We start from the raw sequence: 144,179 nt of genomic DNA, 5'->3' as shown, positions 1-144,179 counted from the left end.
TTTAGCATCTGTAAAATGGGGGTAGTGATAGTATCGGTTATTGCTCTGAGGATTAAATGAGTCAACATGTGGGGGCACCTGGGTGGCTCAGATGGTTAAGTGTCTGCCTTTGGCTTAGGTCATGATCCCAGGGTCCTGGGATGGAGCTCCAATCAGGCTCTGCACTCAGCAGGAGGCCTGCTTCTCCCTCTCCCACTCCTCCTGCTTGTGTTCCCTCTCTCACTCTGTCTCTCTCTGTCAGATAAATAAATAAAATCTTTTAAAAAAATAAAAATTTAAAATAAATGAGTCAACATGTGTAAGTGCTTAAAACAATCACTGGCACATAGTAAAGTCTATGTAAGTAAACACTTACATAGTGTTTACATAGTTTTAACACTTACTACTATTGTTTTGACAAATATACTCCCAGACAGATCAGACAGACCAACCAACAGACAGGAAAGGGGTATGTGTATAAACACACATATGTTAAAAAAAAATACGGAAATCATCCTTTACCTGTACTTTTCTTATTTGTTTTTGTCACTTAAAAGAATAGCATGTAGGGGTGCCTGGGTGGGTCAGTTGGTTAAGTGTCCTACTTTTGATCTCAGCTCAGGTCTTGATCTCAGGATTGTGAGTTCAAGCCCTGCATTGGGCTCCATGCTGGGCATGGAGACTACTTAATAAAAAATAGATAGATAGATAAAAGGTAAAAAGGATGCCATGTATATTTTCCTACATTTTAATATTCTCCATCAATAGCTGTTTCAAGCTTTTAAACCTGTGGGCAGAATTCAGACTTTGCCTTTTGTCCACCAGAATAGCATTATTTTATAATTTGAATGTTAGTGCTTTCAAGTGGAGCACGAACACTCCAGTTTAATACAGACCATTCACCAGCATTTTACGCTCAGGTACATCACATACTTGGTCTGCTGGCTAAGCACTTGAAGACATTTGAGATTTTACCCCCAAGATGACTTTTAACAGTTACATATTCTTTCATTCTATGACTAGGCTATACTTTACTTAAGCAATCTCTATTATTACACATTTGACTTGTTGTTGTTGTCGTTGTTGTTAAGATTTTATTTATTTATTTATTTGTCTGAGAGAGAGAGAGAGAGAGAGAGCGAGCACACAAGCAGAGGGAGCAGCAGGCAGAGGGAGAAGCAGGTTCCCCACTGAGCTGGGAGCTCAGTGTGGGATTCAGTCCCAGGACCCTGGGATCATGACCTGAGCCAGAGGCAGCCGCTTAATGAATGAGCCACCCAGGTGCCCCTGACTTCTTGTTTCTATCTCACTATCATAAATAATGCTGTGAAGAACATCCCCAAATACAAATCTTTCTTATACATCTTGGTCTCTTTTTCTTAGAAAAATTTCCCAAAGATAGAAATGCTGGGTCAAAGTTTGAATCTGTTTAAGAGCTTTAATACATATTACTGAATTTTCTGACAAAATATTGTACTACTTTACATTTCCACCAGCTCATTTCCTTGTCCAGTTATGGATACTGGTATTTGCCCAGAAAAGGTCTACTAATCAATAATATGCATCTTTCAAATATGGCCTTTTTGAGGACAAAATATTTTTTCCTCTGGCCATCAAACTTCATTCTTTTCCCTGCTATCTGGCCAAGTAAGCGAAATAGTTGGGGGAAGATAAGAATCCGAGCTATGTCCTCAAATGATATCCAATATTACCCAAGTGACTCTATGCCTCAAAGAACTTGCTCGTTGTAAATTAACAGGCTAAGATACGAGACAGCTTCAGCCTCCGCTAACTGCTATGATTAAGGCATAAAACTAACATTAGTGTAATTATTATTGTGGGTGATGATAACTGCAGGAGTTATCATCGCTGCACACTTTATTATAGTTAGGCACGATTACTACATAATAAGCACTTCATTAATCCTCACGGTAACCCATGAGATAAGTAGTATTACAAGTATTATAATGGACAAAACTGAGGGTCACATAGATTAAAGAAACTTGTCTCAAGTTGCACGATCAGCAGCAGCAAAGCCAGAATTTAAGGCTTGACTAGTCTTAAGTCCAAAAACCATAATACTAAAATGTCTCTAAGCATATTATTATCATTAATAATAAATCCTTCATTTAACACTTTTCTTTTCTCAAAAGGCTTTCATATACATAGTTTGGTGCTGTTGATGATATGTCTGTGGGATTTGATGAAGAAGAATCATGATCAATTCATTGATTAAGTAACTGAAGCAGTCCGTTGAAGTATAATAATAAACACAAAATCTCCCAGGTCCCTTGCTGTCCATTAAAGTCATAACGCATACCATACCTGCAGTTAGAACTTAAAAAGTACTCACGTAAGCACTTCTAGTTTGATGTAGATGGCAGCACTATAGATCTCCCACACACTTAGACTTCTCCTAGCTGCAGCCGGAATGCCAATTACAGAATTAAGACGGGAGTTCTGGTCTACTCCAACCCATCCTTGTTCAGCGAGTTTGTTCTTTTTCTGTTCTCCAGCTGACAGAGCTACTTTAAAAAAAGAAATCATTTCTGCAAACATTTGAAGTGGCTCATCCCTCTAGCTTTTAGCAAATTGGCCTCTGTCAAAATCTTCTAGAAATCTGTTTCCAATGCTTGAATGAAAGTTCTTGAGTCATTATATAAGTTTTATGGGGTTGTTATGGCATTAGATCAGGCCAAAAATATAAGCATGAATGTAGGCTTTGACCTATCAGAAATAATATATATTAAATATTGCAGTTTTAGTGTTTTATATTTACTTAACTGCCTTTTTATTTTTTATTTATTTATTTATTTTAAAAAGATTTTATTTATTTACTTCACAAAGAAAGATCACAAGTAGGCAGAGAGGCAGGAAGAGAGAGAGAGGAGGAGGAAGAAGCAGGCTCCCTGCTGAGCAGAGAACCTGATGCGGGGCTCAAACCTAGGACCCTGAGATCATGACCTGAGCCGAAGGCAGAGGCTTTAACCCACTGAGCCACCCAGGCACCGCTTAACTGACTTTTTAAAATGTCAACCTGATTTAAAGTACTAGTAAGATTCGTAGCATAACTTATTTTAGCAACTTTCACCATAAGATCAACTGCAATAAAAGCCTCTGTTCTGGGATGCCTGAGTGGCTCAGTCAGTTCAATGTCTGCCCTCAACTCAGGTAATGACCGCAGGATCCTGGGATTGAGTCCCGCATGGGACTCCCTGCTCAGCCTGCTGCTCCCTCTGCCTCTGCCTGCTGTTCCCCCTGCTTGTGTGCTCGCGCTCTCGCTCTCTCTCTCTCTTTGACAAATAAATAAAGTCTTCTAAAAAAATAAAATAAAATTGTTTTCAAAAAAAGCCTCTGTTCTGGTAGCTCTCAATCTTTTTGGTCTCAGGACCCCTTTACATTGAGAACCCCAAGGAGTTTTTGATTATGAGGGTTATACCTATTGATATTTACCATGTTAAAAATTAAAACTGGGACTTTTTTTTTTAAGACTGATTTATTTACTCGAGAGAGAGCACAAGTGTGAGCGGGCAGAGCGGCAAATGGAGAGAGAGAGAATTCTTAAGCAAATTCCCCCACTGAGCACCCCAAAACTGAGGTATTTTTAAAACTATATATTAATTCATTTAAAAATAAATTCATTATATGCTAACATAGATAACATTTTAAGAAAAATAATTATAGTTTACAAAATAAAAAGTTTATAAGAGGATGGCATTATTTTATATATTTTTAAATTATTTTACATTTTTGCAAATCTCTTTAATATATGGCTTAACAGAAGATATCTGGATTCTCTCTCCTATCTGCTTCTACAATCAATTTGTTATGATATGATATATTGTTTGAAAAGACTGAAATATTTGAAGAAAATCCAGCTTCACAAAGATATGTAGTTAGAAAGAGAAGGAATATTTTAATGGCCTTTTCAAATAATTGTGGGTATTCTTCTTTGATACTACCCCAAAACTTAACAAGTAGTAGGGGTTTTTTTGTTTTTGTTTTTAATATTTTGTTTGTTTACTTGAGAGAGAAAGCTTAAGGGGGATGATGGAGAAGCAGGCTCTCCACTGAGTAGGGAGCCTGATCCCAGGACTCTGGGATAATGAGCTGATTTGAAGGCAGACACTTAACCACCTGAGCCACCCAGGTGTCCCAACAAGTGGTAGTGGACTCCGGGAACCAAACGGAGGTTTACAGAAGGGCGGGGGGGGGGGGGGGGGGGGTGTGGGAACATGGGGTAACCAGATGATGGGCATTAAGGAGGGCGTGTGTTGTGATGAGCACTGGGTGTTATATGCAACTAATGAATCGCTGAACACTACATCAAAAACTAATGATATGTTGGCTAATTGAACATAATAATAAAAGAAAGAAAAAAAATAAAGCTATGGTATAAAAAAATAAATAAAAAGTAAAATGTTAATTGCAATGTGGAATCTGAAAGTGTATCAGTGAACTTTTCATACTGTTACATTAAAACCCATTAGTCCGGGGCACCTGGGTGGCTCAGTGGGTTAAGCCTCTGTCTTCAGCTCAGGTCATGATCTCAGGGTCCTGGGATCGAGCCCTGAGTCGGGCTCTCTGCTCAGCGGGGAGCCTGCTTCTCCCTCTCTCTCTGCCTGCTGCTCTGCCTACTTGTGATCTCTCTCTCTGTCAAATAAATAAATAAAATCTTAAAAAAAAAAAAAAAAACATTAGTCCAGGGGCACCTGGGTAGCTCAGTTAGTTAAGCGTACAACTCTTGATTTTAGCTCCAGTCATGATCTCAGGGTCCTGGGATCAAGCCCTGTCTTGGGCTCCCTGCTTATCGGAAAGTCAGATCAGGGGTTCTCCCCCTTTCCCTCTGTTCTTCCCCCTGATTTCTCTCTCTTGCTCAGACTCTCTTTCAAGTAAACAAATCTTAAAAAAAAAAAAAATTAGCCCACTTTGTTCTTTGTATAGATCTTTTACTCATGCTTATTTTGTAACATCATGCATTGATCTTTTCAAAAATATTGGGTCACTGAATTATGCAGATCTTCCAAATAAATGTTAACACATTTCATTGTACAACAAGATATTATGTTTATGAAAATGATCTGATTAGAAAATCTGTAAGTATTAGGAACCAGTCAAGTTCACAATGACAGTATAATTTTTTCTAAAATTGCTACATTTGTTCGAAAGCCCAGAGTTTATCATTGACAACAGATTTGGTCAGTTGTTTACCTTGAAGTGGCAGGCTCAGTTTGTTAGTTTTCAAGAAAGTGTCCACCATATACTTGTCTCAACCATAGATTCATCAGTTAGTCATTCCTCAAGTAAAAATGGCGTCCATGGCCAAAAAAGTAGCTAGTTCAGCCCACAATTCAAGCAAATACACAAATGTTTTTCCACAAGACAACCATCGCACTTTGGTATACAGCAGAAGTGTTTATGTGTTCTTCTTTCATCCCCCAAAACATCAAAAATAAACCTACTCAGGGATCAACATTTAATAAAATAATTTCTTCTGCTTCATCAAGATCAGTCTCAAGTGAAACTTGTCTTTCTGTTTTTTATTCTTCTTCCTTTCTTCCCTTCCTTTCTTCCTTCTTCCCTTCTTTCTTTCTCTCCTCCTTTTTCCTCTTTTCTTCTTTCTTTCCCTCCTTCCTCCTTTCCTTCTCCTTCCCTTTCTTTCTACAAGTGACTGGCACTAAAGAGTACAATGACCACTGAGTCGTATAGTTTGGGGCCACTGTTAATTTGTGTTAAGGGCCTAGCAGTTTTACCTACCATTGCTATTGCAACATCAATGTAATATCAACAGGAGTTGGGGGGGAGACCTAGCATGTCTAAAAATTTTTTGAAAATAATTTTTCACCTTGCAACTCCCCTTTAAGGGTCTCAGGGACCATCACTCTATTTATTGCTTAGTTCAAAAGTATTTTGCTTAAGAAATTACACACTAACTCAGCACATATTAACTTTTTGGTTATTTCATCAGAAATATTCCATCAGAATCATTCCTACAATCTTTTCCAATTACTGAAAACTTTTCTTTAAAAAGCCACTTTTTAAAAAATACCAGAATATTGTTTTAGGCAACTCTCTGACGCTACTTACATTGTCCTATCATTCTCTGATCCTCTCTTCTACTTCCTTCATCTACCTTTAAGGACCCTTGTAATTACATTGGGCCCACCTAGATAGTATTCTTTTTTTTTTTTTAATTTTATTTATTTATTTGACAGACAGAGATCATAAGCAGGCAGAGAGGCAGACAGAGAGAGAGGAGGAAGCAGGCTCCCCGCTGAGCAGAGAGCCCGACGTGGGACTCGATCCCAGGACCCTGAGATCATGACCTGAGCCGAAGGCAGCGGCTTAACCCACTGAGCCACCCAGGCGCCCCCCTAGATAGTATTCTTGCTATCTCTTTTTAACTATAAAAATTTTATTTTTGCTTTTTCCTATTTTATTGAGATATGGTTGACGTATAACAATGTATTAGTTTTAAGGTGTAAAAAACAATGATTAGATATATATATACATTGTAAAATGATTACACAATATAAGTCAACTAATAAATTTAGTTAACATTCATCACCTCACATAGTTACATTTTTTTTCTCGTAATAAGAACTTTAAAGATCTACTCTCTTAGGAACTTTCAAATATATAATACTGTATTATTTTTTTTTTTAAAGATTTTATTTATTTATTTTGACAGAGATCACAAGCAGGCAGAGAGGCAGGCAGAGAGAGAGGAGGAAGCAGGCTCCCCACTGAGCAGAAAGCCCGATGCGGGGCTCGATCCCAGGACCCTGAGATCATGACCCGAGCCGAAGGCAGCGGCTCAACCCACTGAGCCACCCAGGCGCCCCTAATACTGTATTATTAACTACAGCCTCACGTACTCTTTTATATTGAGAGTCAGCTGATAACAGCCTTAATTCCACCTGCAAACTTCATCTCCTTTGCCATCTAACACGACATATTCACAGGTTCTAAGGATCCTAATCCTAATGTGACCTCTTTTGGGAGTTGGGCGTTCCTTTGCTTATAACGGGAAGCTTCACCTCTGAGTTACCATGTCAAAAGGAGGCAGGCACCAGGGCCCAAAGGTCCTGTAAAACCTTTATGTGCTTTGTAATTTCTCAGTTCTTCTTTCTGGTAAGTCCCCAAAGTGGTTTATAATAGCATCCTTAAAATGAAAAAGACCTGTGAGGAGTGAGCCATGGGGGGGACACAGTATTCCAGCCCAGAGCTAGACTCAGGAGGGATTGAGCCCAAGCATGTAGCATCTGTGGAGAAAAAGGCAGCCCATCTCTCTGAAGCCTGAGCCTCAGAGAAGAGCATGGGGTGTAAGTGTGAGTGACATGGGCACACTCACTTGCAAAATACAGTGACATTTAGAATATCTATTATCCTCTAACACAGATCAGTCAGCTGCCAGGGCTGCAGTTCCCAGAAAAGAGAAAAAAACAACATGCCAACTATACCCTTAGCATTGGGGCTGTCGTATATATATGTATATTTCTACTGTCTTCCTTTAAGGCTTAAGTCTGGTTTGTGGTAGGTACTCTATTAATATTACCACGGTGTGCCAAGGAGTTCAAGTCACATCTTCACAACAAACTTGCAGAGCAACTAACAATATACCCATTGGACGGATGGGGACACTGAAGTCTAGGGAGTTAAGACACACAATTGGTGTAGTTGTAAACCCAAGATTGAGATCTCATCTGCTTTGGGTTCAACGTTGGTGTCTTTCTGTGACATCACACTGCCTCCCTCATGAAATATCTTTGCCTGATACTTGTTCACCCATTGTTCTCTTTCGAGACTTCACCATTTAACTATGTTCATCATTATAACTTTTGTGACTGTTCAATATTCAGAGGGATAAAGCCATCATTATGTAATCAATCACTTTTGTGTTGATCATAAATAAAGCTGTGGTGAATATAAGAAACATTGTTTTAATGGAATGATTCACAAGGGAATGAATCCAGAAAGAAAAAGTATGAAAGTAAGATATGCTTTGGTGATTTTCATATGGATTAAAGTCATTAACTCATCTTACTTAACAAACATTTGTCCCACAACAATTTAATAATACCCATAAAACTGAAGAATTTGAGTTCAGATGTCTTTAATTCCTTCCTAGAGTTGAATTATTCATCAGATTTTAATGGAAGAAACATAAACACTGCTGTCCGGGCCTTTAAAAATAAGAGCGAACCACTTTTCTGTTGCTCATAGACATCCTATAGACACAAAATACAGCAATTTTTAAATAAAGGATTTTCTTTACTTATGGCTATTTTCAAGCATATATGAGAAAATAAGGGCTAGCAAAAATTACATCAGATATGGCCCATTCAACTCAACATTTTATTTATTTATTTATTTATTTATTTATTTTTAGATTTTATTTATTTATTTGACAGAGAGATAGAGAGCGCAAGTAGGCAGAGCCCCAGGCAGAGGGAGAAGGAGAAACAGGTTCTCCACTGAGCAGGGAGCCTGATATGGACTAGATCCCAGGACTCTGGGATCATGACCTGAGCCGAAGGCAGCCACTTAACTGACTGAGCCACCCAGGCACCCTCAGCTCAACATTTTATGTAATGAAAATAGTACTGCAGATCAGTTCCCAAGAAAGCAGGCTAGCTGTCCCTGATTGATCTCAAAATATTCAAGAAGTAGCACAAAATGCCATTCCCTTGTTTTGTTTTTTTTTTAATAAAAGTTGTTTATCTTACTGCTCATTCCTTAATCTGAAGAAAAGGACTGTTTATGGATTGTGAATTGAACACAAGAATTAACCTTGTGTAAATGCCACTAAAGGGACAATAAAGATATACACCTACAAGAACAAATAGAATGGGAGAAAAGATAACAGCAACTAAAATTTGAAGGTTGGATAATAAATATCTATTTTAGCAGACTTGACACCTTAATACACCAGTTTCAAACCTCATCATACATTTTCATTTTTTTAGTTAAAAAAATTACATGACTATTCCCTAATTATGAAAAACTCAATATGCTGGGTATAATCAGGACAGAATAGAGTTCTGGACCATGTTCTTCTCACACTATGACTGAAGTTGGCATCTGCTTCTCTTTTGTAAGCCAGATCAAATTATTGCCTCATAGTTAAGCCCACGGTCTTTACCTAAATATTGCTCATAAATCAGATATTTCCCCATCCTGGGCCAACTAAACGAAACAGAGGATTCTACGCATTCATCCATTTTCAATTTTACCTGTTTTGCAAGGTGTTTTAGGTATCCTGGATACTAACCCTTTCAGATGTAAACTCATACACACAACCCCCAAACACACCCTTTGCAAGTGTCTTCTAGTATGTGGCCGTTTTTCCTCTGTTTATGGGGCTTTTGTTGGAGATGGGGTTTTACTTTAATGTAGTAAAATTAATCTTTCTTTTTCTTTAAAGTTTGTGCTTTTGGTGTTTGATTTAAGAACACATCTTTGGTTTAAGAACAGAGCTTCCTAGTCTTGAACTCAAAATTTTAAGTTTTACTTCTTATTTTTCACATTGATGTCTTAATTCTTTTTGCCTTAACATGTGTTGTATAGCTTTTAATTTGGTTAGTGTTTGCCTACTGTAGCTTTTCCTATGGTTTTAGTTTGAAACATTCTTTGTTATTTTTTTTAAATAAAATCTTTATATTTTACATGTATTGTAAACATCATATAGCTCTTTTTAAAAATCTAATGTTATTATTTTTAAACATTTTTTATAATATAAATATAATATGAAAATAATATGTTCTTAGGTAAGCCTGTTAAGTGTCTGCCCTGGGTTCAGGTCACAATCCCAGGGTCCCGGGATCAAGTCCTGCATGCGGCTCCTTTCTTGGTGAGGAAACTGCTTCTCCCTCTGCTTCTGTCCCTCCCCCTGCTTGTGTTTTCTTTCTCTCTCTCTAACAAATAAATTAATTAAATCTTTTTTTTTTAAAGATTTATTTATTTGACAGACAGAGATTACAAGTAGGCAGAGAGAGAAGGGGAAGCAGGCTCCCTGCTGAGCAGAGAGCCCGATGCGGGGCTCGATCCCAGGACCCTGGGATCATGACCTGAGCCAAAGGCAGAAGCTTTAACCCACTGAGCCACCCAGGGCCCCCTCCTCATGCATACTTAACTGACAAAGTCTAAAATCATGATGCTTTATAGTTTTTGATTTTTAAGTTTTGCTTAGGGAGGTTATTACCAGTACAAGAATAAAAATATTCTTTATTTCCTTGTAGTACTTTAATGATTTTTATACATTTTGATTGTTAATTCATCTATAGTTCTTTCTATATAGGGTTTCAAGGAGGGACTCTACCTTTATTTTCCAAATGGATAGCTAATGGTCTCAACACCTCTTATACTGTCCGTTTTCCCCCATTGATTTAAAATATAACTTTTATCATAGAGCACATTTCCATTTATACATAGGTCTATTTCTGTATATTCTACTCTATTCCAATCTATTTGTCTTTCTTTGCCATTATGAAAGTATCTTAATTACCCTTCACAGTCTAATATTTGAGACAGCAAGTCCTTGCAGCTTTATCTGCTACCCACTGTTCTCTTAAACAACAACAAAAACCGTTCTTTATTGTTTCTTCTTGTCTATATTCTCTCTTCATATGTCAAGTCCTTACCCTCCCAAAAGGTCCCATCAAGTTTGATTGCAATCACATCAAATTTAGAGATTAATAGGAGAGATTGACATCGTTATAATATTGAATTTTCCCATCCAAGATTATATCATCCCTTCATTTATTCAAAATGTCTTAAATTGTCTTTCATGAAATATTTACAGTATTTTTAATGTAAGTCATTTATTTCTTGTTGGGTTTATACTCTTGTTATTCTTATCAATGGAATTTTTTCCCACTACATTTTTTCATTGGTTATTGCTGGAAAGATGTCGATTTGTTTACCTTATATGGAGCCATTTTATTGCACTCTCTTGTTAATTCTAGTTAATGTTTCATTTGTTGCCTTACATTATCTAAATAGACAATTATGTTGCCCGCATATAATGATTTTTGTCTCCTCTGTTCTAGTACTTATTTATTTTTGTTTACATCGGCTAGGGGGGAGTAGGAGAGAGAGAAGCAGACTCTCCAAGGAGTAAGGAGAGCTCGATGCAGGACTCGATCCCAGGACTCTGGGATCATGACCTAAGCCAAAGGGAGCCACTTAACCGAATGAGCCACCCAGGCGGCCCTTAACTAAATTTTTTAACAGATGGCTCTCAGTTGAGGCAATTTCCTTTCCCTAGGTTAGAACAACTTTTATCAGGAATGGAAGTTGAAATTTATCAAAAAAATTTTGAGCATCTTAGAAAATTATCTTTTTATTCTTTATTCTTCCAACATAATGAACATATTCCCTAATGTCAACCACACATTCTACATTGCCTCCCTGGAATTAAACCTATTTGGTTAATTTGACTCATTCAATTTGACAAAAACGTATGTACCTAATATTTGCCCAAGCACTTGGCATGTTTTAGGGAAACGGCAATGATTTCTCATCGAGCTTATGGTCTAGCAGATGTCTACGATCTATTTTCCTTTTAATCCACTGCTGAATTTAAATTGCTAATATTTGATTTAGTGTTTTTATATTTATATTCATAAATGAGATTGATGTGAGTTTTTCTTTTTTGTGCTGTGCTTTTTCCTTTCCTTGTCTTGGTTAGGTTAACCTTATAGAAATATATTGCAAGTGTTTCCTTATTGTCTATGCTATAGGAATGTGTAAGTAACAAATGAATTACTCTCTTTTTTAAGATTTTATTTATTTATTTGACACAGAGAGAGAGAGCACAAGTAGGCAGAGAGGCAGGCGGTGGGGGGGGGGAGCAGGCTCCCTGCCGAGCAGAGAGCCAGAAGTAGGGCTGGAAGTAGGATGGATCCCAGGACCCTGACAACATGACCATGACCATGATCATGACCTGAGCTGAAGGCAGAGGCTTAACCTCTGAGCCACCCAGGCACCCCTGAATTACTCTCTTTCTTAAAGCTTTTCTATAACCTGCCCATAAAATCACGGAGACCTGGGGTCTTTTCTTCTCCCTTAAATTTTTTTTTTTCATTTGTGGTAAAAAATACATAAATAAAATTTACTATCTTAAACCATCTTTAAGCATACAGTTCCATAAAGTATATTCACATCAATTGTGCCCTTTTCCTTTCAAATACATTTCTTTTACTATTCTTATTTTAAGTTCATTATTTTACTATTCCTTTCACCATTCCTATTTTAAATACATTTCTTTTAGTTCCTAACTGCTTCTGTGATTATTGGTCTGTTAGATTCTCTACCTCTTTTGGGGGTTACTTTTGGCTTGTATTTCCCTAGAAATTCCTTTTTCACTTAGATTTTAAATGTATTGCTCTAAAGCAGTACACAATAAATTCTTATGCTTTTTAAGTCTTTACTATTTCCATGACTATGTCCCCTTTTCATCACCAATGCTATTTTTTTTTTTTTTTGTATTTTCTCTCCTTCTTCATCTGTTTTTCTCTTTTCATCAGACTTGCCCAAGGTTTGTCTATTCTCTTGGTCTTTCCAAGAATCAGTTTGGATACTCAAATCAAGTATACACTTAATTGCTTTCAACTTCATTATCTCTTTTCATTCCATCACTCTGCTTTTTTAGGTATGTTCTTTGCTTATTGAGTTCAATATTTGGTTCATTAATTAACATTGATATTTCATGTTTTCTAAGTGCATTTCTAAAGCTGTATGTTTTCTTTTTAATACTACTTTAATACTACTTTCTGTATGCTGTAGGCTTTGCTATGTAATATTCTCTGTGTTGTCTTTAATTTCAATTTTTATTTTCTTTTAACCCAAAAGTTATTTATCATAAGAGTTCTGTTTATCTTACAAGCAAATAGTATTGTGGGGTTTTTTTAGCTACTTCTTTTTGGAGATATATATATATATGTATCCTTCCACCCCTCATACTCATTTCCACCCAGAGAACCATCCCCCCACTTTGGGGCAAACTACTCCCAAGACCTGCCCCTATTGTTGGCCTAAAGATCAGTATGTCCTCTCCAGCCAGTGGACCTCACATTCATTTCACCCTGCTCTGTCTTCTAAGAGTCATTTTACATATTTGTCTTTCTCACCAGCTGAGGTCTGTGGGGAAGGAATCCAGAGATCTGTTAGTACTACATTTTGAAACAATATTTCTCAACGGGAGGTCCAGAGACCTTTTGCATCAGAATTACCTTGTGATACTAATTAAAAGTATAGTTTCCAGAGCCTGTCTCAGATCTATGAAGTCAGAATCTCCATTTTTAACAAGCATGTCAAGTGCATCTATTCTAGCACAGTAAAGTTGAACAACGACTGGTCTACATGATTCCCTGGTAAGCTTTAGTAAGTTCAGAGCATGTCGCTCAACGTTTAGTAAGTTCAGAACTATGTCATACAAAGAATATTGAACAAACCTAGGATGTTTAAAACTAGAAAAAAGACCTGGTGGAAGAACACAAGAGATGCCACTCCTATAAAAGATACTTTAAATGTATTTCATATAGCCTTTATTTTCTTTTTTAAAGATTTACTTATTTTAGAGAGAGAGTAGGGGAAGAGGCAGAGGGGGTGGGAGAGACAGAATCCTCAAGCAGGCTCCCCCACACTGAGCATAGAGCCCGTCGAGGGGCTCCATCCCTTGAGATCATGACCCAAGCTGAAATCAAGAGTCCGCCAGTGGCCACTTAACTGACTGAGCCACCCAGGCACCCCTCCATATAGCTTTCAAAGGGTAAGTCCAACAGTAAAAATTAGACGGAAACAGTTCTTGGCTCTAAAATAAAGAATAGATTTTTAACAATTTGAACTCCTCAAAAATGGCATAGCCTTCTTATGGATTAGTGAGTTCACTCCTATTTGATTATCTTAGATAATAAATTACTTTGTGCCAGAGATGAAGAGAGACTCTTACATCAGACCAGATGATTTCTACATTCCCTTCCACCTCTTAGGATTCTTCAGATTCTCCAATTTTAGGTTCATGAGCTCAGTAACAGTTAAAATCATTATAACATTTCCAGATGATACAGGAGGCATGTTTCTTCATAGGGAAGGATCCAGATGTACTTGGTGATTTAATACAACATATACAAAAAAATTGGTCTAAAAACATTAGTTTCCCACAATTATATTTTATCAAATTTGAGAGTTGTTAAAGGTTTAATTTGGATCATATTTCTGCACCTATATGTGACGGCTAATTCTAAGAGTTAAAAACACAAAACTTATCAAAATCAGGTGTGCAGTGACCAAATAAACTCTTTCATTGCTTACCTGAAAGTCAAGGATATGTGGCAAAGAAAACTACTTATAACAACCCAATATTACAATCTGTCTACAAGATAACTCATCTACTCCATCCATCATCATAAAGGTGAAAAAATGTGATTTTAAAAAATCTGAAGCAGACCGGGCACCTGACTAACTCAGAACAACTTTCTACTCTTAATAAGGAAGTGGCAAGTTTGAGCCCCATGTTGGGTGTAGAGGTTACATAAATAAAAGTTTATATATATATTTTTAAATATTTTATTTACTTATTTATTTGACACATAGAGAGACAGCGAGAGAGGGAACACAAGCAGGGGGAATGCCAGGGAGAGAAGCAGGCTCCCCGCTGAGCAGGGAGCCCAATGTGGGGTTTGATCCTAGGACCCTGGGATCATGACCTGAGCGGAAGGCAGACACTTAATGACTGAGCCACTCACATGCCCCACATAAATAAAATTTTAAATAAATAAATAAATAAATTCTGAAGCAGAGACAAGATGTATTAACCTGTGAAAATGGTTCTTCTATCGGGTGCCTTTAACTTGATTTAAAGAAAGAAAGAAACTCAGTATCAACATAGATAAATTATATATCACTATATATATGTAGTGGTTGTAGTCAAGATCCCTAAACTGAAAATTATCCAGCATTGCCAAGGGGAATCAGTAATAATATCAAGGATTTTTAGATTCAGATTTCAAATTCTCATTGAAAAAAAAAGTTATTACTTGTTTTTTAAACTAACTTCTCAAAATTAGAAATATTATTCAATAGACACATACCAAAGTTGAGAGAAATTTTTGGGAAAAGGAGACAGAAAAGCATTGTAATTTTCTAGAGAATTCTGCTAATATTAGAATTAAAACTTTTTATTCAATTAACTAACATATAATGTATTACTGATTTCAGAAGTAGAGGTAAATCCTATAGAATACCCAGTACTCTTTACATCATGTGCCCTCCTTAATGCCCATCACCCAGTTACCCCCATTCCCCATCCCCCTCCCCTCCAGCAACCCTGTTTCTTTCCTATGATTAAGAGTCTCTTATGGTTTCCCTCCCTCTCTGATTTTGTCTTTATTTTTTTCCTCTCTTCCCCTACGATCCTGTTTTGTTTCTTAAATTCCATTTATGAGTGAGATCATATAATTGTCTTTCTCTGATTGACTTATTTCACATAGTAATACCCTCTAGTTCCATCCATGTCACTGCAAGTGGCAAGACTTCTATTTTTTTTTTGATGGCTGAGTAGTATGCCATTATGTATATATACCACATCTTCTTTATCCATTCATCTGTTGATGAACATCTGGGTTGCTCTATTTTCAACTTTTTGATGAATCTCCATACTGCTTTTCAGAATGGCTGCACCAGCTTGCGTTCCCACCAACAGTGTAGGAGGGTTCCCCTTTCTCCGCAACCTCGCCAACATCTGTCATTTCCCGACTTGTTAATTTTAGCCATTCTGACTGGTGTAAGGTGGTATCTCACTGTGATTTTGATTTGTATTTCCTGATGCCGAGTGATTTTGAACATTTTTGCATGTGTCTGTTGGCCATTTGTATGTCTTCTTTGCAGAAATGTCTGTTCATGTCTTCTGCCCTTTTCTTGATTGGAATATTTGTTCTTTAGGGATTGAGTTGATTATGTTCTTTATCGATTTTCGGATCCTAGCCCTCTATCTGATAAGACATTTGCAAATATCTTCTTCCATTCTGTCAGTTGTCTTTTGGTTTTGTGGACTGTTTCCTTTCCTGTGCAAAAGCTTTTTCTCTTGATAAAGTCCCAATAGTTCATTTTTGCCTTTGTTTCCTTTGCCTTTGAAGACATAGAATTAAATGTTTTAATCAGATAGTAATTTAAGTACTTTCTTCTTGTACCTTATATCATCTCCAGTTTGTGTTGTTACAGCCCTGCATATGTTCAATAACAAAAGCAAACGAATTATATATCTTGCATAATCAGTATGTTGCAACATTAAGATCAGACTAATAATACAAATCCACTCCAGTGCCAATTTTTAAACTTCCTGCAATCCTACAGCAAGTCCTTAAGAATATAAAAATGTGAACAAAAAGGCTTTATAGTTATCTTACAGAAGGTATAAACATCAATTACAAAGAGATATAAGGTAGTATAATTAACATGATTACAAAAGCATTTCTAATAAAACAGAGGGAATAATTATATTGCTTGTAGTTCTACTCTGAGTTCACTGAACCATTAAAAACAACTTCAAAAACAATCCAATACAAAGGCAAATCCCTATTATGGAAAAACAATAAATGTAAAGTATGTTTACCTTTTGAATATTGATCTGGCCTTCACTTTTCCCCAACCCGCACAGCCTGGTCTTAATTCCTATACACAGGATGCATTGGAAAAGAAAGAAGCTAAAAGAAGCTATTGCAGTGTTTTAGGTGAGCAGCTCATGCGTGATGTAGTAGCAGAGGAAGTGAAGGGGCAAAGGCTGCTTTTCCTCAGTTAATGGCAGCTTCATCCTTCTAGCTGTTCAGGCTAAAAACCTGGCATCTTGCTGGGACTCCTCTCTCACATATCCTTTATCCAAACCGTCAGCTAATACACTGTCCCAGTCCCCAGGATCCATCCTCCCTCACTATTTCCATCTCCCTGGCTAAGACCTCCTATCGCTCACCTGGATTATTGCAATGCTCCTAACTAGTCTCCCTGTTTTATACCTTTGCCCTCTGCACTTTAGTCTCAACCCAACGGCCAAATTGATCCTGTCCTCAAAGCTCTTCCATCTCATTCAAAATTTTTAAGTCAATGCCCTGACAACAGGGTCTACACACAGTTCCCCATTATCTATCTTTGCCCCTCACAGTCGCAGATCCAGCTATACTGACCACTTTCTGCTTCCAGGAACAGGCCACTCCCACCTCGGGTTTTGCAACTGTTCTTCTTTTTAATTGGAAGATTCTTTACTTAGAGAGCACTTAGGTTATTCCTTTCATCTCCTTCAGGTTTTTGCTCAATGACTACTGTTCAGTGAATAATTCCCTAGACATCCTATTTATAACTGCAAATCTTATTCATCCCTATCCCACCATGTCCCTTTTTAAAACCTGTTTTGTTTTTCTCGGTATAATGTATCATCATCTAACCATCATAAATTTTAGTTATTTTCTTTGTCTGATTATCCTAAGTTGTAAACTTCATGAGCTTAGGAATTTTGTCTGTTTTGTTCACTGCTCTATTTCCTCAGCTAGCACATAGTAGGTGTTCAGTAAACGCTGGTTGAAAGAACAAATATCCTCCACAAATCCTCTAGTAATGAGTGTTGAGAACTAGGTGCTTCCATAGATGCACCTATGGCAGGTGGGGTGGGGGGACTTCATACCAGTGCTAAAGTAGATGTACGACATTATTAGATTTATATGAATATACTGCTCCCAGAAATTGAACAAGACATGTACAGTATGCAGATACAAAATGAAGAGAATGATTTCCGTATGCAAAATCTAAAACTCACAGATTTACCAACTAAGTTTTCTAGTCCATTCCCTTCATTTGAAAGACAGAGGTCCCGTGAGCTTAAATCATTTCTGAAGCGCACTCAGATATTAGTAGTAAAATATACTATAAATCAGATTATCTGGCTCTCAAATCAGTGTTCTTTTCACTCTATCATGGCAAATTTGAGTGCTCCTCTGACCGGGAGTTGAAGCAGTCTATAGCATCTGAATTTAAATTACTATATTACCAGGAAATAAAGAGTTTAATTTCCCAAAATTACTCCTAAATTAAGCCATGGTGAGTCTGAATGTTGCTGTATTCCTTCAATGATAATTGGAAATTTAAGAGGGGAAAAAAAACAATTTCACTATTAATTGTATATTTTGTGCCATAAATAGAGGAGACTCATTTGTAGTCTAGTATTCCTGCTAGAAGTGTGGATTCTGGTGTTCACACCTCCAGATTCAAATCCCAGTTTTATCACTTATTAGTGGAAACCTTCTTAATCTCCCTAGACTTCAATCTTCTCCTTTTTTAAAAAGAGGGTAACAGCACTACTTACATCATTGAGTTGTTTGCAGGAATAAGGCACAGAAAGTACTCAGCACATAGCCTAACACATATATATTCACATTGACAGACCTATTGTCAATGGCAATCAGACATGAATAGAAGTTATAATCATATTTCCACCCTTTGAATTTTCAATGTGATATATTTATCAAACAAATCTCCCAAATTGAATGCTTGTTGATTTGAACCTTACAGCGTTTGTCTATTGCCTTAAGAAATGAAAAAACTGGAAAGCAGTCAATTTATGCAACAATTCAGTAAGATTTAAAGCCAAAACCAGATTAAACTCAACATTATAGCATCTTCTAATCTATTTTGACCAAAACAATACATTTTTCCTCAATCACGTAACCATTACTCAGTGGGCCAGTATCAAATGTTGGAGCTTCTGTGGTTATCGATACCTTCATTGTGGTCCAAGGGCGCCCTCTGTCGGATACTGAAGACATTCAAAGCTCAATTACATGCTTTTTGAAAGCTAATGCTTTCCTCCGGTAAATAATTAACCAACAATTTTACGACGCTAATTCTCTCTAATCACAGCTAGCGCATTAAAAAAAAAAAAAAAAAAAAAGTCATGTCATTTGTTACGAAAGCAACAGGTCAGTAAAGTCTACATCCCTGTAATTTACCTAGGAATTTGGAAAGAAAACCCATGATACTTTTCCCAGAATTTAGTAAAAATTATTGGCATACATTATCTGGATCTGTATTTTGATCTCTTTGTACTGTCCATGTAAAACTCTACACTTTACTTAACATGCCACTGTAGAAGTTAGCCCAGTAATGAGTATCACCAACATTAAATATTCAGTGGGTATCTTCTGTGTACAGGACTGTACTGGGTAAAAAAGGATAGAAAAAAAAATCTATCCTCAAAGAAATGACAATCCACTTTCTAAAACAGGATGTACAGAAAGGATATGTACAAAGAAACGTAGTAAAATGCCCACTGAAAAGGTATGCTTCTCTAGAGGTTTCAGGCTGGCTCAGTCAGAATAGCATGCGACGCTTGATCTCAGGGTCTTGCGTTCAAGCCCCACATGGGATGTAGAGATTACCTGAATAAAAAAACTTAAAAGAAAAAAGGGGGGGGGGAGCACCTGGGTGGCTCAGGTCATGATCTCAGGGTCCTGGATCAAGCCCCACATTGGGCTGAGTTATCTGCCTACTTGTGATTTCTCTGTCAAATAAATAAATAAATCTTAAAAAAAAAAAAAAAAAAAAGAAGAAGAAAGAAAAAAAAGGTGAGTTTCTCTCAACTTGCTCCTGTGTCACCTTAGAGAAGTTACTCAACTCAACTTCTCTGAACCTGTTTCTCTGCAACATGGAGACAATACCTCAAGGTATTGAACTTTCCTCAAGGAAAGTTGCAAAAGCTGAGATATTTGTAAAGGCCTCGGCACATAGTAAAAGCTCAGTAAAGGGTGATTGCTTTTATTTATTAATATTATTATGAGATAGGGCGCCTGGGTGGCTCAGTTGAGCACTGGGCTCTTGATTTTGGCTCAGGTCATGATCTCAGGGTGCTAGGACAGAGTCCCAATTTGGGCTCGGGGCTTAGCATGGAGTCAGATTGTCCCTCTGTCTCTCTCAGTCTCTCTCACTGTTAAATAAATAAACAAAATTTTAAAAAATATATTAAGGGAAATCCTGAATAACCTCTACATTAAATTTGTTTCAAACAGATTTTTAAACAAAATATTTTGTATCTTATTTTTCAACACTAAATATTCTTTTTTATTTTTAAAGATTTTATTTATTTATTTTACAGACAGAGATCACAAGTAGGCAGAGAGGCAGCAGAGAGAGAGAGGAAAGCAAGCTCCCCGCTGAGCAGAGAGCCCAATGTGGGGCTCGATCCCAGGACCCTGGGATCATGACCTGAGCTGAAGGCAGAGGCTTTAACCCACTGAGCCACCCAGGCGCCCCTAAATATTCTTTCTAGTGCAGAAAAACAAGTAATCCTGATCAAATGCTTGATCAAGTCAATAATGAGCCATTGCTAAAGGAATTATTTCAATATAAAAATATAATTAAAATTCCTTTACCACTAATGAAATTTAATGATTTATAAGAACATGTATTTTCTGGTACTTACTTCGCATGGCTTGAAACATCTAAATCTTAAAAAATAATTTCATCACATTTCACAGTCATTTATGTTTCTAACACAGAGAGTAACTCAAGAACAGAATTATGATCATAAAAGAGATCTTAGCAAAATTCTAGTTCAATCTTTTTTTTTGAAATAAGACTTTATTACGCATCTCATTAACACTACACTTCTAAGCTCACTTTGTGAATTTTAATAATTTCTCAGGGAGGCAAGCTCCTGAAAATGTGTCTGTTTATTGCTATTTTACCTTCATTACCTCCCTTTCTAATGTTCTTCCTTTTTAAAAATTTTTTTATTTTTTAAAGATTTTATTTATTTATTTGACAGAGAGAGAGCACAAGCAAGGGGAGTGGCAGACAGAGGGTAAGGGAGAGGAAGGCTCCCAGTTGAGCAAGGAGCCCGATGTGGGGCTTGATGTCAGGCCCCTGAGGTCATGACCTGAGCCAAAGGCAGATGCTTAACCAACTGAGCCACCCAGGCACCCCTCTTTTTTTTTTTTTTTTAATTGACGTATCACTGACACATGTTCCATTGGTTTCAGGTGTATAACATAGTGACTTAACATGTCTGTACCTTATGCTATGATCACCACAAGCACAGCTCTCATGTGTCAAGTATTTTTATATTCAGTTTGTAGGTGGGGAAGTTGTAAACAGTAAAACTTAACATCATTCAAAATACTTGCGAAGAGGGGTGCCTGGGTGGCTCAGTGGGTTAAAGCCTCTGCTTTCAGCTCAGGTCATGGTCCCAGAGTCCTGGGATGGAGCCCCGCATTGGGCTTTCTGCTCAGCGGGGAGCCTGCTTCCCTTCCTCTCTCTCTGCCTGCCTCTCTGCCTACTTGTGATCTGTCAAATAAATAAATAAAATCTTAAAAAAAAATACTTGCGAAGAAAAAGTATATCTAGGCTAACAACTGCATGTATTATCTCACTTAATGCTCCTCCTCAGCCTGAGGTAGGTGTTATTTTCTCCATCTACAAATGAGGAAACTGAGGCAAGGAGTGGTTATGTAACTTGCCAAAGTCCCACAGCTGGGATTCAGCAGAACCCAGTCCAGTCTGCCTGATTCCAGAGCCTGCACTCATAACCTTTACATATAGTTTTCTTAAATATCCCTGAGTCTAACAAATAAATCATTGAATAAATTTAAAAAATGGGGGGAGAGTATAGCTCTTTTTTACAGAGGAATTCCAAACAATAACTGCAGAAGAAATGAGGAAAATAATTACCATCAGGTAAATATCAATGGTGACAGGCAAGAACCATTAATGAATTCCAGTTAAAATTAGGTATAACACATATGATGAAGAAATAGGATATCCGCAGCACGTCAAGGAATCTCTCCGTACATTTTTATTGATTTTTGCTTTAAGTATATATTTTTTAATTGAAGTATAATTAACATACCACATTGTATTAGTTTCAGATGTACAACATATTGAATCAAGTCTATACATTCCTCAGCACTCATAATGGCAGGAGTCACCATCTGTCACCATACAACATTATTACAATATTGTTGACTATATTCTTTATGTCATCTCCATGACTTATTTTATAACTGTAAGTGTTTACCTCTTAATCCCCTTATATCTATTTTCATATATTATTTACAAGGAGAAAGATAATTTTAGTGGAGAAACCCAGCAGACACCACCTAACGAAGTGATCGAAGTTGATATCATCACAGAAAGATGAAATCACCCAAACTATTGAATGTGCAGACAGAGCCCTTCATGCAAATAAATTTTTACTTAATGATTTATTTTTTTAAAAGATTTTATTTATTCGACAGGCAGAGATCACAGTTAGGCAGAGAGGCAGGCAGAGAGGAAGGGAACCAGGCTCCCTGCTGAGCAGAGAGCCAGATGTGGGGCTCCATGCAGGGCTCGATCCCAGGACCCTGGGATCATGCCCTGAGCCCAAGGCAGAAGCTTAACCCACTGAGCCACCCAGACGCCCCTTACTTAATGATTTAAAGTGATTCATTGTTTTTGCTACTATAAAGTTCAGTACTAAACCACCATCTGTGACGAAAGCTTAACAAATTGTTTGATTTGAGGATGGGCAATCACTAAGCCTCTGAAGGAACTTGAAGCATATTTTTCCCCAGTTTTATCTCCATGAAAATTGTATGCTTTACAAATTATGAAGCAGTCCAATTCTTCCCATCGACACTTCTGTTATTGTATAGTAATGCAAGATAAACTGATTATGGAAATTATATTCAGAAACCATAGTTTACAGATTCTGAAACTGATTATACTTTAACATTTTCTTGTCAAAGGGGAATAAAGTATGTCGTATGTAAAAAATAAGCCAAAGGTGTATCTTGTGATTTTTTTTTTAAAAAGACTTTATTTATTTATTTGCCAGAGAAAGAAAGCAAGCACAAGCAGGGGGAGCAGCAGACAGAGGGAGAAGCAGGTTCCCTGCTGAGCAAGCTGGACATGGGACTCGATCCCATGACTCCAGGATCATGATCTAAACCAACAGTGGACTCTTACCTGACTGAGCCACTGAGGCTTCCGTACCTTTTTAATTTTAAATAATCAAAGCTGGGGACACCTGGGTGGCTCAGTTGGTTAAGATCTGCCTTTGGCTAAGGTCATGATCCCAGGATCCTGGGGCAGAGCCCCATGTCCTGGGCTCCCTGCTCAGCTAGGAGTCTCCTTCTCCCTCTCCCTCTGCTCCTCTTCCCATTCGTGATTTCTCTCAAATAAATAAAATCTCTAAAAATAAATAAATAAAGTTGCTTTTTTTTTTTTTTTTAAAGATTTTACTTATTTATTTGTCAGAGAGAGAGAAAAAGCACAAGCCAGGGGAGCGGCAGGCAGAGCAGGCAGAGGGAGAAGCAGGCTCCCCACTGAGCAAGGAACCCCACGTGGAACTCCATCCCAGAATTCTGGGATCATGACCTGAGACAAAGGCAGCGGCTTAACAGACTGAGCAACCCAGGTGTCCCTAAAGTTGCTATTTACTGAGCATTTAGCATGTTCCAGGCACAATTTTTCTGCATATTATTTCATTTAATTCTCATAATAGGCTCACAAACTTTAGGACTATCACAACATTTTTTTTTTAAGATTTTATTTATTTATTTGACACACACAGCGAGATCACAAGTAGGCAGAGAGGCAGGTCGGGGGGAGGGGAAAGCAAGCTCCCTGCTGAGCAGAGAGCCCCATGTGGGACTCGATCCCAGGACCCTGAGATCATGACCTGAGCCGAAGGGAGAGGCTTCACCCATTGAGCCACCCAGGCGCCCCTATCACAGCATTCTATAAATACATAACTATTTTATACAGAATGTTTACATTCTGCATCTTAACAATGTACAAAATATCACTACCACTGGCTTCAATGGAATTTCAAGGGCAATGGAATGAATTACTAAGCCTTAAGTAGGCATTTTCCTTCTCCTCTAAAATGTTATAATTGTCCAACTAGAGATATAAAAGAATGCAGTTTCTTGCCACATATTATTTAGATTGATTACTGTCTAAAAAAGCACAAATTTCATGGACAAGATTTTCTCTCATTTTTTCTTAAAAAATGCATAAAATGGAAAACAATCTTATACAGAAGTCTAAATTATAGGTAAAAAAAACAAAAGTGTCACAGGAGAGTGACAGTGAATTTTCAGATATTAATAACTTACAGGATTTGCACGTGTTTCACTGTTTTCTGTATTTTAAATTGTAATGTATTTTAAATATATTTAATATATTTAAATTAAGTAACATTTTAAGTTAATAGAATCTTACATAGATTTTTCTCATATGTATCCATTTAAAGTTCACATTTTCATTTTAATATAATGTAATTGTCCCTCACAACAATATATTATTTAAAATATAACTTCTAAGAAACTGTACCAGTGACACAAGCATGCTTAAACACAGCCTTAAGAAAAGCATGCATTAGTAACAGGCCTCTGAGGGAGAAGATGATTTACGTATTGGAAGCCGAGCAGCTGGGAACGCCTGGCCGGCTCCGGGTGGAACGCCGCCTGCTTCGTGTTTTCCTTGTCTCCCTCGCCTCAGAAGCAGCCTGTAGTTAATCAAGATAATCCCTTTAAATGTGCTTGCCTCAACTCTAAATTCTATACTGCTTGACCCGGCATATCCTACTTTTCTTGCTTATCTATAAGACTTATAATTGACATATAACTCACATTCCTTCTTGTTTATCTACAAGACATACGGTTAATGTTTAACCTACTTCTTCTCTGTCGGTTGTTATCTTGTATCTAATAAATAGGGGACTGAGGAGTTGTTCTTGGCGGCAGTCCTTTTTGTGGTTGTGACCTGTTTGCTTTCTCTGGCAGCTGAGTTGTCTGTGCCTCATTCTCCTCTGTGCTGTGAGGAAGCAGCAAGCGGCACCTGACCAGGGACCAGAAACCAAACAGGAGAAGAAGCCCCAACGTGTTCGTCTGCACAGGTCTGCATGGGTCTGCACGGGCAGTGCCTTTTTCCCTGCTGGTGAGCTGTGGGTACTTGGTGGCAGGGTATGGGTAATCTAGAGAGCACAGACCAATATCACCCTTAATTAAGTACGCTTGCTGAGACAGCTCCTAAAGGCGGGAGGAGCAAAAGTCAGCAAGGGCCAACTTTTGGAGCTTTTAAAAGTAATCAAAGAACATTGCTCCTGGTTCCTGACTTAGGGACTTTAGGCTTACAGACTTGGGAGAAAGTAGGTCATGAGTTAAAACTTTTGCATGCTAAAATGAAAGCCAGTTCTGATTACTGAGGCCTATTTCGCTCCGTTCTGGAACCTTTACAATCCTCTGATTCGGAGAGCAACAATGAGTGTTCAGGAGAAACTAAGAAAGAGGAACCTGAACATGCCATCCTGGAGGGAAAAGAAATTACTAACGTCATGATGGAGGAGGAATTTCTTCCCCCTCCTCCTCCAGTAACAGAAAAAAAGGAGGGACCGGTTGTTGCTGTGCCACCACCATGGGCTCTGCCATCCTGCCAGAAGGTGCCATTTAGTGAAAAGAATGAAAAATCCATGCTATCAGCCATTCAGAAAGGCCTCCTTGAAGCAAAGCGAGCAGGAGACCTGGATGCCTTACATATTAATGTCCCAGTTGCTATTAGAGAAATGTCGCTCCAGGACATGATCCTAACAACCCTAATGGTATCTTATGAGGCCGTACATGAGCCATTTCCCTTCAAATTACTGAAAGAACTAAAACAGGCTGTGCAAAACTATGGAATTAATTCCTCATTTAAAACGGGAATCGTCCAAGACATCGCAGAAGGCAATCGATTTATTCTGATTGATTGGTCATTACTAGCAAAAACAGTCTTCTCCTCAAGTGAGTTTTTTTTTTTTTAAAGATTTATTTATTTATTTATTTGACAGACAGATCACAAGTAGGCAGAGAGGCAGGCAGAGAGAGAGAGGAGGAAGCAGGCTCCCTGCTGAGCAGAGAGCCCAATGTGGGGCTCGATCTCAGGACCCTGAGACCATGACCTGAGCCGAAAGCAGAGGCTTTAACCCACTGAGCCACCCAGGCGCCCCCTCAAGTGAGTTTTTATAAACATGGTGGCAAGACCATGCGGAAACAGTGGCTGCCCATAACAGCTAATAATGTTCCTATTTCCATTGAGTAGCTCATGGGCCTTGGGCCATGGGCCCAGGTGCAAGATCAGGTACAAATGAATGATCAAGCTGTTGAGCAGCTCCAGCATTGTTGTTTGAGAGCCTGGGAGAGAACAGAAGCCCAGGGAGAGAATTGCTCTTCTTTTCAAAAAGTGGTACCGGGTCCAAAAGAAGCCTATACTGATTTTTTTTTTTTAAGATTTTATTTATTTATTTGACAGATAGAGATCACAAGTAGGCAGAGAGGCAGGCAGAGAGAGAGAGGAGGAGGCAGGTTCCCCGCTGAGCAGAGAGCCCGATGTGGGGCTCCATGTGGGGCTCCATGTGGGGCTAGATCCTAGGACACTGGGACCATGACCTGAGCCGAAGGCAGAGGCTTTAACCCACTGAGCCACCCAGGCGCCCCGAAGCCTATACTGATTTTATTGCGAGATTACAAGAAGCTGTTAAAAGACAAGTAAACAATTTCAAAGCTGCTGATACTATTTTTCAGCTGTTGGCAGAGGAAAATGCCAACGCTGATTGTAAGAAATTGATAGCACCCTTTAAAGGAAAGGGAACATTGACAGATTATATTAAGCTATGCCAATTGGGAATAGAGAACTATAAAGCTGATTTGTTAGCTCAGGCAGTGGCTGCTCTGACCACAGGAAAATTTAAAGGACAGTGTTTCAACTGTAGGCAGACAAGGCATACTAAAGCTCAGTATAGGCAAAAAGGAAAATTCCCTCCACAAAATGCAAGAAACAAACCACTAGGTCTCTGTCCTAAATGTAAAAAAGGAAATCACTGGGCAAATCAGACATTCCAAATTTCAAAAGGATGGCTCCCCTCTTTCGGGAAACTTCCTTTGGGACAACCCCTCAGCCCCAAAAGAAAAGGGGGCCAATTCTCCCTTAACACCCAACTTCCAGATAAATGTACCATTTTCAATTTATTACATGCTATGCCTGGTAGTGCTGGATTAGGTATTCCTATTCCCAAAGATCATCTCTTAATGCCTGCCAAGCTTCCCACTAAAATTCCAACCAATATTTTTGGCCCTTTACCAAAGGGAACCACTGGGTTACTTTTGGGGAAATCTAGCCTTACTTCAAAGGGAGTACTAGTTCACACTGGCGTTATTGATTCAGATTATACAGGTGAAATTTCAGTGATGTTAACTACTGCGGCTCCACACAGTTTTCAAAAAGGAGATTGCACTGCCCAGTTGCTACTTTACCCTATCTCCAGGGTCAGTTTAAAAAACAAGCAGGGACGCCTGGGTGGCTCAGTTGGTTAAGCAGCTGCCTTCGGCTCAGGTCATGATCCCAGCGTCCTGGGATCGAGTCCCACATCAGGCTCCTTGCTCGTCAGGGAGCCTGCTTCTCCCTCTGCCTCTGCCTGCCATTCTGTCTGCCTGTGCTCGCTCTCCCTCTCTCTCTCTGACAAATAAATAAATAAAATCTTTAAAAAAAAAAAAAAAAAAAGCAAAGCAGGGCGCCTGGTGGCTCTGCCCCACATCAAGCCCCACATCGGGTTCTCTGCTCAGCAGGGAGCCTGCTTCCACCTCTCTCTTTCTCTGCCTGCCTCTGTGCCTACTTGTGATCTCTGCCTGTCAAAAAAATAAATAAAATCTTTAAAAAACAAGCAAAGAAACTCCAACAGGTTTGGGAGCACTGGAAAAACTGGGGCATAATTAACTGAGAAAATCTATCTAGATACACTGATTTGTCTTTTTAAATATAATTTGTCTTTTAAAATACAAGGAAAAGAATTTTCAGGTCTAATTGATACCAGAACTGATGTCTCTATTACAAGCTCATTACACTGGCCTAAGAAATGGCCGTATAATATAACTTGTCTTCTGTTAATATCATGGGATTAGGACACGCTAGCAATGTGTGTGACAGCTCCAATATTCTTTTCTGTGAAGGACCAGAGGGTCAAAAGGGCTATCTGCAACCATATATTGCGGACTTGCCCATTAACCTTTGGGGGCGAGATTTACTAAGTCATTGTGGAGTCTCTCTGGTTAGACCTTCCCCTAAGGAGGATTCCCAGATTTTTCACGAAGGGCCACTGATCCTGAACTCATTAAGTTAACTGGAAGAGTGACAAACCTATTTGGGTGAAGCAGTGGCCCTTAACACAAGAGAAATTACCTGCTTTACAAGCCCTAGTTGAGGAAGAGATATGAAAAGGGCATACTGAAGAATCGCACAGTCCTTGGAATTCGCCTTTGTTATTTAAAACAAAACAAAACAAAACAAAAAAAAACCCAGGAAAGTGGAGACTTCTAACAGACCTGCATGTGGTTAATTCTGTTACCAACCCATGGGGTCTCTCCAAACCCGTATTGCCTTCGCCTAATACAGTTCCACTAGAATGGGCAATGATTCTCAGAGATTTATAGGGTTGCGTTTATACTATACCACTTGCTAGGGAAGATTGTCCCCATTTTGCTTTCACAATTCCCAGTGTGAATTTAAAAGAATCAGCCAAATGATACCAATGGAAAGTTTTACCACAGAGAATGTTAAATAGCAGGAATCTGTGGCCAAAGTTACACCGCCGGTCAGAGGTCAGTTTCCACAAATTTTATCTTACCCATTATATGGATGATATATGATGTGAAGCCTCTGATAACGTACAATTGCAGGACGCATTTAATACGCTTCAATTACAACTGGAAAAATAAAAACTAATTATAGCTCCAGAAAGAAATACAAACCACCTCACCTTTCTCATATTTGGGGTTCATTATGAACAGGACCTCAATTAAACCACAAATAGTTCAAATGCGTAGAGATAAAATTACGACCTGAAATGATTTGCAAAAATTATTGGGAGATTGGATAAGACCTAAAATTGGAATTCCCACTTAACCTTTGCAGCATCTGTTTGCCTCTCTGAAGGGAGATCTTAATTTGAACAGCCTTAGGACCCTATCAAAAGAGGCCTTAAAAGAATTACGATTTGTCGAAACCCAAATTCAGTCAATGCAGACGGATAAAGTCCAACCTAAAATACCCTTAAATCTTACTCTTCATACCCCACATACACCCACCAGATTAATTATACAGGAAGAACTAATCATAGAATGGATTTTTCTTCTAAATAATACTGTTAACACACTCACTATTTACATAGACCATATTGGTAGCATTATTCAATTAGGAAGAAAAAGAACTTGCCAAATACAGGGATATACGATCCAAAGGTTATTGTTCTGCCTTTAAATAAGACACAAATTGAAACAGCATTCCAGATAATTTAAATTGGCAAATTGCCCTCAGTGGCTTTACTGGAAACACTTCTTCTCATTATCCCTCTTTACTTATTGTTTTTTTAAAACGTAATGCTTTTGTCCTTCCTAAAATTACTTCTAAAAATCCAATAACTGATGCCCCTACTTATTTTTCTGATGGCTCTGTCAAAGGCAAAGCCTGTTTCTATGGTCCTACCTTAAAAATCATATTTACTACAGGTCTTTCAGCACAGAAATCAGAATTAATGACAGTTACTGCATTATTTCATGTTTCTTCTGCATTTAATCTGTTACCTGATGCTTTATACGCAGTGTATGTTTTTTTTTAATCATTTTTTTTAGTGTATGTTTTATAGCATATAGAAACTGTCACTGTTTCTACATCTGATGTACTATGATGGCCCTCATCATGGTAGCTGTAAGTCTTCGGGGATGTTATGCACAAACAACTTCACTTACTGGGCTCATATCCCTAATCCTCCCCTGCTTTCCAGTAGAATGGGGAGAAGATATAATACCAATTTATCTGAATGCCTCAAAATGGGTACTTGGAATTTTGGGTCCTAGATTGCCATTATTGCCCCAAGAGGAGAACACAAACATTAGTCTTGGGATATTGGAGCAGACCAGTATGTATGGCAATCATTCCAGTTGCCTTATCCTTGATGATCAAAGATTGGTTGGTGACCTCTCTACTAACAGTGGTCTGACTAAAATCCAGTTACATTTACTCTTCATTAAAGGATTCCAAGCCAATGAATATCAGGGTCCAAGCTATAGCATAGCAGCAACCACCCCTCCCCCCCACCCAATGCAGACTGACACAGATGTGGTCTGATGAGGGAATCTTTACCAGAGGATAGTCGAGCTTCTTACCCCAGGGTTCTTATTAATAACCTGCGGAATTGTATGGGACTGGTCCCCTAAAGGGATGGCAGTCACCAAATGCAGACCCTATTTCTCTCAACAGCCATCCCCTTTGCTGATTATCATAAAAGACAAGAATTTATGGAAGGTCATCACCGCTTTAAGTCACCTTAGAGTCTGGAACGGCTCTTATATTTATCAGTCCACTAGCTATGCATTCATCTTTTTCCTGGTGAGAAGAATGGGTGAGAGCATGTGTTAGAGATCCCTATGTTTTTTGTCATTGGAAAAATGACTTTCGAGCATAACAAAAGAGAAATAAACTGTCCCAAATGTAAAATGTTCACCTGTGTGAACAAGAATGTTTACACAGACAATTCCATTATTCTCAAAGCTAGAAGAATAAGCATCTGGTTACCAGTGAAACCACTGTGTTTGGGAAAGCTCTCCAGGTAGGCATGTACTTTTTAACAGTTTTGAAGGCCTGGGTACGTAGAACAAAAAGATACCTCGGGCTGTTTATAGCAGCTGTTTTAGGAATTAGAGTCATTACTGCTATGGCTACCACTGCAGGAATGGCCTTGCATCAGACTGTACAAACCACACAGTTTGTACAAAAGTGGCATGAGAATGCTAGCAAAGCTTGGAATCAACAATCATTGATCAAGGATTAGATGTAAGAATCTCTGATTTAGAATCAGCCATAATGTATACGGGGGATGGTCTTCAAAATACAAAGCTTAAGGGCACCTGGGTGGCTCAGTGGGTTAAAGCCTCTGCTTTTGGCTCAGGTCATGATCCCAGAGTCCTGGGATCGAGCCCCGCATCGGGCTCTCTGCTCAATGGGGAGCCTGCTACCTTTCCTCTCTCTGCCTGCCTCTCTGCCTGCTTGTGATCTCTGTCAAATAAATAAATAAAATCTTAAAAAAAAAAACAAAAAAAACAGCTTAGGCTCCACCTTTCCTGTGACTGGAATGTTTCTTCCTTCTGTGTTACTCCCTAACGCCTATAACAAATCATAAATATCGGGGAACAAGATTTGCTGTCATATTACCAATTATTATGCCAATAATTTAACTTTAGATTTAAAACAGCTTCAAGATACTATTCAAGGCATTACTCACTCATCATTACAATCAGTTCCAGGCATGAGTTTTGCACAAAGTATTGATGATAATCTGTCTGATCTAAACCCTTTGGATCAGACAAACTGTGGTTTTGGCCTTATAGGTGGAATGATTATTCTGTTTATCGCTTTAATCTTTTTATGCTTAGTCCTCAGATGTGCACAAAAATCCTTCCAACGACCGATAAATCGGGAAGTTGAAAAACCCGACTTTCCTGCTTCTGCACAAGCAAAAAGGGGGAAATGTAACTGTCCCTCAGAACAGTGTATAACTTAAAATATAAGAAATTGTACCAGTCGCGCAAGCATGCTTAAGTATAACCTTAAGAAAAACACGCACTAGCAACAGGTCTCTGGGGGAGAGGACGATTTACGTCTTGGAAGCAGAGCAGCCCTGGGGAACCCTGGCCCACTCAGGGTGGAAGGCCGCCTGCTTCACGTGTTCGTTGTCTCCTCTGCCTCCGAAACAGCCTGCAGTTAATCAAGATAATCCCTTTAAATGTGCTTGCTCAACTCTATTCTATACTGTTTGACCAGGCATAGCTTGCTTTTCTTCTTGCTTATCTATAAGACAAATCAACATAACACATTTTCTTGTTTATCTACAAGACATGGTTAATGTTTGACCTTCAGCTCCTCCGTTGGTTATCTTATATAAATAAATACAGGACTGCAGAGGAGTTAGGTGGTGGACCCCTGCTCCCTTTCTCTTATAGCTAACTTGTTCGTGCCTCATTCTTTTGTGCGGTTGGGAAGCCACAATAAGACTTTTCTTTCAAAACATAATTCAAAAATTGATAAAAAGCCCAGTGCATCCCTCTCTTGCTGTCTCTTCAAAAATATTTTAAAAAGCCCAATGAGAAGTTTTATTTACACGGTAGAAAAATTGAGAACATTTTTCACAATTTCAGATGTGATGAAAGTACAATATTTTATGTGGCTTCTGAGCTCCCTTAAAGGATTTGATAACTGCATAAAAAATTTTATAATCTTGATAGCCAGACTAATGTTAACGTGCTCTCGGTTTAGTTTTAATTGTATACTTCTTAAAACATAATAGAACGACCGATTTGGTAATGTTGAATCTATTGATAAAAGTGACCCCAACAAACTGGTCATTATTTAGTGGAAACATTTACAAGCAATTACAGGTGCTGATGCCCTGCAGTTGTCTCTTTCTCTGATTTTTCAATTCCCTAACATTTTCCCCCCTTTTCGAGAAATGGCATAATGGAGAGAAGACCCTCGGGGTACTAAACACAAATGCAGACATTTAAACATTGATGGCTTTAAGATTCATTTTGTGGTTAAGTTTTTGTTTCTTAAAATTTGTGAGTTTTCCCTTAAAATCCTCGCGCTACATTGCTTTAGCCCCACCGGCTACGTGCCCCCTCCCCAACCCATTTCCGACTTAACTGGGCTTCTGCCCACAGTTTCAGGGACCCGGGTCCCTCGCACCAGCTCAGCAGGACCCCGCAGAGTCCAGTCGCCCAGAGCGCCAAACCCGGGGTCCCTCGCGCACCCCGCCAAGTACCCGCCGCGGACTCTGCTCCCCGCCCTCGGGGTGGGGGGTGGGGGGTGGATCAGAGGCCGCTCCCAAAACATCCTTAAGGGCATTCCCTTTGTTCGTTCACTCGACAAATACTCCGGTTCACTCGCCCCTCAGTCTTCAGAAAACCAATTTGGGCCACGCTCTGCAGGAGTACCGTCTTCGCCTTGTTAACGACACGATGAAGCCAGGGAGGACGAATCTCGGCCATTACTTAGCAAATACCTTCTCGAGCGGCCGGGAGCATTGCGCCAGCTCTCTTCCCTTAATCCTTCACTTAATGGCAAACAGTGACCACGGCTGCACTCTGCGGTTTTTGCCTCCAAGTCTGCCTTACGCCAAGTTCCTCCACGACTCGAGCGGCTACCCTCTCTCCAAGCCAGCAGGAGAGACTTCCGGGGGCAGCCAGGGCAGCCGGGGCACGGCGGACTCAAGGCCCGCCGTGGTCTGGGTCCAGGCCTCAAACAGCTCCAGGCTGGAGGTGGGGAGAGAATCACTTCCGAGAGCGGCGACCCAGGGGGGGGTCTCAGCTGGATTTTTCCATTCAGGCGGGAGGACCCGTCAACCGCCTAGCGCAGCGGAACTACAACTCCCAGCATCGTAGTAGCTGCCCGGACTTCCGGAAGCCAAGGCCCGGCGGGGAGGAAGCAGCCGAGACCCGGCCAAAAAGGCCGGGGGTTAATTTATCAAGAAAAAAGGGGGCGGGAAGGACTGTAGGGTTAGCCTGTTAGTTCGCCACCATGAACGTGGTTTTTGCTGTGAAGCAGTACGTTTCCAAAATGATAGAGGACAGCGGACCGGGTATGAAAGTACTTCTCATGGATAAAGAGACGGTGAGTTTGCTTTTGCTCAGTATTTGTTTGTGAGGGAGCTCTCTCTCTCATAACAGCTACTCCCACTCCACTGTAGGATTTAGTGTTTAAAGGTTTTGAAGCGAGGGTCAGTTCTGTGTGGAACTAAAAGGTGGTAATAAAGCTTGTCTAGTAGGTTTGAAGTGTAAATAGCTGTAACTACCACCAGAGATTTCTTCATCTATCCGGAACAATTTATTGGAATCAGAAGTCCTTTCCTAAATGTCTCTGCCAAGAAATAATATGTGAGACAGGACACTTGGAAGACTTTTATTTCCAGTCAGCGTTCTGTTTTTAAAACAAAGCTGTTAGTGTTCAAGCTGAGATGACAGGTTATTACTTGTTGGTCACAGAATTATTTAAAAAAAAAAATCACACTCTAAGGTGATGGGAAAAAAATTTTTTTTAATTTATGGATTGTCTGTGTTGAGAGAGAACATGTTTTTCATTCTGGTACATTACCTACATGTTTTGGTTGTTCAGTAAATGTTACTACATGTTAGTATTTGCCTTATCCAGCCAAGTATTAATGGAAAAAAAAATTAAGTCTTAGGTGTTGCTGCTTGTTCATATTATTTTGACTAGCATAATGATTAGTTAATTCTTTTTCTTTACAGACTGGCATAGTGAGTATGGTATACACACAATCAGAGATTCTTCAGAAGGAAGTGTACCTTTTTGAACGCATTGATTCTCAAAATCGAGAGGTCATGAAACACCTGAAAGCAATTTGTTTTCTTCGTCCTACCAAGGTACTGAGCTGTCATTTGCCCAGGCAAACACAGAGCACCCTGATATGAAAGCATTAAGAAAGCAAAATAAATTTGTATTATCATTTGTGGCATCATAATTAACCTGGTTCATCAGAGTTATAACCTTGACTCTCCTGCTTTCCACATCTCAGTTTACTCCTTAAAATCAGTTTTTCCTCCAAGATGCCTTTTGGGTTCCCAGCTACTTCCTAGACCACTAACTATCCTAGCAGAGACCCACTTCACTTAATTTCTGGATTAACCTCCATAACCATCACACTGAACACCATTGCCACTTAATCTTCTATACTTAATGTACCTACACCAATATCTTGAGTCTGTATCATTTTATTCACGTGTATGCACAGGAAGATACATATAATGGCTCAATTTTACTTCCATGATTAAATCAATATTTAGTAGCCCAGCCCTCAGATCCCTGCTTTAGCTGGTTTGGCCTGCCCTTATGTATCCAGCCTCCTGTGTCCAATCTCTGCTCCTCCACTCTTGCCAACTAGGCCTTTTTGTCATCCCTCTATATGCTCATTCCTCTTCTCTATTTGTTCTCTTCCCCTAATTAAAGGTTCTTTAGCCTTCTGTCTATTTTCATCCATCATCTTCTAAATCTAGGTTGAGTCCTCCTATGAAACTCCTATAGTATTTCAACCTTATTTTGTATATTTATATACATGATCTTTAACTCCAGTGCACTCTTTTACCATGCTTGTATATTATGTACTTTCTGAAATACAAATGTCATGTCATGTCATGTCACCCCCACTTGAAATCCTTGAATGACTTGTTGTTTTTATGCTAAAGGCAAAACTCTTTAATTATGGTTCTGTGTGGTCTGGTTCCTGTCATTCCTACAGCCTCATTTCAAACCATTGCCCCTTTTGCTCTTGGCCACATTAATCTTTCAGTTCACTTTATTCCATCATGCCACAGGACCTTTGCACAGGCTTTTCCCTCTGCTTGGAACTTCTTTACTTCCTCTAGCAGATCTTCCCTGATTTTGCTGACCAAGTCAAACCCTCCTCTTGTTAGCACTTACAGCACCATCTTCTTCTCCCTTTTGCTTGTCATAGTTGAAATTGTATATGGTTTGATCAATATTTGTCTCACCTACCAGCAGTAAGCTCCATGAGAATAAAGATGTTATCTGGTTGGTTTTGTTTTTTTTTTTTCCACACTATTATGTCTCCAGTGCCTGCTACATGGTGGACCTTGATAAATAGTTCCTAAATTAATGAATATATTAATACTGTGTTATAGTCATTTCCAGTTGTTTCACATTTGTAGCTCATGAAATTTTGGTGCTGAGAGGGATCTTAGAGATCATCTGGTCCATCATTTCCTAAGATTTTTCATTAGAGAACCTCTTTATACATATATAGATAGATAGACACACTCTCTGAAAATAAAAATGTCAGGTTTTTTTAAGATTTTATTTGTTTATTTGAGAGAGAACACAAGCAGAAGCAGGGTGAGGCACAGAGAGAGAGGGAGAAGGCTCCCTGCTGAGCAGGGAGCCCAATGCAGGGCTCAATCCCAGGCCCCTGGCCCCTGGGATCATAACCTGAGCCAAAGGTAGACACTTAACCAACTGAGCCACCCAGGTGCCCTACTAAAAATGTGTTCTTAAAAATGACTTTTTTTTGGGGTGCCTGAGTCAGTTAAGCAGCTGCCTTTAGCTCAGGTCGTGATCCCAGGGTCCTGGGATCGCGTCCTGCATTAGGCTCCCTGCTCAGCAAGGAGCAGGCCCCCGTTTGTGCTCTTTTTCTCTGTGTCAAATAAATAAATAAATAAATACTAAAGAAATAAAAATGACTTTTCTTTAATATTATGTTGTAAAGTTCATTTTAATGTATTTTTAAATCTAAATGAGTTTTCAAAAACTTTTCCCATTTAATAGGCATTAATAGACAATGTGCATTTCTTATATTACTTTTAGTTCTTTAAGGAAATGTATGATTTTTTAAATATTCAAAACTGTATTGCATATCATGTTTAGACTAGGGACCAAATTCATGTTGAAATTTAACTGTGTTAATAGTATCAAAAATAGATAAAACCTGCATTATGATCTTGTGTAATTGGAATTCTTATGTTTTGGCCATATAAAAATCAACTTATTTTTACTTCTAAATTTCATATTTTACCTTTTTTTTTAAGATATATTTATTTTATTTGCGAGAAAGAGAGAAAGTGTCGGGGGAAGGGGCAAAGGGAGAGGGAGAAAAAGAATCCCAGGCAGACTCCTCGCTGAGTGTAGAGCCTGACACCAGGCTTGATCTCATGACCCATGAGATCGTGACCTGAGCCAAAATCACAAATCAGTTGTTTAACTGAATGAGCCACCCAGGTGCCCCCATATTTTGTTTTTAAATCTTAGCCTACTGTTTGCAAATACTTCACAAACATTACAGTTGTGCAGTCTTAGGTCCCAGTAAGTTAAAAGTCAAAGTGAATGCAATTAAGTGTATTTTCTCTTGAATGTTGGTTTTTAAAGAACTAGATACGTTTTGATATTTTTTTTTAAGATTTTATTTATTTATTTGACAGAGAGAGATCACAAGTAGACAGAGAGGCAGGCAGAGAGAGAGAGGGAAGCAGGCTCCCTGCTGAGTGGAGAGACGGATGCGGGACTCGATCCCAGGACCCTGAGATCATGACCTGAGCCAAAGGCAGCGGCTTAACCCACTGAGCCACCCAGGCGCCCCTCGTTTTGATATTCTATCTAAGAATTTTGATTAGATGAATAATTTATAGACATAATTTATAATTTATAATTTATTATAAGTGGCCTGAGGCAAATATGCAGAATTATTATTAGTTTTATGTTATACTTCAACATTTGTATTTTTAATACTTTTAAATCTTAATTTGGCCACAGTGGTGCAGCTCATTAATATTATAGATGATTCCAGATCATTATTTAACATAACTCTTTTTCACTTCCAGCCCTTATCCCTGCAACATACACTGAAATCTAGACTTCAGCACTCAGTAGATTCTCAGTAAATACTTAAATAAATCAATGAACAATATTATTTTTTCAGTTAAACAATTCTCACATATTATTTGTTTATTTATTGTTTCCTTTCTAGGAGAATGTGGGTTATCTGATTCAAGAGCTCCGGAGACCAAAATACAGTATATATTTTATTTGTAAGTATATTATTTCACTTATTCCATCATGTAACTGTATCCTAGCTAATTTGTTCTGTTGGACACTTCATATCATTAATAAAGTAACTGAATCAGTCACTATACGAGCCTGATTTTTTTATATCCTTTCCAAGTATTAAAAGTCCTGTAACCAACCAGTATTCTGTTTTAGAGAGCTAAGTGGGATTTTCTTCGTCATTGACTAATTAGGTAAAAATTACTTTTTAAGTTTTACTTTGCCTATCAGTATTCCTTATGAGTCAAAATTAGAAGTAGCCAAATTTCACATCCCAACCTCTGCAAAAAGAAAACAAAGCAAAAAGTGTATACTTATTCCTGTTTTATACTTTTATGAACTGAGGCATAGAAGCTGATTTCTTTATGTGGAGGAGGATATGCTTGAGTTTGTTGGAAAAGCAGAGATTTACTTTACATCATACCAGATGAAAACATTCCACTTCTCTTTGCTAATTTATATAATACTTAAAAGTACAAGTCATCCAGTAGGTATCTCTTATGTACATAACTTTTGGGAGGGAATGGGGGGAAGACAGAGTCCTGGAAATAAATTAGGTTTGTGGTTACTGTACATTTTACATGATTTTTTTTTTCGGTGTAACACATTCTGCTTTGGAAGTTACATCCATTCTCCTCTAGATGTCATTATTGATCTTCATGGATGAGTAAGTCTAGTTTATTTGGTGCCATTTCCAAAACCAAGGATAAACCTTAACTCTCAGTATGTAGGACATTGCAAAATTTTAAAGCTTACTTGAAGGCTTTGGAGTTTTAGGGTTTAGATTATACTCTAAAATGTACCTACTTTCTACACTATATGCTACAATTAAATAATAGTACCAAAAATTAACATTTGTGATAAGACAGTATTTTATAAAGAACTTTCTCATATAATTATTTCATTCAGCCCTTACAACAACCTCAAGAGGTAAAAATTGGCAATTTAATTATTTTCTGCCACCCTAGTGGTGGTGTTATTGTTGTTTTTCTTTTGGCTAATAGTCACAGGCTTAGTTTTATAATTTAACTTTTTATTTGAGGCAATTATAGATTCACATATAGTTTTAAGAAATAATACAGAGATCCCATTTATTCTTAAACCCATTTCCCCCACTGTAGCATCTCACATAACTATAGTACAATACCACATCCAGGATATTGACATTGATACAGTTAGGATACAAAACATTTCCATCTCCATAAAGATCTCTCATATTGCCCTTTTATACCAGATGCACTTCCCTCCCACCCAACCCCATTATGAGCCCCTAGCAACCACTACTCTGTTCTCTATTTCTATAATTTTGTCATTTCAAGAATGTTACATAAATGGAATTATATAGTATATAACCTGTTGGGATTGGCTTTTTTCACTCAGCATTCTTGAGTTTCATCGAGGTTGTGACATATATCAATAGTTCATTCCCTTTTATAACTGAGTGGTATTCCATGGTTATATGTGGTTATACCAAAATTTGTTAGCTACCCATTGGAGGATATCTGAGTTGTTTTCAGGTATGGCTACTACAGATAAAGCTGCTATAAACATTTGTGTATAGGTTTTGTGTGAGTATGAGTCTTAATTTCTTTGTAGTACATAATGTCCAGGAGAGCAAGAGAGCAGTTGCTGGGTCATATGGTAGTTCCATGTTTAGTGTTTTAAGAAGCTGCTAAATGTTTTCTAGAGTGACCATACCATTTTACTTCCACTAGCAATGTACAGGTGATCCAGTTTCTTTGTATCCTTATGAGCATTTGGTATTGCACTTATTTTTTATTTTAGCCTTTCTAATAAGTGTGTAGTCATTAGAGTATTTTTAGATGGTCACAAGCTAGATACTTAGGAAAGTGTAGAAACTTCTACTTAGAGATGTGTGTGTATGTGTGTGTGTACGCACACATATGAATATATGAGAGATTCCCTGTGCTGTCGAATTTAAGTAGACATATAATGGAATCACTTCTTGTGCTGAGTCTCTCAGTTTAAAATTGAGCTGGTCATGAGATGAAAGTCTCCTTCTTTGAGGCAGCAGTTGAAATTAGTAACCAGTAACGCAATGTCTTTTCTTCTGGTTCTAAAGGTTGTTTGATTTGCACTGTGAATCTGTGAAGTAGAAGAAAAAAATGATATATATTAAAGTAGCACTAAAGCCTAGGAAAAACAGGCTCTTGGGACTTGGGTAAAGCAATCAATTTCACAATTTTATTTGATTAAAATAAACTAAATGAGTTTATATGTAGTGATTACATTCATTACAAACTTTCAACACAATTTATATCAACACTAAATTGGCCTTCTGCTCATATAACTTTTTTATAATTTCATTTTTGTATTTCTATGTCTACTAAATATGTTTAATAGGTTCTTCCCTTCCTTTATTTAAAAAAAAAAAACCCTCTTATGGACTTCTTCAAATGTATACAAATAGTGTAATAAATCCCAGTGTACCCAACACCCAATTTCGAAAGTTGCTTTGCCCATGGTCTGTCTTCTTTTAGCTATACTACTGCCTATTCCCCGACCAGTGTTATTTTGAAGGACATCTAAGACATCATATGAGTTCATCCCTAAATATTTCAGTATGCATCTCTAAAAGATAAGGACTTATTTTACAAAATACCATTATTAATAAAAAATAAAATCCATTATTATACATATCGAAATAATGAAAAATAATTCCTATTTTCAAATACTCAGTGTTCAAATTTCAGATTCTCTTACAGTTTTGTTTTTTTCTTACTGTTTTTGTATTGGAATTATGATCGTAATAAGATCCACACATTGCTGTTAATTGATACGTTGTTTAAGTTTCTTTAATCTTCTATAGGTGTTTTTTCTGTCTCTCTCTCTATCTCTCTCTCTCTCTCTCTCTCTCTCCAATGCAATTTATTTATTGAAGAAGCTACATTGTACTGTTATAGTATCTCACAGTCTGGGTTTTGCTAATTGCATCCTGATACGGTAGTTTAACATATTCTTTGCATTTTAAAATATTCCTGGGTCACCTGGTTGGTGCAATTAGTTAAGCATTGACTCGGCTTAACTAATTGCAGCCGGCTTAACTAATTGTTTCGGCTCAGGTCACAGTCTCAGGGTCATGGGATCAGGCCCCATATCGGGCTTTGTGCTCAGTGTGAAGTCTGCTTCAGATTCTCTCTCCTTCTTCCTCTGTCCCTCCCACCTGTGCGTCCTCCCTCTCTCCCTAAATAAATAAATCTTATAAATAAATACACAAATAAATAAAATATTCCTCTGCCCTTTAGTTCTATAGATTGTTACTTAGATATAGAAGCTTAATTAGATTCAGATTTGAGTTCTTCTTGGCAAGAATATTTCATAGTCAGTGCTGTGTGCTTTCACTGATTGTCTCTTATTGTGATATTAGCATCAGTTGATGCTCAATACCTAGGTATTGATCCATTAGTGGTTGATAAAAATGAAGATGTTTTAATTCTGTCATGATCATTCCTTCTTTGTTTTTTAGCTGGAATATTTCCATAAGGAGATTTTTCTCCTCATCTACTATTTGGTTACCTGTGGTATAGTTTGTATTTAAAAGAATAAAAACTCACTTCTTTCCCTTTATTTGCTATTTTCAGTATAATGACTTGGTTTCCTGGCATCCTCCAATGCCTACATGGTGGTCTTTTTTTGAAGTATTATGAATTTATGGATTTGAATATATTTGTGCTACTCAGTTCAGAGGTGTTCGACTGTGACATATGCCACAATGTATACCAAACTTCACTTAATCATTAGGCTCTTTTATGTCTCATTGGAGCAAAAGTGATCTCCTTTGAGTCAGCCACAACTCATATATCTGTTTCAGATTTCAGTAATGTGATCAGCAAGAGTGATGTGAAGTCATTAGCTGAAGCTGATGAACAGGAAGTTGTGGCTGAGGTTCAGGTAAATGTATTGGTCCTCTAACACATCTCTTATATTGGCCCTTTTTAAAGATTTGAATCTAACATAAGAAAGGTGCTGTCTCAAAAGAAGGGAGGCTATTGATCAGACATTATAAATGTGCATTGCACCAAACTATACTCAGAAAGTTTGTAAGAGGTATCAAATTGAGTGGGAACAGAATTAAAGAAGTCAGTGGGAGTAAGGGGATTGGACTGGTACTGGATCCTACTGAATGGATAGAGAGTTTCACAGGGTTGGGAACAGAGTCAGGTATATTCTGTGCTAGCTTTTTTTTTTTTTTTTCCTATGCTAGTTTTTTGAACCACATTATAAGAATGTTCATCTTCAGGGCTATGTCTGATTGGAAAAGAACAGGAAGTAAAGGATGTGAATGAGGTTTGTTAAAGTTCTGTTTGTGAATATCTTGCTCTGGGAAGGAAAAAGTAGACTTTGTTGTTAGGTTAAAACTTGGTAACTCCTAAATATTCTGCATGCTTTATAATACATCACATCAGAACATGTCATGTTACCTTTTACTTCTTTAATGCTTTAGTGTTCTTGAATACATTTATCACCTCATAAATGATAGAAGAATAGAATAGGACAGCAAATAAACAAGTTTTGGATTTTCAAAAGGATGTGCTAAGTCATAAATGAATAATAATAATAATAATAAAAGGAATGACCTATTTTAAAACATATTCTCCCTCATGTTAATACACTGTACAAAAAAAAGAATAGACTGAACAATGAAGTTCTTTTTCATCTGTGTGTAACATTGTATATCCTGTAACAGTGTCTTATTTTTACTAATTGGTTAGTGTACACAGGTCTCCAGAAATGTAGTGTACACACTTCTACAACTTTTTTTTTAGAGGATTTATTATTATTATTATTGCTGCCCTTTTTTAATTATTTTATTCCCCCACATTGACTATTGCTAGACAGTTATTAATTGATCAGTTTTTTATCTCTTTTATACCTGCATTTCCTCAAATTTGATTATACCACATAGTATCATATCACATATGAAAATATTACTGTATGATATAGTTGGAATTTATGAAATAACTGACTAATCTTGGTGCTTTGTTTGCAGGAATTTTATGGTGATTATATTGCTGTGAATCCACATTTATTTTCCCTCAATATCTTGGGTTGCTGCCAGGTATGGAAGAAAAGGATAAAAAAATAAGTTTATTTATCAGGTGGGAGTTAATTCAGCAAGTAATTGGACTTGTAAGAAAAAATTCAAATCTTTTCTCTGAATATGCATTTTTAACAAAAAGGGTCGAAATTGGGATCCAGCCCAGCTATCCAGAACAACTCAAGGACTGACAGCTCTCCTTTTATCTCTGAAGAAATGTCCCATGATTCGTTACCAGCTTTCATCAGAGGCAGCAAAGAGACTTGCAGAATGTGTTAAGGTATGGCTTTCCCTATCCCCAGTTCCAAAGCATCAAGACCATTCATTCCCTTATCATATTTCAGAAACTATAGCAATATTTTTTCTACAACCAAGGAGGTGATGTGTTAGGTTTACTGGCAAAGAGGTAGATCTTTGTAATTAAAAAAGCAACAAACTAGGGCTAAAATTTTTAGACTTAACTCAAGAAACATTTGCAAGCTAAATAAGCTAAATAGTTATTTTGATCCAGTTAAGCCATTTGTAAAGTAGAGTTTTAAATCCTAACCTCTTAAACAAGATGCTACCAAACTTTTTTAAGCCTTTGAATCCTTTTCGGAAGGCCTATGAAGGTGCAAAGAACTATTGTAAAATGTGTTTTTTATGTATTAATTTTCTGTTTATCGTTAAGGAGATTTCTCAAAAAGTTGAAAATAGAGCTACCCTATGATCCAGCAATTGCACTACTGGGTATTTACCCCAAAGATACAAATGTAGTGATCTAAAGGGGCATGTGCACCCCAACGTTTATAACAGCGATGCCCACAAAAGCCAAACTATGGAAAGAGCCCAGTTGTCCATAAACAGATGAATGGATAAAGAAGATGTGGTATATATATATTATTTGTATATATTATATATATATATAAAAAATACATACATACACATAATGGAGTATTATGCAGCCATCAAAATGAAATCTTGCCATTTGCAATAGCATGGATAGAACTAGAAGGTATTATTATGCTAAGTGAAATTAGTCCGAGAAAGACAGTTATCATATAATCTCACTGATATGTAGAATTTGAGAAATAAGGCAGAAGATCGTAGGGGAAGAGAGTTAAAAATGAAACAAAATGAAACCAGAGAGGGAGATAAATCATAAAAGACTCTTAATCTCAGGCACACTGAGGGTTGCTGGAGTGGAGGGGGGTGGGAGGGGGGTGGCTGGGTGATGGACATTGGGGAGAGTATGTGCTATGATGAGTGCTCTGAATTGTGTAAGACTGATGAATCACAGACCTGTACCCCTGGGGCAAATAATACATTATATGTTAATTTAAAAAAAAGATTTCTGTTTATATTACCAACTAATTGGTTGACCAAACCATCTTCCTCTCTCATCCACAGCAAGTAATAACTAAAGAATATGAACTGTTTGAATTCCGGCGGACTGAGGTGCCTCCATTGCTGCTTATTTTAGATCGTTGTGATGATGCCATCACCCCGTTGCTAAACCAGGTGCAGAACCCTTTATTAGCATAATAGAAGCATGATTTCAAGTGGTATTCATCAAAATGCAGATGTGGAGTAAACAGAATGGTCCATGTACTTGCCTCTTTATTTTCAGTTTTGTGGGTTTTTTTTGTCTTGTGTTTCCTGGTGGTTTGGTATCCCTATTCTTTCAGCCACAGTCATCTTTGGTTCTTTCTTCTGCTTCATCTTTCCTGTCTCCTCCTGCCACCACCTTCACCCCAGTCAAGACAACTTCTAGATTCTGTAGGTTCTCCTTTTACAGTGTCTATCTGTAGTTTTCCATTCTTACTGCCAGTACCTTTGTGTAGCCCTAATCTCTTAAAGGAATACTGAAATAGTCATTTACCCATTCCTCACTTTTAATTTTTATTTTATTTTATTTTTAAAGATTTTGTTTGTTTGTTTGTTTGACAGAGAGAGAGAGAGCACAAGCAGGGGGAGCAGCAAGCAGAGGGAGAGGGGGAAGCAGGCTCCCCGCCGAGCAAAAAGCCTGATGCAGGGTTCGATTCCAGTACCCTGGGATAATGACCCGAGCTGAAGGCAGACGCTTAACCAACTGAGCCACCCAGGCACCCCTTATTTTATTTTTTTATACAAGATCAAATCTACACTTTTATTTATTTACTTTTCAATAAGTTTAAATCCTTGAGGATATAGCATCATATGGATTCTATGTCCAGTGACCTTAGCATGAAGGTTGCTTAAGAATTTGACGTGAGTCATGCCATTGTTTCCATGATTATGAGTTACCTTCTCCAGATTTCTCTGGTTTTGCTCAGTTTGCCACCAGGAGTCACTGTGTTATTCTTTGCTTTGTACACATAAGCACATCTCTTGCCTAGATAGAACTTAGTTTCATCTTCAGCATGAACACCTTCAATTTTAAGAGCTGTATGCTCCCTCTGGTTCTGGAGATCCTGCTTATACCCAGCAAAAATGGCCTTATACTATAGGCTTCCAGACATATTTATCATTTTAGGAGTCCTGTTCCCAGCAGACCTCCACAGGCTCCAAGATGGCTGAAACAGGCCTTGATTCCCCTCTTAATTTCTTTCTACTCTAATATATTTCATTGACACAGTGCTGTTAAATCATTTTTCCTAAAGAACAGTTCTGATCTTACTACTCCTGGCTTAAAAATCTTCATTGGTTCCCATTTGCCTACTAGCTTAAATACAGATTCCTAAACTTGGCATCCAAGAGCCTTCACAATATGGGCCCAGCCTTAACCTACAGCTCACTACTGTGCAGATATGTTGTGTGGTTTCTGGCCATCATTTTATTCATGTTGTGACTTATGCCTAAATGTTGGAATGTTTCGAATACCTTCTCTCCCTATCTTCACCTATCAATATTCTTCTCCTTTAAAACCACTCAAAACATCTCCTTAAAGCCTTTTATTCTTTTAGTCAGACATGTTCTTTTTCCATAAAATTACTGCAGAACTTTGTCTTTCTTATGTCTTTTGCTTTATTTACCATGTTGTACCTTTGATTGTTTTCACACAGTCCTTCAAGGCAGACTCTGTCTTACTGTGTTTGTTCTTCTGCAAGTATAAGAATTGTACTTCATACAAAGTAGAGGCTTTATTAATAGTGACTTTGAATTCGTAGGGAAAGGCATAGTTAATATTTCAGTTTCTTCCCAGCTTATCTTCATGTTAATGCTAGGAGAACTCTGTAGCTGTGGAGTGCAGCTTCTCTATAATAGGATAGCCTTATAGTCCTAAAATACAAAGTAATATATGTTCACTCAAGAAGTTTTGAAAATATAAAAAAGTGGAAAGATAAACGAGTGCCTGTGAATCTATTTTCTAAAGAAAAACAACCATTGGGGCACCTGGGTGGCTCAGTGGGTTAAGCCTCTGGCTTCAGCTCAGGTCATGATCTTAGAGTCCTGGGATCGAGCCCCACATCAGGCTCTCTGCTCAGTGGGGAGCCTGCTTCCCTTCCTCTCGCTCTCTGCCTGCCTCTCTGCCTACTTGTGATCTCTGTCTGTCAAATAAATAAATAAAATAAAATCTTAAAAAAAAAAAAAGAAAAGAAAAACAACCATTTATTCAACCAATTTCACTGAAGACCTATTATGTGCCAGATACTGTGTTAAGTATTGGAGGTAATGGGCTCAGTCAATTCAGTGACTCATGATCTCTGCTCAGATCTTGACCCCAGGGTCATGAGCTCAAGCCCTGTGTTGGGCTTCATGCTGGTTGTGCAGCCTACTTAAAAAAAAAAAAAAAGTATTGGAGGTAAAAGATTAAAAGATGCAGACTCTATTCTTAAAGAGCTCAGGATGGGGAGAGAAGTAACTGATCATTTTAATAATAGAATAAGTACTAATGGTAGAAGCGTGAACAGGATGCTGTGTGGAAGCATAAATATTTTGTTATACATATTTTGTGTGCTCCCACAAAACTTGCTTTTTTCTGAAGATATTATTTACTATTTGAGAGAGAGAGAGTGCATGTGCACACGTGCACAGCAGGGAGATGGGTCGAGACAGAGAATCTCAAGCAGACACCTCGCTGAGCACCAGGTCCCTACTCTGGGCTTGATCTCACAACCCATGAGATCATGAACTGAGCGAAAACCAAGAGTCAGACACTTAACCAATGAGCCACCCAGGTGCCCCTGAAACTTGCCTTTTTAAGGATTCATTTGGCAAGTATTTTAGGAAATGAAGCACCTTCTCTTATAACCTTAAGTTCTTTCTTAATAAATCTAGTGTGCTTAAGATGAAGTAAAAGTATATAAATATTTCTGGCATTTAGATTCTAGATTTAGAAGCTAATTTGCTGGAAAATACTTAGTTTTGTATAAGGGACCTATGACTAAAAAGAACCCATTCTCCATAAATGGTGAGGAGGCAAAATTTGGGGTTTCCCCATTCCATTTTTACCAAATATGTTCACATTTTGTAAAAAGGAAACCAATCCTTCTTCACAATTCATATTAAGTTAAAATATGAAATAAAATGGATTCAGAGGCAAAGCTTCCAAATATGTGTGTTTTGATCAACTCACAAGGTTTGTTTCTGATAATATTAGTGTTCCCAGGATAAATATAGCACCACTCAGATCTGCAAGAACACACTTCTCATGCTGCAGAAAACCACAGAAGCGTACAGGAAATGGTACAGCTTGTAACTGCAGTACCAATATAGCCCTATCTGTGAAGCCAAAAATACACTCTTAATTCACAGGCAAAAACTGAAGCTAATGATAGATCTAATTTGTTTTCTTTCTATCAGGAATATTAATCTTGTTGCCCTTCTTCTGAAAGTGTAAAATCTACAAGTATTTTGACTTTTAGTTTAACCAAATTATGAGTCTTAATGCTTAGTAGAACACAAAATATTAATAAAAGTTGAACTAAATAAACTCTGTGTAAGGAAGACTAGTTGCTAAGAATGTTAACCATTTTTGTTTTCCTGAACATTTACTATTTGCATGTTTTGTCAGTTACCAATTTTTTGTCATAATTCTTCATTTAGTGGACATATCAGGCCATGGTCCATGAACTACTGGGCATAAACAACAATCGGATTGATCTTTCCAGAGTGCCGGGGATCAGTAAAGACTTAAGAGAGGTGGTCCTATCTGCTGAAAACGATGAATTCTATGCTAACGTAGGTGGTTAAAAATTTTTTTAATTGTTTTTAGTTGTTTTTATGTAAGAAGGCCAGTATTGACTTGTTCGAATGAGAACAGATTTAGGATTTTATGTGGAAGGATGATAGACGCATCCTGTAGATAAACTATCTCAAGAGAAGCCGGAAGACTTGGATTCCGACCCTTTAACAGTGTTTTTTTTCTTCCTAGAAATCACATATTTAGCTTTGTATTTTTAAAATTAGAACCCAATTTATTTACTTCCTTCCCTTCTGTAGCCCTTTGTGAGAATAGTAATGGTATTCATCACCAGTGTCCTGGCCAATGTCCAGATTTGGTCATTATAATGGAATTTTCTTGCCCTATGATTCTGCCTTCGGGATTCTTTTTCTCTATTTCTTTTAAATGGCCTGAAAATCAGACTCATTGATAGAATTGTGTTTCCAACTTCCTTTTTCACAGAATATGTACCTGAACTTTGCTGAGATTGGTAGCAATATAAAGAATCTCATGGAAGACTTTCAGAAGAAGAAACCAAAAGAACAGCAAAAACTAGAATCAATAGCAGACATGAAGGTAAATTGAACATGTTCATGGATGACTAACATGCAAGACTTTGGAACTATTCATGTAAGCAACATTTCTGGAATATTCTCAGTCTGATTTCTGACTTGATTCATTTTGTTTGGTTTGAGACAATTTTCTATACTATTTCTCTTTAGGAAACAGTATAGTGGAAACTTCATCACAAGCCATGTACTTCTTTCCATTCTTCATTAACATTTGGACTGCTTAAAGGGTCAGTCTACGACATGTACCAGTTCTTCTCTCTTAAAGCAGAAACAAGATGCCATGGGATTGAAAGTCATAGATGCCTTAGTCTGGGCAGAACAATTCCTGCTTATTTTTTCCCTTCATGCATGTCTGTCCTCAGTCAAATAACAGAACCCCCAATTGCTGTTTTTCCCATGGCAGGCCTTTGTTGAGAATTACCCACAGTTTAAGAAGATGTCTGGGACTGTGTCAAAGCATGTGACAGTGGTTGGAGAGCTGTCTCGGTTGGTCAGTGAGCGGAATCTGCTGGAGGTTTCAGAAGTTGAGCAAGAACTGGCCTGTCAAAATGACCATTCTAGTGCTCTCCAGGTATCTATTCAGTCCAATTTGATGAGCACCTACTATGTGTAAGGCACTGTGCCAGGCAGAGCAAGAGATACAAAGGCAAGTAATCCTTCTTCACCAACATGGAATTTATAATCTAACAAGAAGTTGAGCCAAGAACACAGATTAACTTTATTTAAGATAGATACAGGAACCACAGGAGAAGAATAATGTGCAATAGCAAAGGTTTCAGGCAGTTAACTGGGTATTTAGGAGGGCATCCTAATCTATTAGGAAGAATACTAGACTAAAATCAGAACATCTGGATTTTAGCCACTTGCCACCTTCTGGCTTTGTGACCTGGAGCTGTTGGCTTAATTTCTGAGCCAGTTTCTTCATCTGTAAAGTAGGTGTAATGATATTTATCTCACAGTGTTGTGAGGAAGATTTTAAAAGATACAATATATGTTAAAATGCACTAAGTCTTTTATTATTGTACACCTGCTCTTCATTCCATGAACATGTAAATGTCTGCTACATGTACATTGTGCTATAAGGATCCAGAAGTATGAAGAAGAAAAAGATACCATCTTTTTCCTCAAAGAGTTCACACTATATAGTAGGGAAGAAAGAAATTTAAACCAGGAATTACCATGCTGTAAGTGCTATGATACTAGAGGTATTTACAAAGGGATATGGAAATAGAGAGGAAGGACACCTGTTTCCCCTAAGGATGATGCTTCTTGAAGAAAATGACAGTAGATTTGGGTCTGGACAAATAAGGAGGAGGGTACCAAACAGAGTAAAAGTGCACCAGCCAGAGAGAAGAGGGGAAATTCTTGGCAGAGAGAATGCAAGCATGGATATGTGAGGGGAGAAAAGTAAGGGAACAGAGAATAGTGCTGTGTAGCTAGTGCAGGGTACAAGATGACGAATGGTCTTAGATAAGCCAGAAAGACAGCCTGGGGCCTGATTATGGCCATTGAAAGGACTTTGGGCTTTAATCTTAAAATGTTGAGAACTACCAGAGCATTTTAGAAGAAAAGGAACATAATCAGAACCTTGCCGCAAGAAATTTACAGCGTTGTTGAAGGGAAAAAACTAAAGCACAAGAAACATTTATGAGGTGTTTCAAGGTAATAGTTAATTAAGTAAAAATTGTGATGCTGACTATAATTAGATTTGAGGTTATCAGGGACAGTTCCATAGAGAGGTGATATATTAAGATGGACCATCAAGAATGAATAGAATCTGGGGGAGGATTTCAGTCAGGGATAACAGCAAAAGCAAAGAGGCTGAAGTATGCAGAAGATAATAAACTGTGACCTGTTGGAGAGTGGGTGTGGAAGAGAAATAGGAGATAAATTGAATCGGTAAATAGGAACCAGTTTATGAAGAAGCTTGTAAGAGGAATTTGCACTTGCTGAGATAAGCAGAAAGATCCATTGTAGGGCCATATGTAGAAAGTTGATATGATGAAAGCAGTATGTAAGGAAATTTAATCTAATAAGGATGCTTTGGAGGTGAAAAAACTGAAGTTAGGGTAGTAGACTCACAGTGATAGTACTAAAAATGTTCCGTAAGGGTAAATCTGAGAGACAGTTCAAAGGGAGAAAACAACTTAGCAACAGATTGGATACAAGGATAACTAGACAGAACAAATCTAATAATTCCAAGGTTCCTGAGAAATGACATTGTGGTATCACTCGCAATAAGTCACTTGGGAATGAGAGTCCTTTGGGAGGTAGCCATTTCTAAAACACTCACCATAAGACCATAAGAAGTGCATTTTCTTATTAATAGGACCCAATATTCTACAAGTTAGTCCTTTCTTTCCCTGCTGCAATTCGATTTGACTTTATAAAATAAAACCAGCCTGGTATAATGGAAACAACACAGGCTTTGGAACCAAACTGTCCTGGCTTTTATCCTGTCTCTACATACCAAAGTTTTTTGGAAAAAAAAATTACTTATTTGCCCAAGCCTCAAAGATAAAGATTTCAAACTAATAGACTGTTACCAGGATTCAGTGAGATCTGTAAAATGCTTCACATGCAGTAGGTGCTTGGTAAATGTTGGTTCCCTTCCTCTAAGCATAATGCTTTAAATATATCGTGTAGCTAAAATAAATAAATCTACCCACCTGTGGTTGCTTTAGTTATAGTGAGGTCTTTACTGGGATTTAGAATTTGTTACTTTTTGATGTTTATTAAGATTTCCTCGGAAAAAAAAAAAAAAAAAGATTTCCTCTGAAAACACCATCAGTTTGAAAATTGTAGAGATTCTACTTGCTTATCTTTATGAAAAGTACTTTTGTTAACACTTTGAATTTTATCCCTGTGTTCTTAAATCCTTTCAAAGAACTTTTAGGCCGATTTTATTATTTTTTAAATTGTATTGAATTCTAATTCTTAAATAGATGATATAAGTACTTGGTGAAAGAGTATGTAGTAAAAACTCAGTCTGTTAGTGATCTCACCTGCATCCTTACAGTTATTCTGTATATGCGCAAGTCTGGGGGAGTGGATCTTCCTCTCTTTTTTAAATTCAAATAACAGCATACTTTACACATAGTTCTGTATATTTTGATTTTTCACTTAACCATGTATCTCAGAGACTGTTCCAGATCAGAACCCAAACACTCATTCTTTTTAATCACTAAAATAGTATTCCTTTATAAAGATGGCAATCTGTTTAACTTGACCAACTTACTTGAAACAGTACTTACTAATAACAGTTTGCAGTTTTGTGGGCCTCATAGAAGTATTCCTATGAAAACTTTTTTTTTTAAGATTTTATTTATTTATTTGACAGAGAGAGAGTTCACAAGTAGGCAGAGGCAGGTAGAGAGACGGGGAAGCAGGCTCCCTGCCAAGCAGAGAGCCTGATGTGGGGCTGGATCCCAGGATGCTGGGATCATGACCTGAGCCGAATGCAGAGGCTTTAACCCACTGAGCCACCCAGGCGCCCCCTATGAAAACTTCTTATTTATTTTTTCCAAGAAAAAAAATTTTCTTTTCTAATTTATTAAATAAAAACAAAATGTTGTCCTATAATTATATATAATATATATTATACATATTAAATATAATTATAATTAAATATAAATTTCCTTCTGTTACTTTATCTTTTATTTTTCCTTTTCAAACAATAAAACCAAACTTAACCGCCTGCCAGTTTTAATATCTTTATTTGTGTCTCTCTACCATACAAAAAGCAGTTAGACAAGGTTACTATAATTCCTTGCCTGGGTATTTGAACTCTAACTCATAAGAAATATGAATATTTCTTATTCACTTTAAAAGAAAAAAATACTTTAAAATATGAATTCCATTTGTAATCCACTTTATATTTTAAAAAGTTATCCTTTGAAGGTTTTCTTGCCCATGTTATTAGGGTTTTACAGTGAGCAGTTGATTTGGACTCCCTCACCATAAAGGATTTCTTTGGTAACATGATTTAAATAGTCTATAAAGGGAGCTTTTGTTTGATAATGAGTACATGCCAGGGGCCTGACCCCTAGATGGGTTATAGCATTCCTTGGCTTGACCTTAGATGATAATACGTCATGAAGTAATGAATTGAGGTTTTTGAGCAGAGATGACGTTTGCTTTACTGAATAGTAACTATATCATGATGAAGGGAAAAAAATTCATATATTGCTAAAAAGTAACTTATAAATTGCTGCCACTTCTAACCAGTTATCCTACAGGCTAACAAAAATTTGATTTAGAAGAACTTTCACTAGAACCAAACTGCAACATTCTATCATTAAAACATATCTACAGCCTTGGAAAAGACTCATTTGATCAGTGAGGAAGATTTTTTTTTTCATGCCCTGAAGAGATATATCTTCAGAAAGTGAGCAGTTTTCCCCGCATTGTGTGTCATATCATAGCTTTTCATTTAGAAGGAAGAACTATTTTTATATCCTCCTTTCCTGACCTTGGGTAAAAGACCTCAAATCATCCTGTTAAAGATACATAGTAAAGACTCAATAAATACTTGTTAGAAAAATGAAGAGGAAGAGTTCTATTTGAAACAGTATAGAGCAGTGGCTAAGAGCTTGGGACTTTGATGGCTTGGGTTTGAAAATTTTATTAGTCTTTTTGCCTTTAAAATGGGGGAAAATTACAGTACTTACCTTAAAGATTTTTGTGAGGGTGCAGTGAGCTAGTATGTGTAAAGCACTTAATATGGCACCTGGTTCTTACAACATTCAATAAGTAATAACTGTCACATTATCTGTATTATTATTTGATGATACATTCTGTTTTCTTTATGACATCCAGGACATTGTATTCTAATCTACTCATCACCTCAGATCTCTTTCTCCCTGATTTCAGAAGGGTTTTCTGCTTCTCATTAAGATCATGAGAGGGGCACCTGGGTGGCTCAGTGGGTTAAGCCTCTGCCATCGGCTCACATCATGATCTTGGGATCCTGGGATCGAGCCCCGCATTGGGCTCTCTGCTCAGCAGGGAGCCTGCTTCCCCTCTCTGCCTGTCTCTCTGCTTGCTTGTGTTCTCTCTGTCAAATAAATAAAATCTTAAAATAAATAAATAATTTTTAAAAAATAAAATCATGAGAAAATTATTTGGGACACATTGAGATGACAATTTTACTTTCACCAGTTAAGGATAAAAATGATCATTTTCTCTTTAAACTAACATTTTGCCAGTGTTTCAGACAGTGTTGACCAGCAAAAGACCTACAGTAAAGCTAAATTTTATGTTGACTAGTCATTAAGGAAAAGAATACTGACTCAGATGTATTTACCAGGCAGTGGAATTGGGTCCTGCCTACTTTCTGTCATTTCTATCATTTTTCCTAGATAAGCTCTCCCACAACCCTGTTCTCTCAAACTGTTAGGCTCATTTTTTATCATATCAGCATGTTGAAGGCTTCTGCCAATTTTGTCTTGCTATTCTAATCTGCTGGCTTATAATGTTATTCATTGATGATTTTACTACATTTATGTGCTAGTAGATAACAACAAGAAAGAGTTCCTGTTCTGGAGGTCAAATTAAAACAAAAAATAATAAAGACTATTTTTTCTTGTGACTTCATCTGTAATTTATAAAAATTTGTTCTTGTGCTGCTTCATCATAGTTTTGGCAGAAGAAAACAGAAGAGTAGCCCAAAACAATGGAAGGATCTTTAAATATCAGAAAAGAATTGTTTTTTAATTGATATTTTTTGAGTGAGCGTTAGCTCCTTTTTGAAACTTGACCTTCAGAGAATGAGTTTTTGCTTTTCTTTTCCTATTCATTGATTAGGCATATATGAATGTTAGAATTCAGTGAATTCTGTGTTTGAATCCTATCTTCTTAAGAGGACAATAGTTTTCTTTCACTCTTTACTCGGCCTCTGTATTGTGAAATGTACTTTTCTCTCTTGAAAGTCTCAAGGCTTATGGAAAATTTAATAAGAAAAGAGAAACCAATAGTTCATTATGTAATTCACTCATATTTCCAACATATAAATACCACCATGTAGCAGATATCTGCTGTGTAATTAGAAGTCTCAGATTGTTTTCTCCTCTTGTCTGGTTAGTACCCTGGAATGTCAATATAATGTATGCCACTGGCAGTCAAGTTGATGAGTCAAGTAGCCATGAGTGAAATGTTCAAAATCAAGTCAGAGGATAACATGGGATTCAGGCAAACAAAAATGCCCTTCTTCAAGGACTTACATAACTGAAAGAGAAGAAAGAACTTAGCTTGTACCTACATGTTTCCTTTCATGAGTAAATAGAGGAACCTAGCTGGAACCCTGACCTGAGTCATGGGTTGGGCCCTAAGGGATCAAAAGTAAGCAAAGTAATCTACTCAAAGTAATCTTGGATCATACCCCGCTACATCCTCAAGAGAGAGTGAAGAGTCAAGCCAGGGACTCTAAATACAAGCACCCGATCTCAAGGAAGACAGGTGTATTCTTTACTGGGAAACAGCCAAGAGTGAAGATGCGAGTGAAAGTAGTTAGAAAGGGAGCAAGAAGGGGGCAGGCTGATTGGGGCAGTCTTTGTCCCTATACCAGTTTTGTGGTTTCAGCAAATCTGAGAAATTGAGTAGATTTAAGGTAAAAAGAGAGTGATCCCAAGGGCAGTAATTGAAACATTGTGCTATTTAAAAAGTGGCAAAAGAGATCCCAGTTTAAAAGATGTTTTAAACTGGGTGCCTGGGTGGCTCAGTGGGTTAAGCCTCTGCCTTCGGCTCAGGTCATGATCTCAGGGTCCTGGGATCGAGTCCTGCATCAGGCTCTCTGCTCTGCAGGGAGCCTGCTTCCTCCTCTCTCTCTGCCTGCTGCTCTGCCTACTTGTGATCTGTCAAATAAATAAAAATCTGTTTAATTTAAACAAAAAAGATGTTTTAAACTTAGGCTAAGTTGATTGAGAGACATAAGAAATAGGGTATTCTTACTTGATAATAATTTGTACTCTGAAATTTCTTCATATTATGATAGAAACACAAAGTGGCAAATTTGAGCAGATATTCTAAATAGTCTGTATTCTGTGATTACGCTGGAAAGGGTACTGCAAAAGAAAAAAAAGTAAGGAAATTCTTTTGACTGTAGGGTTTAAATCTAAAAAAGAGAAATAAATGTCTTCCCTTTTGATTCCTTAAAGACAATGCTAGGGAAATATTCACTCAGAAAAGCAACAATAGAGATCCTACCCAGAGACCTTCCTACTTGAGAGCCACCTGGGAGCTTTCCCATGTCATCATAGTCCTCTTTGGTGTGAACAGAAGAGTTCTTAAACATTAGGCCTGGTTGTTGTGAAGATCAGGTATGTGAAGGCTTCTCATAAGTTGTAAAGTTCCATTTGGATGTATGTCCTCAGACTCTAGTGCCCTCCAAGGCTCTTGCCAGTCTTTCAACCCAACCCATTCCTTTCTCTGATTTCCATATTCCTGTGAAGAGCATCTCCTCTTTTAGTCTCGCAGACTAATTCTAACACTTAACTGATTCTTTAGGGTCTTTTGCAAATGTCACCTTCTTCATGAAGTCTTTCTTGATTCCTCAGAAACCAGATGTACTTTTCTTCACTCTGTGTCCCCTTCCCTGCATTGTGCTGATTCTTTCTGTTTCTTGGGGTTTTTTTCCCCCCTGCATATATATATTTCTGTTATAATACCACATATGTTTTCCTGAAAAACCTCCTCCCATTCTGTAAAATTATGTACTAAAAATAAACAAGTGTTATGGGAAAATAGGTTTATAAGCAGGTCACTTAAAATCTATGTAACTAAAAAAAATCTATATAACTTTTTAATCAAAGCCCTAATAAAAGTAGTGACAATCCTAACAAAAATTTAATGCAGTTAAATCTCCACAGGCATTTGCACCTAGAAATATACTCCGTCCACCCTTTGTAGCCTTCCTTATTCCTGGGATTTACATTTTATTCTTCAAGATGTAAAGTCAGGTGCTCGCTTCGGCAGCACATATACTAAAATTGGAACGATACAGAGAAGATTAGCATGGCCCCTGCGCAAAGGATGACACGCGAATTCGTGAAGCATTCCATATTTTTTCTCTGCCTGCCTCTCTGCCTGCTTGTGATCTCTGTCTGTCAAATAAATAAATTTAAAAAAAAAAAAAAGATGTAAAGTTAGAAAAACTTTTGCTTCTCATACAAACTAGTTTCACCAAAATTAAAAATACAATATGGGAATATCAGTCAGTTTTTCACTGTCATTTTGTTGCTTTTTAACTCAGAGAAATATCTTTGCATCCATTTTATTTGCACTTGCCCTTTCCCCAGATAGCTTAATACAGTGGAAAATACAACAGTTCTTCAAGCTACAAAACCAGCTACTTCTTACAGAAAACTCTCGTATAGGATTTACATCCTTTTTTCTTAACATAGAGTTAAAGCTTCCTCTTAAAGAGGAAGCTTGACCCTATTCCCTTCTTGATACTAACATGCTGGAAAAACTGCATATAAACCATTATACCTTCTGTGTTAAACTGACACCATTCCCATATTTAATGATCTCGTACAGTTAAAGTGCATTCAAGAAGTGTGCTTTGTAGCAGAATAGGCTATAATTGTTTCATTCCCCTCACCTCCTTGTCTGTGAACTCACTAAGCACAGAAACTGTCTAACTCACCTCTCTATCCCCTCCAGTGCCTGGCATAGTGCCTTATCCTTAGAAGGGAATAACAAAGTAGTTCTTGGCTTGAATTAATTTGTTCTTCTGCTGCATAGTAAACATAAATATTATACTACGGGGAAGTTCCTTAATGTGAGGATTGGCAAAACCTAAATGATTTTGTCTGGCTTCCTTTGCTGTCAATACCTGCCCTGTTAGGATCACAGGTGTTCAGTTTAGAGATTACATGCTACATACTCATATCTCTGAAGGCCATAAGGAGACATATTGTTACATCTGATGGTTCTTGGAGATTAAGCCCCATCAAAACTCTACCAACTTGCCTCCCATTTCACTGGTCAGTCACTAATGCTAAGCAATAGTTTTGCAAGGCAGTGGGTCAGTTCTCTTATGTGCTTTGTTGATTGAAATGGTGGAAATTGTATATGTTCCTTGTTTCAGCAAGGAAGCTGCAGGCTTTCCCACCTGAGACCATAGACTGTCTCATCAAAGGAAAGAAAGAAGGAACTATCCATAGTTAAGTTCATTTTTGTCCTAAAGCAATTGCAATGGGAATTTTTTTCCTTGTTTAATTCTTATCTTAGGCAAAGGCATTCAATTTTCTGTAGTTGAAACTAATGCTAAACCTATAACCTGTACATTGCCATAGTAGTAATCTTAGTCATGAACTCCAGTGCATCACTGCCATTCAATAATTATTAGACCTAAGATCTTATACATCACTTAGGTGAAGGGGAGATAAATATCAGCTCTTTCTTTTTTCAGAATGTAAAGAGGCTCCTGCAGAACCCCAAAGTGACAGAGTTTGATGCTGCCCGCCTGGTGATGCTTTATGCTCTACATTATGAGCGACACAGCAGCAATAGCCTACCAGGACTAATGATGGACCTCAGGAATAAAGGTGTTTCTGAGAAGTATCGAAAGGTAACCATTTCTATATTAATCCCCACCAAATAGCTAGCAACTCGATTATTATATTCTTAGCTCTGACAAATGAGAACTCATACTGAGTTTTTTTTTAAGATTTTATTTATTTACTTGACAGACAGAGATCACAAGTAGGCAGAGAGGCAGGTAGAGAGAAAGGAAGGGAAGCAGGCTCCCTGCTGAGCAGAGAGCCCGATGTGGGGCTCGATCCCAGGATCCTGAGATCATGACCTGAGCCGAAGGCAGAGGCTTTAACGCACTGAGCCACCCAGGCGCCCCCCATAATGCTTTTACTTACAGAAATATATAACTTTGTCCTCTCATGTCTTCATTTCCTTAATAAAGGCATTTTCTTATGAAGTGAGTTTCCTGATCCCCAAGCAATAAGAGGTGGTTTCCCTTTTTTTCCTAATAGCTTGTGTCTGCAGTAGTTGAATATGGTGGTAAACGGGTCAGAGGAAGTGACCTCTTCAGCCCCAAAGATGCTGTGGCTATTACCAAGCAGTTCCTCAAAGGATTGAAGGTATGGCATGTTCTCTGTACTTTCCTAAATGTGAATCAGTGGAGGCCCCTGCGTCTGAGGGTGAATAAATAAGATCTTCAGAGTAACTTCAGAATTGCTGCTGATTTAGTACTATGTCAGTTAAATGAAATTAAAGCAGACATCCTCCCAAACGCTTTCTATATTGGAACAGTATCAGCATTGGACCAAACAACTGAACAGGGAATAATAGAATATTTCCAGGAAATATCCCAGAGTAGAAAACAGTTCCGTTAGTTATAGCTGTTTTACTCCATTTGTTTATCATTTAAGATTTGCTTGGTAGTTTTCTTGGAAGGATATTAAAGATGAAGCAAACAACTGTAGATCTTTTTAAATTACTATTTTCTTAAAATGGCAAAAAAAAAAAATTAGTTTTAATCTGCAAGCCTTTCCTACGTTTCCAGAAATGTTTCCATTTTCTTGAGTGTTTCCAGACTCCTTTTCTATGTGGTCTTTTCCTCCTACTTGCTCTACCTATCATATAACATTTTCACAAAAGGGTAAGAATCACTGAAAAAATGATAAAGGATTTAAGCAATTCCATTTTTTAAATTCTTTTATAATAGCTAGGCTTAAATTACAAAGTATTTTTATGAGATTAGAACATTTCTAATTGATGAAAAGAAAATTTTAAATTATTTAACCATAAAATTCCCATTTGAATCCATCCTGTGAAATCCCTATTGAGTGCGTGTCCTTCTCTGATGAGTATCACTAACTGTTATATTCCAAGTTTCCCGAAAATGATATAAGAATCATCTTCCCCTGTCTTAGGGAGTAGAAAATGTGTATACTCAACATCAGCCTTTCCTTCATGAGACCCTGGACCATCTCATCAAAGGGAAGCTTAAGGAAAATGTGTACCCTTATCTAGGCCCCAGCACACTCAGAGACAGGTAAGATAACCAAGATATCAATAATGAAAACCAGAAACACTAATAATATAGGAAATGTGGAGTATGGTAAGAAACAACTAAGATGTTGCTGCTCTACTCCTCCTTCCACTGTTGTTTCAGTTCTGAGAATCTTCTGGTTTTATGTGTGTCAGGGTTAGATATAAATTCACCTGCTAAGCCTGCAAGATTATTTCTTTTGGAATAAAGAAACAGGTGTTTTGAAGTATCCCAAATACTTGTATTCTGTCCTTTGGTATCAGATGAGTTTACTTATGCCATTTAAGGTTGAGTTCCATGGCATTTTAACATTTGGAGTTTCAAACATAACAGCCAAATATAGATCTGCTGCTTGGTTGCCTTCCAGAGCAGGTTGTTACTATTTTTGGTGAGGACTAGATTTTGCCAAATGTGGCCAGCATACAACTGAGACCTAATTAACAGAGGCCATTTGTTATACAGAATCAAAGGATGGCTTGCTTTTGGGGTAATAACTGAAGGAAGCAATTAATTGTCATTTTAATCCAGTGGTCTGTCAGGTTTTGTTTTGTTTTGTTTTAAAGATAGTATTTATTTATTTGACAGGGAGAGACACAGTGAGAGAGGGAACACAAGCAGGGGGAGTGGGAGAGGGAGAAGCAGGCTTCTCTCCAAGCAGGGATCCTGATGTGGGGCTCGATCTCAGGACCCTGGGATCATAACCTGAGCTGAAGACAGACACTTGAGCCACCCCAGGTCCCCCGGTCTATCAGTTTTAATAAAAGAAAACTCCAGATCAACTTACGTAGACCAACCTGAAATTTTAAATTTGCACAAAGTCTACTTTGTTACAAATTATATTGTGTATTTTTTTTTAAGTGGGATCACATATTACAAAGAGCCTAATATATGTAATGGAATCCTATCGGATAGATTGATGTGTGAATTATTACTATTGGTAGAATTCTTCTATTATTTCAGCTAATCATAACCTAAGAGTCTTGGAAGAATAGTGTTTTATATATATAATAAACTTCTGAAAGGAAAAGATGACTCTTTCATACGATAAAATGTATTTTTTTTCCAGTTTGTTCTTTTACAAAAAACAAAACAAATTTGGTAACAGAACAGAAAAGAAAGATCTTTTTAAAAATCCAAGGTTGAGAGGCAGAATATCTGGAGTTAAATTCAGACAGTACATTCATTCAGATAAAATGTTTAAGGACCTTGATGTCAAGATTCAGAAATACCAGCTAAGTGAAAAGTACACAAACCAGCCTAAAGCTATTTACCTATAATAGAGGCTTTTCAAAAAATAGTATCACTCTTTTAACTGGCCTTCTAATTAATGTATGACAAAAGTAAAAATAGTACTTTTTTATGAATTTCATTTAAGAATTATCAAACAGGAAATTAGCTATGTATTGCTAAAGAGACACCATAGACCACCAGAAAAGTATATTGTGTACGTTAGTTCATAACAGCAAACCTTTCTAATTTGGGTGATTCGTTTCCAAATAAAGCTCAAAATGATGCTTTTCCAACAAAATGCACATTTATCAGTTGTCAGCATCTGTTCACATTTGTCACTATTACCTAAATACAAATATAGTTAATAATTCAATTGCTTCGTCCTTTTATATAACAAATATTTTTTGAGTGTCTTCAATATGTCAAAAACTGTTGTAAATGCTGGGGAACTAGAACAGGAGAGACAGGTTACCTGCCCTTAAAGGGACTTACACGAAGGAGACAATAAGCTAGTAAACAAACAAAGAATATAATTTGAATGAAATAAGTACTATTGAGGAAATAAGCTACAAAGTAACTTTATAGAGGTCAGGGGGCTGCTTTTAATGGAGAGAACCTCTCTGAGGAAATGCTATTTAAGATGAGCTTTGAGGGGCGCCTGGGTGACTCAGTCATTGGGCGTCTGCCTTCAGCTCGGATCATGATCCCAGGGAGAGTCCCGGGATCGAGGCCCCCATCAGGCTTCCTACTCAGCAGGAAGCCTGCTTCTCCCTCTCCCACTCCCCTTGCTTGTGTTCCCTCTCTCACTGTGTCTCTCTCTGTCAAACAATAAATAAGATCTTGGGAAAAAAAAAAAAAAAAGATGAGTTTTGAATTAAAAGAGCCAATCACAAAACAATTAAGAGAAAAAGCATCCGAAGCAGAGGGAACATCTGAGCAAAGGCCTTGAAGATAGAACTTGGCAAGTTCATGGAAAGGAAAGAAACCCAGTGTGGTTGGGGCATAGTGAGTAAGGAGGAAATAAGTTAAAAAAATAAGTAGGGGCTGGATTACATAGGGTCTTAAGAAGGGTTTTAAATTTTAAATGTCAGAGTAAACCACTGAAGACCTTAGCATGTAGGTGACATGAACTGAATTACTTATTAAAGGATCACCTTCTAGAGAGAGTTGGGTTTTTGGGGGGGGTTTGGTTTTTGGTTTTTGGTTTTAGAATGGATTTTTGAAGGCAAAAATAGAAGCAGGGAGACTACTTAGGAAGCAGTTGCAATAGTCCAGGTAAGGAATGAAAGAGGTTTAAATAAGGAGGCTAGGAGAGAAAGAATCAATAGACTTATTTAATAGAGTCATCTACTCCACTAAAGAGACTATATACTCTTACCCTTTTACCGTAGAGTAAGAGAAAAGTCTAGAATAACTCTCAGATTTGGGAGGGGTAGGTCAGGAATCAAGTTGTTAAGTTGTAGATGTAGATATACAACTTGTAGATAACAAGTAGAAATGTTAGATAATAAATTGGGAGTCAACAAGATTTTGGTGATATTTAAAGCTATGGGATATAAGATAGATAAGATCACTTAGGGAGAGAGCGTAGAAAGAGAAAAGAGAGCCCAGGACTGAGCACTGAGTGGAAGACAAGGAGCCAGAAATGGAGACTGAGGAGGAGACAGAAAGGTAAAAGGAAAACCAGGAGAGCATAGTGTCATAAAGACCAAGAAGCAAGTGGTAACCTGAGTCTGATCTTCTGAGGTAAATGTGCAAACAGTGAGGAATCCATCATATATGGCAACATGAAGGTCTCTGGTGACCTATTCCCTAGTTTCCACGAGACTGGAAATAATTATAATACAAATTACAGTTACAGGATGTAAGATAAAATAGAGATAACAAATGTATGTAACACTTTTAAAGAAATTTTGCATGAAGGTGTCAGAGAAACGGGTGGTAGCTAGGAGAGAGTGTGTGCTCAAGGGAAGAGATTCTAGAGCATATCTGATGAGACTGTAATCTAATAAGAATTACCCTAAAGAAAGAAAAGTTGAAAATGCAGAAGAGAAAGAGGAACTGCACAAGTGAAGTCTGTACTGGATCCAGAGCATTAGCAGAGGAGCCTTTGATAGAAACAGAAGTACTTTCTTCTTTTTAACAATTTTGATGGTGAGAATATGGGACCATCTAAGCTGATTGCTTCTATTTTCTCAGTAAAATACGCTGTCCACTTATCAACAAGGTGGTGGGTAAAAAGAGGAAACATTGTGAAACTGTCATCTTGCAGACCAGGAATTTAATTTACTAAGGAAATGTAAGTAGGACTTCTAGCCAAATTGAGTGCCCATTTGAGTTTCATGGTCATAAATTTAAAATAGTGGGGTGCCTGGGTGGCTTAGTCAGTTAAGTGAGAGACTGTTTATTTCAGCTCAAGGCATGATCTCAGGGTCTTGAGATCTAGTCCCAAGTGGGCTCCATGCTTGGTACAGAGTCTGCGTGTCCCTCTCCCTCAGCCCTTCCCTCCCCAAATCAATAAAAAAATAAACAAAAATCTTTAAAATAGAGCCCATGAACCTAGTTGTGTGGTTTTCTCCAGCAACTTTTGGCTGTACTGGATTAAATGAGGATAAGACTGGTAGCTAGGCACAACCTGGATTTGGGGAATTGAAAACTGAAGAAGGGTATTGGATGATAAAGTATTGTTGAGTGAATTAGTGGTCTTGATGAGGTCAAGAAATATTATAGTAGAAGTATTAGTTTAGGTGAAGTAGAAGTTGAGGAGGTGGTTATTGAAGAAAGAGATCTTGAATTCAAGATGTCACAGTGCAGATGCTTATAGTGAAAGAGTTTATGTTATAATCATGGGTGTTGGCTATGAGGGATAGAAGAACAGATCATCTGGGGTGAGAAGACCAGGCTGTGAGATGAGTAATCCACATCGATGTGAAAGTCACTGAAAATCCTGAAAGGAACAGCAGTGACAAGGAGGACAGTAAACCAGAGCTAAAGTCTTCAGGGAATAAGAGAGTGACCAGGAAAGGAGGTCAGGAGAAAAGAGTGCAACTGCATCATGAGCTTCTAACATAACGGAGACATTGAAGAAGGCAGCGAAGTTGGTTGTGAAACAACAGGAGGGAACACAGAAGATACCTGTGCCACCTTCTGGCCCTGTTTTACAGCAGGTAGACCGCAGAGGCCTTGAAAAGACCTACTGAACAATTCTGCTTCTATAAGTTTGCTGTTTAGATATATTGTGCAAGTACACAAAGACATATAAATAAGGATAGTTACCAAAACATTTGTAACAGTTAAAAAAAAAAAAAGCCCAAAACAAGCTAAATATCCATCAATAGAGGACTGGTTACCTAAATTACAGTATTACAGTACAGTGCTATGCATTCTTTAAAAATGCAAAACTCTTCATGGGGTGATCTAAAAACTTTCTAAGATATATTGGATAGAAAAGCAGAATGCTATAATATCCCTTTTGTGTAAAAAAAACCAACAACAACCCAGTCTAAGCATAAATGCTATTAAATACACATGTGTATATAAGCAAGTCTGCTCAACTGTACATATATACATTGTATGTAATATATGTGTAAGCACACATATGTTTATGTATACTGTGAATATTTTGGAAAGAACAAGAAAGTGTTAATAGTGGTTACCTCTGGATATTGAGGCAGTAGTTAGTTGTATACATACCTGTTTTGCCCATTAGATACTGATACTGTATTAAGTATCATAATCTTTTTTTTTTTTTTTTAAAGATTTTATTTATTTATTTGTCAGAGAGAGAGAGGGAGAGAGAGCAAGCACAGGCAGACAGAATGGCAGACAGAGGCAGAGGGAGAAGCAGGCTCCCTGACGAGCAAGGAGCCCGATGTGGGACTCGATCCCAGGACGCTGGGATCATGACCTGAGCCGAAGGCAGCTGCTTAACCAACTGAGCCACCCAGGCGTCCCAAGTATCATAATCTTGAAGTAAGAACTAGGTTTTATAGTATTTGGTTTTTCACAATATTTAACACAGGTATTCGATAGGTGTCAAGTTTCTCATGTAGGCATCTATAACCATTGCTATGACAAGGTTTACAGTTGGAAGATTTAAACCAGAGAATAAATTTGGTTGATGTTACCAGAAAATTTGGATTTTTACAGTTTGCCAGTGATGCTCCATAGTATTTTGGCTCTACATCCCCTTGGCCTCACTCTCAGTTCTAGCCATTGTCTTGGATCATCACTTTGAGGATAGTCATTGATTTTAGTCATCTTTGTGATAATTTAAGTCTCATCATGATAGAATTCCTTGTTTGTGTTGTTATTAGGAAGTATCAAAGGAGATGTGGCAAGAATACAACTTTTAAATCAGGAACGCCTATAGAATTGTTTTAGCCCTTAGCTATTAAATATGTGGTTAACCTGTTTGGCAGTATAGCCCTATCTACAAATTGAGTTTTGATCTTTCTTCTGCAGATGGGATTCACACATATCCTATTTAGCAGGCTCATTTTTCTTTCTCACTCCAGAATTGCTCCTTGTCCCTCATAAAAACAAGCAACTCAAACATTTGGTGAGAAAACGGAAGCTCTCTGGTCAGGCATTCCACAGTCAATTCAAGAAGGAAGTACTTTTTTACATTTACACAAATGTAGTGGAATCTTTTGCAGCAGTTCATTTTATTTCTATAAAGACAGCAGTCCTTTTCCATCAGCCTGTTCTCCTACAGTAAATGCTCATAAGATCTTTATTATCTCTAAGAACTCAAAAATTTTAATTTTAGCCGTAAGTGTAATGGTCCACAAAGTAGATAAAATATTGCCTCTTAAAAGTGTAAGATTTTCTACTTAGTTTATTCATGTATAGAAGTAATGATTTCCAAAACTTTCATATGGGAAAAATGTTTTTTTTAATAAAACAAGATGTAAATTGGTTGAGTTCTCAAGGTGTCCTTCTATATCTATGTGCAGCATGAATTGGCTGCTGTTTTCTATCTAATGTATGTTGCCTGCATTAATTAATGCTTTCGGTTGCAATAATGAATTGCAGAGCACAGGAACATGTGTACAAAGAATTGAACTTCTGTATTCCACGTAGTTTCAGTCATCGTGTAAAAATGATTTGTTGTGTATTTTGCCTTTGGCCTCATCAGAACATCTACTTTTAAAATTCACCAGGGAAAGGAAAGAAAAGGAAAAATGTTAGGGTTGGTTGTTTTTGTTTTTGTTTTTTTAATTTCTCCATCAATGTTCCTCGTTAAGCCAGCTTGAATAAGTAGTAGGAGGTTCAGGAAAACATTTATTAATGTTTTCATAACCAAACGTGACACAGTCATCTTTGTTAGGTACACAATTAAGTCAAGCTGTAAGTCTATCCCAGTGTCTAAGTTTTGTCCTTCTATTAATATAACCTACACCCACAGTTACCATCTGCAACATTTTTCTTCCCTCTCCAGTAATATGAAAACACTCTGGCATCCTGAATTATCAGACTAAAGGATAGAGTTCTTGCACTCTTCCAGGAGCCTGCTTGAGTTTCTTCCTTCCCAGTGCTTGCCTTTCTTTTCCACAAGAGACAGACGTACTCTTCCAGCAGATTATGGGGAGAGGGCAGCTGTAGAGAAGCCACATCTCTTTTCCAGGATGATCCTTGTTCTTGTGCTCTGCTGGTTTTTAAATTGACTTCCCAGATCAGGAGCTCAAAAATGTTACTGTCTGCTTCCTCTCCTCCGTCCCTGTACCCCTGCAAGGGAGAAACTTCCTTCCCTTCTTAATGAAATAATCTATGCAATTCATGAGTATGTACTCAAGGTAAACTGCATAATGAGTGTAGCCTAGGGTTGCCCCTCAACATAAAGAGTATTGCATATGGAATCTCACAGTAAAAAAATACTTATTTTCTGAGAATAGAATTTCATTTCAGCTTCGAGGATTTTATTACTTCTGAACGCCACTGCCTTTTTTTTTTTTTTTTTCCTGTTTCCACCTAGGCTGACACCCAGATAGTTACAACACAGACCAAACAATTGACAGAATGTCTTCGGTCTTTTTGGTAGCACATTCTTGCAACATTGGATTTTTTTTCTCCATTCTCCACATCCTTTAATGAATATTAAACCAATTATGTCTATATTTGAGAAGTCAATACTATCTCAGCTCATTGGTACTTCTAGAACCAACATAATGGGAAGAATTAAAAATTGACATTCTTTGAAATTTGGTGTTGAAAAGAAATTGTATCTACCCATGAGGGTAATACTATGATAAAGGTTGCAGAGACTCTTGTCAGTATTTAAAATTATAGCCAAATGTAGCTTTGTTGATCCCCTTACGAAGTCTATCCCTGAAGAGTCTGACAAGGGCTGAATTTGAGTTTTAGCTGTTATTCCCTTTCCCCTTCCGTAGAAAGATTAGTCAGAACTGAAACAACACCTATCAGTTGGAGAAAAAGAAGAGAACCTGTATTTTGCCTGAGTATTCAGTCCCTGAGTAATTAAGAGTTCATCATACTCAGTGGAAAAATATTACTATCATAATCATGCAACATTTCCTAAGCAAATGACCTTTCTCTGCAAGAGAAAGCTGGCCAGTAACTGGAGGCAAGGACTTGAAGGAAAAAAACCTTGATGGTGTAGAGTATTTTAGTGATTGAGGTAATGCTTTCCTGTAAGCTACAAAGAGCCTCTCTCCCTGCAGCCTAAAGCACTAGATTACTATTGGATTAATAACTTAGCTTTAAGGTTGGTAGCTACTCCTCTATGATACTAGAGGAAATCACACAATTACAGAATAGTGCCACTACAGATTCATTGTTTCTAAACTCACTTGGGCCTTCCCAGATACTCAAACTTCTATGCATCCTTAATTCTTTCTCTTTTTCTCTTTCTCCACATCAGTTTTGAATGTTTGCCATTTTCTCCAAATCACCTAACCCACCCCAGCCCATAGCAGTGTTTCCTAGAGAAAAAAAATGAATCTGCCAGACATTAACTCCTTCAGTGTCTAGCCCCCATATTTATAAACTTATTTACACACACCTACCTTTATGTCCTTCCTCCATTCTAAAGGAAATACATCCTTTTTTTCCTATTTAGAGCTAATCATTCTGTCAGTGCTCTAGTTTTAGACTCCTACCATCTCTTCTGAAGCCTTCCTATGTTGATTATTTGCTTGCTCCCTCTCTCTCCCTGCCTCCTATATTTTCAACTTCTCATCTAACTACTTTCCCACAGACTATAAGTGTACTTGGGTTTCTCCTATTAAACAAACAGTAAGTATAAGACCCTTGAACCTGGATGTTCCTCTAACCTTTCTCTTTTCTTTCATAGTCAAGCTTCCTGGATAAAGTCACTGTCTTCTTCAATCCACGCACCCTGGCTTCTAACTCCACTATAATACACCAAGACTTCTCTTACAAATTCATATACAATAGCATGTGCAGTGTCTCTTTCAGTCCTCACCTTATTTACCCCACTGTTCATTTCCACAGTTAACCATTCAGTTCTTCTTGAAAGTCACTTGTCCCTTGGCCTCTCCCTTCTGGTTCTCCTCCTACCTTTCTGACAGTTTCCTTCTCAGTTACCTTTGCTGGCTCTTCATTGTGTTTGGCCTGTAGCTGTTAAACACTCTCCAAAGCTCTGTCTTTTGATTCTCTTCTCACTGTACGTGATCTCCCTAGATCAAACTCATCTATTTCCATGGCTTCAGCTGTCACCTATATTCAGGGAAATCATTGGGCCTCAATGTCCAGATACATGTTTAGTGGACATCTCTGCTGAGATGTTCCACAGGTATCTCCAACACATGTTTTTTTCTTACTTTCAGGAAATCAATCTTGCTTTTTTTCCCCTCAAACCTTAACCACTACACCTAGTCACCAAAACCAGAAAACTTAAAGTTATCATAGACTGTTCCTTTATTCTCATCTTCCACATTTAATCATTGACCAAATATTGAAGAGTCCCCCCGCCCCCCCCCCTTTTTTTTTTTGGTCTCCTATATCCAGTCCCTCCTCTCCACTCTTGGTATTTCTTTAGTCCCATTTTTCATCATATCTTTCTGGAAGTATTACAGTGGCCTTTTGTTCTCCAGCTTTTCCCACCTGCTTCCCCCAATTCATTCTCACAGAGTTGCCAAAATTGTCCTTCAAAAAAAGCAAATTCGAGGCAACCCTCTTGAATCCCCGTCCCTCTTCAGGAGCTTTGTACTGTCACTCAATAAACTTTGCTTTGTGGATCTCCAAAAGAAAACAAATTTGATCGCGATAACCTGTTAAAACCCTTTAATGACTCCCCCATGACATATAAGACTCAAGGCCTTCCACGGTCTGGCCACTGCTTATATCTCCCTCTCTTTCTCTCACTATGTCTCTGATTTATCTGCTTCATTCCACAGGAGTTAAGATGACTTCAAAGCTTTTATCCTAAGCAACTGAAAAGATAGACTGGCTATCAACTAAAATGGGAAAAGCTATAGGTGAAACAAGCTTGGGGGAGATAAGGAATTTGAACATTTGAATTGAGAAATTTCTTAAACATCCAAGTAGAAATGTCTAGTAGATAGATATTTAAGCCTGGCATTTAGGAGGCAGTGCTCTATCCAAGAGAGAGATAAGAGATTTGGGTGTCACCAGCAGAGAAATGTATTTAAAACCATACAACTTGGGTGTGATCATCTAGGAATAATCAGTAAGTTTAATAGAACTTTCTACAGGGCGCCTGGGTGGCTCAGTGGGTTAAGCCGCTGCCTTCAGCTCAGGTCATGATCTCAGGGTCCTGGGATCGAGTCCCACATCGGGCTCTCTGCTCAGCCAAGAGCCTGCTTCTCTCTCTCTCTCTCTCTCTCTCTCTCAAAAAAAAAAAAAAAAAAAAAAAAAAAAAAAAAAAAACTTTCTACAATGATGGAAATGTGCTCTATCTGTGCTATATTATAAGGTAGTCATTAGCCACATGTGACTGTTGAGCACTTGAAATGTGGCTAGTTCTACTGAGGAACTGAATATTTTATTTTATTTTAATTAATTTAAATTTTAAATAGCCATATGTGGCTAATGATAACTACATTGGGCAAAGTAGATCTAGAGAATAAGTGTAGATGAAGAAGAAAGGAAGACCAGTGACTCCACCATTAAGATGTCAGGGAGATAAGATGAAGCCATCAAGGGACACTGAAAAAGAGCAACTAATGAAGTGAGAAATCCAAGAATGTGACGTCTTGGAAACCAAGTGAAGAAGGTATATTGAGGAAGAACAAGTGATCAACTTAGAAGGACCAAACAAGTGATCAACTTAGAAGGACCAAAAGCCTTGATAATACATGGTGCTGAAAGGATGTGGAGAAACAGGCATTTTCCTGAGTTGCTGGTGGAATGACATCTGTGGAGCAATTTGGTGATATCCACCAAAATTTAAAATGCACACTAGATCCAAGATAAGGGCAAGGAGCGGAACAATGCACATAAAATGCTTTTATCTGTGTACGTGTGTGTGTGTGTGTGTGTGTGTGCGCTCTATATGTATATGTACGTATGTGTGGTGTGTATATGTGTTTGTGAATATGTATTTATACATATATTTATGTATTTATACATATATTTACTTACATATACACATATATAAAGGATACATAAGAGACAAGTGGTAGTGTTTGCCTTTACATTGCCTCTACATTGAAACTGAGGTGCAGGAGCACCATGGTGGGAGGGAAACTCACTTTTTTTTATAGTATACCCTTTTGTGTTTTATATTATATGCAAACATTTATCTAGTCAAAAATAGTGTATTTTAAAATAATAGGGGTACCTGGGTGTTTCAGTCGGTTAAGCTTTTGCCTTCAGCTCCAGGCATGATCCTGGGGTCCTGGGATCAAACCCCACATCAGACTCCCTACTCAGTGGGGAGCCTGCTTCTCCCTTTGTCTCTTCCACTACCACTGCTTGTGTTCTCTCTCTCACTCACTCACTCTTAAATAAATAAAATATTTTTTAAAAAATAAAATAGTAAAAATGATTATAGAATATATAACAGTAGGGAACTCCTAAGCATTGTAGTACTAAATACATTGTTTCAAGTAAGTAGTCTTAAAAGTTTATTTTTTCTTAAAAAGAAAATTTGTGGGGTCCCTGGTGGCTTGGTCAGTTGGGCATCCGACTTTTGATTTCGGCTCAGGTCATGATCTCAGGGTTGTGGGATTGTGCTCCATGTTGGGCTCCATGCTAAGCATGGAGCCTGCTTGGGATTCTCTCTCTCCCTTCCGCCCCCACTCCCCTGGCCCTGCTCATGCGCTCACACTCTGTCTCTTTTTCTCTCTCTCAAAAAAAGGTAAGTTTAGTGTTTAAAGGCATGATTTTAAGTTTCAGGCATTTCACACAGAAATGCCATGGTTGATTCTCTACCTAATTAATTGGAAAATCTACCTAATTATTTGCAAAATAACCACCTCTTCATCATTGGGAGCCTTTTATTGGGTATCTCTGCAATTCAGAGATTATCTGAACATTTTTAATTTTGGCCATAATATCTGATTCTGTTTCTGTGAAGTACCAGAAGAATAAATACTCTCAGTTAATCCCTTCAAGGTGTTTTAAAAAGAGACAAACAGAAAGGAAATGCAGAGGAGGTTTCCATGATTTATACATAAACCTGTACTATTAAAGAGGTTTCTATTTAACTTTGTGCTATAACCTCCAAAATGAATGCTTCTCCTTGTAGTTTTAAATAACGTCCAGTAAGTCATTTAACAAAATTACTGGCTTGCTAAGATTAAGTAATTTTATCTTCTTTTGATGGCATGAGAAAAGAAAAACAGTTTTGAAATGATATAGTCTCCTTCTTGTTGACAGCTACAGAAGGGCCAATAGGAGGCCCTTACTTTTGTTGTTACAAAGCTGTTTTGATAAAGATTGGAACACAGTAAAACTACACAGTGCTACCCAAATGAGGCAAGTGGCTGAGCTGATCTATCAGTATGTCCAGCATCAAAACTCTACTCAAGAGTTTTTTGTTTGTTTGTTTTTACAGGGTCGTTTGTTTGTTTTTTTTGGTTTATCAAAGGATTTGAGAACAAAGATTTTAAGAAGAGGTGGAGTCCCCAGAAGTGCTATTCATTTCTGTGTCCCATTCTCTTTTTACACTCAAAATACTAAACATTTCTAGTTTGCATCTTAACATCCTAATATACTGGTACTTTCCAAAATATTTTGAAGTCCTTGGACAGAGACCATTGTGATGACACTGTACTAAGTATTTGACAGAGGGCTTATATATGAAAGGAGTTGTGTAGTACAAGTACAATTTACTGCTCTATTGATACCAATGCACAGTGAAGTACTCTGCAGCCTCTTGAATATAAAAGAATATTTCTACATTTGGTTCTAGCATACACTATTGTGCTATTCTGAAATCCAAAGCACAGAAATTATAAGACATCCGCTCATAAACAGAAAGCAAATCACTATTCAGCATTTCCTGCTCTGTTTCCTGCCAATTTCAGATCATTAAAACTTTTTTAAGCCTTTTATTCTATTCTGCTTTAATTCTGCTTCCTCCACCAAAAATGAAAGATTTAGAAATTAAAACTGTGCATATAATAGTAACACCAAATCTGCCTTTTTCCCCTCTTATCCTATGATGTTAACTTTCTTTATTATTGCAGACCTCAGGATATCATTGTGTTTATAATTGGAGGAGCCACCTATGAAGAGGCTCTAACAGTTTATAACCTGAACCGTACCACTCCTGGAGTAAGGATTGTTCTGGGAGGAACCACAGTGCATAACACGAAAAGGTAAGGGAGAACATTCAGTCCTACAACTCTGTTCTCTTTCCTAGAGAGTAAAGCTCAAATTTATAAAGCTGAGTAAATTGCTGGTAGACCAAAATGCATCAGTTCATAGTGTAATCGAGATGAAAGATCTAACTCCATTAGCTTCATAAATCACCCAGTTAGGTCAAGGACCTAAAGAGTAAGGACCAGCCTATACCGTTAACAATTTATATTTCCTGTATTCAAAGAAGAAATCTTTTTTTTTTTTTTTAAGATTTTATTTATTTATTTAACAGACAGAGATCACAAGTGGGCAGAGAGGCAGGTGGGGGGGGGGCAAGCTGGCTCCCTGCCGAGCAGAGAGCCCGATGTGGGGCTTGATGCGGGGCGTGATGCGGGGCTTGATGCAGGGCTTGATCCCAGGACCCTGGGATCATGACCTGAGCCCAAGGCAGAGGCTTAACCCACTGAACCACCCAGGCGCCCCTCAAAGGAGAAATCTTATAACCACAGACTGGCACTTTGAAAATACTGAAACATAATGGTATTGAATTCTGTGAGTATTTCTCTTTTTGTTGATTAATTACACTCACCTAATATTTAGTAAGAAGAATACAAAGATGAATAAGATAAAGATCCTCAAGGAAATCATTGTCTATTAGGAAAGATAGAACATAAAACATAACAAAATAAGTGTCTAGAGAGACAGACCAAAGAGCCATGCATTATCAGAGTGACTAAGAAAAATTAGCAACTGTTTCATGGAGAAGGAGGTGCATAAACTGAATCTTGGGTAGAAAATGGACATGAGGAAGAGAACATACTAGGCAGAGTTCACCACATGAACAAGTTACAGAAGCTGTAGGCAACAAGCATAGAAAAGGAACAGCAAATAGTCAACCAACTGGAATGTGCATAATAAGTGAGAAGGTTGGCTGAATGCCATAATTGTGAAAGGCCTTGAATTCCAGGCTGAGGAATTTTTACTTTCTTGTGTAGAAAATGAAGAATCATTGAAAGTTATTTAAGGAGTAAAATTACAAGTCGGTCACAGTATTTTAAGAAGATTAATTTGGAAATTAAGGGTAGGAAAGACAGGAGGAAGTGACTAGAGAAGCATGGCATGATAGTTGAATTTAAATGATTAGAGACCTTGAGAGATCCATGCTGAGCCATGCACATACACATGGATATACTGGGAGTCATTAGAGGTGTTTGTGTACTTTTTCCTTTTGTGTTATTATTTGGCTTTTTAACATAACTGTTCCTCTTTATTATGGAAGTAATACACATTTATTCTGAAATTCTTTTAGTTCAGAAAATGTAAAGAGAAAGAAAACAGCTCCCATAATCTCTCCACTGTTACACTTTGATCTTTTCAGACCTTTTTTTTCTAAGCCTGTTTAAACATTTATGTGAGTGTATCAGCAGAAAAGGGATCTCTTCCATATTCTGTTTTATGACCTGAATTTTGTAGTGTGTGATGTAAATATAAACATCTTCTGGTGTTAAGTATATAATCATTCATTCATTAAACAAATTATTAATTGAAAAGTAAGATAACCTGGGTTTGAATCTTGACTTTCCCTCTTACTGTTTGTGAATTTAGGCAAATTACTTAAACTGTTTGTCAGTTTCCAAAGCTTACTGGCCGTTTATGTATTTCTTTTTGAATTGCCAGTTCATATTCTTTGCCCATTTTGCAATTGGGGTATTCTTTTTTCCCCAGTAATTCTTATTAATTATATTATATATATACGTGTGTGTGTGTGTGTGTGTGTGTGTATTACATGTAATTATATATATTATATAATAATTTTATTATATAATTACGGGTATTGACCATTTGTTACATCATTTTACCAATCATTTTCCTTGTTTGATGTTTTTGTTTTATATTATTCACAGTATTTTGTATAAAAGTTTTATTATATTTTATTTTTTACTTTATGTAGTCAGAACTACCAGTGATTTCTGCCTTTGGTTTCATACATAGTTCTTTCCCAGCCAAAATTCTATAAATACTAACCTCTATTTTTTCCATCATTTTTAGGACTTGCATTTAAAGTTATAGCTTTATAATCTATCAAAATTTTATTTTGTAATAAACTATGTGGTAGTTTCCTTTTATAATTTATAGAAATATTACATATACTTAAATACTTCATTACATACAGAGAAGCATACAAATGATAAGTAGACCACTCAATAAAATATGACAAAGTGAATATAACTATGTAACCCCCACCCAAACCAAGTAGTAGAATGTTACCAGCACTTCCAGAAGTCTCCCTTATGCCTCATGTCCCCTCCTTGCCACAACTCCCACAAAATAGTCCCTGTTATGATTTCTATCACCGTAGATTAGTTTTACTTGCCCTTAAAGAATACTTGTTGGATGAATGAAGAAACGGTAAAAGTAATCTATTTTTGCCTTTCTCACAAAAGATACAAGGATCTTGGCAGGATCCTATGAAGGATCTCTAATCACCTTCCTCCCAACTGACAAGATTTCATTGTCCAGCATTTTGGTTCCATCTTGTTTTTATAATCCCCAAATTAATCATCATCATTATTTTCGATTATTATTTCTCTAGATTTACCCATGTGTTTGCCCATTTCCCCTCCCCCCACTTTCTCACCCTGGTCCTTTCTATCCAATCTTCTCACTAAAAACATCCTTTAGTAGTTCTTTCAGCTCCTGGTCAACTTGATTTTTTTTTTTTCCCTAAAAATACCTTAGTGTATTAAGTTTATAAATCCAGAGTGATATTTTATTCTCAGCACTTAAAAGTTAGAAGACAATGGAATATTATTTTTAATTGTTGCTGTTAAGAAGTCTACTCTCAGGGGCACCTGGGTGGCTCAGTCAGTTAAGCCTCTGCCTTCAGCTCGGTCATGATCTCAGGAGTCCTGGGATTGAGCCCCACATCAGTCAGGGATTCTGCTTCTCCCTCTGCTCTCTCTCTCTCTCTCTCTGTCAAATAAAATCTTAAAAAAAAAAGTCTACTCTCAATAAAATTGTTTTGGGTTATAGGCAATATATTCTACTTGGATTCTCTTTAGAATTATCTTTTTGTCTTTGGTGTTCTTGTTCCAGTATTATGTATCTAAATGTGGATTTATTCTTATTTATGCTACTTGGTATGAAAATCCATGTTTGCCATGATTACTGGAAATTTTCTAGTCATTATTTCTTTGAACATTGCTGCTTTTCTGTTTCCTCTGTTCTCTTTTGGAACTCCTATGAGATATATGTTAGGCCTCCATCTGTTCTTCATCTCTCTTAACCTCTCGTGTATACATCCATATCTTTTGTGCTGCCTTTTGTGTAACTTTTTAGATCAGTATTCCAGTTCAATAATTCTGTCTTCATCTGTGTTTAATTTGTCCATTTGGTTTTTTTAACTTCAAAGATTATATTTCTATGCCTGTAAGTTCGTTTTGCCTCTTTTTCAAGTTTGCCTGATATTTTTGTTAATTTCTTCTTTCCTCATGTTTTCAAATCCTTCATTTTTCTTTAATCACATTAATTCTATAACCCCAAATACTTTCCAGTTCTTGAACAATTAAATAATCTTTTATGTAAAGGTAAGAAAGTGAGGCAGCTTTGCAAAAGCTTTAGACTAGATTCTTCCAACTAGCCAGCTTTGGTATTTCTTTGTCTGACCTAACAGTATGCTAAGCAGTACACTGAATTATGTTTGAGCCAATAGCCTTAGCAATAGAAGGCTTGATAAAATCTTGAACAGGATTGTTCACTGGCTCTTACCAATAAAACTTTTTAAGAAGGAGGGAGTTACTATGGTAATTGCCAACCTGGAAAAAATTTAGTTAATGTTTGCAGTACATAAATGATCCAAAATCATGTGTTTACCATTTATATTTATAAAGATACAACCTATAGCTAATAGGTTAACAGTGAAATTTATCACTATCAGTAAAAGAAAAAAGTAGGGTCACTTGGATGACTCAGTGGGTTAAGCATTTGCCTTCGGCTCAGAACATGCTCTCAGGGTCCTGGGAGCGAGCTCTGTGTCAGGCTCCTTGCTCACAGGAAGCCTGCCTTTCCCTCTCCCTGTGCTGCTCCCACTGCTTGCGCTCTCTCACTCTTTCTCTCTTAAAAATTAAAATTAAAAAAAATAATAATGGAATTTGTATTTTGGAGATCATTTATTGTAAAGGCTTAAGTAATCAAAAGCAACTTAGCTTCAGCTTTTAAGGGGAAGGCTCCATTTTCATGACGAATATCGTTATCTTGGGTATTACTAGCATATTGAGTAAGATCACAATTCTTAATATATTTTGAAATCTTAGACTCTCGCTAAGTGGAAAGGTTAGTTTTTTTTTTTCAATCAGTTTTATAACTGGATATAATGGGGCTAGTGTGAGCTAACAAAGAAATTTGGGGGAGAAAAAGTTTAATAATTTGTTTCTGTGAATTGTTAGGGTTTCATTTTTGTGCAGGGAGCTTATTGTAATATATAGGTTTTTTTTTTTTTTTTTTTTTTTTTTTAAAGAGAGAGAGAGAGAGAGAGAGAGAGAGCACAGGCAGACAGAGTGGCAGGCAGAGGCAGAGGGAGAAGCAGGCTCCCCACAGAACAAGGAGCCCGATGTGGGACTCGATCCCAGGACGCTGGGATCATGACCTGAGCCGAAGGCAGCTGCTTAACCAACTGAGCCACCCAGGTGTCCCATATAGGTTATTTTTTAAGGAAAAGTCCACAAAGGAGTAAGTGACACACAGCATGGACCCCAAGAGCTCTACAGCACAGAAGTATTATTTTAAGAGACTGGTGATCTGGGGCGCCTGGGTGGCTCAGTGGGTTGGAGCCCCTGCCTTCGGCTTAGGTCATGATCCCAGGGTTCATCGGGCTCTCTGCTCAGCAGGGAGCCTGCTTCCTCCTCTCTCTCTGCCTGCTTTTCTGCCTACTTGCGATCTCTGTTTGTCAAATAAATAAAATCTAAAAAAAAAAAAAAGGTTAAAAAAAGAGACTGGTGATCAGGAAACAGTATACTTTTAGATGTGAGTGATGAGTGTCCTCCTTGGTATCATGTTAAATATGATATAGGCTGTCCCACAAGGATATGGATTAGTGGGGTTATTGGATTTCCCAATAAACAGGGGGAAAAAATCACGTCTTGTAGCTGGGAGTGTGATGTGCTGATATAGAAACTGTCCTTCTGCAGTGGGAAATGCCTGTTGCAGTATATTTCCGGGATACAGGTCACTTGATTTCCCTGATTTCTTAAATAAAAGTTGAGATCACTGCAGGTTTATTCTGCATATCTTGATTCTGCATATCAGATCCTAGCACCACCACTTACTAGTTTATGATTTGGGACAAGGTACTTAGTGTAATGGCAGATAGGTCAAAATTGGTCTCTTGCATCCTAGAAACTTACATGTACCCTAACCTCTCATGTTGCAATTTAAGTAACCTTCATCCTGTGATACCTTCTGTTTCTAAAATATATCAAGATTGGGGGTGCCTGGTTGGCTTAATTGGTAAAGCATGCAATTCTTGATCTTGGGGTCATACGTTTGAGCCCCTCATTAGACAAAGTTTATTTTTAAAAAAATTTTTTACTAAATAAAATACATCAAGATTACTGTGTACTGAAACAAAATCTCAGTTGTAGACAAAAAATAAAGACCAGAAAGCAATTCTTTCTTCTCTCCCTTGTATATTTCCAGAAATTAATGTAATTTTCGGTGAGATAGGGGCCTTTATATAAGTCAGCTTCATCTTAAGCCATAAGATATCTGAAGATATCACTTCAGTTTCAAAAGAAGATATACATTGGTTGAATCTGAAATTCAACTTGCCATTCAAAGTTATTTGAATTCAAGCTGCTCTTTCCTAAGTACCTTCTTTTTTAAAAATTGAGGTATATTAGTTTCAGGTGTGCAGCATAATAATTTGATATTTATATATATTGCAAAATGAGCCCCACACTAAGTCTAGTTAACATCCATCACCACATAGTTAAAAAAAATTATTTTCTTGGGACGCCTGGTGGCTCAGTTGGTTAAGCTGCTGCCTTTGGCTCAGGTCATGATCCCAGGATGCTGGGATTGAGTTCCACGTTGAGCTCCTTGCTCAGTGGGGAGCCTGCTTCTCTCTCTGCCTCTGCCTGCCACTCTGTCTGCTTGTGCTCGCTCTCGCTCTCTCGCCTTCTCTCTCTCTCTGGCAAATAAATAAATAAATACAATCTTTTTTTTTAAAAAGAATTTTGGGGGGCACCTGGGTGGCTCAGTGGGCTAAGCCTCTGCCTTCAGCTCGGTCATGATCTCAGGGTGCTGGGATCGAGCCCCACATCGGGCTCTCTGCTCAGCAAGGAGCCTGCTTCCTCCTTTCTCTCTGCCTGCCTCTCTGCCTACTTGTGATCTCTCTGTCAAGTAAATAAATAAATAATAAATCAATGATTTTTTTTTTCTTATAGTGAGAACATTTAAGGTTTACTCTCTTAGCAACTTTCAAATTATACAATGCAGTATTATTAACTATAGTTGCCAGGCTTTACTTTACATCTCCATGACTTATTTTATAAGTGGAAGTTTGCACCTTTCTACTCCCTTCACCCATTTCACCCACCTCTTCATCAGCTGCCTCTGGCAAGTACCAATCTGTTCTCTGTATCTGTGAGTTTGGTTTTGTTTTATTTTGTTGTGCTGTGTTTTAAAGTCCACGTATAAGTTAGATCATACAATGTTTGTCTTTCTCTGTCTGATTTATTTCACTTAATGTCCTCAAGGTCCATCTGTGTTTTTACAAATGGCAAGATTCCATCCTTTTTCATGACTGAATATTATTTCATTTCACACGCACGTGCGTGCACGTGTGTGTGTGTGTGTGTGTGTGTGTGTGTTTATATCCACATTTTCTTTATCCATCCATCTGTTGATGGACCCTTAGGTTGTTTCCCTATCTTGGCTGTTGAAAATAATTCTTCAGGACACCTGGGTGGCTCAGTCAGTTAAGCATCTGCCTTTGGCTCAGGTCCATGATCTCAGGGTCCTGGGATGGAGCCCCACATCTGCTTCTCCCTCTGCCTGCTGCTCCCCCTACTTGTGCTCTCTGTCTCTCACTGACAAACAAATAAACCTAAAAAAAAAAAATTCTTCAATGAACATGGGGGTCCATATATCTTTTTGAACTAGTTTTTTGCTTTCTTTGGATAAATACCCAGAAGTCAAGTTGCTGGATCATATGGTAGTTCTATTTTGAATTTTTTTGAGGAACCTCCATACTCTTTTTCATAGTGGCTGTACCAATTTACCTTCCCTCAACAGTACACAGAATTCCCTTTTCTCCACATCCTTAACAACACTTATTTTTTGTCTTTTTGGTAATAGCCATTCTAATAGGTATGAGGTGATAGTTCATCCTGGTTTTGATTTGCATTTCCCTGATGACTACTGATGTTAAACATCTTTTCATCTACCTGTTGGCTTCCTGTATGTCTTCTTTGGAAACATGTCTATCCAAATACTCTGCCCATTTTTTAATCAAATTGTTTGGGTTTGTTTTTTTGTTTGTTTTGTTTGTTTGTTTGTTTGTTTTTTGCTATGGAGTTGTATGAGTTTTTTTTTTTTTAAGATTTTATTTATTTTTTTGTCAGAGAGAGAGAGAGAGAGAGAGAGAGCGAGCACAGGCAGACAGAGTAGCAGGCAGAAGGAGAAGCAGGCTCCCTGCCGAGCAAGGAGCCCAATATGGAACTCGATCCCGGGGTGCTGGGATCATGAACTGAGCCAAAGGCAGTGGCTTAACCAACGGAGCCACCCAGGCATCCCAAGTTGTAGGAGTTCCTTATGTATTTTGGATAGTAACTCCTTATTGGGTACATAATTTGCAAGTATTTTCTCCCATTTAGTAGGTTTTTCATTTTTTTGATTATTTCCTTTGCTCTGCAGAAGCTTTTTTAGCTTGCTGTAGTCCTACTTGTTTATTTTTGCTTTTGTTGCCTTTCCTTTTGGTATTAAATCCAAAAAATGATCACTAAGACCAATGTCAGGAAGCTTACTGCTTATGTTTTCTTCTAGGAGTTGTATGGCTTCAGATCTTACATTCAAGTCTTTAATCCATTTTGAGTTTATTTCTGTGTATAAGGTAATGGTCTAGTTTCATCCTTTTGCCTGTGGCTGTCTAGTTTTCCTAATACTGTTTACTGAAGAGACTGGCCTTTCCCATTGTATATTATTGCCTCCTTTGTCATAAATTAATTGGCCTTCCATGCATGAGTTTATCTCCAGGATCTCTATTCTGTTCCACTGATCTTTGTGCTAATACTGTACTGTTTCAGTTACTATAGCTTTGTAGTATAGTTTGAAATCAGGGAGAATGATGTCTCCAACTCTTTTCTTTCTTAAGGTTGCTTTGGTTATTAGGGTCTTTTGCAGTTCCATGCAAATTTTAGGATTGTTTGTTCTATTTCTATGAAAAAATGCCATTGGAGGTTTTTTGGTTTTGTTTTTGTTTTTTTGAGAAGGAGCATGCTCATGAGTGGGGGAAGGGGCAGAGGGAGAGGGAGAAGCAGACTCCCTGCCGAGCAGGGAACCCAATGCAGGGCTCAATCCCAGGACCCTGAGATCATGACCTGAGCCAAAGGCAGACGCTTAACCAACTGAGCCGCCCAGGCATCCTGCCATTGGAGTTTTGATAGGGATTGCATTGAATCTATAGATTGCTTTGGGTAGTATAGATATTTTAACAATACTAATTCTCCTAATCCATGAGCATGAAATATCTTTCCATCTATTTGTGTCTTCATTTTCTCTCATTCTTGTCTTACAGTTTTCAGTGTATAGGTCTTTTCACCTCCTTCATTAAATTGATTCCAAGGTGTATTATTCTTTTTGATGCAATTGTAACTGGGACTGTTTCTCAATTTCTCTCTCTGATAGTTCATTGTTGGTGTATAGATATGCAGTGGATATCTGTATATTGATTTTGTATCCTGCAGCTTTACTGAATTCTAATTTTTTTTGGTGGAGACTTTATGGTTTTCTATATAATATCATGTCATCTGCAAATAGTTTTCCTTTTGACTTTCCGATTTGAATGCTTTTCTTTTTTCTTGTGTAATTGTTCTGGATGGGACTTCCAATACTATGCTGAATAAAAGTGGTGAAAGTGGACATACTTGTCTTGTTCCTGCGCTTATAGGAAAAGCTTTTAGTTTTTCACCATTGAGTATGATGCTGGGTGTGGGCTTGTCATAGTGACCTTTATTATGTTGAAGTACATTCCCTCCGTACTCATGTGATTGAGAATTTTTATCCAAATGGTTGTTGAAATCAGTCAGATGTTTTTTTCTGCATCTCAGAAGACGATTTGGTCATAGGATTTTTACCATTCATTTTGTTAATGTAGCATATAAGTATCTTCTTTCTTTAAAACAGTTTTTTTGTGACAATATTTTTCAGTAATTCAGGCTTGTTACAAAGAAGCAAAGTTCTACAGGCCTTCTGTAGCTATATGATTTGTTTTTATAGGGTCTGCTCTGATTAGGTGTAACTATGATTATCTTTGTTTGGATTTAAACACCATTTAAAATAGAAGGCATGTATATGCTGCTAAGACACCAGCGAATTTTGCAGAAGCTAATTACCTCCTTAGCAACATTCTTAATAAAATTGCCTTCTGGATAAAGAGAGACAGTCAATATTTTCTTCTTTCTATAGCCATATGAAGTTTAATATGAATTTTTCATTGCTTTCCCCTCTCCTTTTGTACGTAATGAAACACAAAAAAGATAATAACCAATCACAGGGACCTCTTTAAAGGCGTAATTTTCATGCTTTTTTGAACGCAGAGAACCTGCCCCAAAAAGGGATCTGGGTAGCGGATTTCGCAGGGCTCTGAACACATGCAGCAGGTGCCTGCCCTAAGTGGGTCCATGCAGGTTTGCAGTGTGCACACCGTGGTCTCCTGTCTCTGTGCTTGCCCTTCTTATGGACTTACCCACCCCCAACTTCCTTCTTCATCTGTCTTGTTAGTCATACTGCCCCTCAATTGCAGGGGAAGGGGGAGGAATACATCAAATTTCAACTTCTAGGAATAATATATATGACATGAGTTGTTCTATAGCACAACAGATACTTCAGCAGTATCTATGCAGAACAGTCAGAAGTCATTTTGCCGGGGCGCCTGGGTGGCTCAGTGGGTTAAGGCCTCTGCCTTCGGCTCGGGTCATGATCTCAGGGTTCTGGGATCGAGCCCCGCATCGGGCTCTCTGCTTGGCAGAGAGCCTGCTTCCCTTTCTCTCTCTCTGCCTGCCTCTCTGCCTGCTTGTGATCTCTCTCAAATAAATAAATAAAATCTTAAAAAAAAAAAAAAAAGTCATTTTGCCTGAGTTACAAGTTCTAGAATACATAAATAAGAATATATTGAACATATGAGAATAGCATAAAGTTAACAGTTCAGCAGATATTTACTGAGCATGGAATATCTCCATGAATAAAGCAAAGATCCTAACCCCCGTGAAGCTTACATTTTAATGCAGAGGGGACAAAAATAAACAATAAACTTAATAAATAACTAAACTTTATAGTAGTTCAGAAAGTGATAAATACTGTGGAAGAAAATATCAGAGCAAGGTAGAGGGAAATTAGTATTGCATGAGGGCTGTGGGGATAAGTTACACTACTCCATATGGTGTCAGGAAAGACCTCGTTACGAGATTTGAGGAAAGACTTGAAGGAGGTGAGGAAGCAAACTGAACAGATGGGGGGAAGAACATCCCAGGCTCAGTAGAGCTATGTCCTAAGGCACAGTCATGCAGTGGGTCTAAGGAGGCTGGAGAGTCTGGGAAAAGGAGAGGGAAATGCAGTCAGAGAGTTATCTGGGGCCTCACAATAGAGCGCCCTGTCCACTGTTGCGAGGGCTGGGTTTCACTATGAGTTAGAGAGCATTGTCGGGTGTGGGCTTTTTAACAGTTTTATCAAAATGTAATTTCTGTTACGTTATATACAATTCATCCCTTTAAGGTATACTAGTCATTGGTTTGGGTATGTTCACAGATGTGTACAACCATTACCACGGTCCATTTTAGAATCTTTTCAACACCTCAGAAAGAATTTCGCTCATGCCAGCCCTAAGCAACCACTAATCTATTTTCTGTTTCTATAGATTTCCCTGTTCTGAACTTTTAATTTAAATGGAACCATGTAATAACACAGTCTTTTGTGAGTGGTTTCTTTTACTTAATATATGTTCTCCAGGTTCATCCATGCTGTAACCTGTATACTTCATTCCTTTTTAATGCTGAATACATTTCATTGTATGCATTTATCATATTTTGTTTATCCGTTTGTCAGTGATGGACATTTGAGCTGTTTCCACCTTTTGGCTGTCATAATAACACTGCTATAAACATTTATATATAAGTTTTTGTGTGTATTGTAGATTTTTGAGCAGAATCTTGAAATCTGACCTATTTTATCAGGATCACGCTGGCTATCAAACCTAATACGCTTAAGAGAAATACTATTTCTCTTAAAGTTCAAAATAAACATGTGTTACTATAAAAATGAACATTCTTATGTGTATTTAAATGAACAATACCAATTATTTATTAACCTACAATAGACTGGTCTGTTATTCTAGTTGTGTTTCTGATGTACATGATCCTACCTTGCAAATAAATGAGCATCTTGGTTAGGGATTTGAGCTGGCTTGCCTTATCACTTCACAAGTCAATCAATATTAAAGAGTTCTAGTCCCTGCTGGCCGCAGTTGACACTTTAAGTTAGCTCTGTGAGCTGAGAGGCCAAGAACCAGATCCATATGGATGGAATTGTTCTCCCAGGAGAAGAAATCCCTCTGTCTTCTCAGAATTCAGGATAGAAGTTGGGGGGGAAGAGGGAAGCTCGGTAGGTGTATTAGCCAATAGTGCTGCCATTGCCTGAACCCCGCCTAAGCTTGGGTGAAGAGAGCACTTCAGTCTCCAGTGCTATCAGTTTAATTAAGAATTTTGACAGGGAGGAAGGTCACCTGCTAGAATGTGACCCTAGATTAACAATCCTCTTACTGCCAGATTCTCTTTGGAAACAATAATAATAATTACACATAGTAGGTTCTCTGTAATACTCCTGGGTTCAGTTAAACTCTCTATATGCCTGCAGAATACTTAATGGTCCTATTTTTCAGTTATTTTCTGAAAGCAAATACAGATGAAGAAAAATGAACTTTCTTCCCCTCCCAAGTAATTTCATTATAATAAAAAAATTTAAATATTGAAAAAGAATCTTTCAAAACAGTACAACTAAAGTTAACCACTATCAATATTTTGGCATGTTTCTTCCTGTTTTTTCTTTACCTAAAGTTTTTTGAATTTTTTCTTCTGTGTTTGGTTTGGTTTGGTTTGGTTTTTTTTTTTTTTTTAAGATTTTTTATTTATTTATTTGACAGAGAGAGATCACAAGTAGACAGAGAGGCAGGCAGAGAGAGAGAGAGAGGGAGAGGGAAGCAGGCTCCCTGCTGAGCAGAGAGCCCGATGCGGGACTCGATCCCAGGACCCTGAGATCTGACCTGAGCCGAAGGCAGCGGCTTAACCCACTGAGCCACCCAGGCGCCCTGGTTTGGTTTTTATGGTTTTTTTTTTTGCTGAGTGTGGAGCGCAGCACAGGCCTTGAACTCATGACCCTGAGATCAAGACCTGAACTGAGATCAAGAGTTGGACGCTTAATCAACTGAGCCATCTACGTGCTCCAGGTTCTGTTTGGTTTGTGACATAATTAGGATCATATTGCCCATATCATTTTCTACTTGTTTTCTTACTTGTAATTATATCGAGAACACTTTATATTGTAATTATATTGAGAACACTTTTCAATGTTATTAAAAATTATTTAAAATAATCTTAATAGCTTATATAGCTATTTCACTTTTAAGAATCTTTAGGGGCGCCTGGGTGGCTCAGTCATTAAGCATCTGCCTTCAGCTTAGGTCATGAACCCAGGGTCCTGGGTTCGAGCCCCGCATGGGGCTGCCTGCTTGGCAGGAGGCCTGCTTCTCCTTCTCCCATTCCCTCTGCTTGTGTTCCCTCTCTCACTGTGTTTCTCTCTGTCAAATAAATAAAATCTTAAAAAAAAAAAAAAAGTATCTTTAGGGTCACCTAGCGGGGCTCAGTTGGTTAAGCATTCAACTCTTAATTTCAGCTCAGGTCACAATCTCAGGATCATGAGATTGAGCCCCACATCGGGCTCCACTCTGGGCATGGACCCTGCTTAGGATTCTCTCTCTCTCCTTTTGCCTCTCCCCCAACATTTGCTCACACTCTTGTGCTCTCTTTCTCTCTCTCTCTCTCTCTCTCTCTCTCTCTCAAAAAAAAAAAAGAAAATGTCTATAACCATTACTGTTAGACATTTAGATTGTTTATAGTTTTTGTTTGATATAATGTTGACAAATATCTTGTATATTGATAAACCCTTGTCCCATCTCTGATTATTTCCGTAAGACAAAAGTACAGTGAGGCCATCTTAAATATTACTACTAGAAGTATAAATTGGTATAACTTTTCTGGAAAGCAATTTGACCTTATATATTCAAAGATAAGGTTAACTGCAAGGCTCTTCTTGTTGAGGCAGTGCTAGTTTCCTGATTTTTTAGAATCTCTGGGTCAGGCAGTGGAAATGTTCTATATCTTGATTAAGGAAATGGTTACACAACTGTATAAATTTGTCAAAATCATTAAACAATGCCCTAAAATTGGTAAATTTTATATCAACAAGAAATTAAAATTTTAAAAAAGTACTGTAGTATCAAACTGACACTTTTTTCTTGATATAATCAGAAAGATTAAAAAAAGAAATTTAAAAAGGAATAGTTTTCTTACTATGTAATTCAGTGTTTTTTAATGCCATTGCTCTAGAACTAATATCTAGAAGATATTAGCTAATATTCTAATATCTAGAAGATATTAGCTAGTATTATGAGTCATGTACGTGGAGAAACACTGATCATAGCAATTCCTAAAAAGGCAGTCATGATGATACCAAGAACTAAAATTTATTTAGTACATACTATGTGCTAGACATTATACCTGTGCTATCCAATATGGTAGTCACAAGTCATGTGTAGCTGTTGAGCACCTGAAATGTGGCTAGTCTAATTTGAGGTGTGCTATAGGTATAAAATATATATCAAATTGCGAAGACTTAGTACCAAAAAAAGAAGTGTAAAATAGCTCATTAATAAATTTTAGAAGTTTATAATGTTTGGGATTTTGGGTTAAGTCAAATATGCTATTAAAATTAATTTTACCTTTGTTTTTTACCTTTCTAATACAGTTAGAACATTTAGAATTACACAGCAGCTCACATTTGTAACTTGCTTTACATTTCTCTTGGAGTGTACTGCCTTACCCATTCAGTTTTGTTTCAGTCTCCTGATGACCCAACAAAGTAAAAATTTTTATTATTATCATCAACTTCATTTTTCAGATGAGGAGATGAGGTTTTAAGGAAGTGAAAACCTTGTCCAAAGCCATGGAGCTCAGTAAGTGACAAAGCTGAACTTGAACTGTTTGTTTCCAGTTTGTTAAGCACTCAGTTGAAATAATATTTTAAGAAGATTTATCTAGCTATGATTATTTTATTTTTTTTTAAACATTTTATTTATTTATTTGACAGAGAGAGATCACAAGTAGGCAGAGAGGCAGGCAGAGAGAGAGGAGGAAGCAGGCTCTCCATGGAGCAGAGAGCCCGATGCGGGGCTCAATCCCAGGACCCTGGGATCATGACCTGACCCGAAAACAGAGGCTTTAACCCACTGAGCCACCCAGGCGCCCCTAGCTATGATTATTTTAATCTCTTACTTAAAAATATCACTTATAAGGTAGGCAAAATTTGTTTTTACCAAATGGACGATATGTGAAGCTTTCTGCCTGCTAAGAAATATTGTAAACCAAAGGTGGGAAAGTAGTACAAAAGTGAGGAATCATTTAGTGTTTTTTAAGATTTTTGTCATCCACATGTAATTAAGAATGAGATTTAAGACAGCATGGCTCTTTGAATAAAAATGGTTAACTTGATGATTAATTAGCTGCAGCTGTTAGTTTCACCACTACCTAAGATGATGCCTGAGTGTTGGTAATAATATAACCCTAACAGAGTAAGTCAGTAACAATATAGACAGTACAGGGGTTTTTTGTAGAGAGTACAGTTTAGGGCTTAGAAAACAGTTGGCATTTTGAATTAATGTAAATAAATTACATGGTAGGAGGAAGCTGCTTCATATCATCAACAGGTACTTTATAGATTTCTACCTAAACAAGTAACACTAGAAACTTGGACCTTCTCCTGTAACCATGAGTTGGTTCGATCTCTGAATTATTTACAGAAAAATTAGGATCCTGTAACAGAATTTGCATTTCAAAGGAAGAAGAATCCAGAGGACATTTCTTGTTCACTTATGGACATTTCAGGATCAGTTTTGAAACTGTTGGAATCCTCACTGTCTCTGTAGAGATGCTGGGGGAGGGGGGTTACTTTCCTGCGGGGACTAGAGTGTTAGCCACCGTTGCAAGAGTCATGATGGAGTGTATCACGGGTCACTGACAAGCATTTATTGAGTGCCAGTGATGTGCAAAGTTTTGTGCAAGGTGCTAGAAAGATGAAGGCATGTTCTATATTTCTAAGGATTTCAGTGTCTAATGGGAAAATAGACATATAAATTAATAACTCTAATAAGATGCTTTTTTAAAAAAAAGCTGAATTTGGGACACCTCAGTGGCTCAGTCGTTAAGTGTCTGCCTTCGGCTCAGGTCATGATCCCAGGGTCCTGGGATCAAGCCCCCAAGTCAGACTCCCTGCTCCTCGAAGAGCCTACTTCTTCCTCTGCCTGCCACTCCCGTTGCTTGTGCTGTCTCTCTCTCTCTCTGTTGCTCTCTCTGTCTCTGTCAAATAAATAAACAAAATCTTTAAAAAAAAAAAAAATGGATTTAACCCAAGAGTCAAATCTAGGCCTGTCTCAAATCCAGTTTATTTGTGCATATGGAACATATATTTTTAAAATTAAAAATCACTTTTCATTGCAAAATCAATACATAATACTTGTAGGAAAAAAATTTTAATAACGGCTGAGCAAAAAGCAGATAATAGAAATATCCACACTGCCACCATCCCACCATGGGAAGTGTCAACATTTTGAAGTACATATAGCCTTTGAGACCTTCTTTATCAATGTATACACATACATTTTTAAATAAAAGGGAATATGCTATACATATACTTTCAATAAAAATACTCAAATATATCATTTTTTTATAGTGACTGCATAGCATTCTGTTGCCAGATTGTGCCCCAGTTTATTCAACTAGTTCTGTTTTTTGTTCATTCAACACTTTCTCATTCAACATTGAGCACCTACTGTATTCCAGGAGCTATTGTAAGACTGGATTTACAGGGGTGAACAAAATTATTTGGTATTGTTTATAATTTTTCATGCTTATAAATAATACTGTAATAAGCATTATTTTATGTACATCCTTACATACCTGCCCAGTTGTTCTCTTGGGATAATAATAGTTGAATACATACTATATATGCCGGACACTCTGGTGACTTCATTACATATATTTTCTCTTTTAATCATGATCTAAGAATTAATATTGTGATTCTGTTTTTCAAATGAAGAAACCAGAACACAAAGCTGGAATTCGAGAACAAGTTTGTGTGATCCTAGATTCATGCACCGCTAGCAATGTTGAGATGAAATTACTGCCTTGGAAAGCATAAACGTTTTTTTTAAGTAGGCTTTTTACCCAACATGGAGCTTGAACTCACCACCCCAAGATCAAGAGTCGCAGAGCATAAACATTTTAAGATACTAAATTACTAATTGCCAGCCAGAAAGATTTTACCAGTTTGAACCTTTACTCCATACCCTTGCAACAGAGGTCAGCTGCTCCTGATTCTTAAAAATAAAGTTAAACTTAAAAATCAACAATGTGGGGGTGCCTGGGTGGCTCAGTCGGTTAAGGGGCTGCCTTCTGCTCAGGTCATGATGCATTGGGCTCCCTGCTCAGCAGGGAGTCTGCTTCTCCCTCTCCCTCTGCCTCATGCTTGCTCTCTCTTTCTCTCAAATAAATACAATCTCTTTTAAAAAATCATTAATGTGTATGGAGAAGATTGGGTACTCTCTCTTTCTCTCAAATAAATAAATACAGTCTTTTTTTAAAAAATCATTAATGTGTATGGAGAAGGTTGGGTTAAAAAAAAAAAAGGAAAGGTAAGAGTTTATTTCAACTCAAATACAGGGAAAGAAGAAAGAAGCAGATAAACAGCATGAAGCTGAGAGACCAGTAAATGAGAAAGACACAGAGGCAAGAGAATCAGAGATAGATACTGTCTGGTCACAGAGCACCCCTCATCCCCTTCCCACATCCCTCCATCTCACCCCTTGCCATCTGGTACACCTTTCTCCTTTGCGTAAACTTAGTTGAACAGTTTGTCTCTTGTAGCCAGAATGTTGCATCTTAGGAAGATGTTCTTATCTCTTACAAGTTTATAGGATATGCCTTTTTGTGTAGTATGTAAGACCCAATACATACTTGTTTATTTGTTTTGGGCTTTGTTGGGTGAAACAATAAAAGGTTGGAAATGGAAGGAAAGTTCAACATTGCTAACTCTATGGAGTGACACAAAAGTGAGTTGTTTTCTTCCTATACTATCTACATTTCTACGTTTTTTATAATAAAAAATACGAAATTATTCAGCAGATTTTTAAAAGTCAACAATTTGATGTCATTGGGATTATTAGGTACTAAAGTAGTTGGTTATCCTCGGCACAGGCCCAAGTTGTCATTCCCCCACCAAAGCTGTATTACCTTCTACAGCAGAAAGACACATCTGTCAGGATACCTGTTCTTTCACTGGGATTATCGTTAGAGTGTCTGGGCTGAATAGGACCTGTGATTTATAGATCACCTTTTGGTACCGTTTGGTCTTTTATTTTTTTAATATCTTTTTTAAAATTTAAATTTAATTAACATATATTATTAGTTTCAGAGATAGAGTTCAGTGATTCATCAGTTGCGTGTAATACCCAGTGCTCATTATATCACGTGCCCTCCTTCATGTCCATCACCCAGTTACCCCGATCCCCCCACCCACCGCCCCTCCAGCAACCCTGTGTGTTTCCTGTGATTAAGAGTCTCTCATAGTTTCTCTTCCTCTCTTATCTTGTTTTATTCTTTCCTCTCTTTCCCTATGATCCTCTGTCTTGTTTCTTAACTTTCATATATGAGTGAAATCATAATTGCCTTTCTCTGACTGACTGAATTCACTTAGCATAATACCCTCTAGTTCCATCCACGTCGTTATAAATGGCAAGATTTCATTTTTTGATGGCTGAGTAATATTCTATCGTGCATATATACTACATCTTCTTAATCCATTCATCTGTTGAAGGACAGCTGGGTTCTTTCTGTATTTTGGCTGTTGTGGACATTGCTGTTGTATTGGCAAAGAAGTCAAACTTTCACACTTGCTGATGACATGATACCCTTTGGTCTTGTTTTGTTTTGTTTTTTAAAGATTTCATTTACTTGTTTGACAGAGAAAGCGTGCACAACTAGGGGGAGCAGCAGGCAGAGGGAGAGGAGAAGCAGCTCCCCACTCAGAGAGGAGCCCCCGCCAATGTGGGCTCGATCCCAGGACCCTGGGACCATGACCTAAACTGAAGGCAGGTGCTTAAGGACTGCGCCACCCAGGCGTCGCCCACTTTGGTCTTTTTTTTTTTTATTATTTTTTTTTTATTTTTTAAAGATTGTATTTATTTATTCGACAGACAGAGATCACAAGTAGGCAGAGAGAGAGGAGGAAGCAGGTTCCCTGCTGAGCAGAGAGCCCAGATGCAGGGCTCGATCCCAAGACCCTGGGATCATGACCTTAGCCGAAGGCAGAGGCTTTAACCCATTGAGCCACCCAGCCGCTCCCACTTTAGTCTTTTAAAAGGCAGTATAGCATAGAAGTTAAGAGCATGGGTTCCAGTACCAGATTACCTTTTTTAAATCTCACTTTTGCCATGTGTCCACTTACACGGCTTTATCCAAACTACTTAACCTTTTTCATGCCTCAGTTTCTCAGCTATAAAAGGGAGGTCATAATAGCTCTCTCATATCATTGTTGTGACAACTGGATAATAGAATATATAGAAAATGCTTGAAAGTGGGGCGCCTGGGTGGCTCAGTGGGTTAAAGCCTCTGCCTTCAGCTCAGGTCATGATCCCAGGGGGTCCTGGGATTGAGCCCCACATCGGGCTCTCTGCTCAGCAGGGAGCCTGCTTCCCCCCTCTCTCTCTGCCTGCCTCTCTGCCTGCTTGTCATCTCTGTCAAATAAATAAATAAAATCTTAAAAAAAAAAAAGAAAGAAAATGCTTGGAAGAGAATCTGGCACAGGGTAAGCACTCTGTTACTGGCTGACGCTGCTACTGTTACAATTCTTCTATTTGGGGGACACAAAGCAAAAGGGACTTCAGATATGATTCATCATCACCCTCTCTGTCATGACCTTTATCTCCAAATCACTTGTTTTGAAAACCTTGACTTCAACGTAATTCAAGAGCAGAATTACATTATTATCCCAAGTAGGAATATACTGGGGCAGTGATGACATTTACTAGGAAGGTAGCCCCATTGCCGGATGACCTTTGTGGTCGATGAGGACAAATATTTTTAGTAGCTCAAGTTCCATTTGTGCTCACTTCCAGTGTTGCCTTTGAGGCTGCTGGAGTCAGCACCTCTGTAATTCATAGGCGTGCAGAGTCTTTGGCAGCCATGCTTGCTACCAGTAGGTTCTTCGGGGCTTCATTTCTTGTGTTTTTTTATGGTGACCACCATTCTACTATCGTTGTGGTGGCTCTGATGGATTGATGTAGTCTTGAGTGTTCCCCATGGTGGGAAAATATATCTCTAGCTCTTTTTGTTTTCAGATGATAACCCCCTTTCAGACCTCTCTGTAAGTAATATTATAGGCAGTCCTGTCCTTGAGGAGTCCATCTTTTCCCTGTGGACTAAGAGGGTAATCCTTTTTCCTCACACGATACCCCAGTGAGTGATATACGTACAATGCCACATACATCATGCAGAATCCCACTGGTTGCTTTTTTGTCCTATTTCTTCTCAGTGGGAGAAGAAATAAAGCCAAGGGCTCCTTTTTATTTGTATTATTTTGTTTTGCGTTTTGTTGTGTTTTGTTTTTATAAGTCAGGTGTCCAGTACTAAGGTGGGAACTGGGAAGGAGTAGCTACACTGTTTAACAGGCAGTTAATATTGTTTGTAAGACAGTGTCATCGAATAAAGTAACCTCCATGGAATTGGTTATAATTAAGGAAATATTTTCTGTCTTAATTCAGTGTTTCCTAAGGTCTGTCCTAGAAAAACTATGTTCAGTATTTATTGGGTATTCATAGGTATTACCTTAAAAAAGGGTTCTATAGCCAACTAAATTTAGAAAATACTCTATCCTTCTCTTGGAAAGTCATAGTTCACATTAGTATGTTAAAGATTCTGAGACACTCTGGAGTAAAGAAACCCATTCAGCGTTTTTTTCCCTTTATTGTATTTTAATATAGTTTTTTATATTTATAAATAAATATATGTAACATACAAGTTAGAAAGCATAATAATATAATGAAAACCCTGGAATCCTTCACCAAACCCAAGAACTAGAAAATTGCCAATAACATGGATCTGCTTGTATTCCTTCCTCTCCAATGATACCCCTTACCTCCCTACAGCAGGCAAGCACCATGCTACATTTTATATTTAGTTCCCTTGCTTTGGTGGGAGATTTTTATCACTTATAAAAATAAGTGATAAAATTTTTTTCTATAGAAAAAGAAATAAAATATTATTTCTATATATTTCTAAACAATGCATTATTTAGCTTTGCTTATTTTTGAACTTAAAAAAATGGTTTCTTTTTTTTTACTCAACATTGCTTCTAAGATTCATCTGTATTGTACCATGTAACCTTTGTTTACTCATTTTTCAGTGCTATGGAACATTTTACTGTGTGAACATACCACCATTTACTTCTTCGTTCACCTGTCCATCTACATTTGAGTTGTTGGCTTTTTGTTTAGTTTAGCCTTGTCTTGTTTACTATTATTGTTTCTATCAAAGAGCAGCAAGATGAAATGTAAGCCAAGGATATTGACAGATAAGGTATGATTATATTGTTTAGGAGCAAGAGGAGAAATATTTATTGAGTAGCTGCTTTATACAAGACATTATTCAAGTCAGGGTCTAAAATACAAAGAAAATAAGATGTCCTTATCTTTGATGATTGTGTGGTTCAGTGGAGGGCAATCAAAAAATTTTTTATTTCTCAAATCAGGACATAATTAGTCTCAGGGACACAAAAAGGCACAAAATAAACATGACGCATCTTTTGGAGAGTCCATTTTCTTATAATCTGGGGAGATGGTCAGAGGTAGAATTAAATAATTAAACTGATTAGTACCTTAAAATATGTTTACATCAAAATTTAAAAGGTCCTTTTATGAAAAATAACAAAATTTGTATGGAGTTTTAACAAAATACCAGACCTCAAAGAAAGGGGTAAGGTCATAAACCAATTTGGACTGTACCCTTGAGGCTAATAAATTCAGGGGCACCTGGCTGGCTCAGCTGGCAGAACATGTGGCTCTTGATCTCAGGATCATGAGTTCAAGCCTCACATTGGGCATGAAGCCTACTCAAAAAATAATAATAAATTCATTCTCTTCTGTTGTTAGGGGTTTTCAGGCACAAAAATTTGAGAAGTATTACTGGGTATTTACTCCAAAGATATAAATGCAGTGATCCGAAGGGGCACCTGCACCCCAGTGTTTATAGCAGCAGTGTCCACAATAGCCAAACTATGGAAAGAGTCTAGATGTCCATCAACAGATGAATGGATAAAGAAGATGTGGCATACACACACACACACACACACACACACACACACACACACACACACGGTGGAATATTGCTCAGCCATCAAAAAAGGAAATCTTGCCATTTACAATGATGTGGTTAGAACTAGAGGGTGCTAAGGGTGCTTATGCTAAGGAAAATAAGTCAGAGAAAGACAATTAAGATCTCACTCATAGGGGCGCCTGGGTGGCTCAGTGGGTTAAGCCGCTGCCTTCGGTTCAGGTCATGATCTCAGGGTCCTGGGATCGAGCCCCGCATCGGGCTCTCTGCTCAGCAGGGAGCCTGCTTCCTCCTCTCTCTCTACCTGCCTCTCTGCCTGCTTGTGATCTCTCTCTGTCAAATAAATAAATAAAATCTTTAAAAAAAAAAAAAAGATCTCACTCATATGTGGAATTTAAAAAACAAAGCAGATATCATAGGGGAAGAGAGGGAAGAATAAAGCAAGATGAAATCAGAGACAAACCATAAGAGACTCTCAACTCTAGGAAACAAACAGGGTTGCTGGAGGGGAGGAGGGTGGAGAGCTAGGGTAACTGGGTGGTAGGCATTAAGGAAGACACGTGATGTAATGAGCACTGGGTGTTATATACAACTGATGAATCACTGACCTCTACCTCTGAAACTAATAATATATGTTATGCTAATTAATTGAATTTAAATAATTTTTTTATTTTGAGAAGTGTTAATGCATGTAACTTAAATAAAATATGTCCTAAATAAGAAATAATTCAGGCAAAGTAATTGGGAAATACTTCACAGAGGAGACAACATTTGAGCTAGAGCTTAAAGAATAAGTTGGATTTCCATAGGAAGAGAAGTCAGGGCTGAGGAACAGCAAAATTGAGGACAGGAACTTAAAAAAAAAGAGGAACAGCGCATTTGCAGAATAAGGAGGATTTCTGTGTGGGTAAATCATATATACAGTGAAGAGCTGTGTATAAGATTCCTACTGTTTCAGATGTCGGTGCTGAATGCCAATGGTTTTCCTTGCTCCTGATAAAATTGCTGTTGGATATTTAGGAAATATTTAGCATGACAGGTGACATTTAAGAAGAGGTCTTAACTTTTTTAAAAAATAGAAACCTGGGGGTACCTGGGTGGCTCAGTCATTTAGGCATCTGTCTTTAGCTCAGGTCATGATCCTGAAGTCCTAGGATCGTGTCCCGCCTCCGGCTCCCTGCTCAGTGAGAAGCCTGCTTCTCCCTCTCCCTCTGCCACCCTCCCTGCTTGTGCTCTCTCATTCATGTGCTCTCTCTCTCTCTCAAATACATAAAATAAAGTAAAATGGAAATATGAATCTGATTCAGGTGTTCACTCAGCAAACTCTAAATTTAGCATCTGTTTTTTATTACGGAATCACAGATCAGAAAGATATTACTCAAGATATACATTAACTTGGGGTGCCTGGGTGGCTCAGTGGGTTAAAGCCTCTGCCTTCGGCTCGGGTCATGATCCCAGGGTCCTGGGATCGAGCCCCGCATCAGGCTCTCTGCTCACTGGGGAACCTGCTTCATCCTCTCTCTTTCTCTCTCCTGCCTCTCTGCCTACTTGTGATCTCTCTGTCAAATAAATAAATAAAATCTTAAAAAAAAAAAAAAAGTACATTAACTGGTAAGTGAAGCCATTAGATAAGAACTCCCCAACCTCTCACTGCCACCACCCCCTCTGCCATCTGTCCCATCCACTGGGACCAGTGTTCCTAGCCTAGCTCAGCCCCCCACATAGGCACCAGGTCTCATCCCTCACCTACTCCAGGATATCACTCTACACTGACTCCTCTTTCCTCAGTTTTTCCCACGCTAGTGGATCATTCATAGAAGCATAGAAACATACTGACTTCCTCCCGCTCCCCGCCCCCGCCTCTGCCTTTAAAAACCCTTTACTAGCCTCCTTTCTCTTTCCAGGTTCTGTATCATTTCCGTGTTCTCTTTCGTAGCCAAAAGTCTTGAAGAACGGTTTCTAATCATTGTCTCTGATTCCTCTCCTTACATATTCTCTTGAATCCACATATTCTTTTAAGCCTCAATCTGCTCAGGCTCTCACCCCCATCGCTCTCCAGAATATTCCTACTGTGGCCCCCAGGGACCTCCGCATGGCTAAACCCAGAGTCAACTTTTAGCGCCCATTTTACTTGACCTGTCAGTAACATTTGATCAGTCTCTTCCCTTGGAAACACCTTTATCTCTTAGTTTCCAGAAACAATAGTCTCCTGGTCTTCCTGCCTCACTGCCTGTTCCTTCTCTGTAACTTTGGTTCATTTCGCCTATCTTTAGAATCCCTGGAACTCTGTCCTTAGACCACCTCTCTTCTCTATCTATACCCACTTCCTTGGCAATCTCTTCCAGGCTCATGGCTTTCAAATCTGTCTGCTACTGACTCCTAAATTTATATCTCTCATCCAGAGCTTTTCAGCCTCAGCACTGTTCGTGTTTGGGACCAGATAAGTCTTTGTTGTGATGAACTGTGCTGTGCTTTGTGGGACGTTCAGCAACGTCCCTGGTGTCTAGGCAGTGGTGCCAGTGGCATTCCACCAGTTACAGCAACCAGAAATGTATCCAGGCCTTGCCAGATGTCCCCTGGGGATAAAATCATATCTCTCTCGCACCTCTCCCCATTAAGAACCACGGTTTCTAGTCTGAACTTCTCCCCCAAACTCCAAATTTGTATATTCAGCTGTCTACTTGACACTTCTGTTTGAATGTCTAATTATCCATATTTAACATGATCAAGACCAGGCTTCTGATACATCTTTCTAAACATGGTCCTCCCTCAGACTTTGCATCTTAGTCCATTGCGTATCCATCCTTCTAGCTGCTTAGGCCAAAAACCTTGGTGTTTTCTTGACTCCCCTCTTTATCTCACACCTACATCATGATTCATCAGAAAATCTTAAGATCCTTTCCTTCAAAATATGTCTAGAATCTGAAACCCTCTCACCACTGCTGTCCTGGTCCAGGACACCACCATTTCCCACCTGGATTGTTACAACTGCCTCACCCTTGACTCTACAGTCTCATCTCTGCACCGAAGCCTCCAGGGGTTACCCGTCTTACTCAAAAGTAAAAATCAGAATCCTTACAGTAAGCTACCAGGCCTTATGTGATCTCATCTTCATGCTCCCCTCCATCCCCTTCCTTAACATCTCGGTCTTATCTCTTACTACCCAATACCTTCACTCCAGCCACACTAGCCTCCTCTCTGTTCCCTGAACACACCAGGCCTCAGTCCCTTTGCACTTGACCTTCCCCCAGATAGCTTCCCTTGCCCCATTCAGGTCTTGGCTCAAATGTCAGTTTCTCAGTGAGGCCTTCCTTGACCCCAGGATTTAAAATCTCACACCACCAACACCACCTCCAACTCTCTTTCAACGGCTGTATTTTTCTACATAGCACTTTCTTCATCTCATGTGCTATAGAGAGGCAGTGCCACGTCATGCTTAGAAAAACAAACTCTGGGGGGGCACCCGGGTGGCTCAGTGGGTTAAAGCCTCTGCCTTCGGCTCAGGTCATGATCTCAGGGTCCTGGGATCGAGCCCCGCCTCGGGCTCTCTGCTCAGCAGGGAGCCTGCTTCCTCCTCTCTCTCTGCCTGCCTCTCTGCCTACTTGTGATCTGTCTGTCAAATAAATAAATAAAATCTTTAAAAAAAAATAAATTAAAAAAAAAAACAAACAAAAACAAACTCTGAAGCCAGATAACCTCGGTTTGTATCTTGACTCTGTCACTTTCAAGATGTAAGACCTTGGCTTCTCTGAGCCTCACTTCCTTTATAAAGTGGGATAGTTTTTATCTCATGAGAACCTCACATACAGTGATATGAGCTCACCATTATTATTACTGGTGTGTTATTATTGCATTTTACTTATTAATTTCATTTATCTTCCCCTTCTTCCATTAGAATATAAATCCCGTGAGGGAAGAATTTTTTTTTTTTTTTTTTTTAACTTATTGCTGTATTCACAGCTTCTAGAACAGGGCCTGGTACATAGTAGGCAGTTAATAAATATGTGTTAATCAAATTGTTACCTCTGGAAAGAGCAATGGGGAGAAGAAAGATCCAGGAGACTTAAGCTCTATGTGTACTATTTAAAACTTTTGCCAGAACAATGTATTCATGTATTACTTGTATCCTCAAAAAGCTTGTAGGCTTATGTGAAAAAAAGACATGTAGACAAAGGAATTCCTAGAGGATTGCTAATATGAGAGTTGAGTTGTAACAGATGCACAGTTCAGATAAAGTACCAAAGGGTGGGGCCGCCTTCCCAGCGAGGGAATACTATGTGCAAAAGCAAAGAGGTATGAGACACAGTAGTAGCTCTGACAGCTGGAAGCAGTGGAAATTGAGAGGACTTGTTCTGGGCTATTAAACGTTCCATTGTATCCTTCTCTCTCACCCACTCCTTATCTTCCAGCATCTCCAGCTAAGTGCTTGGCTATAATTAGAAAATTATTACTCCATTAAGGCAAATATTTAGGGGTTTTTTTTTTTCTCATTCTTTTCCAGAAGGTCTTTTTCTGGGTTCCTGCTTCCTATAAATTCCATTAATTTTGTTTCATTATACCACTTAACATTTGATTCTAGCTTCCTTTGGTGTCCTTGGTTTTTTATTATTAAGAAATTCACATATAGGGTGCCTGGGTGGCTCAGTTGGGTAAGTGACTGCCTTCAGCTCAGGTCATTATCCTGGGGTCCTGGGATTGAGTCCCACATCGGGCTCCCTGCTCAGCAGGGAATCTGTTTCTCCCTCTGACCCTCTCCCTTCTCATGCTCTCTCTCTCTCTCTCTCAAATAAATAAAATCTTAAAAAAAAAAAAAAAGAAAAGAAAAGAAACCCACATATAACTTCTATCTGTGGAATATAGTGAAAAAGGAGGAAGATATAGATGATAGATCGATTGTCTTATTATATAGCTTTGTTTAGGAGCACAGTTGTTCAACTCAATTACTTTAATAATTAAAATCTAAAATCCTTTAAGTTTCACTTTTCAGTCTTTGGTAAGGAACTAGGGATTAACACCCTAGTTCCTTACCAAAGACTGAAAAGTGAAAAACCTCTTTTTCCAATACATGATGCAAGAGTTTTTGAGATTGACTTTTTTTTTTTTTTAAGATATATTTATATATTTGAGAGAGAGTGTATAGGGACATGGGTACAAGTTGGGGGAGGGGGGAAGGGAGGGAGAGAGTCTCAAACAGACTACCCCGCTGAGCACAGGGCAGACCGAGATCAGTCTTGCGACCCATGAGATCATGACCTGAGCCAAAATCATAAGTCAGTCGCTTCACCTACTGAGCCACCCAGACGCCCCTTGATGTTGACTTTTTTTTTTTTTAAAGATATTATTTATTTATTTGTCAGAGAGAGAGAGGGAGAGAGCGAGCACAGGCAGACAGAATGGCAGGCAGAGGCAGAGGGAGAAGCAGGTTCCCTGAAGAGCAAGGAGCCCAATGTGGGACTCGATCCCAGGACGCTGGGATCATGACCTGAGCCAAAGGCGGCTGCTTAACCAACTGAGCCACCCAGGCATCCCTGATGTTGACTTTTTAAAATCAGGGCTTTGGGGGCACCTGGGTGGCTCAGTTGGTGAAGTGAAAGACTCTTGATTTTGGCTCTGGTCATGATCTCAGGGTTGTGAGATCGAGCCCCACCTCAGGCTCCAGGGTGGGCACCTACTTAAGATTCTCTCCCTTTCCTTCTGCTTCTGCCCACCTCTAAATAAATAAAATAAAATCAGGGCTTTTTTCTGCCCACCTTGCTTCTCTCCATAAAGTTGGAAACGATGACATCACAACCAAGACAAGCAGTAGCATTAACCCCCTCTGTTAGTTCCTGGTACCATCTTCGTTTATATGCTGTCTCACATTCAGTTGTGATTGTGTATCTATTTCTAAGAGTCCTTTAAAGGTAGGAATCAGGGAAGGGAGGGAAAACTGAATGGGAAGAAATCAGAGAGGGAGACAAACTGTGAGAGACTCTTGACTCGGAAACAAACTGAGGGTTGGGGAAGGGGAGGGGGGAAGGGGGGAATGGGATAACTGGATGATGGGCATGAAGGAGGGCATGCGATGTGATGAGCACTGGGTGTTATATGCAATTAATGAGTCAGTGAGCACTACATCAAAAACTAGTGATGTACTGTATGTTGGCTAATTGAATTTAAATTAAATTCATAAATCTCAATGTGCCCCCCCCAAAAAAGCTAAAAAACAAAAATCATTCTTCTGTTGTTGTGTTTTTAAATAGTCTAAATTTGGGGTATAGATACCAATATGTTCCTCGCCCATAATTTTTAAAGCATTCTGCAGTGACTCATCAAAGTCCTCAAATAGATAGTTTTTTAAAAGTCACAATGGCCCTCGGAAACAAAATTAGACTTGGCAAATATAAATAGTCTTTTCTCTTTGCTGTCAAGAATATGGGGTCTTGTTGATACACAGAGGAGGATCCTGAAGTATAATTTCAGTGAATTTACTTCTTTTCTTTGTACTGGTTGCAGAGTCTGAAGTGAAGCAGAAATCACCTGGTAAATTCCCGTAGGGCTTCTCAGCCCATTTGTTTCGTTCTTACTGTAAGTCACCAGTCAGAGATTTCTTGTGTTCTCTCTCAAGAAAGCAATGCTCCCTCATTCCCTGATACTTGTTTTCTGCCCTTGAAGTGTCTCCAGTCCAACTGGCCAAAAACCGGGCCACACAGAAGTGCCTGGATTTCAGTAGGGAAATAAATAAATTTCACTTCTACTCCTTTCCCTCTATTTCATCATCTTTTTTTTTTCTTCTGCAAAGGAGTTTGGAATTTAAGTCCTCCAAGTCCAGAATCTGCCAGATCTAAAAGTGCAAAACAATGATAGTGATAATGTACCTACCTGGTCATCCCTCCAGCCCTCTGCTATAGACCTGTCTCCCCAGAAGGACACTTACCACACTACCCCCAGACTCCAGTATCAAAGCGAAGGCTCTCTGGCCAACATGTAACTATTTAAGATTTTATTTATTTATTTGAGAGAGAGAGTGAGTGAGCAGGAGGGAGAGAGAATCTGAAGCAGACTCCAAGCTGAGCACAGAGCCCAACTCAGGGCTCAATCCCACGACCACAAGGTCACAACCTGAGCTGAAACCAAGAGTTGGATGCTTAATGGTAGCTATTTTAATGAGTTCATTTATTTAGGATGCCACTATTGGGGCCCTACTAGGTATCAGCGTATGTGCTAAGCCCTGGAGATCCAAGCTGAAGCCCTAGACCCTCCATAAGCAGCTCACAGTCTAGTGCAGTGGACAGTAACAGGGAGAGGACCTGAGGAGTAAGAACACAGAGCGAAAATACCAGGATAACAAAGAGAGTTGCAGGGATGAGAGGGATCCGACCAGCCTGAAGGAGTTTGAAAAGGCTTCACAGAAAAGGTGACTTTCAGTCCTCGCCTTAAAGGATAAAAAGGATTTCGTCAGACAGAGAAGGGCCGTCTGTCGTTTCAGACACAGGACTTAAGAGCACAACATACAGCGGGGAAAGCTCAGGAGGTATTTGGGGGAGAGCAAGTGGCTGGGCGCTGCTGGGCGGCCTGGTGGGAAGTGGAGCCAGACGAGCGAGCAGCAGTGTGCGTGGTACCTGGGGCACAGGTTCCAGAGCCTGAACTTGAAGCCCAGCTGAGCCACTTCCTGGCTGCAGTGAACTTGGCAAATCCCTTCACCCCTATAGCTTGGTTCCATCATCTTTCAAATGAGGATAATAGCATCTTGTTCACACATACATATACACATACACATGTGGCTTAATACAGTTATCAGGAACAAAATAAATACAAGTGTTAGTTAATTATGAGGATACATTATGAAGGGCCTTGAATTTTAATCTGTACAGTATTCTGTAAGCAAAAGTAAGGTTTTCAAGCTGACGAGGTAAAAGTACACAATAGGATACCATCTGTGTTTTAGAAAATTAACTCTGGTGCCACTTTGCAGAGTCCCCCAGCTGAGGAGGAGACTAGAGGCACAGTCCACGTTCTGAGGCCATTTTAAGAGTCAAACAAGAGGTGTTGATGTAACATGGTTCTCAGTTAATAGGGCAGCCTTGCCCTTAAAAATTCTGGGTCTGGGGCACCTGGGGGGCTCAGTTGGTGAAGCGTCTTTTTTTTTTTTTTTCCCCAAGATTTTATTTATTTGACAGAGACAGTGAAAGAGAGAATACAAGCAGGGGGAGTGGGAGAGGGAGAAGCAGGCTTCCCACGGAGCAGGGAGCCTGATGCAGGACTTGATCCCAGGACCCTGGGATCATGACCTGAGCCGAAAGCAGACGATTAACGACTGAGCCACCCAGGCATCCGAAGCATCCGACTTTTGATTTCAGCTCAGGTCATGGTCTCAGGGTCATGAGATTCAGCCCTGCGTCAGGCTCTGTGTTCAGCGTGGAGTCTGCTTGAGATTTTTCCCCTCCCTCTTCTTCCCTTCTATTCTTCTCCCCACTTGTGCTCTCTCTCTCTCTAAAATAGATAGGGAGATGGATAGGTAGATAAATTTTTCAAAAATTGGGGTCCTAACTAGAAATTCCAAACTGGAAATCTCAGTCTTAACAGATCTTATAGGTTTAGTGCTAAAAAACAGGGAGAAGCTTGGGGAAGAGCACTGAGGGGCATTCCTTCTAGTCCACAAGTTTGAGTGTTCAACTGATGCTTCTCTTCTGCACCCACACATCAGACCAGTACCTCTTGAATACTAATCATGATATCCTTCATTCATTTCTATGTCATGCGGTGAGATAATCTATTTTTGGAGATGCTTTTTTTTTTTTTTTCCTTTGAGTAACCTCCAATCTACTGCTCAGTTTCCTAGAGGAAGTTCTGGCTTCTGGACTGCACAGCCGAAGCAGGGAGAGCTCTCAGGTGACATCGAGGTCAGCAAGCAGAAGATGAGATGGTGACGGCAAGGTGAAGAGAATGGCGTGACTTCCCCCCTGACGTCGCCACAGGCTTTCCCCGCTGACCACAGGTGTTGGAGAAGAGCCTTGGGTTTTGTGCTTGTCGTTCTAACCCAACTCCAAGTAGTCTGCTAATTCGTGGACGGTTGACACAGACACCAAGACTCCCAGTGATGAGCTGAGAATAAGTCTGTGCCCCAGCCCACTTTTCTCGTGGTTTTCTTATCAGATAAACAAAGGTATTCCTTGTATTTGACAGCACAGTCACTTCAGTTTCTGACGAATTTTGTTGGGATCTTACTTGAGAAAAGGGTTATCAGAGCTCAGAGGGGTTTAAAAAATAATCATTTGATGCTCACGCTATGCATCCTCTCTTCTCTTGACCCCTTTTACTTTTCATTAACCACATTCCTACACACTTCATTTTTTTTTGAAAACTCATCATGTTTCTGTAAAGAACCATCCAAAAATTGTTCCTACATTGCAGTTTTCTGTGGCACTGAGAAACCATGTATGACTAAAATAAAAATCCATTTTGTGGAAAGATACAAGTTTTTATTTCTTTGGGGTTAATAACTATTTATCGGAATTCATGAGATGAGGGATGAGTTGGCTTTATACCAGACATAGAGAAGGCACTGCTTCCATCCAAAGGATATTTAAAGTATGTCAAAGCAAATGATAAATTCTGGTGTCAATTTCAATTCTCTTGAAAGCAGTAGTTGTGGGGATGTCACTAATGCCAGGAAGTTATGGCATCCTCAAATCATAGCAAAAACAGCATAGCACAATCCCTCACTAGTCTTCTATAAGCCCTGTATATTTTTTTTACTTTCTTTTGATGTTGAACATAAAATATTCGGTAGCCACAGACAGCCTAAGTTCAAATCTGTCAAAGTTGTCAGGCTTTGAGAATGCTGTTTAGTCTCCCTGTGGCTCTGTGTCCTCATCTGTAAAATAAGGGTAATAGACCTGGAGGGGCTGTCAGTTAAGCACCCGACTCTTGATTTCAGCACAAGTCATGATCTCAGGGTCTTAAAACTGAACCCCACGTTGGGCTCCGTGCTCACTGGGGAGTCTGCTTCTCTCTCCCTCTCCCTTTGCCTCTCTCCCTGCTTGTCCACTCTCTCTCTCTCTCAAAAAATCTTTAAAAACTGAGAGTAATAGGGGCGCTTGGGTGGATCAGTGGGTTAAGGCCTCTGCCTTTGGCTCAGGTCATGGTCCCAGGGTCCTGAGATCGAGCCCTGCATCGGGGTCTCCCCTCAGCGGGGAGCCTGCTTCCTCCTCTCTCTCTGCCTGCCTCTCTGCCTACTTGTGATCTCTGTCTGTCAAATAAATAAATAAATCTTTTTAAAAAAATGAGAGTAATAAAGTACCTTCCTCATAGGACTATAAGGAATAGATAATATATATAAAGCACTTAGAACACTGCAAACACTAATAATAGACAGTAAGATTGATTCCTGTCTCCAACCTGGGGATACAAAATCAGTATACAGAAAGATCAGATTTCCCGTCAACTCTCCCACTGCACTAATCAGCAGCTCAAGAAATAAGGGAAAAAATAAAAGCCTTTCTAGCCATCTCCCTTTTCCCCATTCCCTCTCCCTTTTCTCCATGGTTTGTTTAACTCACACTCATGTGAAGCCCTAAGACTTTGTCATATTATAGCTAAGAGCTAAGATCTAAATTCCTTTCCTTTTTTTTTTCCTTTGTGGGTCATTTTAGGTACATTTTTAGAAAAATTTACCTTTTTTATATTAAAAAAGTGAAACTGCCTTCATTTGGGGAGTTATTATTTTAATTGCAGCATTTTATGAGTCACATAGTTTTTTCAAATAAACAAACTTCCTTCCAAGCAGGATTATGTGTGCCTCCCTTCCTCTTGGCAAGATAACTCTTTGGAGTAAGAAGAACAAGAACAGACACTTCTCTGGGACACCTGGGTGGCTCAGTTGGTTAGGTGGCTGCCTTCGGCTCAGGTTGTGATCCCAGGATCCTGGGATCGAGTCCCACATCAGGCTTCCTGCTCAGAAAGGAGCCTGCTCCTCCCTCTGCCTGCTCTGCCTGTTCTGCCTGCTGCTCCCTCTGCTTGTCCTCTCTCTCCGACAAATAAATAAAATCTTAAAAAAAAAAAAGAAAAAGAACAGACTTCTCGGGGTGCCCGGGTAGCTCAGTCAGTTAAGCAACCAACTCTTGATTTCAGCTCAGGTCATGATCTCAGGGTCAAGGCGTCAAGCCCCGCCTTGTACTCCCCATGTGGGGAGTCTGCTTAAGGTTCTCTGCCTCTCCCTCCGCCCCTGCCCCCACACACGCCCTCTCTCACTCACTCTCTAAAATAAATCTTAACAACAACAAAAAAAAAGAACAGAATTTTCTTAAACCATTCCTCCTATTATTTGCCTGCTTCCATTGTGCCTACCCAACCAAGGATACCAAGAAGTGTAAAAAGTGAGCCTTACCCTCAGGATGTCTGATGCCAGAAGCTGGCATTTCTGGGGCACATGGGTGACTCAGTTAAGCAGCTGCCTTTAGCTCAGGTCATGAGCCCACGGTCCTGGAATGAAGCCCCGCATTGGGCCCCCTGCTTGGTGGAGAACCTGATTCTCCCTCTCCCTCTGCCTGCTGCTCCCCTACTTGTGCTCTCTCTCTATCTCTCTGTCAAATAAATACCCTTTTTTTTCAAAGTTGGCATTTCTTTATTAAGGATCAAAGACTTACATACATTTTTTAAAATATTTATTTATTTGACAGAGACACAGCGGGAGAGAGAGCACAAGCAGGGAGAGTGGGAGAGGGAGAAGCCTGCTACCCGCTGAGCAGGGAGCCCAATACAGGACTTGAATCCAGGACCCTAGGGTCATGACCTGAGCCGAAGGCAGACACCTAACAACTGAGCCACCTAGGCGCCCCTTACGTACATTTTTTTTTTATATTTTTAAAATATTCTTTCTAGAGACAACCCAGCATGCTCACACGTGAGTTGTGGGGGTTGGGGAGAGCATCCCAAGCAGACTCTATGCCCAGTGCACAGAGCCCAACTCAGGGCACGATTTCTCGACCCTGAGATCATCACCTGAGCCACAGTCAAGAGTCCAGTGCTTAGCCAACTGAGTCACCCAGATGCCCCAAAGACTTAAACGTTTTCAAGATTTACAGAGCTGATTATATTATTAGTGGCCCTTTATTTTTACCCTTTAAAAATAGCATTTTCCTTGACGTCTCATGTGCTTTTAATGACTCTCTTCCGTAGATTGAAAGGCCCTCGTCAAATATCCCGTTTACAAAGCCAAGGCACTGTTTTTAGCTAACCGTTTGGACAGCAAGTTTTTGCCCAGTAAACTTGCAAGCAGTCCTATCCAACTCAACAGTCCTATCGCTGATAGCTCCTTTCTTGCTCCCTTACGGGGAGTGGCTTATAAAACAGTCAAGTGAAGAATAAAGTTGCTGGAGTTGCATCTTACCCACAATGATGCCGTTAGGGAGGTCACCCCATCACGAGTCCTCCTGGTATCTTCGCTCCACCAAAAGAAAGAAACTGGCTTGAGTCATCTTTGTGGCTTGTGTGTATCATGGTATCAAGCTCACTGAGGAGACAGTGCTGTGACAATGCGTTAAAAAAAAAAAAAAAAAAGCACCAGTAAATTCTCACTCTGAGATTTCTCACTTAAGAATTGATCCTTGAGGGGCACCTGGGTGGCTCAGTGGGTTGAAGCCTCTGCCTTCGGCTCAGGTCATGATCCCAGGGTCCTGGGATTGAGCCCCGCATCGGGCTCTCTGCTCCGTGGGGAGCCTGCTTCCTCCTCTCTCTCTGCCTGCTTGTGATCTCTGTCTGTCAAATAAATAAATAAAATATTTTTAAAAATTTAAAAAAAAAAAAAAAAAAAAGAATTGATCCTTGGAAACAGCCCCAAGTCAAAGATCCCAATTCAGGTGCCACGAGGTTCACCTGGTGAGAGAGAAGTCAGCTGAAGAACAGGCCTGGGATGAGTGTGGCCCAGGGAGAGGGGTATGAGTAACAGGACCACGGGAGGCAAAGCGAAGGGAGGTAGGGGCAGGACAGTAAGAGGAGGCAGAGAAGCAGTACAGGTTAGTGAGAGAAAAATCCAGAGATTTATGTAACATCTTCAGGAGCAAATAGGCAGGAAAGGTTCTCCAGCCCACATGCATCTGTTCTGGAATCTGAAAATTACTTGGGAGGGTTCTGATATTTTACCAGTCCCTCTGCCTAATGTTCCACAAAACTCTAGCACAAGGACCCCAGTACCTTGCATACAGCAGACACTCAAATATTCATTGACTTTTCAAAGGAGGAGAAAGGAGGAAGATGGGGCAAATCATGAAACATTTGTCTCCCATAAGCCAGAATCTATTTAAATTATAAATCCAAACCGCTCTCATCCGCCTGGCCAGCAAGCCCTCAAAAGAGCATGCCTCCTACTTTTTCCTCCCCAGTACACTGGGACATTTTGCTTCCTCATTTATGAAGATACCCTAGATTTTCTGATTCCCTTTAAAGCACTTTTTCAACAGGGAGCGAGAAACAGAGATGGTGGAAGGGGAGAGGAGTGTGTGTGTGTGTGTGTGTGTGTGTGTGTGTGTATACAAAGCCTAAACAGTGGACTGGAGTCAGAACACCTGGATTCTAATCCATTTAGCTAGTAATTTGCTGTGTAAACTTGGGCAAGTGGATTGATCTGCCATGCCAATTCCTCATTTTCCAAGTGGGAATAATATTTATTCTGTATACCTCACAAGGTGGCACTAAAGATTTAAAGAAATGATATATAAGAGCATTTTGAAAGGCTAAATGTCTGTATCGGTCTAAAATAGAGGAATTAATTACTCTGGTAAATGAAAAGAGGCTAAGAGGAATATCATTGAGATTAGGAGGAAAGGGGGTGACTGGGGAAAGAGAAAAGCCCCTCCTTCATTTGACAGATGCCAGAAAAAGGCAAGACCGCCCCATTCCTGAAACCACAAAATTGGTCAATATTTTCTTTTATCTTGAGACACCTCCAGAAGAAAAAGTTCTTCATTTTCCCTGCTCTTGTGTGCCAGGGATTTGTATTCATTTTGTGGTTACTGCATGTCTACCATATGCCAGGCAATGTTTCTGTTAGCTTATTATCATTCAATAATTAGCCCTAGAGGGCAATATTTGCAGATTTTCATAGGACTTCCACAGGTCATGTCCTATATTCCACTAACTTTCCTTGTTGATAGAATTGGCAGTTCATCCCTCACCGTTTAATATGTTGAGGAACAGAGTCCTGACAAAATTCAGTGACTTGGGGTGCCTGGGAGGCTCAGTGGGTTAAATGCCCGACTCTGGGTTTCGGCTCAGGTCATGATCTCGGGGTGCATGATGGAGCCCCGCATGGGGCCCTGCGTGCAGTGTGGAGTCTGCTTGTCCCTCTCCCTCTGCTCCTCTCTCTCTTTCTCAAATAAATAAAATCTAAAATTTAAATTAAAAAAAAAAATATTCAGTGACTTGACCAAAGGCCACAAAGCAGTGAAGATGAAACTGGTACCCAAACCTGGGTTTCCCGACTCCCCACCTGCCCTTAAATATGTACTGGAAAAAAATGAAGCTAAGATGCTGGTCTGTCAGCTCCGAGGCAGATCTGGTGTAGGAGGCATCAGCAGAGGTCTCTCCAGTCAGGGCATCCTCTGGGCACAGAGCCCTTCCCTCCACTGGACTGGGATGGGGTGCTTCCAGGTGAGGGCAGCAGGAAGAGATAGCGAGGAAGTTTTAGCCTCACCTGGAGCTTATATTTAAAGCCACATGGTACTCTAAACAATGGCTTTGGAGACGGAGAAATGTACTCCCGCCAGTACTTACCGTGTGTGTCTGCATATCCCTGGGCCATCCCGAGTCTCACTCTTCTCCATGAGCAATGGAGATCACACGTATGTCCACTTCGTACTTAGGAGGCTCAAAGAAGGCCTGAGGCTTTGCAAACTGGTAGCAATGTAGATTAATACGAACTCCACTCCCCCCGCGCGCCCCTACCCATCCATACCCCCCTCCTCGGGGCACAGAAAACTTTTCCCCGATACCTGACCTACCCAGGCCACTATCTCCACCACCCAGGGAGTGTGAATTCCAGATGCCGGTTCTCCCTCAGGCGAGCGCCCTCCCACCTCCCGCTCTTGTTTTTGTTTCGCCTTTGGGAGGGAGACCATCTCGATCTAGGTTCTCTCGGTCTTGCTAGATCTCTCTCCATTATCCGTTCCTGCCACCTCCGCGGGCGGTCTGGACAGGTCGGGCGGGTCGCTGTCTCGGGGTCCACCCCCGGCTCCCGCCGCAGGTGCGAGCTTGGGTCCCGCGCCCTCCCCACCCCCCACCCCCGCCCCGGGAGCCGCTCTCTCCCGCTGGGTTTAGGTCTGTCTTCTTCACCCTCGGCGAGTCAGAAACAAAGGAGGGGGGTGGGGGAGCGCACCATCTCCGGCTCCGCGATTCGCCCTTTATTCTGAACTCGCAACGTCAGCGGGCCCGCGGATGGAACCGCGGGGCGCGGGCCGGGGAGCTGGCGGCGGGGGCGCGCGGGGGCCCGGGCCGCGTGGGCGCCGGGATGGAGGGCGCCGAGGGGCGGGGAGCGGGCGTGCGTGTGTGCGAGTGCGAGGGAGGCCGGCCTTTAGTGTAACCGGAGCTACAAAGAAGGGGAGAGTCCGGGAGAGGGAGGGAGGAGCGGCGGCGGCGGCGGCGGCGGCGGCGGCGGCGGCGGGGGGGCAGCTCCGCCAGCCGGCCCCTTTCCCCCGCGCCCGCGCCCACCCGGAATGATGAAGAAGAACAATTCCGCCAAGAGGGTGAGTGCGCCCGCCGACCGCCGCTCCCAGGACCCCGGCCCCGCGGCCCCGGCGCCGCGCCGGGGGGGCTTTTGTGTGCGGACTTGGGTCGGGGGCTTGGACTTGGCTCACTTTGCGCCCGCCCCCCCGCGCCTCCTCCCCTGGGCCCGGCCGCCGCCTGCGTGCGCGCGGCTGCGGCCCCGAGACAATGAGAAATAAAATAAAATGCCGTTCATCCCGGCGCGGCGGGGACCGAGGCTGCGGGAGGGGGCGGGGGACCTGGCGGCCAGCCGGAGGCCACCCTCCGCCCAGGCCGGGCCCCGGCGCCCCCTCCTCTCGCACTTGGAGTTGTTTATGTGGGGGAAGCTGGGGGGCGGGGGGGGGGGGGAGAGTTGCCCAGTGTGAAAACCTTCCGAGAAGTGGGGAGCGAACGCGGGGCGCCCTGAGTCCAGCCTCTGGGGGCTTGGGGGGGGCGGTCACGGGAAAGCCGGGGACAGGGGAGCCGAGGGGGGTCGTGAGGGCCGGAGTGAGACGGGGAGAAGGCGACAGCCTCCTAACCGGAAGGTTTTGCTCTTGCCCTGGGCCAGGGGTTTCAGGATGGCAACCATCCGTCCGCACCGCCTGAGAAGGTCGGCTGGGTCCGGAAATTCTGCGGGAAAGGGATTTTCAGGGAGATCTGGAAAAACCGTTATGTGGTGCTGAAGGGGGACCAGCTGTACGTCTCTGACAAGGAGGTAGGTGCCCTTTGCCTCCTCTGTCCCCGTTTCCTCATATTCCCCCGTTTTGTCCCCCGACAGGAGACTCCCCTACCTCTGTCTCCTCCTTCCCTCGCCCCCTATTTTGTTCCAGAAGCAAGTTCAGCAGTTCGGTTGGTCTCTACCCTGTCAGATCTGCAGAGAAAGGTTACCCTTTCTCCAGAAGCCCCGAGTAAGAATTTGAAAGTTGAGCGTGCATCTTAACTTAATGATTTTGCTTTGCAAACACCTCTCCGACAAGGACGATAACCTCCCTCCCAAGGGGTCCCAAAGTTCGAAGTGTCCCCTGCTGCCCCCTACCCTATCCTAGCAGCTAGCTGAAGGTGGGATTTTTTTTTTTTTCCTTTGCCCTGGCTGCTGAAAAGGCATATGCAGGTCATATCACAAGGGCAGCTGCCCCAGTCACAGAGAACACGTGCGCAACCCTGGGTCAGTCTCATATGACCTCAGGCAGAGTATCTGTGAGGGGTAATTTCTGTTGAAGCCAACATTCCTAACCAGTATACTTCCCACTCCATTAAAAAAAAAAAAAGGCAGCAGCAGGAAACTCATTCTCCACTCTCTTCCTAACTTCCCCCCATTTGTATCAGAAAGCAGACAAATGGAGTCAGGAACCCCTGTCTGTCCCTGGGTAGTTAAAATGAAAACCACAGTCCACATTCAGAACCTGAGCCTAGCTCACTGAATCCACACTCTTGTCCCTTTTATCTCTATTTCTTGAGATCAGTAACACCTGAGAAACTGACATTGCCCTCCAGGAGTTGGAAGTCATTCCAGTCCCTACTTCTGAGACTGTGCTGTGCTCCCCTGGTTGGGTGGCCCTTCCTCCCCCAATCCTGTGTCCCACCCAACCCACTCCCCCCGCCCTGGGCCTAACTGGGAAGTCCACCCTGATTTCTAACCTCTTCTGCTTTCTGCAGTAGACTATATTTAGGTAAATAAATCCTTTTATGGTATTGAAACAGACACATGCGCAGTCCTAGAGAAAAAGTATTCATCTGAATACAACGTGTACCTAGCCCAGTAGGGGAGAGCTGAGCTGTGCCCAGGCCCAAGCGATCCCTCTTCTGGGTGTTTCGACCTGACAGTTTAGGCTAAGCTGGGAACTTGGTGATGGCGGGCAGTGAGAGAAGGTTTGATAGTAGGATTTCTTTTTAATGGCCACTTCCACCCCATCCCAAATCCTATAGAAGGTTTTTCCACAATTTGCTGGCTTTCCAGTTTAAAAAATAATAATGAGCAAGTGTCAAAGTGTATCTCTTGTCTTCCCCGAACTTCATAATGGCAGGAAACTCTGGTGAGCAATCAGGGAGAACTTCCCACACGTCAGAGGGGAACCATGAGAACAGTGAAAGGGGAGAAGGAACAAGACCTCTTTTCTTGTTTGTGTTTGTCTGAAGAACAGAGTCTGGAAGCAAAAGAGCGTGCTTGCTCCCTGTTTGTGGAGGAAGGAGTACAGAGACGGGGGAAGGATGGAATGACCTCAGCCTCCAAGGCTTGGTGTCCTGTGAGTCAGGAACATCTGACCCATCATGGGGCCCATTGCCCCCTGCTGAGGAAGAAGAAGAAGTGGGAACAAGCCTACCATTACTCCTCTTCTTTGGAGCGCATTTCCATGCCACGGTGGGCCTGGACTTAGGGTGAAGCAGACAGAGTACTCTAGGCTCTATTCTGTCCACTTCCCACAAGCTCCAGAGCAGAATCTATTAAGATTCAAGATTTCTTTTTAAATGGAAAGTGTAATGTTTGTAATTTAGGTGTTAACACAAGAATATTCCTAACTCTGTCCCCTTGAAATTTCAATAGTCTTTTTTGTTACTTCTCATAAAGGCAGGGTCTCCCACCACCAGCCCCATCAAAGAAATCCTTCTGTATGGTTGTTATGAATCACTTTCCTCAGTCAAAGGGCATCTTATGATCATGGGGTTGATGTATAGGAACAGAAACTAGATCTTGGGGAGATCTCCTGGTAGAGGAAACTGGGTTCAGGGTATCTTTTTTGGCAAGGGAAAATCCCTTTCTGTGGGCCCAGGGGAAAGGAAGGGTTAGCTTTGGAAGATTAGTAAATGAGACTTAGGGTGTTTGGTAGAGGAAAGGACAAGGGTCTCAGAGTTGTCCGTCTTCGGTGGGAACAGTAATCTCCTTGTCCTGCTGTTTGTCTTGCCCCTTCTCCTACCGCTGCCCTATCAGGGCCTAACTCTGTCAGTCTCCTTCCTGGGGTTCCTCGTCAGCTGTGTCCAGGACAGAATATCCCCCCTCCCTTCCCTTCCCTTCTCCCTTCCCTTCCTGTAAGAAAAACAGAACAAGTAACTCTGTCCCGTGGCTCCATACACACACCCAGCACTTTCCTCTCTAAGAGTTCTGGATGCTGCTGATAATCTCACGTCTGAGGAAGAAGGACAAGGGGTCTGAGGCACCATCCTCCCTCCCTGCCCCACGTTTATGGGAATTGTTCTCAGACACCCCTTGTTGACATCTTCTCCACTGCCATGCACAATCCTCCCGGGCCTCTGGGTCACTTACCAGCCCAAAGCCGGGGAGCCCTGGAAAGGGGAGAGCCATGGAGGAAGCTCGCCAGGCCGAGGTATAGGCTGCCATTGACCCCAGAGAGGCTGTGGGATGAGCCCTCCTCCTCTGTGTCAGCTCCCTGGCTCCAATGGCAAGTCCAAGTCCCAAGGACAGGCAGGGGCAAGACCAGAGACTGGCCGGGGAGTGGAAGAGAGAACCACTCCCCCACTTCAAGGCTGCTGAGGACTAGGAGAGTAGATGAAGTTCCTCTGCCTGCGCACAGCTCAGGGGGAGGGTAGGTGTCTTCCAGGAGAGGTATGAAACTGCTTTTATCTGTTTGTTTAGTCTTTTTTTTTTTTTAAGGATTTTGTTTATTTATTTGACAGAGATAGCAAGTAGGCAGAGAGGCAGGCAGAGAGAGAGAGGGGGAAGCAGGCTCCCTGCTGAGCAGAGAGCCCTATGCAGGGCTCAATCCCAGGACCCTGAGATCATGACCTGAGCCGGAGGCAAAGGCTTAACCCACTGAGCCACCCAGGCGCCCCAGTTTGCTTAGTGGGACAAGCACTGGTGCTTTTCATCTCTCATCCCAGGAAATCAAAAACAGCTCATTCCCAGGCTCAAATGGCAGAGGGTGAAAGCGCTTTCCAATCCCAGTCTGCTGGTCTGAGACGGTGACTAAGTCCCTCTCCTCTTGCAAGCCAGAATAGTCCATAAGCCACAGCTTCAGAGCCCCAGGACTTCAGGGGAACACCTTAGCAGAGAGGAGAAACGACAGAGAGGTTTCAGACAGACGTTGGCAGAAATATTATTGGCATTTGCTTTGTGGCTCTCCGCAGAGGCTGGTGGGGTCAGAGGATGTAGAGAGAAGTGTGGTCTCTGTTGAGACACTGGGCGAGAGAGTGAAGGGCCAAATGCTGGCTAAAGGTGGGAAGGGTGCCAGAGAGGTGCCATAAGCAGGGAGGGCTCCGTGTAGACACAGAGGAGAACTTCCTGGCAAGAAGATGCTTAGGCTCTCAAACTGGAACCATGGAAAGAAGGAGCAGAATACGAGTCTGAAATTTCCTCCTCCGGGGACAAGCTGAGTGTATCTTTGTCCAGAGAGAGGTGGATGACTTAAACGGCTCTTGAAGCCTGCAAGTTTTCTCAGTAGCTCGGAGGGCAAACTGCAGGTGTATTTTTTGGCTTGTGTGAACAAATAACACAGGGGACTGTTGTTTCTATGGCTCTGAAGCTTCTGAAATGAAGGAGGTTGATGACTCTTTAGAATAGTATGTATTTGAGGAAGGAGTAAGGTCAGGGAAGAAAACCTGGCTGACTCAGTCAGGGGAGTGTGCGCCTTATGATCTGGGGTTCTGAGTTCAAGCCCCAGGTTGGGTGTAGAGATTACTTTAAAAAATATTAAAATCTTAAAAAAAAAAAGCGACAATGTAAACGTTTAATAAGATGGGGGAGACTAGAGGTAGCCTTTGCCTCAAGACACCCCATGATGCTGACCCTGCATAATTTATCTTCTCCCTTGGGGCGATCAACAGCCATCCTGGTCTTGGTTTCTTCAGGATGGTAGGATTAACCTGTTAGCCTCTACGTAAGCCATGTCTTTTGAAGGACATAATGGGAGACAGAGTGAAGAGAGACATCCTGGGGCTCTGGAAACAGCTTAGCTGAAGAGAGTGGGGTTAAGGGCTTTGCATGGAAACCCACCTGAAGAGTCAGGGCTTGAGGGCTCCCCCAGGACCGTGCCCACTGTTGGACCTGTGTGGGCCTTGGGTCAGACAGCTCTCCTACCCTGTCCCCCCCGCCCCATTAGGTTATCCTGCTTCCCAGGACCTGTCTAAATGAACAGTCTGAGGAAAGGCATGAGGTCGTTTTATCCTCAGCACCTCCCCTCTGACCCTCCCCCAGGTAAAAGATGAGAAAAATATTCAAGAGGTGTTTGACCTGAGCGACTACGAGAAGTGTGAAGAGCTCCGGAAATCCAAGAGCAGGAGCAAGAAAAACCATAGCAAGTTTACTCTTGCCCACTCCAAACAGCCTGGCAACACGGTATGTCGCGCCTGCCTCCTGGGCCCCCAGGGAACGCAGAACACCTCAGCCCTTCAGGTTCTCTCCCGCCACTCTCGGCTCAGAGGCCCTGGGCTTGCCCTCCTGCCAGCTTTTGTTACTTAACCCGAGAATATCATGGCCGTTTCCCATTCTCCAGGCACGCCAGCCTTTGAACTGTCCAACCACAGAGATCATCTCTCTCTCTCTCTCTCTCTCTCTGTCTCTCTCTCACACACAACAAGCACACGAACATCAGACATCCCTTGGAAGAAAATTAGTTTTCCCTGTACCCTGATAGGTGAAGTTCTGAATCGACTTTCTCTGTCTGAGGGGACTCAGGGAAGTTCCTGTAACTTTCTGTTTACTCAAGCATTTAAAGATCTTTAGTTTAGTACCTGTCCTTTATTATTTATCAAATGTCCTATAATTATCCCCAATGACAAGGTAATATCCATTACCCTTCCTAGCTCTTCCTTGGTCATTTCTAAAACAACCTCTAAGCTGTGGCATATTTTAGGAATAGAGGCTGGTTTCCTTAGGTTAGGGGTGACAATAGAAGCAGAATCTCTCTCCTAAGAACTGGGTCTAATTCCTTATTTCTTCACTGTCATAGTGAGGCACCAACCCTAAAACGCTGGCTGAACCAAGAATCTTCCCCTCACAGGCTCCCAACCTGATCTTCCTGGCCGTGAGTCCAGAAGAGAAGGAATCCTGGATCAGTGCCCTCAACTCAGCCATCACGCGAGCCAAGAACCGCATCTTGGATGAGGTCAGGGGGGCTCATCTGGAGGGGAGGAACACCAGGGCAGAGGCAATGACCGTGACTCACTTAAAGGGTCAGCTTTTGGGGTGGACCACTCTTAACTTGCTAGCTGCCAGAGCTAGACTTCTTTAGCTCCCTCTGCCAACCCCATTCTCCCACCTTCTGAGTCTCTCTGCTAACTCCTCTTTCCGTGCTTTTTGAGGCCGGGGGCCAGCCCTGGAGCCCCCACACATACAGTAGAGGCCTTGCCCTTGGATTTTCTCAGAAGCAGTTAATGGGGTGGGTTCATTTCCTGGTCCAGGCATGTTCAGGCCACAGGGGCTGCAGGGGTAGGACAGTCTCTGAAGAGCACCCAAGACTCACAATGCATCTCCTCAGGTCACCGTTGAGGAGGACAGCTATCTCGCCCACCCCACTCGAGACAGGGCAAAAATCCAACACTCCCGCCGCCCCCCGACTCGGGGACACCTGATGGCCGTGGTACGTAAGACTGTAAGAAAATAAAAACTCATTGAAGGGCCGACTCCATGTCAGTCCGTCTCAGACAAGACTGTCCAGCCCACCAGAGGCATCTGTGGTACCAAGGTCAAAGACCAGGGGAGTCCCTTCACCCCGTCCCCCTGCCTGATTCCTCCAAATCAAAAATACTTAGTTAGCACCTACTATGAGTTCTAAAGTCCTTGCCCTCAATAAATTGATCATTCTTTGTGGAAAATGGGATCTACCTCAAGGAAAGTGAACACAGAAGAGGTGAACCCTGTACCATGGAGTAGAAGCTATGAGACCGTGGTCTGCCTGACAGGAAGCAGCACTGGGTCATGTAGTCACCTCGAGGCTCACTGTGAATGCCTGGAACTTGCAGAGTGCTGCTTCCTGTCACTGTCCCCGCTCTCAGTCTCTAGGGAGAGAGGCAGTCGGGGGTACTAGAAAGAACTCGGAATTTTTAATCGCACAGAACCAGGTGGGAACCTAGGTTTGTGATTTACTCTCTCTGTGTGACTCCCTGAAGCCACCAGTCTTCAGGATAGGGGGGCAGTCACCATGCCTACCCTGAGGGGCTGCTAGGAGGAATGAATAATTGAAACAACATGTATATCAGTATATATGAGGTGCTGAATAATGCCTGCGTTATTTTTTACTATAGTATTCTGGAACTAGAACAAGTTTGACTTGAAGGCAGGGGCTGCTGAGCTTTAAAGGGCAGAGGCAGTTCGAGGACACAGATGGAAAAGGACAGTGTATGTGTGTGGACGCTCCTGTGTGTGTCCAACCCAGTTTGATGTGTAGAGTCCGCAAGACAGAGGGGAAAAGGTGCTCTCTGGGAAGTTTATAGTAAAACGGAGAATATGGGAAACGGGCAGGAGAAGTTCCTGTAAATCACAGGAAAATGAGAAGTTCCGATCACTATCAAAGGAATAAGAAACAGTAAGAAAGTCCAAGGGCTCCATCAGGATGGGGTGCTTCTCATTTAGGGAAGGCACCTTGAGGAGGAAAAGGACCAGTTTGCCTCTGTCTTTCAGATAGTCCCTCCTGAACCGCCTCCTGATGGCTGTTCCCCGCCTTCACACCTCCCTTCTCCCTCTCTCTCTAGGCTTCCACCTCTACCTCGGATGGGATGCTGACCTTGGACCTGATCCAGGAGGAAGACCCCTCCCCCGAGGAGCCAAACTCTTGTGCCGAGAGCTTCCGGGTGGACCTGGACAAGTCCGTGGCCCAGCTGGCAGGCGGCCGGCGGAGAGCAGACTCAGACCGTATCCAGCCCTCCTCGGACCGAGCCAGCGGCCTTCCCCGATCTTGGGAAAAGCCAGACAAAGGGGCCACGTACACCCCACAGGCCCCAAAGAAGTTGACCACCACAGAGAAAGGCCGCTGTGCCTCCCTGGAGGAGATCCTGTCCCAGCGGGACCCTGCCCCAGCCCGCACCCTCCAGCTGCGGCCCGAAGACCCCCCATCGCTCCTTCCCCCACACCCGGGCCAGCTGTCCCGGATCCAGGACCTGGTAGCGAGGAAACTGGAGAAGACTCAGGAGCTGCTGGCAGAGGTTCAGGGACTGGGCGATGGGAAGCGAAAGGCCAAGGACCCCCCTCGGTCTCCGGATTCCGAGTCAGAGCAGCTGCTGCTGGAGACAGAGCGGCTGCTGGGAGAGGCGTCGTCAAACTGGAGCCAGGCGAAGCGGGTGCTACAGGAAGTCAGGGAGCTGAGGGACCTGTATAGACAGATGGACCTGCAGACCCCCGACTCCCACCTCAGACCCGCCCCTCAGCACAGTCAGTACCGGAAGAGCCTGATGTGAAGGAAGGGGTCGGCGGCTGGGACTTGGGGGCGTGGGGTACACAGACTCTTATCTCCAGGTGTTGCGCAGGATAAAGCTTTTTTATTTACCTCAGTCAAAAAAAGGAAAAAAAAACAAACACACAAAACTCGTTGCTCTTGCTGCTGCCCAACCTTCCTGCCACCTTCCTTTCCTTCCTTACCCATGGCTGTTTTCTCTGACACCTCAGTTGCCTCAGATTTGAGGAGGTGACCCCTGCATTAGTATTAAGAAGCTTTTACCTAGATGAAGAGGGAGGGGTGGAATAAAGGCATAGTCAGGCCATTTACACACACCACCCCTCTGAGACACAGCAGGGAACGTTCTGCTGCTCCCAAGGACAAGTATAAACTAAGTTTGGCAGGGGAGGCTTTTTCTCTTGTGTCCCATTCCAGGTTGTCAATCCGAGGGTGAAATTTCAGCTGTCCAGCTCTAGCCCTGGGGATGTGGAAGCCATTGCCAACTGCACACACAGAAGTGACACCTGTCCCAGCCCTGAGTAGGATTTGTGGGGACCCCCCCCCCACCACCAGACATACCAGCTCCTTGTTCATATCATCTGAGACCAAGCAGCCTGGATATCTTGTCTGCCTGGGGTCATCATTTCCCACACCTTTCCCCAACACCAACTCAAAGAACCAGTGTTGGACAGTTGGGATGGTGTGATCCTTCCGTGAGGGGTGCCCAGTGCAGAGGAACTAGGGGCAACTGACCCCACAGAAGAACGGCACTAAGAACGAAACTGATTTGCAATGCAAGCTGGGCAGGATTGAGGGGAAAACCAAACGTGTGCCCAGGTTCCTCTTTTGGCCAAGCTAGGGTTTCCTGTAGCCTCTCCCTCTCCTTCCTCAAACCTCTTTCCCAACACTCATCAGGCCCCGACTTCAACAAAACAGCTCTGCGCTCACGCCACCACCTTCCTGGCCAGGCTCCCTTGCATTCTTGTCAACACGAGAGCTCACACACTCATTCTGTTTAGTTTGCTGCTTTCCTCTGCAGTTCCTTAGATCAGGTTAGCAACAGTGACAGGGGCCAGAGAAGAGTTGTGAAGGCAAGAGCTGAGTGGGGTTTGATAAGAAGGGAACAGGCTCACGAATCAGCTAAAGGGGTTAGAAACCACTTGGAAGTGTACGCAGCCCTTGCTAGCCCCTTGACCCTCTCCCCTAGATCTCCTCTCGCCTCCAAGAGCCAGGACCTAGCACTTCTCTTGTGGTAAGAGGGGACCTGGGGGACAACTTTGGGACAGACTGCCTGTTGGCAGTGGCAGTGAAGTGGCCCTGATGTGACGTTCAGGAAGACACAGTAGGAGGGAGAAAAGGAAAATCCTCTGGGTGAAGTGCAGACCCTTCAGTTCCCATTCTTCTGCTCTGATGTTGCTTCCACATCCCAAGTAAGCAAGATGGGAGATGTCTCCAAGTTCAATGGTCTCTATGGAAGAGAGGTTCTTGCACCATGCAATTCTGAAGATTTTTCCCCAGATCTAGCTGTGGTTCTTTAAACAAATTTAGACATATTCCTCTTCCCCAAGGAATATGTATCCAATTTGAGTGAAAGCCACCTAAATGTCATCCCCAGGGTCTCCTAAGGTAGCAGGAAGTCTGGGTCTGCAGACTTGCCATCCTCCAGACAGGCCTCACTCTCCTAAACTCACACGGTCAGGAGACCCACCTGTCGTCAAATCATGAAAATCAAGGTTAAAATATTTCCTTGTAGAAGTCTCTATCTTTGTGTAAATTTTATTTTACCAGCACCCTCCCTCTTCTTTTTCCTCCTGGTTGCTCCCACATAATAAGAAAAAGACCAAAGTGAGGACAAGTGCAGCCCCATGAGTCAATTCCCTGTGGCTGCCAGAGGAGGTAGAGGACACAGGGAGGTGCTGGGAGAAGAATGACAGGTGAGGGGAGCAGAAAAGAAAGATCAGGCACCCTGGAGACTAAGACCCAGGCACCAGAACCGAGTCACAGGGGACCGAAACGAGCCCAGCTTTGGAACCAAGCAGATTTGGGTTCAGAGTCTGACTTTTTTTGCCATGAGATCCCAGGCAAGGCACCAGCTGTCTGAGTGTCAGTTTTCTCATCTGCAAAATGGAGAGTTCTTGACTGGTAGGCAAAGAGGACATAGGAAAGTGCCGGCCATCTGGCCAGTAAGTAACCGCTAGCACTAAGCAAGTGGTCACATGGGCCACATGCCCACCAGCCGCCGTGGTAGCTGTGCTCAGGGAAATGACGCGGTAGGCTGGGGACAGCAAGGACTAGGAGACCTAGGGCCTGGGGTTGATCACTGCCACTTTGTCCTAGTCCGGGAGCCAGCTGAGTCCACCCTCCAGGCAGCAGCCACGCCCCTTCTTCAAGGAGAGACAGGACCAGGCACGGTGCTAAGGTTGGAGATAGAGAGGGGGAGCCCCAAATCTCCTGTCTTCCAGAGCTGGGAGATGAGCACCAAGCCAGCCTTCCCACTGGGACCCTGAAGGTGGGCCGACCGGAGGACAAGAGCACCGGGAGCCCAGCTTCCCCTCTCCCAGACCTCTCTCTCCACATTCTATCAGCCCCATCCTTCACTTCCCATATTGCCTCCACTCCCTCCCAGTTGCAGGGTTCTGGAGTAAACGGGTAGATGAAGCAGGGGGCTGTGAGCCAACTTGCTTATCACACAATTATGGGGGGACCTGCTTCAGGACGTGTAGTTTTTCTTCCCTTCCCTCTTCCATCAATTGTGCTATATTCTTTTCTTACACAAAGGAAATGGAAAAAGGAGAATCTTTTGGGAGGCTCTAGGATGGGGAGATGAGGAAATCCAGGACACAGAGTTGAAGCAGGGTAGGGAGTGGAGACAGGTGAAGAACTCGGTGCCATTTCCTATTTCAAGGACCTTTTCCTCCACTTGGTCTGTTCTTCCGCACTCATTTGTGAAGTAGGGGTTTGGGGAACAGGAGGATAACGTCTCAGGTGCTGACCTGAAGAGCTGATGGGTTCCTGCGCATGCTGTCTCACAGAGCTGTAGGCTGTTTAGGGTGAGAAGAAAAGGGGAGAACCCCACAAGTTTCACGAACTCCTGCTCCCGCCTTCGGAAAGCATGCGGTGCTGAGCCTGGAACGCTGACCCCTGCTCCCAGTCCCTCTGTCAACAGTATATTCTACCTCATTCTCCCCAAAAACCAGTCCCCCACAAATCTCTCCCTTTTCTACACCTCATAGGCAAGCCGACCCAGCCCTATTCCACCCCCTCGAAGCTCGGCTCCAGCCCCCTCCCCTTCTCACTCCCAGCCCCTGCCCGTTCGTTTCTCTTCCTTTCTTCCAAGCACCCAGTCTCCCAGCTACAGCAGCCAATCCCCAGCCTGCTCTGGAGCCACACCATATAAGGAGAGGTTGGAAAGAAACCCGGGTAAAGGCGGGAGCAAACACAACACACACACACACACACACACACACACACACACACACGCCAGCACACTCACGCACCCAAGAGTTTAAGCGCCTTTCTGCACGTGATCCTGTGTCTGCCCATCTGTGGGTATGACACCCGTCTCACCGGTCCCCGTCCCTGGCTCACCCCACCCACAGAACCAGGAACCTGTTTGCTATTCCCCCGCCTTTATTCACGCCCCCCTGAGACCATCACTCCAACCAGTTGCCTCTGACCTAGATTTTCTGCACTAATTACAAGCCTAACGAGATCTAACAAACACCCAACTTAGCACAGCTGAGACCCTTGAGGTCAATTAGTACAACCCAGCTCAGCTCAGGAAATGAGAGATGGAGCCAGTGCCTCACCCCAGCCCCAGCCCAACCCCGGCCTTGGAAGCAGGCAGGGCGAGAACGCAAAAATTAGCAGAACCAGTTTAAAAATAGGATCTTGGAGAGTTAACAAATGTGCGGAAAACTGCGTTAAGGTTGGAAAGAATACAGATTCCCAGTTACTCCGAAGTCATCAGGAGGGTAGAGGTTGGTACAGCGACAGGAACGAGGCACATAAGGCAGTTTTCTTTTTCTTTTTTTTTTTTTTAAGATTTTATTTATTTGACAGAGAGAGAGAGATCACAAGTAGGCAGAGAGTCAGGCAGAGAGAGAGGGGGAAGCAGGCTCCCCGCTGAGCACAGAGCCCGATGCAGGGGATGCAGGGCTCGATCCCAAGAACCTGAGATCATGACCTGAGCCGAAGGCAGCAGCTTAATGCACTGAGCCACCCAGGTGCCCCCAGTTTTCTTCTTCTCAAGGACAGTTTGGAGAAGAGTAACTCCTAGAAGAGTGGGTAGCACTGGAATCTTGATCTGCACCCCCATCTCAAACTCCTAATCCCTCTTCTTCTTTGCTTCCTGCTTTGGACAAGTTGGAGTGGTCTCCCCTGTCTTTCCCGCTGGTTTGGAATAACTCTGAAATCACCTCCTTCTTTCAGAAATGCTAGATTCAGCCTCACCCTTGCTTTTCCTTCTTCCAGATATTAAAACAATGAGAGCGAAGAGCCCTTTCTTCCGGAGAAACACAGAAAAGTGTAACATAATGGTGAACAGGCTGGGGTTAACGAGGTACTCCAATGACGCCCAATTACTGTCCCCAAGATGAAGGCTGAGAAGGAACAGTCAGTAGTGGTAGAATCGGGTGGCTTGTGCAGTTTTCCCACCTGGTAGGACTGAGAGACACAAGGGCAAGACGATGGAGCAGGGCAGTGTAGTCCTCCGTTTGCTGGGTTCCTTTCTGAGGGTGGCAAACCAAGGCAGTTGACCAGCTGTCCTAACGTCATCCCTAGCGCTGGTGGCTGTGTTGGGGTGGGAAAGGAAGGAGAAGGCGAGCGAAGTGCTCTTTGCCCAAGTTGGGAGAGGGACTTGGAGCCACCTACCTCGGGAACAGAAGGTTTCCCTTCCCCCAACCTTCCCCCAGCTCAGGCTGTGGTGGGCGGCACTCTACTCCCACCCTGCCACATTCCACAGTCCAAACGGACATGGGGACATGGCGACCAAGAACCAGGTGGGCAGGACAATTCCCAGAAGCCTCATGTCTCTGTAGACGCCTCCCAAATTCACTTTCCAGACCCTACCCCGCCTCTGAGATCAAGGCACTTACAGCCACGTGCCCATCTGAGGTCTCTAGTTCAGTGTCTAACAGGCAGCTCAAACTTAAATAAATGTGGGAAACCCTTACGTAATTGTCCTTGCTGAATCACCCTCCTTCCGTGCTCTCTTGGAGTGTGAGTTTACTGTTCCTCTGCCGGAGAGGCATTGTTGTTTCTCCAACCACCATTTGAATCTGGGTTTGCCTTGTAACTTGCTTTGGCCAACAGAATGTGCCATTGTGTAGGTCCCAGAGTTTGGACCCTGAAAGGCTTTCAGTCCCCTCACTGCATGGAAGAAGCCTGGGCTTCTTAAAATTCAGTTGCATATGTGGAGCTTGAGCGAGCATTCCTGAGGATGTGAGGACACCTGGGGAAAGGGGCCCTGAAACCACATGGAATCATCCCAACCTCCAAGCCTCCACACATGCAGTGGCTAAACCTAGCACACCACGCAAGACCATAAGACCCACTGTCCCGTCAATCCATGGGATTGTGAGAAATGAATAAATTGTTGTGTTAAGCCACTAAGTTTGGGGTGATGTGTCATTCAGCAGTAGATACTGAAACAGAAATTGGTACTCGGAAGTCGGATACTACCATAATTAAACATAACTAAAACACATGGCATTAGCACTGAGCCCAGGGAGCAGACAGAGGCGAGCAGGGCAGGCAGCAAGAAGACTATTAGTCTGGATAGGCAGGGAGGAAATTGTTATTGGATGCTTAAAGGAAGGGTCATCCGTGCAATATAGCAGTGGAATCATTTATGAAACTGTCACCTGTGGTACTTGGAAAATAGAAAATGAACCCAATAAACTTGTTGGAGGTGGCTAAGGGGGTTTCCAAGCAGAATGCTAATAATACCAGTATGTTTTTCTTTGCTGTAAATGATAAGGTATTGAAAGAGAAAGAAACTAAGAAAGGAATCAGTTTGCAAGCAAAAATGAAGGGAGAAATAATAAAGAGAACTGTTTCCAACCAGAAGAAACTGGAGAAACTGAAACCTCTGGGCACTGTTGATGAGAATATAAAATCGTGCAACCACTATGGAAAACAATATGGTAGTTCCTCCAAAAAACAAAAAGAGAATGACCACATGATCCAGCAACCCCACTCCTTGCATAGACCCAAAAGAATTGAAAGCAAGACCTTGAAGAGATCACCCATGTCTACAGCAGCATTGTTCACAATAGGCCAGAGATGGAAGTAACTCTTGTGTCCATCAAAGGATGAATGGATAAACCAAATGTGCTACATACATATAATGAAACAGTATTCAGCCTTTAAAAGGTAGAGAATCTGTCATATACTACAACATGAATGAACCTTGAGGATATTTTATTTTATTTTATTTTTATTTTATTTTCTAAGTAGGCTTCACGCCTGGTGTGGAGCCCAACACAGGAAACTTGAAGACATTATGCTAAGTCAACCAAGCCAGACACAAAAAAACAAATACTATATTATTCCACTTATATGAGGTATCTAAAGTAGTCAGATTCACAGAAACAGAAAGTAGAATGGTGGTTTCCAAGAACTGGGGGAAGAGGGAAATGGGGAGTTGTTGTTTAATGGGTACGGAGTTTCTGTATGGCAAGATGAGAAAGCTCCAGAGCTGGGCTGCACAACATTGTGGATATGCTTAATACTATTGAATTGCATACTTCAAAATGGATGAGATGAGTGGCGCCTGGGTGGCACAGAGGGTTAGGCCTCTGCCTTCAGCTCAGGTCATGGTCTCAGGATCCTGGGATCGAGCCCCCGCATCGGGCTCTCTGCTCGGCAGGGAGCCTGCTTCCCCCCCTCTCTCTGCCTGCCTCTCTGCCTACTTGTGATCTCTGTCAAATAAATTAATAAAATCTTTAAAAAAAAAATGTCATGATCCCCTGCCCAGTTCCTACACCTAAATTGTTTGCAGACCTGAAATCTGTTGAATGAAAATGTGGATGAGTCCCTAGGAGGAAGGACCCTACGACAAGTACATGTTGTAATAATTCCACCAGCCCTTCTCCCAAAGGGACTTAACAGCCATTTACTCGGGCAACTGGAACTAGGGGAGGGGGAGTATCCAGCAGGACATAGAGTCTGAAATAAGCCTGATATTCAGAGACCTGAAATGTCACTGTGGACATGGACTACTTTGTGGACTGGACTGATGGGCTCCTGGGCCATCAAAATGGAGTCCTGACTGAAATCCATCCTAAGAAGCTCCACGGGTCCATGGCCCCACCTGGTGGTTGTTGCCCCATTCCTGAAGGTGTAACTGGAACTGATTTTGGCTATTCGGAAAGCCCCTACGTTGGGTCTGTTGTCTTGTGTGGTAAGAGTTATCACAGTGGGGAAGCTTCGGAATTTGCGCCTCTCTCCCCACTCTCAAGGCAAGATGGTAAATAAAAAACAATACCGCAGGACAAACTGGTGGATGCCAGAGAGGAGGAGAGTTGGAGGGAGGGCAAGAAGGGTGACGGGCAGGGGATGGTCTAGGCTTCCAATTACGGAATAAGTCATGGGGATGAAAGGGACAGCATAGAGAATACAATCAGTGGTACTGTAATAGTGGTGTTGTATGGTGACAGATGGTAGCTACGCTTGTGGTGAGCATAGCAGACATCAAGAGTTGTGGAATCACTTTGTGGTATATTGAAACTCATGTAATATTGTGTCAACGCTACTTCAGTTTAAAATATGGGCGCCTGGGTGGCTCAGTTGGTTAGGCGGCTGCCTTTGGCTCAGGTCATGATCTCAGGGTTGGAATCAAGCCGCATGTCAGGTTCCCTGCCCCACATGAAACCTGCTTCTCGATCTCCCTCTGCCGCTCCCCCTGCTTGTGCTTTCTCTGTCTGACAAATCAATAAATAATCTATTTTTAAAAGGGGGAAATTAATTTTAAAATATATATTATATATACATATTATATATATAAAATGGGAGATAAATTTTATATATATATTACTTATATATATAAGCATGGGAGATAAGTAAATTTTATATATATATAAGTAATATATATTATAATTATATATTATATATTAATTATTATCAAATATATTTATTATTATTTATTATATATTATTACATATAATATATAATAAATATATATAAATAAATAATATATGACTTATATATTATATATTAATAATTATTAATAATATTATTAATTATATATTATGCAACAATATATATTTTATATATATTATATATATAATATATATATATTTTTTGGAGAGAAGACAGAAATCAGCACCACCCTTAAGGATCGCAAGGGATAGCAGTCTCTATCATACCTGTTTAATTCGCCAGTCTGGTTCATGCAGAAAACAGATGCATCCTGGAGAACGACGATGACTACAGCCAGCTCAGCTCAAGCCCTGATTGCAGCTGCCCCACTGGACGTGGTCTCTTGCTAAAGCAGATAAATATGGCTTCAAGTACATGACATGTGGCATGAATGTGACATATGCATTCTTCTGTAACCCAATCAGGAAAAGGACCAGAAACAGCATTCACAGGGACTGAACAACATTCATTTAGGTTTGTCCCCAGGCTATACCAACTCTCCCAATCTATGTCATGGTATATTCAGAAAAGCTCTAGACCATGTGGACATCCCAGCGAACACCACACTGATCCACCACATCAATGATATTGTGCTGATGGGAGAGCATGAGCAAGAGGGGGCTAGCCCCTGGATGGCTTGGTAAGACACAGTCACGCAAGAGGATGCTGTATAGACTCTATGAAGATTGTAGGGAACTCCTCCGGCAGTAGTTTGGGGGATCCAGGAGTCAGAGGCATGCTAGGACATCTCCTATAAAGAAAAGACAAATTGGGCTGCATATCACATCCACTAGGAAACAATACTTCGTGGACCTCTTTGTTCTGGAGACACTATGTTCGCTACCTAGAAACACGGCTCTAGCCCCTATCCTGAGTGACATGCAAGGTAGGGGCTTTGAGTGGGGACTGAGACAGGGATACTGAGCCTGCCCAGCAAAAGGGGGTGGAATGCTGCTAAACACATGGAGCAGGCATATGTGTGGAACTCAGGTGATCTCCGTGGGCACCTCTTGGCACTCTGTTGCCTAACTGTGATAGGAACGGCAAGCGCAGCTCAGCCTGTGAAGGGTGAGGTCATCAGGGGCTCAGACCGCCTGGAGAATAAGGGTTTGGGTTACTCCACCAGGCAAGCCATCAAGACCAGCAGAGATGAGAGTAGAATTTGGAGTGGATAATGGAGCAGGGAGTTATCAGTCACAGCCCCAAGACCAGCTATGGCAATAGCCTGTGGTTAACCCACAGACCATCCTTTTCTAGGTCCTTTAGGAAGAGAGCTCACTAGGACCCCAGAAAGGCCACCCCCACCCCCTGAATGTGTCCGGAGAACGGACCCACACAGTAAAAGGGAAGGACTGTCGTAGCCATGGGGAAGCCCTGCTTGGATCTGTCTTCAGGACAAGAGCACTCAGCTGTCAGCCTCTGGCTGGTAGAAAGTTCAGGATCTGTCTCAGTTTTCAAGCCAGAGCACACTCCTCCCAGGCAGCCCCCCACCAATGACTAAGAGCAACGTGAGGGGTCACGAAGGCCCAGACATTTCTGCCCAATGGGACCCCCTCTCATGAGACACCTTGGCCCTGGAGTTCCCCAATGGTTGCCCAAGATATTATCTGCATTTCAGACTGAGGCTCTCCCTGACCAATCCTGCTTCCTTTCCCCTTTTCTTTCCTAGACATACACCACCTCTGATACCTCTTACACTCACCACTCCAAAGCATCTACTTCCCAGAGGACCCAACCAACACACCTTCCTTCCTCTTGCCCTCCCCAGCGCCACTGGCTAATCCAACCACAAGGTGTTTGGCTCTACTTTAAAAGCATATCTGGTATCTGACCATTTCTCTATCTGTCCTCTGCCAGGCCCTCACCTGAATAACGGCATGGCTTCTCTCTCTCTCTCTCTCTGCTTCAACTCTTCCCCATTCAGCAGCTGGAATGTCTTCTTAAAGCAATTCATGTAATTTGCCTACTTAAAATCATCTAAGTTTCATATCACTCTTACAATAAAAATCCAATAAAAATCCAAACTCCTTTTCCTGGAAAATAAGACCTTTTATTATCTGACCTATGCACATCTCCCACCTTATGTTATCCCAATCCAGCCACACAGACCTACTTTCTATTCTTCAAATACACCAACCTCCTTCCCACCTCAGGCCCTTTACCCTTGCTATTCCTCTGCCTAAAAACCCCTCTAGTTCTCTTCCTTAAAATCTTTATTCAAATGTCAGCTCTTCTGAGAGCTCTTTACTGGTCACTCTGTCTCTTCCAATGGAAGCACTCTTTCCAGTGGAATCGCTCCCTGCCATTTCACTATTTGCTTCCTTCAGTTCCTTCCAACAACGACCACAGCCTAATCATTTGCCATTTTTGCCTTTTCATTCTCTCTCTCCTTGAGTAGAATATGGGCCCCACAGGGGCAGGACTCATTCACTGTTATACCCCTAGCACTTTGCACACAATATAGAACATGAGAATTATTTGCAGAATGAATGATGAAATAAAGTCTTACCCATCCCACCCATACCTCTGCTACATTGATCCCACAATTTACTTATATATTGATATATCTTGATGGCCCCATCACAGTTTTTAAGATTTTATTTATTTATTTGACAGAGAGATCACAAGCAGGCACAGAGGCAGGCAGAGAGAGGAGGGGGAGAGCAGGCTCCCCGCCGAGCAGAGAGCCCAATGCGGGGCTCGATCCCAGGACCCTGCGATTATGACCTGAGCCGAAGGCAGAGGCTTTAACCCACTGAGCCACTCAGGCGCCCCTCCATCACAGTTTTTCAATAGCATATTCTTTTACACACAGTAAGAACTAACCCTGTGTGGAAAATAGAACAGGGATGACCCCCAAATTAAGTTAAAAAAAAAAAACAAAAACCTGAAGCTGACAGAAATAACCAAGCTAGAAAGCGCCAAAATCTAAATCTAAAATCAGGTTTTGGGAAATGCAATGATGTCTGACCCCAGTGACCACAGGTAGACCAAAGTTCACAGGTTAAAGGCACAGTCCTCACAAGGTTGCCCTCACTTAAGTCACCAGTCACAAATTCAAGGGTCCCACTACCTCCTCAAAATAATTTGCTAGAACTACTCACAGAACCCAGGGAAGTACTGTACTTAACAAGTAAAGGGTTGTTTTGTTTTGTTTTGTTTTTAAGATTTTATTTATTTATTTGAGAGAGCATGAGTGGGGGGAGGGTCAAAGGGAGAAGAAGCAGCAGCAGTGGAGCCCCACTGAGCAGGGAGCCCAATGAGGGGCTCGATCCCAGGACCCTGAGATCCTGACCTGAGCCAAAGTGAGACACTTACCGACTGAGCCACCCAGGTGCCCCACGGTTAGTTTTATTATAACAAAAGGCTACAAATCAAAACCAGCCAACAGAAGAGACAAATGGGATGAAATCTGGGAGGGGTCCAAACACAAAGCTTCTGGTCATCTCCCATGGCGTCCTGGATGGCATTACCTCCTCCTGGCTACAATGTGTGACAACCCTTGAGTGTTGCCAACCAGGCACACTTCTCCAAGTCTTTGGTGTCCAGAGTTTTTACTGGGGCTTAATCACACACCGCCCACACTGCTGACCCAGAGTCTTCAGCTCCTCTGGAGGTTGGAACAGATACAGCTTGTTCCAAAGTCGTCACAAATCACCCTGTCACACTGTCCAGTGGCCAACCCACCCCCAGAGCAAAGACACCCTTATGAAGGAGGACTTTCTAGATGCCTAGCAATCCCCTCCCGGGAGCAGAGGGCAAAAGCCATAGTTCTGCTTCAACTCCTCCCTTTACTTTGGGTAAAGTTAATTCTTCACTATGTAGAGGGGTTCTACTGTTTTTTGGTTGTTTTTTGTTTTGTTTTGTTTTGTTTTAATTCCAAATCTAGCACTCTGAAAACACTCTTCTGTCTAATCTTTGATCTCTGAGTCGTTGTCCCATCCCTCCTCTCTTAGAATCTGCTCCGGGTCACATTTGCCCTGGAGAACTAAGAAGGATGAGCAGACCAACAACAAATTATGGCCCCAAGATAGCAAGAGGACTTCTGTAAGCAAAGTCTTCATTATCAAGCAAGAAATATGCTGTTTACGAAGGAAACTATTACAAATTCTTTTTTCACATGATGTTGTGGTTTCCGTTAGCAAGGAAAAGACCAAAACAATGCCGGGCAGTGACATCAAAGTAACAGAACCAATCCACTTGACCTTCTCTGCTGATACACCACAGCACCACGGCCTGTAATCCCCTCCAGATCAACGTGCCAAGAAAATGCCAGTTCCTTAGTGGAATGAAAAATTCAGAGGATTTTAACTGATGGGGGGGGTATGCATTACACACATGGGTATGTGTGTATGTGGCTTCCTTCTCCCGCTTTTTACAAAAGGCAATTGTGATTATTACCTTTTGAGTAAAAGTTGTCACCAAGCTGTCATTAAAAACAATTTGTTAAATCTTCAAATGGCAAAGTATGTTTTATCTTTGATTGTAACTGTTTATTCACTCTTCTTCCAACTAGATGCTGACCAGCTTACAAAAAGGTACTCAATAAACATTTCGTAATGAATGTCTACACAGGGTTATCGAATTCGAATTTTAGAAAAAGATAGTTACAAATGCACAATAAAAGAACAAAAGCCTAATAACAATAATGAAAGTATAAAAAAGGCATTGAAGTTGTTGACCAAAGAGCCAGGTTCCCACTCTGGCTCTGCCCCTTACTGAGTATTTAACCTTGGGCGAGTCTCAATTCCTAAATCTATTTCCTCATCTGCAAAGTGGAATTTCTCCCATTTGCTCTGCTAACCTCAGAGGGTTAGCATAAGAATCAAATGAGCCAATGGATTATAATGTGTTTTGCAAACTGTAAAATATCTTGCCAATGGTATTTATTTTTTTCAATGAAAAGTTGTTTTAGGGGTTCCTGGGTGGCTCAGTCACTTAAGTATCTGCCTTCACCTCAGGTCACAATCCCAGGGTCCTAGGATTGAGCCTTGCATCAGGCTCCTTATTTAGTACGGAGCCTGCTTCTCACTTTCTTCCTGCCCCTTTCTGCTCATGCTTTCTCTCTGACAAATAAATAAAATCTTTAAAAAAATGTTTTTTAGGGGCGCCTGGGTGGCTCAGTCAGTTAAGCATCTGCCTCCCCCTGGGGCCATGATCCCAGAGTCCTGGGATCGAGCCCTGCATCGGGCTCCCTGCTCAGCAGGAAGCCTGCTTCTCCCTCTCCCACTCTCCCTGCTTGTGTTACCTCTCTTGCTGTGTCTCTCCCTGTCAAATAAATAAATAAAATCTTAAAAAAAAATAATAATGATAAAATAAAATAATGTTTTTAAAGTGACATGCAGCGATGCCTGGATGGCTTAGTCAGTTAAGCATCTGCCTTCGGCTCAGGTGATGATCCCAAGGTCCTGGGATCAAGCCCCGCATCCAGCTCCCTGTTCAGCAGAGAGCCTGCTTCTCCCTCTCCCTCTGCCTGCTGCTCTGCCTGCTTGTGCTCTCTATCTCTGTCAAATAAATGAATAAAATCTTTTTAAGAAATAAAAAAAAAGGGGCACCTGGGTGGCTCAGTGGGTTAAAGCCTCTGCCTTCGGCTCAGGTCATGGTCTCAGGGTCCTGGGATTGAGCCACGCATCCTCTCTCTCTGCCTGCCTCTCTGACTACTTGTGATCTCTATCAAATAAATAAATAAAATCTTAAAAAAAAATAAAAATTTTTAAAAAGTGACGTGCATTTCACTAGGATGCAAGTTATTATTGGGGAAAACAGACTCGAGAATTGCAAGCCTAGGCAGACTAAAAGTTGGGCAGTTCTCTCTCACCTCATCAATTCTGTAAGTAGTCTAGAGGAGACCTATTCCTGCTCTCTGCTTTTTATTATTTCTGTGTATTCTCTGAGTCTCAGTTGCTTTATATCAATCTCTCTGAGCCTGTTATACCATCCACCACCTAGAAATAAAACAGGCCTTCTCACCCTGGATGGTTTGCTGGGAGGCTTATATGAGATCACTGTTGCTAAGGTCTCTTTGCCAGCCACAGAGTGATATACAATTTGGTAGCATTTTCCTAAAGGCGATAGGTAAGAAATTTGGTAATATTTTCCTAAAGGTGATGAACTTTCAGGAATCGTTTAAATAAAGTGCACAGGCTGAGGGTATGAGAGGCTTACTCTGGCCACTGGCCGGCACAACCCAGGAAAAAACAGACTAGGATTCACTGTCTTGGACTGGATCACACATTGCCTTATACAAATTCCATTCTGTGAAGCCCTTAGAAAAAGTAAAATAGGTCCTTTCACATCCATTGGCTTATTCAACCTTCCCAGTACTTGTGCCAACCAAGACTTATTATGCCCATTTTACTGATAGGGAACTGAGGCTGGAGATTTTTCCAGAATCACGCAACTGGTAAATGGGTACATCTGGGATGAACTCTTCCAACAGCAGTGGGAGAAGACACAGGTGCTTAGATAAAAGACGTGGCCTCACACGGATGGCCCATTTCTCATTCTTCCCTGACGTAACTTTCTATTCAAGCCATTAAACCTATCTTCTGTCTTTTACAAATCCTTCATGTTTCTCACTCTGGCGAGGGTGCCCAGAGGAACAACTACGATAGCAGGCAGATTTAGATACAATAGGGTGACAGCTTTGGAGGGGCAAGAAGACATTTCTACAGGAGGGGAAGGTGGTCAGTGTTCACACATCCTCCCCTGAAAAAGCTCTAATTGCTGATGGAGTGGGTACTGTCTGTTAGAAATGCCCAGCTCTTACGTCACATTCCGATTCTACACATGGGCCCAAAGGTCTGTATAAACACCCACTGCTCTCCCACCTTTGCCTTTGTAAATATGTCACCTTCAGCCTTAGGCAAGTCAAGAACATTCCTCAGTCACAAAAATGCTAGGGATCCCTGTTCACGTGTAAACCCCTTTTCACTACCTAGAATTCTTCCTTCATTAATTCATGTGTCTGCTCTTATTTAAAATCTAATTCAAATATCAAAAATTGGAAACAGCTCTTAAGTCCATCAGTCTGGAGACCAATATAAATAATGATAATACATTAATTCAATGGACCATTAAGCAGTCATTAAAAACATTAAAGTAGATGTGTCAAAACTGCCAGAATACAATGTTTCAGGGAACTAGTAAAGGGAAGAGCAGGGTGCACAGTATGTTCCCGTTTTTATAAAAAGAGGGATATTAAATATTTTAGTATTTATTTCAATACAAATAAATATTATTTTTGCAAAAATATTAAACACAACACATACCTCATTTTATTGTGCTTTGCCTTTTTTTTTTTTTTTTTTTTTTTTTACAAATCGAAGGTGTGCGGCAGCCCCGCGTTGAGCAAGTCCATGAGCACCATTTTTCCAACACCACTTGCTCACTTCATGTCTCTATCACATTTTGGTAATCCTCACAATATTTCAAACCTTTTCATCATTATTTTATTTGTCATGGTGATCTGTATCAGTGATTACAACTTGCTGAAAGCTCACATGATTGCACTTTTTAGCAATGAAGTATTTTTTAATTAAAGTATGTACAATTTTTGAGATACAATGTTATTGCACTATTGCACTATTTAAGAGACTAAAATATAGTGTAAACGTGTCTTTTAAAAGCACTGGGAAACCAAAAAATTCATTTGACTCACTTTACTGCAGTAATGTGGAACTGAACCCACGATATCTTTGAGGTATGCCTGTGTTAGAGAAGGCAGTTAGGTTCTGACAGGATACCTGGAAATCAGCAATGAGAAAGTCACGAGCAGCTGTCAGGAAGGTCAAAAGTGTGTCCCTACAGCACACCGCAAGAATCCGGATCAAACCAGACCAGCCAAGATGGCCAATGCCATCACAGGAAACCCCAGACCAAATTAAGAAAAAAACTGGGAAGCGCTGCCTCCCATCCCAAGTAGTAAATATTCAACCCCTTAGGTAACGAAGAAACCCAGCCCTCAGGGCACACAGCTCTTTCTCCTGTGTTCGTAGCTCTCCTATCTCCAGAGTGTGTTTTCACGTTAACAAACTTTTCTGCTTGTGTTACTCATCCAGTTTTATGTGTTTGTTTTTTAATTCATTCTCTGACAAGACCAAGAACCTTTGGCAACTCCTTTTGGTCTGGCTGGATCAAGGCTCCAGGGCCCAGGGTCTCCCCAGTTCGCCCAGCAACACCCATATAAGTTTACACTGGCATAAATTTCTACAAGAGTACATAAGAACTATTAACACTGGGGGCACCTGGGTGGCTCAGTGGATTAAGCCTCTGCCTTTGGCTCAAGTCATGATCTCAGGGACCTGGAATCAGCCCAGCACGGGGCTCTCTGGTTGGCAGGGAGCCTGCCCCCCCCCACCCCCACCGCCTGACTCTCTGCCTACTAGTGATCTCTCTTCATCAAATAAATAAGTAAAATCTTTATTAAAAAAAAAAAAAGAACTATTAACACTGGTTGTCTTTGGTTGAGGAGACATATTTTCATTGTGTATCTTTGGTACTGTTCAATTTTACCACAGCATATATTAATCTTTCAGTTAAAAAACAACTTAAAAAAATGAACTCAACCTATTTTTCCCTCAAGAGCTTTTCTTGTCCATCCTCCTTCTTAAATATCTCCTAAATCTCATTACCTCCCTCCTTCACCCTCCACTGTCCCAGACTAACTGTCCGGGATTGACTGTGCTTTGTTCTTGGAGACAAAAATCTAGAGGAGGTATATTTTTTTATAAATATATATAATTATTTTAAAAGAATAGCACTTTTAGAATAGCACTAAGTATCCAGGATGATTAGTTTAATTGAAAGCTATTGAAAGGCAAATTTCCAGTCACACCCATTTTCAGGGCAATCTTGAATTACAGAGTTGTCTGAAGGTCGATTTGTTTGCTTTGATGTTTGCTTTGAGTACCAAACTGCTGCTCAGGGTTCTGTCCCATCACACACGCCACCAGCTAACTCCCCTCTCCACTGCTGGGACAGTTTTGTAATTAGTCTCACTGATTCCATTGTTTCTCTTCCTCCCTTTCCATAAGCCATCCCCACACTGCATTCTGAACCTGCTAAAATTTAAATGATACTGATATTCCCCATTGCCCCTGAGGTAAAATCTACTTTCCTTTTTTTTTCTTTTTTTTTTTTTTAACATTTTTGTTTTATTTCTATTTGTTTTCTAAAATCTACTTTCTTGTGAGTGCCTGGGTGGCTCAGTCATTAAGCATCTGCCTCAGTCGTTAAGCGTTTGCCTTCAGCTCAGGTCAAGATCCCAGAGTCCTGGAATCAAGCCCGGTATCAGGCTCCTTGCTTCAGCAGGGGAGCCTGTTTCTCCCTCTCTAACTCCCCCAGTGCTGTGTTCCGTCTCTCGCTGTCTCTCTTTGTCATAAGTAAAATCTATAAAGAAAGAAAGAAGTACGTAAAATCTACTTTCTTTACATGGCTTACAAAAACCTCTGGATCTGGATTCTTCAGCCTCGGCCTCCTCCCCGCCTCCTCCCCACTAGAAGCCTCGGGGCCTGCCCCTCCCCCAAACTCCAGCTGAGCTGAAGAGGCAATGAACTTCCTGCTCCCTGAACAAGCAGAGTGCGCTCTCTGGCCCCCCCAACTCTTTGTATCAGCTTTTTGCTCTTTGAGGACTCTCCCCACCCGACCCACCAAACTTGACTGCAGAGCAGTGACCACAGGCATTCCTCTCTGATGATCGCCTCCCACCTGTTGGAACAAGCATCCTTTCTATTAAAAGTGATAAATCTCCTCTAGTTCACGTGGCAGATAGTTCTGATTGTTACTTTTGCTTTCAGCAGTCCTCTAAAAAAGAAAAGAAAACCTATATGGCATAGAGGGTGAGAAGAAATCAAATATTAAGGCCAAAAACTAACTCCTAGCAGCCAGGCAGAAGTTATCGGGTGGGGGTCAACTCAAGTTCTTTACATCCAGACTCCTACAAGGTCAGGTTCTTTATATCCAGACTTCTACAAGGTCAAGTTCTTTACAGATTTCTACAACGGATCCTCCTGTCATAAACCCAAAGGTCTAGCAATCTAGGTTCATCGCAAAGGTGTGATAGCCTTTCCAAGCTTATTCAGAAATCTGTGAATCTCTTGGATGGCACTTCCTCTCCCACCCTGACCTCGAAACCCAGCCCTGCTTTCATTTTGATCTTCACCAGGGGAATTTTGTGGGCGCCTGTGCCCCAACAGAGAGTACTTTTAAAGGCTTCAGCCTTGGACTGAAGAATTTAAATTTCTTCATGTATGTCCCCCAACAACACAGAACAGAGACAAGATTTTTCTGGTTCTTTTGTCATGTCTGCACCATACCCCTTCCTTAAAATCTGTCATATACACCCAGATAACTCCAGTTAACAATGAATTCCCCCTGTATTCGATGGTAACTGATTATTCAATTTTTCACTTAATTATATATTGTCTTGAATTCTTCTCTAACAACTACCAAAGCACTTTCAACAAAAGGTGAACCGAAAAATACCAAGCTGGGGGGGGGGGGGTCAAAAGATTTAGCTTCCAGAAAGTCAAGAGTCTGCCACTAACTCTCTATGTAATCTTGAGCAAATCACCCTTCCCGTCCTCAGTGCTCCCTGCAGAATAAGAGTGGAGTACCGATCTCGGGCGGATCTTCCAGGCTACCGGTCCACGACTCTGAGCTCCTCAAAGTTCAGGAGCACAGTCCACATCCTTTCTCAAGACACATAATGAGAGCTCTATTAAGACTTGAATGAAAGCCATTGATGAAGAGGTTGCCTGGCCCCAGCCCTTCTAGACCAAACCAACATGCAACAACAGATGACTCTGTCTTCCTTGAAGAGCTCTCTATGTTTACAAATGAGTCTACAACTTCACTGATACAAACCTAATAACTTTCAATATCTTGTTCCGCTGGAAAGTTATTTCTTACAATAAACTTACATCTCTCCATATCAACCTTCAAGAAACCTGGGAAACTATCAATAATGGCTTAAAGCATCAGCTTCAGATTTGCCTTCTGTCCTCTCACTCTTGAACTCCTTTTTGCCGGCAGCACTAGCTCGGAAAACAAACACTCATGCTAGACCACTGATTTGTCAGGGTCTCAGCCTTACTGCCCAGACCCCCACTGTCCTCACTAGGTAAGCCATGTGATTATGTGAATCATTGACCAACACCCAAGGTGCAAAGATAAACAAAAACAAATACCTTTCCACGAATTTTACTTAGAAAACCAAGTACAATGGCAAAAACAAAAACAAAAAAGGAACACCCACACCCACAAAACAAAAAACAACAACAAAAAACAAAGAATTTTTTAAGCTTTGGGGGATGTGGGGAGTATGGAAGCCTCAAGAGCTGGTTTCCGAAGGGCAGCGCATACCAGACAATGTGGTACAAGAGGCTCCCGGCTGTTGTGTCAATGAAGCCTTTCAGACCTTCCACACTACTTCACTTGTTCCCCTAAAGTAGCGCTTTCTGGAAGCTCAGCTCTCAGCTGGCGAGAACAGTGAACCTTGTGCCATTTGTCTATCAACTTCTTTAAAAAGAAAAACCTCCTGTACAGCTGTCTTGTTTTGCATTCTCTCTTCTGTACTTCAGTACACATAATGACAAACAGTGGAGGCAAGGGGCTCTTTTAAAATTGTGAAGAAAGAAGAAATAAAAAAGTACCCAGAAGTCTCTGTTTTCAGCTATTGGAGGAAAGTTTGCAACCCATAGAAACCAGCACTAATTAAAAAAAAAAAAAAAAAAGTCAGTCTTGAGCACTGGAAATAAACAATAAGGCACTCTTCAGGCTTTAGGATATTAAGAAAAAAAAAAAAAATGGTGCACAGCCCATCCCCATCCATCCTTTCCAAATCAAACAATACAGCTTTTCAAAATTTGAATGTAAAAATCGTTTTGGTATGTTAATTGCACTCAGTGAATTAATTTTTTAAAAAATCTTCACATGCAACCAACGCTATTGGCACTACCATAGAAGAAGTACTGGTGGGTGGCTCAGTTGGTTGGACGACTGCTTTCGGCTCAAGTCATGATCCTGGAGTCCCGGGATGGAGTCCCGGGATGGAGTCCCGCATCGAGTCCCGCATCGGGCTCCCGGCTCCGCGGGGAGTCTGCTTCTCTCTCTGACCTTCTCCTCGCTCCTGCTCTCTCTCACTGTCTCTCTCTCAAATAAATAACAAATAAAATCTTTAAAAATTAAAAAAAAAGTATTGGTGCAGATAATCCAAAGCAAATATTCCCAAAGGCATTTTTTTTCCAAAAGTTTTTTTTTCTACATTTTTTGTAGAGATTAATAGAGCCTACGGAGCCTAAAAGAACTGAAACTAAATGGTTTCTTCAAATAATATTTTAAAAAAACAAGACCTCTAGGGGAACTTGGGTGGTTCAGTTGATTAAGTGTCTGTCTTCAACTCAGGTAATGATCCCAGAGTCCCGGGTTCGAGCCCTAAGTCAGGCTCCCTGCTCAGCAGGAGCCTGCTTCTCCCTCTCTTCCCCGCTTCTGCTCTCTCTCACTATCTCTGTCACTATCTCTCTCAAATAAATAAAATCTTTAAAATTAAAAAAAAACTCTAATGTTGAAAATTGGTGTTTAAAGGAATACTGTTTTAAAGGAACTATCAATATGATTCACTTAAAAAACAACGTCTTAGGGGCACCTGGGTGGCTCAGTGGGTAAAGCCTCTGCCTTCAGCTCAGGTCGTGATCTCAGGGTCCTGGAATCGAGCCCCGCATTGGGCTCTCTGTTCAGCGGGGAGCCTGCTTCCCTGTCTCTCTCTGCCTGCCTCTCTGCCTACTTGTGATCTCTCTCCCTGTCAAATAAATAAAATCTTAAAAAAAAAAGTCTTAATATAGCAAGAAGTCAAATGAACTGATAAGAAAAACCTGAGAAAGTGGCAAAGTAAATTATAAAATAGAAAATAGCCAAAGTATGAGGAAATGTTCATACTGAATAATAGCAACCAAAGAATTGATATTAAAATAAAATAACATTTTTTTCTTGTCTCTCAATTTAGAAAAAAAAAATGAGACTACTTCAGTGCTAGTGACTGCCTTGAAATGGGTCCTTTCACCCATGATAAGGTACAAATGGGACAACCCTTCTAGTATGCAATTTGTTAAAATATATCAATATATCATGAACCTTAAAAATGTCTATATTCTTCAGAATGGCAGTTCCGTTTGCAGGAATTGGACCTAAAGAAAATAATCTGGTTCTGGAGAATGGTATAGAGATTCCTCAAAAAGTTAAAAATAGAACTACCCTACCAACCAGCAATTGCACTACTAGGAATTTACCCAAAGGATACAAAAATACTGATTCAAAGGGGTACATACACCCCAGTATTTATAGCAGCACTAACAACAGCCAAATTATGGGAAGAACCTAAATGTCCTTCGACTGATGAATGGATAAAGAAGATGTGGTATGAGGTGCCTGGGTGGCTCAGTCATTAAGATTCTGCCTTCAGCTGAGGTCATGATCCCAGAGTCCTGGGATCGAACTCCACATCGGGCTCCCTGCTCAGCAGGAAGCCTACTTCTCCCTCCCCCACTCCCCCTGCTTGTGTTCCCTCTCTCACTGTGTCTCTGTCAAGTAAATAAATAAAATCTTAAAAAAAAAAGAAGATGATGTGGTATAGGGGCACCTAGGTGGCTCAGCGGGCTGAGCAGCGGAGTCCGGATTTCAGCTCAGGTCAGAACCAAGCCCCACCTCCAGCTCTGCACTCAGCATGGAGTCTGCTTACCCCTCTACCTGTGCTCTACCCCTCCCAACCCCCCCACTTTCTCTTGAACTATCTCTAAAATAAATAAATAGTTTTTATTTTTTTTTTTAATAAATAGTTTTTAAAAAAAGAGATGTGGTGGGGCACCTTGGTGGCTCAGAGGGTTAAGCCTCTGCCTTCGGCTCAGGTCATGATCTCAGGGTCCTGGGATCGAGCCCCGAGTCGGGCTCTCTGATCAGCAGGGAGCCTGCTTCCTCCTATCTCTCTGCCTGCCTCTCTGCCTGCTTGTGATCTCTCTTTCTCTGTCAAGTAAATTAAAAAAAAAAAAAAAAGAGAGAGAGAGAGATGTGGTATACACACATACACAATGGAGTATTACTCAACCATCAAAAGAATGAAATCTTGCCATTTGCAATAATGTGGATGGAGCTAGAGTATATTATTATAGTAAGTGAAATAAGTCAGAGAAAGACAAATATCATATGATGTCACTCATGTGGAATTTAAGAAAGAGATGAACAGGGGAAGCGGAAAAAAAAAAACAGAAAGAGAGAAACAAACCATAAGAAACTCTTAACTATAAAGAACAAACTGAGGGTTGATGGAGGGAGGTGGGTGGGGGATGGGCTAGATGGGTGATGGGCATTAAGAAGGGCCCTTATGATGAGCACTGGGTGTTTTGTTTTTTTAAGATTTTATTTATTTATTTGACAGACGGAGATCACAGAGAAGCACGCAGAGAGAGAGGAGGAAGCAGGCTCCCTGCTGAGCAGAGAGCCCGACATGGGGCTCAATCCCAGGACCCTGGGATCATGACCTGAGCCAAAGGCAGAGGCTTTAACCGACTGAGCCACCCAGGTGCCCCTGAGCACTGGGTGTTGTATGTAAGGGATGAATCACTAACTTCTACACCTGAAACCAATTTTAGCATATATATTAACTAACTAGAATTTAAATAAAAACTTGAAATAAAAAATAAAAGTAAAGATTTTTATAAATAGAAACAGAGTATAGAGCCCTCCCCAAAAAAGAAAACAATCCTGAATATGAAAAAGTTTGTTCACAAACACAGGCATACCTCCACTGACGAATGGATCAAGAAGATGTAGTATAGATATACAATGGAATATTACACAGCCATTAAAAATGAAATCTTGCCATTTGCAATGACGTGGATGGAACTAGAGGGGATTATGCTAAGCAAAATAAGTCAATCAGAGAAAGACAATTACACATGATCTCACTGATATGTCGAATTGAAGAAACAAGGCAGAGGATCATAGGGGAAGAGAGGAACAAATGAAACAAGATGAAACCAGAGAGAGAGATAAATCATAAGAGACTCTTAATAATAGGAAACAAACTAAGGGTTGCTGGAGGGGAAGGGGATTGAGGGCTGGGGTAACTGGGTGATGGACACTGGGGAGTGTATGTGTTGTAATGAGCACTGGGTTTTATATGAGACTGATGAATCGCAGACCTGCACCCCTGAAACCAATAATATATGTGTTAATTAAAATATATATATACAAAATAGAATGAAGAGTAAATGTTAAAATAGAAAACAAAAAACACAGGCAGGGACGCCTGGGTGGCTCAGTTGGTTGAGCAGCTGCCTTTGGCTCAGGTCATGATCCCAGTGTCCTGGGATCAAGTCCCACATCGGGCTCCTTGCTCATCAGGGAGCCTGCTTCCTCCTCTCTCTCTGCCTGCCTCACTGCCTACTTGTGATCTTTGTCTGTCAAATAAATAAATCTTAAAAAAAAAAAAAAACATGATGGGGGGTGGTGCGTGGGTGGCTTAGTGGGTTAAAAAAAAAAAAAACACAGGCATACCTCATTTTATTGCACTTCATTTTTTGACGTTCTCTGATACTGAATTTCTTACAATTGTAGAATTTGTGGCAACTCTAAACTGAACAAGTCTATCGGCACCATTTTTTCAACAGCCTTTGCTCACTCTGTGTCACATTTTGGTAATTCTCACAATATTTCAAACTGTTTCATTATGATTATTTTTCTTAGGGTGATCTGTGATATTACTATTGTCACTGTTTTAGGGTGCCATGAATCATGGCTATGAAATGGCAAACTTAATCATAAATGTTGTAGGTGTTCTGACTGCTCCACTGACTGGCCATTCCCCTGCCTCTCTCTCTCTTCTTGGACCTCTCCATTCCCTGAGACACAACAATATTAAAATTAGACCAATTAATAACCCTACAACAGCCCCTAAGTGTTTAAAGGAAAAGGAGAGTCACATGTCTCTCAATTTTTAATCAAAAGCTAGAAATGACTGAACTTAGTAAGGAAGTCATGTCAAAAGCCAAGATAGGCCAAAAGCTAAGTCTCTGGATTCAGTTAGCCAAGTTGCAAATGCAAAGGAAAAGTTCTTGAAGACAATTAAAAGTGCTACTCCCGCGAACACATAAATGATAAAAAGCAAAACCACCTATTTGCTGATATGGAGAAGTTGTAATGGTCTGGGTAGATCAAACCAGCCACAATACTCCCTTAAGCCAAAGCCCGATCCAGAGCAAAGCCCTAACTCTATCCATTCCTGTGAAGGCTGAGAGAGGTGAGGAAGCTGCAGAAGAAGAGTTTGAAGCTAGCTGAGTTTGGTTCATGAGATTTGAAGAAAGAAGCCATCTCCATAACATAAAAGTGTAAGACGAAGAGGCAGGGGCTGATGTCAAAACTGCAGAGTCACCCAAACAATCTAGCTAAGATGTTAATGAAAGTGGCTGCACTAGACAACAAGTTTTCAATGTAGATGAAACAGCCTTGTGTTGGAAGACGTCATCTGGAGCTTTCATAACTAGAAAACAGAAGCCAACGCATGGCTTCAGGGCCTCAAAGCTTTAAAGGACAGGCTGACTCTCGTGTTAGAGGCTAATACAGCTGGTGAAGCCAATGCTGATTTACCATTCTGAAAATACTAGACCTTTAAGAATTACGCAAAATCTACTCTGCCTGTACTCTAGAAATGAAACAAGGCCCACCTCTGAGATCTACTTCTCAGAAAAAAGATTCCTTTCATAATATTACTACTCCTGGACAATGTTTCTGGTCACCCAAGAGCTCTGATGGGGAGATGTACAATGAGAATAATATTGTTTTCATGCCTGCTAACCCAGCATCCATCCTGCAGCTCATGGATCAAGGAGTCATTCCAACTTTCAAATCTTATTTTTTTTTATTTTAGTTTATTTATTTATTTGACAGATAGAAATCACAAGTAGGCAGAGAGGCAGGCAGAGAGAGGAGGAAGCAGACTCTTCGCGGAGCAGAGAGCCTGATGCGGGGCTCGATCCCAGGACCCTGAGATCATGACCTGAGCTGAAGGCAGAGGCTTTAACCCGCTGAGCTATCCAGGCACCCCTCAAATCTTTTTTTTTTTTTTAAGAAATGTATTTCATGGGGTGCTTGGATGGCTCTGTGGGTTAAGCTTTGGCTCATGTCATGATCTCAGGGTCCTGGAATTGAGCCTTACATCAGGCTCTCTGCTCAGTGGGGAGCCTGCTTCCCACCCCCCTGCCTCTCTGCCTACTTGTGATCTCTGTCAAATAAATAAATAAAATCTTAAAAAAAAAAAAAAAGAAAGAAAGAAATGTTTTTCATAAGGATATTTCTACCAAACGATTCCTCTGATGGAGCTGGGCAAAATAAATTGAAAACCATCTGGAAAAGATACACCATTCTAGATGCCATAAGACTATTCGGGATTCATGGGAAGAGGTCAAAATAATAACATTAACAAGAGTTCGGAAAAAGTTGATTCCAACCCTCATGGATGGCCTCGAGGGGTTCAAGAGTTCAGTGGAGGAAGTAACTGTAGGCTGGTGGAAACAGCAAGAGAAGGAGCATTAGAAGTGGGGCCTGAGATGTGACTGAATGGCTGTCATCTCACGATCAGCCTTGAAGGGACAAGAAGCTGCTTCTTAGGATGAGCA

At 40.6% G+C, this 144,179-nt stretch overlaps 2 protein-coding genes, 1 long non-coding RNA gene and 1 pseudogene across 6 annotated transcripts; 2 read left to right on the top strand and 2 right to left on the bottom strand.

Annotated features, from left to right (window-relative positions):
- The first annotated feature begins 32,205 nt into the window (after positions 1–32,205).
- Positions 32,206–103,785, top strand: LOC111162002 (vacuolar protein sorting 45 homolog). Of its 4 annotated transcripts, none has more exons than XM_022526129.1 (15): positions 32,206–33,699; positions 34,335–34,469; positions 37,580–37,640; positions 41,489–41,568; positions 42,668–42,736; positions 42,858–42,995; positions 44,105–44,215; positions 47,723–47,857; positions 48,303–48,416; positions 48,816–48,983; positions 57,825–57,983; positions 58,402–58,509; positions 59,305–59,426; positions 72,293–72,424; positions 103,147–103,785. In XM_022526129.1, the coding sequence occupies exons 1-15, from the start codon at positions 33,607–33,609 to the stop codon at positions 103,232–103,234; spliced, it is 1,713 nt and encodes a 570-aa protein (XP_022381837.1). In that variant the 5' UTR covers positions 32,206–33,606; the 3' UTR covers positions 103,235–103,785. The 4 variants fall into 4 exon arrangements, 3 of the variants coding, with proteins under 3 accessions (XP_022381837.1, XP_022381838.1, XP_022381840.1); XR_002641552.1 differs by having other exon boundaries at positions 33,497–33,699; positions 58,402–58,429; positions 59,383–59,426; XM_022526130.1 differs by having other exon boundaries at positions 33,520–33,699; positions 41,489–41,562.
- LOC111161978 lies at positions 44,852–45,195 on the bottom strand (annotated as a pseudogene).
- Positions 100,549–109,584, bottom strand: LOC111162003. Its single transcript, XR_002641553.1, has 3 exons — positions 109,085–109,584; positions 106,704–106,840; positions 100,549–101,156 (listed from the first exon to the last, which is right to left on the bottom strand). It is a non-coding gene; the product is annotated as an uncharacterized LOC111162003 (long non-coding RNA).
- Positions 109,585–109,681: 97 nt separating this feature from the next.
- On the top strand, positions 109,682–118,486 carry LOC111162069 (pleckstrin homology domain containing O1). The gene is made up of 6 exons (XM_022526265.1): positions 109,682–110,052; positions 110,619–110,765; positions 115,197–115,337; positions 116,002–116,106; positions 116,479–116,580; positions 117,692–118,486. The coding sequence occupies exons 1-6, from the start codon at positions 110,023–110,025 to the stop codon at positions 118,391–118,393; spliced, it is 1,227 nt and encodes a 408-aa protein (XP_022381973.1). The 5' UTR covers positions 109,682–110,022; the 3' UTR covers positions 118,394–118,486.
- Positions 118,487–144,179: the final 25,693 nt, after the last annotated feature.

Source organism: Enhydra lutris, unplaced genomic scaffold (genome assembly GCF_002288905.1).
Source record: "Enhydra lutris kenyoni isolate GAN:26980312 unplaced genomic scaffold, ASM228890v2 scaffoldscaffold88, whole genome shotgun sequence".
In the NCBI taxonomy this organism is placed as follows: domain Eukaryota; kingdom Metazoa; phylum Chordata; class Mammalia; order Carnivora; family Mustelidae; genus Enhydra; species Enhydra lutris.
Note: the sequence above shows the minus strand (reverse complement) of the source record. Positions and strands in the feature narration are given on the sequence as shown.

Coding starts and splice junctions, on each gene's coding strand:
- LOC111162069 (XM_022526265.1), top strand. CDS start 110,023: ATGATGAAGAAGAACAATTCCGCCAAGAGG. Junction 115,338..116,001: donor CCAAACAGCCTGGCAACACG/GTATGTCGCGCC, acceptor TTCCCCTCACAG/GCTCCCAACCTGATCTTCCT. Junction 116,107..116,478: donor AGAACCGCATCTTGGATGAG/GTCAGGGGGGCT, acceptor GCATCTCCTCAG/GTCACCGTTGAGGAGGACAG.
- LOC111162002 (XM_022526129.1), top strand. CDS start 33,607: ATGAACGTGGTTTTTGCTGTGAAGCAGTACGTTTCCAAAATGATAGAG. Junction 58,510..59,304: donor AGTTCCTCAAAGGATTGAAG/GTATGGCATGTT, acceptor CCCCTGTCTTAG/GGAGTAGAAAATGTGTATAC. Junction 59,427..72,292: donor CCCAGCACACTCAGAGACAG/GTAAGATAACCA, acceptor TTATTATTGCAG/ACCTCAGGATATCATTGTGT.